At 37.3% G+C, this 113,170-nt stretch overlaps 1 protein-coding gene and 1 pseudogene across 1 annotated transcript; one reads left to right on the forward strand and one right to left on the reverse strand.

The window, feature by feature from the left end:
• Nucleotides 1-12,848: 12,848 nt before the first annotated feature.
• BRDT (bromodomain testis associated) lies at nt 12,849-72,885 on the reverse strand. Its single transcript, XM_073811226.1, has 19 exons — nt 72,786-72,885; nt 61,874-62,017; nt 61,407-61,646; nt 60,521-60,658; nt 58,674-58,788; nt 54,260-54,429; nt 53,237-53,587; nt 50,473-50,601; nt 49,240-49,428; nt 48,442-48,614; nt 48,076-48,365; nt 47,869-47,982; nt 47,257-47,400; nt 38,789-38,850; nt 36,442-36,616; nt 30,706-30,806; nt 21,737-21,942; nt 21,045-21,219; nt 12,849-13,059 (listed from the first exon to the last, which is right to left on the reverse strand). Exons 3-19 carry the CDS (start codon nt 61,593-61,595, stop codon nt 12,991-12,993), a joined length of 2,790 nt encoding a protein of 929 aa, XP_073667327.1. The 5' UTR covers nt 61,596-61,646; nt 61,874-62,017; nt 72,786-72,885; the 3' UTR covers nt 12,849-12,990.
• Nucleotides 72,886-111,455: 38,570 nt separating this feature from the next.
• LOC117309573 (ferritin heavy chain pseudogene) lies at nt 111,456-112,250 on the forward strand (annotated as a pseudogene).
• Nucleotides 112,251-113,170: the final 920 nt, after the last annotated feature.

Here is a 113,170-nt window from a genome sequence, read left to right on the forward strand (position 1 = left end):
GCCGCGCCACAGGGAAGTCTGAGTGAGGAGTCTTAACCACTGTACCAGCAGGGAAGTTCTAATACACACTTGTCATGACTGTTGAAAGTATAGTCAGTCTAGAACTCAGGTGGTATGAGTCCTTCAGATTTGTTCTTTATCAAAATTGTTTTGGCTATTCTAGTTAATTTTCCATACAGATTTTAGTATTAGCTTGTCAATTTTGGCAAAAATTGTTGATTGGAATGAATTGAATCTATTAATCAATTTTGAGAGAACTGATATTTTAACAATATTGAGTTGTTCAATCCATGAACATATCTATCCATTTATTTAGATCTTCTTTGATTTATGTTTTTCATAGTTTTAAACATATGGATGTTGCATGCATTTTGTAAGATTTATACCTAAGTATTTCTTTAAAAAATATTATTGTAAATGCTATTTTTCAGTTTCCAGTTGCTTGCTGATTCTAGTGCTTACATGATTTTTTTTTGTTTTATGTCTCAAATCCTGAGACCTTGCTAAACTCACTTTTTAGTGCTGGTAGCTTTTTGAAAAATTCTTTGGGATATTCTGTGTAGACCATCGTGTTATCTGTGAATAGAGGCAGTTTTATTTCTTCCTTTCCAATATGTTTGCCCTTTATTTCTTTTTCTTCCCTTATTGCACTGACTAGGACCTCCAGTACAACACTGAGTAGGAGTTAGAATGGGCATCTTTACCTTGTTCCCAATCATAGGGGGAAATCATTTAGTCTTTTACTATTAAGCATAATATTCGCTGAAGATTCTTTTCTTCTGAGCCACGCAGCTTGCAGGATCTTAGTTCCCTGACCAGGGATTGAGCCTGCGTCCTTGGCAGTGAAAGTAGGGAGTCCTAACCACTGGACCACCAGGGAATTCCCTTAAGATTTTTTTAGATGTCATTTATCATATTGAGGAAGTTCCTTTTTTTTTTTTTTTTGCGGTACGCGAGCCTCTCACTGCTGTGGCCTCTCCCGTCGCGGAGCACAGGCTCCGGACGCGCAGGCTCAGCGGCCATAGCTCACGGGACCAGCCGCTCCGCGGCATGTGGGATCCTCCCAGACCAGGGCACGAACCCGTGTCCCCTGCATCAGGAGGCGGACTCTCAACCACTGCGCCACCAGGGAAGCCGGAGGAAGTTCCTTTTTATTTCTAGCTTCTGAGAGTTTTTTTTTTTTTTTTTCCACAAATGGGGGTTGAATTTTCTAAAAGGGCTTTCTGCTTCTCTTGAGATAATCACAGTTTTTCCTTTTTAACCTACTGATATGGTTAATTACATATAAAATTTTTGAATGTTGAACCAGCCTTTCATTCCCAGAATAAACCCCAATTGATCATGAAGTAGTGTATTTTTAATATATTGCTGAAATCTATTTGCTGATATTTGGTTAATGATTTTTGCATTTATATTTTTTCTTCTTATATATTATGGAAGAATTTATATAGAATTGGTATAATTTGTTTCTTAAATGTTAGGTAGAATTCTCCAAAAAAGCCATGTATGCCTGGGGTTTTTTTTTTTTGTTTTTTTTTTAATGGTTCTAAAATACAATTCAATTTACTTAATATTTGTAGGATTATTCAGGTGATCTGTTTCCTCTTTGGCAGTTTGTATTTTTTAAGAATTTTATCCATTTCATATAAGTTGTTGAATCTATGGCCATAGAATTTTTCATAACATGCCCTTATTATCTCTTGAATGTCTGTGGATCTGTAATATTCTCCCTTTCACACTTGACATTTGTAATTTGTGTCTTCTCTTTTTTCTTGGTAGGTCTGTCTAGAGGGCTTATCAATTTTATTATCTTTTTAAAAAAAGAAACAGCTTTTGGTTTTATTGATTTTTTTCTCTATTTTTAATTTTGTTTTAATGAAACTTAATTTCATTTAAGTTTAAATGATATCTGTTCTTTATTATGTCCTGTCTTCTGCTTGATTTAGATTTAATTTGCTTTTTCTAGTTTCTTAAGGTAGAAGCTTAAATGACTGATTTGAGATCTTCCTTCTGTTTTAATATAAACACTGAGTGCTAAAAATTTTCCTCTAAATATTACCACTTCATGGCATCCCACAAATTTTAATGTGTTGCATTTTCATTTTCATACAATTCAAAATATTTTCTAATTTTTATTGTAATTTCCTCTTTTATCATGGGTTATTTAGAAATGCTTAATTTCCAAATATTTTGCAGATATATTTTTATTATTAATTTCTACTTTAAATCTGGTACGGAATCTTATAAACTACCTATTCTTTTAAATTTGTCAAGGTTTGCTTTATGTCCCTAAATATGGTCTATTTGGTGAACGTTCCAGCTGTATTTGAAAAGTGTATTCTGCTGTTGTTAGCTAGAGTGTGGCATTAATGTCAATTAGGTAAAGATGGTTAGCAATGTTGTTCAGGACTATTCGATCTTTACTTTCTGCCGACTCATTCTATCAAGTGCTGAAAGAAGAATGGTGAAATCTGTCTGTAATGGTGGATTTGCCTATTTATCTTTTTAGATCTATCAATGCTACTGTTTTTGCTTTAGCCAGTTATCTTTTTTTAATTTTTTTTTCCTTTGGCTGCACCGCGTGCTTGTGGGATCTTAGCTACCCGACCAGGTATTGAACCCAGGCCCTTGGCATTGAGAGTGCATAGTCCTAATCACTGGACTGCCAGGGAATTCCCCTTTAGCCAGTTGTCTTTTGGAGCATTTATAAATAATAAAAAATGAGTTTTATAATTACCTCCATTTATGCCATATCTAGTGTTCTTTATTCATTGTATAGATACAATTTTCTCACTGGAATCACATCCCTTCTACCAGAAGAACTTCCTTTAACATTTCTTGTAATACAGGTCTGCTGGCAATAAATACTTTGTTTTGTGTTTGTTTGAAGAAGTATTTATTTCTCTTTCAATTTTGAAAATGTTTCCAGTGGATATAGAATTCTAGGTTGACAAGATTTTCATTTTAGAACTTTAAAGATGCCATTCCACCGTCTTATGACTTTTACAGTTTCTGATGAGAAGTTTGCCATATTCTTTTCTTTGTTCCTCTGTATTTATTGTGTCATGTTTGACTTTGGTTTCAGCAGTGTAAATGTGATATATCTAAGTGTGTGGGATTTTTTTTTTTTTTTTGTATTTATCTTGCTTACCATTTTCTAAGCTTCTTGAATTTGTGGTTTTGGATCTGTCACTATGTTAGATAATAGAAAATATATATTGGTCTCTGCCCCGCTTCCTGACAGATAGATGCTGAAACCCTTGTAATTTTCTAAGTGATAAGAGAACTAGGAGCATCTGTTATTCTAATATTTGGTCTCTGACCCATATCTGATACAGGGCTCTTAAAACCCTTGTAAATTCCTGGTGATAAGAGCCCCAGGAGGATCTTTTGTTCTAATGAGTTCACTCTGGGTGAGCTCCTGAATGGCTCCAGATGGGGGCTGGTCACCAGAAAGACCAAGACATGTTTAGAAGCTTGGAATCTTCAGCTCCACCTCCCTCCTCCAGAGGGGAGAGGGGCTGGAAATGGAGCTAATAATTGATCATGCCTCTGTGATGAAACCTCTAAAACATCCCAATAGTACGGGGTTTGGGGAGCTTCCAGGTTGGTGAACATATCCACATACAGGAGGGTGACACACTCCCAACTCCACATGGACAGAAGCTCCTGTGCTTGGGACCTTGCCAGACCTCATGCCCTATGTTATCTCTTCATCTGGCTCTTCATCTGTATTCTTTACTACATCCTTTAATACACCGATAAACATAAGTGTGTCCTTCAGTTCTGTAAGCTGCTCTAGCAAATAATTGAATCTAAGGGGGAAAATGTCATGGGAACCTCTGATTTGTCTAAGTCAGACAGCAGTTGTGGATAATCTGGGGATCTACTACTTGTGATTGGTGTCTGAAAGGTGCATCAGTCTTGTGGGACTGAGCCCTTAACCTGTGGGATCTGATACTATCTCCAGGTAGATACTTTCAGAATTGAGTTAAATTGTAGGACACCTAGATGATGTCACAGAGAATTGTTTGGTTGGGGGAAATCCCCCACACATTTGGTGACCAGAAGTGAAGCGTTCTGTGTGAATAATAAAGGAAACACACAGGAGGAAGAACTGAGGGTTTTTCCCTACTCAGGAGAATGAAAAACTGGAGGTTTTTTTTTCTCCAATACAAATTAATTTTGGAGAATTCTTAGCTGGTGTCCCTTCAAATATTTCTCCAGTCCCATTCTCTCTCTCTTCTCTTTCTGAGATTCCAATTAGACATATGTTAGATTATAATGCTGCCTTACAGCTTTTGGATATTCTGTTCTGTTGGTCCCACCACACCCCACTTTTTGTGTTCTTTGCTTTTTTGTGTGCATAATTTCTTTTGATCTATACTTAGTTTCACTGATTCTTTCCTTGGCTGTGTTGATTCTATTGACGAGGCCATCAAAGTCATTCTTGATTTGTTACCATGTTTTTCATTTTCTACCACTTCCATTTTATTTTTTCCTACAGTTACTATCTCTCTGTTGAAATTATCCATCTGATCACACATTGTCCATTTTTCCTTTCCAGCTTTTAATACATTAATCATAGTAATTAAAAATTCTCTGATAGTTGCAACTGTGTGTCATCTTTAAGTCCATTTTTGTTGATTGCTTTGTCTCTTGACAGTGTGATTTTTTTTTTTTTCCTTGCTCCTTTGTATGCCTCATAGTTTTTTCTTGAAAGACATTTTGTGTAAGACAATAGAGACAAAAGTATATACTCTTTTTTTTTTTTTTTTCAGAATACTGAGCAGAGTTCCCTGTGCTATACTGTAGGTCTTTGTTGGTTATCTATTTTATTTATTTATTTATTTTGAAGATGTTGGGGATATTTGAAGATGTTGAAGATGTTTAGTAATTTATTTATTTATTTTTGCTGTGTTGGGTCTTCGTTTCTGTGCGAGGGCTTTCTCTAGTTGTGGCAAGCAGGGGCCGCTCTTCATCGCGGTGCACGGGCCTCTGACTATCACGGGCTCTCTTGTTGCGGAGCACAGGCTCCAGACGCGCAGGCTCAGTAGTTGTGGCTCACGGGCCTAGTTGCTCCACGGCATGTGGGATCCTCCCAGACCAGGGCTCGAACCCATGTCCCCTGCATTGGCAGGCAGATTCTCAACCACTGCACCACCAGGGAAGCCCAAAAGTATATACTTTTTATGCCTGGAAATTGACACATTTTTTCTTTTGCTAGGCCTTTAGTCTGGAGGTTGAGTCAATCTAGTCAGAAGTTGAGCTGGATTTGGATTTTATTGTTGCTACGGTTATCCTCTGTACACCACAGATTCTCAAATTTCTCTGGTGTGGATCTGGTGTGAATCATGAGGGTGGATCCTGGTTTGCCAGTGAATTTTTCTCAATAGTTGCTACATGCTCATCTTTAAGTCCTTCTTTATGCTTAGTGTTAGTTACAGTCTCTTTCCATGCTCTTGCACCTCTGATTGCAGTAGACTGCTTTTACTTGTCATTGACTGCATTTTACCCTGGTGGTAAGAAGGGCAGGGCATTCTCTGCTGTCCTAATTCAGCCTCATCAGCAGGCAGTATGTCCTTGGATATCAGAGTGGGACCTTCTCAATGATCCTTCCCTGCCCCCAGTGACACGGTATCTCTAATGGTCTGGACCCACAATGTATTTCCTGCCCCTCTCCCAGGATTAGAAGTTTTATTTCTATTTCCTTCCCCCAGTTGCAGTGGGTCTTCATTTATGCCCTAAAGTTGATAGAGTTTGCTGTTCTTCCTCCGGAAGCTTAAGCCTTATATTTTTTAGGGAAGATGGGGGAGAAGGATCTGGGGGGCCTTTGTGCTTTTCCTGTATCTGCTGCTCTTCTCTTCTAGGCCTGCATCAAGAGGATGGCTTTCTCAGAATGCTCATCCTGCCCCACCCTCACCCCCAAATCTTTCTTTTAAGTACTGATGAGGTCTGTGGAGAAGAGCCTGAAAGTGATGGCAGATTTCTCTTGTGCTCCCAATGGTTCTATTCTCAAGCTAGCCCACACCAGCCTTTAGCAATTTGTTAGAACTTTTAGATAATTTTTTATTGTTTTTGTTGCCAGATTATATAGCATTTGGTGCTACCCACCTCAGGTAAGCCAGTGCTATGTCATGTCTCTCCTTTGATGCATTTGTGTTTCTTTAGATTTTGGGTTACCCTGCAATGTCAGCCCTCAGATTAATTTGTGAATTTAAAGATTTTCTGGCTTTTTAATTCATTGTAATAATGGGAGAAATGCTTTTTCCAGTTTTCTAGATCCTAAGTGGAAGTCCGATTCCCTAATTTTTAAAAATTGAGATATAATTGACTTATAACATTGTATTAGTTTTAAGTGTACAACATAATGATTTGATATCTGTATATATTGTGAAATGATTACCACTATAAGTTTAGTACTTAGTTTTTAGTTTTGAGTATTACCTTTTTTTTTTTTTTCGGTATGCGGGCCTCTCACTGTTGTGGCCTCTCCCGTTGTGGAGCACAGGCTCCAGACGTGCAGGCTCAGCGACCATGGCTCACAGGCCTAGCCGCTCCGTGGCATGTGGTATCCTCCCGGACCGGGGCACGAACCCATGTCCCCTGCATCGGCAGGCGGACTCTCAACCACTGCGCCACCAGGGAAGCCCTGAGTATTACCTTTTTTAAATTGACATTTCAAGTGACACAATCACAAAGTTATAAGAGAAATAATAGAACCTGTGTATACTTTATCCAGTGTACTTTACGCTTTCTAATTGTATCATATATGTGGCTTTGTGTACCCGCCACCAAAATCAAGAATACGGAACAGTTCCATTTCCACAAGTATCCCTCATGTTGCCCTGTAATAACCATACTTACACCTCATTCCTAACCTTTGGTGACTGCTAATCTGTCCTCTGTTTCCAAAATTTTGTCATTTCAAAAATGTTATATAAGTGAAATCATATAGTATATGATCTTTGGGGATTTTTTCCTACTCAGCATAATAATTTCCTATAAATTCAAGTTATTGTATATATCAATAGTTCATTCCTCTTTACTGCTGAGTAGTATTCCACAGTATGTATATATTACAAATTGTTTAACCATTTACCTATTATATGACATCTGGATGTTTTCCAGTTTTTGACTATTATGAAAAAAGCTGCTAGGAACATTTGTGTACACATTTTTGTGTGATCATAAGTTATCATTTATCTTAGATAAATGCCCAAGAGTACAATTGCTGTGTCACATGGCTTTGCATGTTTTGTTTGTAAGAAACTGCAAACTGGTTTCTAAAGTGGCTCTACCGTTTTATTCCCACCAGCAATATATGAGTGACCCAGTTTTTCTCCATCCTTGCCAGCGTTTTATGTTGTCATTATTTTTTTATTTTGACCTTTCTGATAGATGTACAGTGATATCTCATTGCAGTTCAAATTTACATGTCACTGATGGCTAATGATGGTGAACATGCTTTCATGTGTATATGCCATAGGTATATTCTCTTTGAGGAAATTTTGTTCACGTCTTTTGCCCATTTCTTAATTTTTTTACAATTTTTTTGAGAGTTCTTTATTGTATATGATATTTCTTTGTCAGGTATGTGGTTTGCAAATACTTGTTCCTAATCTGTAGTTTATCTTTTCATAGAACAAAAGTTTTAATTTGAAGAGATCCAATTTATCAATTTCTCATTTATGGATCATGCTTTTGGTATCAAGTCTAAAATCTTTTTGCTTAACACACAGAGCCTAAAGATTTTTCTTCTTTTTTTCCCTAAAATTTTATGGTTTTACATTTAAGTCCAAGATGCGTTTTTGAGTTAATTTTTGCATAAGATGTGAGACCTAGGTTGAGATTGTTTGGTTTTTTTTTGGCTATGGATATCCAGTTGCCCCAGTACCATTTGTTGTAAAGCCTATCCTTCCAGGACTTCCCTGTTGGCGCAGTGGTTAAGAATCCACCTGCCAATGCAGGGCACACGGGTTCAATCTCTGGTCCAGGAAGATCCCACATGCCACGGAGCAACTAAGCCCGTGCACCACAACTACTGAGCCTGTGCTCTAGAGCCCACGAGCCACAACTACTGAGCCCATGTGCCACAACTACTGAAGCCCGTGCGCCTAGAGCCTGTGCTCCACAAGAGAAGCCACCACAATGAGAAGCACACACACCACAACAAACAGTAGCCCCCGTTCGCCACAACTAGAGAAAGCCCTTGCACAGCAACGAAGACCCAACACAGTCAAAAATAAACTAAAAAAACCCCACAAAGACTATCCTTCCATCCTTCCTCCACTGAATTGCACTTTTGTCAAAAATCAATTGAGCATATTTTTATGGTTCTACTTCTGGGTTCCCTATTCTGTTCTAGTCCACTGATCTCTGGGTCTACCGCTTCACTAATACATTTCTTGATTACTGTAGTTTTTTAAAATATTTATTTATTTTATTTTGGCTGTACAGGGACTTAGTTGTGGCACGCAGGATCTTTGTTGCTGCATGTGGGTTTCTTAGTTGCAGCATGCGGACTCTTAGCTGCAGCATGCATACGGAATCTAGTTCCCCCACCAGGGATCGAACCTGGGCCCCCTGCATTGGGAGCTCGGAGTCTCACCCACTGGACCACCAGGGAAGTCCCCACTATAGCTTTTTAGTAAGCCTTAATGTCACACAGAATGATTCCTCATGCTATTCTTTTTTGTCAATATTATTTAATTATTCTAGTGCTTTTCCCATTCCACATACATTTTAGAATAAGCTTGTTTAGGTCTATGAAAAACTGCTGGGGTTTTGATAGGATGTGATTTTGAGGAGAACTGACATCTTTACTATGTTGTCTTCCAATTAATGAACACAGTATGTTTCTTCATTTATTTAGGTCTTTCTATTTTGATTTGTTCCATAAGCATTTTGTACTTTTCAGTATACAGATCCTTGTACACGTTTTGTTAAGTGTATACCTAAATATTCCATATTCTTTCGAGTGATTATAAACGTTACTGTTTTTGTTTCCACATGCTCATTAGCCTGCAGAGAACAGATTTTTGTATGTTGATTTTGTATCCTGTGACCCTACTTAAATCACTGATTAGCTGTAGTTTTTTTAAGATTTCTTGGATTTTCTGTGTAGAAAATCATGTGCAAAAATTCAGCAGCTGTTCCTTAAAGCAAGATTAATTTAGAAACTGTTTAAACATTATAGTTACCCCCCAAAAATAGCCTATGGTGAAATCCTGCAGCCATTTACTTTAAAATTGGAAATATAAATGACTCCTATTGCTTCTATTATTTAACATTTTGGGAAATTATAGCTAAAGAAATAAAAAAAACACCAAAAAGTTTTATTCATTTCCAATTTGTATAACTTGGGTTTTTTTTGCATAACTCAACTAAATCACACTTGGAGTAGAATTCTTTTCATACATTATGGGATTTGGTCTGCTAGTATTTTGTTGAAGATTGTTGTGTCTAAGTTCATTAGAGGTAATGGTCTGCAGCTTTTTTGTTTTGTTTTTTTTGGTACTGTCTTTGATTGTAGTATCAGGGTATTACTGGCCTTATGAGTTGGGAAGTATTCCCTGTTCCTGTTGATAAAATTTGTCCTGTTGACAAAAATTACACAATAGGCCAATTTCTGGAAGAGGCATTTTCTAAAATAGATTTTTTTCTTGCAAGAGATTGTTTTACACTGGTATTAATCCTTCTTTAAATCTTTGGTATAATTTTTCAGTGAAATCATATGGGCTTGGAGATTTTTTTCAGAAGCCATTAAATTATGAATTAAAAAAATTTTAATGGTACAGGGCCATTTAGATTATTTCACATTGATTGAGTTTTGATGGTTTATGTTTTTTGAGGAATTGGTCTATTTCTTCAAATTTATGAATGTAAAGTTATTTGTAGTATTTCCCTTTTATCTTTTTTTTTTTTTTGCGGTACGCGGGCCTCTCACTGTTGTGGCCTCTCCCGTTGCAGAGCACAGGTTCCGGACACACAGGCTCAGAGGCCATGGCTCACGGGCCCAGCCGCTCCATGGCATGTGGGATCTTCCCGGACCGGGGAACGAACCCGCGTCCCCTGCATTGGCAGGCGGACTCTCAACCACTGCGCCACCAAGGAAGCCCCCCTTTTATCTTTTCAATGATTATAGGATCTGTAGTGATTTGTGTCTTTTTCTTTTTGTTATTCTTGCTAGAGGTGTATGTCTTTCTCTAACCAGTTTCATGGATGCCAAGCAGGCAGATTAATAAAGACTGGAGTTTTGCCAAGTGAGTTCAACAAAGAAAGGAACAATGGAGTTGAGAGTGTATGCAAGGGAGCGATTATAAATGATAATGTACTACAGACTCTGGATGAGGAGAGATGTGAGGGTGTGAGGGGAGAGGTACTATGAAAAGGCACTAGAGTTAAAGGATCGTAGGTCCTAGTGAGGTCTAATGATTGCTGGAGTCAGGGCCTTTCCAGATTAAGCTAGAAAAAGACAGGAGTAAATAGTGAGAGACTAGGATGCTTGAAACTGAGATTAAGGAAGAGTTATAGTTGTTGGCAATGACAAAGGAGTTGCTAAAGTTGATTAGATATTAAGGTCATTAGCAGAGAAGTCAAGGGACTGAGAAGCATCAATTAGACAGTGACAGTGAAACAGAGACTAAAATCTCTGGGGAACGAGGAGGAGTGAACCAGGGATGCTAAATGACTATGGGTGGTATAGTCTGATGATCATGAAAAACTTAAAGCTGGGATATTTAGGGAAGGAGAGAATGGTCTGCAAGTAGCACTCCCAAGATAAGAAAACCATTAGTGGAGAAACAAGTACTAAATGACAGCCTGCAGGAGAGAGCCAGGGTTCAGTTAGAGCAGTGATTCTCAAACTTCAGTGTATATTAGAATCACCTGGAGGGTCAACTCTAGGTTGCTGGACCCCAAACCAAGAGGTTTTGATTTAGTAAGTCTGAAGTCTGAGAATCTGCGTGTTCCCAGATGATGCTGATGCAGCTGGTCCATGGACCACACTTCCAGAACAACTCAAGAACGAAAAGGAAAAAAAAGGAAAAAGGTTGATTATATAGAGAATGTTGTTAACACAAGTAAACTCCGTGCAAGAAGTTAAGAGAAGCCAAACAATTTTGTACTAAAAAATAATGCGTAACATAGGAAGGATCAGTCATACATCAATAATTTCTCTGCAGAACTGCCTTCAATCAACCTACCAAAATTTTGTTGAGTATCTGCAATGTGCCAGGCCCCTTACAGACTGAGCAAAGGTTCAAGCGTGAAATTGGTTAAACTAAACACTGATCACCATAACATAGCTCTCTATAAGGACTGCTGCAAATGTTTACAGGAAAACCTCAAGTAAGCCATTTAATGTAAAAGGATATGTTAATGAAGCTGAACTTTCTTTTTAGATATAGACAAAGATCATTCATTGAGCAGTTTTATTAGTTATTGAAAGGCAGTTGTTGAAAGATTTAATGTGTATGTGACAGAACTAAATTCTTATTTACTATTTTTATTCTCTTCAAAATGGAAAATTTCCCACAGATCATAAAAGCATTACACAATCAATATTTAAATGAACCAGAAAATACTGAAAAGTCTACAGAAAATGGAAAAAAACCAAAAAGCAAAAAAAAAATCCTGTAATCCCATCACCTAGAGGTAACCACTATGCATTTCTGAAGTATCTAAGACTATATATATAAATAAACATTAGAATATATATCTATATGATCTTTTAGGAAAAACAATGCATGCTGTTTAGTATATGCATACTAATTTCTTGGTTAAAAATATAGTTTAATAGGTATAGGTATGATTTTCACTTTAATTCTGGCTATGTTTCATGAAGGTATCGTCACCATTTTAGCTACTAGTTAATCATGTTTTCAAAATGGTCAATAGTTTAAAGATATTGCAAAAAATTATCATATTGATTATAAAAATAAACGAAGCCAAGAAAACTTTCTTTTTCTACAATACACATACACTTTGAATTTTCACTTTAGATGATACTGGAATAGTGCCTGAATGTTACACTTCAAGAGATCAAAATTTTAAAATACATGAAGCTGATATACATGACTTATACATAATTCCAACTTGAGAATGATGAAACAAAACTATTTTACAGACTTAAATACTTAGTAAGTAAAACTTTAGATTTCCATTGCTATCACATATGCATATTAAGAAATGTATAGATTCTTATAAAAACTTGCATACATAATTAATATCTACTGCTATTTTGCCTCAAATTCAACATCTTTCAAACCATAGGTAATATAAATTTTGAATATAGAACCAATAGAGAATCTTATGTAACCTGACACTCAAAGAAACCAAGTATGGTTTGTTAGAGGTTCTAAATATTTTTGAAGGCAGACAAATATTTGTTTTAAAAGTTAAAAACTCATGGTGATCATTTTGTAATGTACAGACGTATTAAATCACTATGTTGTACACCTGGAAATAACAGTGTTGTAGGTTAATTATACTTCAATTTTAAAAAATAAATAAAATACTGAAACATCTGCATTACAAAAGGGCCCATCACTCCATAAAATAAGGTTTGAACTCCATTAAATGACAACTCCCTCTAAAAAGCAAAATTAGAAACTCAACAAGAACTATATTTTTGATACCCTTGTATAGTCTTCATATTTTAAACAGGAAGACACCATCTCTTTAGGATTTTCATTGATTAGACAGGGCCTATAATATATAGTAGACTATTTGTAAAATGAATAACATTTGGGAATTTATTCAATTTTTAGGGATCCAGAACTATAAAATTTCCTGTAAATTATGTCATTAAAAAAATGAACATATAGCTATTAAAAAATGTTAAGTGAAAATTGTTTAATCATCTAAGAGCAGTCAAAATACAGTATAAGACTGGTATCTTGGTGTCTGAAAGCAATTATTTTACCATTTGCATTTTAATCTTTTGTATTATTCATTTAAGTTGATGGTTAATTAAAAAACCTAGTTTTAATCAAAGTTGTTTTCAAACATTGTCATAATGTCACTTTGAAGAGTCATATCAATGGTACCAGCCATCTGCAGAAAAGAAGAGAAAACGTAAATGTTACTTAAAAAGTTTATACCTTCATTATGTTACATCTATATGAAAAAATGATAATGCAACATTTGGAACATACAAAATGAATGCAATTTATTTAACATAATGAGTTTGTACATAACTTTTAATATCTGTTCAAATACTATCTGATTTTTGTTAAAATACTGTTCATATAATAAATAAAAATAAGTTTAAAACTTACAAGAACACGAAGAACAAGTTTAACCTATCTCTCCAATAAAGTTCTCAGTGTTAATATATAAACATGAACTGAGATTACGTGGTTTCATGTATCTCTCCAGCCAACACAGTGCTAGACACATAAAATTATTTTCTGAATGAACTAGTATCTTACCTATGTGAGAGAACTATACTATGTTTAAAGCCAAGGGCTTTCCATGATTTTGCCAATTACTGTGTAACCTAAGGCAAATGATCTAACCAAGTTTATTTTATATACAGGTATTTATGAAGAGCAACCAGATTGCATGTATAACACTCAGTACAATGTTGTTTATTAAATGCTAAAAAGCTAAATAAAATAAGCTAAAGTATAGGAAAAGCTAATTAAGACAAAAGAAACAAATGTTTCTTACTATACTCTGAAGCCTTCTCTAAAAGTCCTTGTGATACAAGTTAGATAGTATTTGCCACATCTGAAATGATACCAACTAGGAAAGTTCAAAAAATGTTTTGTTTTGTTTTTTTAAATCAGTGAAGAGTAGCAGCCCAGAGTAGTAGGTAAAAGCACCAGTTTGCAACCAGTTGGTTGACTTCCTGGATGGGAATCGGTGTTCTCTGGCTATGTGGAAGAAGACTTGGAATTATGACTTAGCTACCAAAAGGATATTAAGAAGCTATGTGTGACTCTTAAAAACTATGAAAATTTCTTTAAACATGCCTTAGAGACAAAAGGGTAAATTCTTAGATCTTAGCCCAGGCTATTTTCCTAATGCCAGCTCTTAGGATACCAAATATCTAGCCCGAATAGTTCCTTAAAAGTTCTATTTTAACCCTCCAATGAGAGTTGGATACACTGTCCTAGTTTAAATATCACTGATACTCCTAGAAGTATCCAAACATACTGCAAAATTCCAAAAATATGTAATGAAACTTGTTTTGTTTAAAAGTACTTTGGGCAATTTGGAGTCAAGATGGCAGAGTAGGAAGACACGGAGTTCACATCTCCCCACAACTAGGGCACATACCAGACACTGGTGGGGGACCTTGACACCCAAGGGGATGGGAGGAACCCCTGAGTGACCGGGTAGGACGTGGAGGGGAGCGAGTGGGGAGGAGTGGAGACTGGATGGGACTGGCGCTCCTGAGGGGTGGCTGGGAGAGGGGAGGGGTTCCCATGCCTGGAGGGACCCTCAGGAGTTTGGAGGATCAGACTGTACTACAAAGCTACAGTAATCAAGATAATATGGTACTGGCACAAAAACAGAAATATAGATCAATGGTACAGGATAGAAAGCAGAGATAAACCCATGCACATATGGTCACCGAATTTATGACAAAGCAGGCAAGAACATACAATGGAGAAAAGACAGCCTCTTCAATAAGTGGTGCTGGGAAAACTGGACAGCTACATGTAAAAGAATGAAATTAGAACACTCCCTAACACCATACACAAAAATAAACTCCAAATGGATTAAAGACCTAAATGTAAGACCGGACACTATAAAACTCTTAGAGGAAAACACAGGAAGAACACTCTTTGACATAAACCACAGCAAGATCTTTTTTGACCAACCTCCTAGAGTAATGAAAATAAAAAAACAAAAATAAACAAATGGGACCTAATTAAACTTAAAAGCTTTTGCACAGCAAAGGAAACCATAAACAAGATGAAAAGACAACACTCAGAATGGGAGAAAATATTTGCAAATGAAACAACAGACAAAGGATTAATCTCCAAAATACAGAAACAGCTCATGGACCTCAATATCAAAAAAACAAACAACCCAATCAAAAAATGGGCAGAAAACCTAAATAGATAACTCTCCAAGGAGGACATACAGATGGCCAAGGGGCACATGAAAGGATGCTCAACGTCACTAATAGAGAAATGCAAATCAAAACTACAATGAGGTATCACCTCACGCCAGTCAGAATGGCCATCATCAAAAGATCTACAAACAATAAATGCTGGAGAGGGTGTGGAGAAAAGGGAACCCTCTTACACTGTTGATAGGAAAGTAAATTGATACAGTCACTGTGGAGAACAGTATGGAGTTTCCTTAAAAAACCAAAAATAGAACTACCATATGACACATCAATCCCACTACTGGGCATATACCCTGAGAAAACCATAATTCAAAAGGTTTTGACACATGTACCTCAGTGTTCATTGCAGCACTATTTACAATAGACAGGACATGGAAGCAACCTAAATGTCCAACGACAGATTAATGGATAAAGAAGATGTGGTACATATATACAATGGAATATTGGTCAGCTGTAAAAAAGAATGAAATTGGATCATTTGTAGAGATGTGGACGGACCTAGAGACTGTCATACAGAGTGAAGTAAGCCAGAAAGAGAAAAACAAATATTGTCTATTAATGCATATATGTGGAATCTAGAAAAATGGTACAGATGAACCTACTTGAGGACAGGAATAGAGACACAGACACAGCGACTGGATTTGTGGACATGGGGAGGAGGGGGGGGAGGGGGTACTAACTGGGAGATTAGGATTGACATATATACACTACCATGCGTAAAATAGATAGCTAGTGGGAACCTGCTATAAAGCACAGGAAGCTCAGCTCGGTGCTCTGTGACTTCCTAGATGGGTGGGATGGGGGGGGTGGGATGGGAGGGAGGTCCAAGAGGGAGGGGATATAGGTATACATATAGCTCATTCACTTCATTGTACAGCAGAAACTAACAACATTGTAAAGCAATTGTACTCCAATAAAAAAAAATTTTTAAATAAAAAGTAAAAGTACTTTGGGAGGGCTTCCCTGGTGGCGCAGTGCTTCAGAGTCCGCCTGCCGATGCAGGGGACACGGGTTCGTGCCCCGATCCGGGAGGATCCCACGTGCCGCGGAGCGGCTGGGCTTGTGAGCCATGGCCACTGAGCCTGAGCTTCCGGAGCCTGTGCTCCGCAGCGGGAGAGGCCACAACAGTGAGAGGCCCCCACACAGCAAAAAAAAAAAAAAAAAAAGTACTTTGGGAGCTCCCTGGTGGTCAGTGGTTAACACTCTATGTTCCCAATGCAGGGGGCACAGGTTCGATCCCTGGTCAGGGAACTAAGATCCCACATACTGCAACTAAGACTGCGAGCTGCAACTACTGAGCCCACATGCCGCAACAAAGAGCCCGTGTGCCGCAACAAAGACCCAGTGCCGCAACGAAGACCCAGCACAGCCAAAAATGCATAAATGAATTAATTAAAAAAATAAACTAACTTTAAAAAAATGAATAAATAAAAGTACTTTATTTTAGATTCTCTTCCATCTTGACTAAATCTGAACTAGTGGAATACTTATTGATATCTAACTGGTTATTGCCTATACCAATTAACCTTAGATACCATGATTTAAATATTAAGGCTCTCTGCAGCTGACACCATAACCTGGATATTCCTTTTTTCAGTGGTCCTAATATACACTTCAGCCATTCAAATTTAAGATAAAAAATTGGGTCAAAGGAACTGGCAATAAGCTCTGGTAGGGAGCTTAGGCTAGATGTCAAGTTTTTGCAGCTGTTTACAATACGGATCTGTCAAGTAGCAGCAGCATAAGAGTTTGGGTTGTCAAGAATGATAGTAGGTAGCTCCAAAGTCAGGTTTTCAAATGTCAAGCTGCTAGAGGTGGCATTTTTAGTCACATTTCAGTGGGTTCCAGAAAAATGCTTGGGGTTTAGAAGTTATATCAGGTTACCTAGTTGGGTTGTTAGGTGGCAGGTAGGTTGCTGAGATGTCACTTGTGGGTGACCGAAGTCAGGCCCTTGTGAGTACCAAAAGGAAAAATTCCTAGGTCACTAGAGAAATACTTCTATTAAAGTACTAATTAAACTTTAATAAAGAACTCCTAAAAAACAAACAAAAAAATAAAACAATGTAAAAACTTTGCTGTTTAAATTAATTAAAATTAAATTAAAAATTTAGTTCCTTAGTTGCATTAGCCACATTTCAAGTGCTCAATGCCATATGTGACTAGCAGCTATTATATTTGATTGTATAAAGCACATTCCTATAATTGTAGAAAGTTCTGTAAGACCATATTGCTCTAAAGTAAACTCCACCATATGTTACAACACTGCTAAATGCAATTTGTTTCTGCCTTCATACTATAGATAAGAGGCTGACAAAACTTTTTTATATTATTTCCTAGGAAATTTACTTGTATCATAATCAATATCACAGCCAAAGCCAGTGGATTTTTTCTTCTGGAACTAATGTTTCTGTATGTCCTATGAATTCACATGAGTTTTCCAGGATTACAAAAATATCCAGCACCCAATAAGGTAAAATTTACATCTGGCATCAATGGTTACCAGGTAAGCAAAGAAGCAGAAAAACAATATCTGTAAAGGAGATCAATCAATCAATCGAAACCAACCTGGAAGTGACATAAATGTCAGAATTAGCAGAGAACCCATTAAACAGTTATGATAACTGTATTCCATTTGTTCAAAAGTTTAATAGAGATACTAAAAACATTAAAAAGACCCAAATCACCTTCTAGATATGACAACTATAATGTCTGAGATGGGACAACTTCAAGTGGCCTAATACAAAAGAAATTGGAGTCACTAAAAGGATAAAAAGGAGGGGCTTCCCTGATGGTGCAGTGGTTGAGAATCTGCCTGCCAATGCAAGGGACACGGGTTCGAGCCCTGGTCTGGGAAGATCCCACATGCTGTGGAGCAACTGGGCCCGTGAGCCACAATTACTGAGCCTGAGCGTCTGGAGCCTGTGCTCCGCAATAAGAGAGGCTGCGATAGTGAGAGGCCCTCACACCACGATGAAGAGTGGCCCCCGCTTGCCACAACTAGAGAAAGCCCTCGCACAGAAACGAAGACCCAACACAGCCATAAACAAATATAAAAAAAGGAGAAAAGGGGGAAACAGAAAAAATATGAAGAAATAATGCCCCAAATTTTTCCAAGCTTGATCAAAACTATAAACACATCGCTCCAGTAAGTTCAACAAAGCACAAGACACATGAAGAAAACAATTAATGAAAACCCAGTGATTAACTTGGAAGCAACCAAGATGTCTGTCAATGGATAAACTGTGGTACATTTATACAATGGGATATTACTCAGCACTAAAAAGATATGAGCTAGCAACCTACAAAGACATAGAGGAAACTTAAATGCATATAACTAAGTTAAAGAAGCCAATCTGAAAAAGGTATATATACTGTATGATTCCAATTATACAACGTGCTGGAAGCGGCTAAACTATGGTAGTAAAAAGATCAGTGGTTGGCAGGGGTTCAGGAGGGAGGGGTGAACAGGAGGAGCACAGCGGACTTTCAGGAAAGGGAGAGTATTCTGATGGTACCATAATGGTTGGTGTATGTCATTATACATTTGTCAAAACCCATAAGAAGCACAACACAAGGAGTGAACCCTGATGTGAACTATGGACTTTCCTTGATAAAATAAGATTGATAATGGTGTGGCAATGTTGGTTCACAGATCGTGTAGCAAATGTACTGCACTAAAGCGGGATGTTAATGGTGGGGGAGGTTGTGAATTGGTGGGGCAAAGGGGAGAATATGTGGGAACTCTTTATACTTTCAATTTTGCTGTGAATCTAAAACACTTTAAAAATAAAGTCTATTAATGAAAAACAAAGGCCAAATAAAGATATTTTCATGTACACAACAGCTGAAAGATTTCATCACCAGCTGACCCACACCACAAGAAATGTTAGAAGGAAGTCCTTTTAGGGAAAAGGAAAATTATACCATTTGGAAATCTGGATCTAGACAAATCAATAAAGAGCACTAGAAATGGTAACTATGTAGGTAAATACAAGGGTTTTTTTTTAAATGTCATTTAAAACTTTTAGAGACAATTTGACTGCTTAGACAATGGTCTAATGGCTAGGAGGGGGCGAATGGAAGTACACTATTGCAAGGCTATTACACTAAATGTGAAGTGGTATGATATAACTTAAGAGAAGACTGTGACAAGCTAAAGTATATATTGTAAACGCTAAAGCAACCACTAAAGTAACAAAACAAAGAGTTATTGATAATAAGCCAATAAAGGAAATAAAATGGAATCATAAAAAATACGATTAATCTAAAAGAATGCAGGGAAAAAAAATAACAAGAACAGAGGACACACATCAAAAAATAGCAAGATGGGGCTTCCTTGGTGGCGCAGTGGTTGAGAGTCCGCCTGCCGGTGCAGGGGACATGGGTTCATGCCCCGGTCCGGGGAGATCCCACATGCCGCAGAGCAGCTGGGCCCGTAAGCCATGGCCTCTGAGCCTGCGTGTCCGGAGCCTGTGATCCACAACGGGAGAGGGCACAACAGTGAGAGGCCCGCATACCGCAAAAAAAAAAAAAAAAAAAAAAAAGCAAGATGATGGACTCAAACGTAACCATATCAATAATCATATTGAAGGTAATTGGTTAAACACTCCTATAAAAGACAGAGATTGGATTTTTTTTTATGTCAAGACTACACTACATATTGCCTGTAAGAAAATAAATTTAAAGCACAGATAAGTTAAAAGTAAAAGGATGGAAAAAATTTTTGCACCATGCCAACACTAGTCATAAAAAAGGTGAAGTGGTCATATTTCACAGGAAATAATATTACCAGGAGTAAAAAAGATCATTCTGTAATGAAAAGGGGGTCAATTAATCATGAGGACGTAACAATTCTAAATGTCTATGCACCTAATAACAGCTTCAAAATAACATGAAATAAAATTGATAGAATTACAAGGGTAAAAAGACAAACCTATAATTATACCATTGTAGGTGCCAATGCCCTTTCTCAGTATTTGATAGTGCAAACAGGCAGAAAACCGGCAAGAATTTAGTAGACTTGAAAAACATTACCAACCAACTTGCCCTGTTTAATAAATACTCTACCCAGCAGCAGCAGAATACACATTCTTCTCAAGTGCACACAGAACATTTACCAAGGTAGATCATAATCTGGGCCATAAAACAAGTCTTAGTGAATTCAGAAGAATTCAAGACATTGTATGTTCTCTGACCACAATGGAGCTCAATTAGAAATCACTAATTTTCTATTATTTTCACTAGCCAGAAAATTTCCAAATATTTGGAAACTAAATAACACACTTCTAAATAGTCCACAGATAAAAGAATAATCCACCTCAATAAAAAAAGGAATTAATTCTACTTTTTAAAACATCAGTTTTTAAATATTAAGGACTCCTTAAACACAAGTCTTTTTTTTTTTTTTTTTTTTGGTTTCCAGTTTTGTTAAGATATAATTGACATATAACTTCTTCATCTAGTGTTCAACTAAATAAACACTGACTAGGGACAGATGGCATATCTTTTAGCCACAATTCATAGGCAGTTTATGGATTTTTCAACAGTAATAACAGTAAGTGATTTTACCTCTGTGCCAGGCATTTTCAGATGTGCTTAATACACGTAAATTCATTTCACCTTTTACCTTTATTATCCATACTTTACAAATAAGGAAATTGAGGCACAGGGAGGTTAAATAAATAGCCCAGGCTCCAACATCTAGTTAATGGAAGAACCAGGATTTGAACTCAAAGTCTAGTAGCCTCCAGGATTGATACTCTATTATTACACTATGCTTGTGTCTTTTGACTATGAAATTTTAATTTTACTCTCTGAGTTTAGAACCTGATCCTCACCAAAGAGGTAACTGTCACTGAAGAACCACCCAGAATACATCTTTGAACATGTAAAGACACTGCTCTGTTAAATCTTTCCTTTGTTCGTTAGATTTAATAAACTAAAATTCACTTACTGCTTCTCTTCTCCTCCGCTCTTGCTCTTTCTCCCTTGCTAAATTACGGTCTTTGAGAAGCCAGAGTTTGCCTCCATCTTGAGCTTCCAGTGACTGCTGATGTTCTTTCTGCTCTTCTCCAAGACACTTGTTTTGCATTTTATTTGGAAAAGATTCTAGAGTGAAGCCATGGTCCCTTAAAGAAACAGTGAAGTTCAAAGTAGGTTTCAAGCTCCTTAAAAGTTTTTATTATGAAGATACGTTGTTAAATGAAAAATATAAAGCAATGTTCTAGGTACCCTTTTTTGTATGTTATGACATTATTTTTAGTATTTTTGATGTCAAATTTTACATCGGGTAATCTATGTTAATGAAGAGAAGGTTTTAGAAAACTATGACCAAGGTTTACCATCATCTTCTTACACATAGAATGGAAATATTAAGACATTTCTGGAAAATAATGATGTCTTTATAATTTAGCAATATTGGTATCTTTAATAGCTTCTTCAATCACTTGATTATTTGTATCCCCTTCAAAATAGATACTACTACTTACCAATTTTTAAAAAATCAATAAAAATTTACTTTTTCTAAATATAATTTGCTTTGTGGTCTACTAAATAGCTGAATTATAGCCACTTACAAAAACGAAATTTATTTTAAATACATGTCTGTATCTCTCAAAGCCTCCATTAATCCAGTAAATTACAGACCTTTGATTTCCTTGAAATACTTTTGGTTCCTTTGTATTCTGTTCCAGATGTTTCTGTATTAGTTCCTGTGTCCGAGCTCTCACTTCCTTTTCTATCGCTGCTTTTCTAAATTGGTTGAAGAGCTCATCTGATGATTTCACTACCCCTGATGTTTTGACTGGTTTGCCTAAACTTTTCCAAGAATCTGCATTCTTGATCTTTATATCCTAAAACAAATATTTGATTCAGTATATGTCTACTAAATTTTGGAAGAAAAGCAATATTTTTTGATATAGTAATAGATCAAAAATAAAGATTCCAAAGGCTTCATAACTTTACTAAACTTAAGTTAAAGGTTACTAAAATAGAAAAAATAGGATAACAGATTAACTAAATTCAACTATTCATCTAAGATCAAATTAAAATAGCATGCTTGACAATTACTTCAATTTAATATGAAACATGTATGTTAAGGGTATGACAATCTGTTAAGAATATAAAAATCCCCATGTCACTGTAATCAAGATATTTATGAACAACAAGGTCCTACTGTATAGCACAGAGAACTATATTCAATATCCTATGATAAACCATAATGGAAAAGAATTAAAAAATATATATATATATGTATAACCAAATCACTTTGCTGTGTGGAGTAATTAACACTGTAAATCAATCACACCTCAATAAAAAAAATTAAGTTACAAAACTTAAAAAAAAAAGACATTTATGATCTTATGAGAAAAATAAAGCAAATATACAAGTGATTAATCAGAGGGAAAGTAAGACGATGCCAGAAGAACAGCACAGTGTTTGTTGAGAACCCTCTGACATAGCTATGTTTTCCTTTCTTCGGTATGAAGAAAAAAATTAACTGATTGTGATCACTGTTCTTAACTGTGATATGCCAAGGTCTAGATCAGTGCTGCCCAATAGAAATATATATAGTTTAAAATCTTCTAGTACCACAATTTTTTTAAACTAAAACTTTTAATAATATATTTTATTTCACCAAATATACCCAAAGCATTATTATTTCAACATGCAGTCAATATAAAAGACTGAAGATAATTTTATTTATTTATTTATTTACTTACTTACTTACTTATGGCCGTGCTGTGCAGCTTGTGGGATCTTAGTTCCCGGCCCAGGGATTGAACCCAGGCCCTTGACAGTGAAAGCCTGGAGTCCTAACCACTGGACCACCAGGGAATTCCCTGTATTTTTGTAATGTCTTCTAAATTGGTGTTTTACATTTATAGCACATCTCAATTCAAATGCTTAACTTTGATTAGAAATCATTAATCTGTAATTAGACTTCATAAAACTTACAGTTGAAAAAGTAGATATGCATAATCAAACTGTTCCAAACATCCTTATGCTCTCCAATAATTGAACTGAGTATAAGTTTTTAAATTTAAGTTAATTGTAAGTTCTAAAACTAAGTTTCTCAGTTGCACTAGACATTTCAAGGGCTCAATAACTATATGTGGCTAGTGGCTACCATACTGGACACTGGATATTACATGTCTAGATGGCCCTTCTAATAGTTGTCGTATTCTCCAGGATAGTTAATGTTATACCACAAAACAAGTCTTATAAATTTAAGAAGACTGAAATCATATCAAGTGTCTTTCCTTACCACAATGATATGAAACTAGAAATCAATTACAAGAAGAAAACTGGTAAGTTCATAAATATGGAGATTAAACAACATGCTGCTGAACAACCAATGAGTCAAAGAAGAAATCAAAAGAAGTTAAAAAAAATACCTTGAGACAAATGAAAATGGAAATACAACATACCAAAAGGTATGGGATACAGCAAAAGCAGTCCTAAGAGGGAAGTTCATAGTGATAAATGCCTACATCAAAAAACAAGAACTATCTCACGTAAACCTAATTTACACCTCAAGGAACTAGAAGAAGAACAAATGAAGCCCAGAATTAGAAGAAGGAAGGAAACAATAAAGATCAGAGTAGAAATAAATGAAATAGAAACTATAAAAAGACCACAGAAAAGATCAATGAAAATAAGAACTGGTGTTCTGAAAAGATAAGCAAAACAGACAAACCTTCAGCTAGACTCACCAAGAAAAAAAAAAGAGGACTCAAATCAATATCAGAAATGAAAGAGAAGGGACTTCCCTGGTGGCGCAGTGGTTAAGGATCCACCTGCCAATGCAGGGGACATGGGTTTGAGCCCTGGTCCAGGAAGATCCCACATGCCATGGAACAACTAAGCCGGTGCACCGCAACTACTGAGCCTGTGCTCTAGAGCCCACAAGCCGCAACTACTGAGCCTGCATGCCACAGCTACTGAAGCCTGTGTGCCTAGAGTCCATGCTCCGCAACAAGAGAAGCCACCACAATAAGAAGCCCACGCACTGCAACGAAGAGTAGCCCCCGCTCACTGCTACTAGAGAAAGCCTGCAAGCAATGGAGACCCAACTCAGCCAAAATCAATCAATCTAAGAAAAAAAGCAAAAAAAAAAAAAAAAAAGAAAGAAATGAAAGAGGAGATATTACAACTGATACCACAGAAATATAAAGGATTGTAAGAGACTACTATGAACAATTATATGGCAACAAACTGGACAACCTAGAAGAAACTGATAAATTACTAAAAACATACAACTTACCGAAAGTGAGTCATGGAGAAATTGAAAATGTGGACAAATCAATTACTAGTAAGGAGACTGAATCAGTAATCAAAAAATTTCCAAAAAGTCTAGGACCAGATGGCTTCACTGGTAAATTCTACCAAACATTTAAAGAAGAACTAATACCAATCCTTCTCAAACTCTTCCAAAATATAGAAGAGGAGGGAACATTTCCAAACTTAACTAGGCCAGCATTACCCTGATACCAAAATGAGATAAGGACATCACAAGAAAAGAAAATTACGCACTAATATCCTTGATGAACACAGGTGCAAGAATCCCCAACAACATATTAGCCAACCAAATTCAACAATACAGTAAAAGGATGATACACTATGATCAAGTAGGTTTTATTCCAGGGATGCAAGGATAGTTTAACACCTGCAAGTCAAACAACATGATACACCACATTAACAAAATGAAGGATAAAAATATGATCTTAATAGATGCAGAAAAAGCATTTGACAGAATTCAACAGCCATTTATGATAAAAACTCTCAGCAAAGTAGGTATAGAGGGACTATATCCTAGCATATAAAGGCTATATATGACAAGCCCACATCTCATATCATACTCAGTGATGAAAGGCTGAAAGCTCTTCCTCTGAGATCAGGAATAAGACAAGGATGCTCACTCTCACCATTTCCAGTCAACATAGTACTGGAAGTCCCAGCCAGAGCAATCAGGCAAGATAAAGAAATAAAAGCACTCAAATCAGAAAGAAGTAAAACTGTCACTATTTGCAGATGACATGATATTATATATAGAAATCCCTAAAGACTCCATCAAAAACATTAGAATATAGAAATTCAGTAAAGTTGCGGGATACAAAATCAATATGCAAAAATCCACTGTGATTCTATACACTAACAAACTATCAGAAAGACAAATTAAGGAAAAAATCACATTTACAATTGCATCAAAAAGAATAAAATACCTAGGAATAAACTTAACCAGGGTGAAAGACCTGTACACTGAAAACTATAACAGTGATGAAAGTAATGGAAGAAGATACAGAGAAATGGAAAGATATTCCATGTTCACGTACTGAAAGAATTACTATTGTTAAAACATCCATATTACCCACAGCAATCTACAGATTCAATGCAATCCCTATCAGAATTCTAATGACATTTTTCACAGAAATAGAACAAACAATCCTAGAATATGTATGGAACCACAAAAGATCCTAACTAGTCAAAGCAATTCCAAGAAAGAACAACAGAGCTGGAGGTATCATGCTCTCTGATTTCAAGCTATATTACAAACTTACAGTAATCAAAACAGTATGGTACTGGCATAAAAACAGACACATAGCACAATGGAAGAGAATAGAGAGCCCAGAAATAAACAAATGCACTTATGGTCAATTAATTTACAATAAAGGAGTGAAGGACTCATTTCATACTTGGGCACGTGTTCTGCTGCAGAAGAAGATGGGGAAAGAGGAAATTAAAAGAGCAGTGAAGGAAAATAGTGTGGATAGGCTAGCCTTCATATAATTTGGCTTGGCCTCAGAGTCTTGTGGGAGAGAGCCAGTAGCCTCATTATTATTTCATTGGAAAATTTAACTTTCTGTTACATTTAAAATAAAGGAAAATGACCTACAAAAACAAACAAACAAAAAGGAGTGAAGGATGTAAAATGGGTAATGGACAGTGTCTTTAACAAATGGTATTGGGAAAACTGACCAGCCACATGCAAAAGAATTAAACTAGACTATTATCTCATACCGTATGTAAAAATCAACTCAAAACGGATTAAAGACTTGAATATAAGACCTAAAACCATAACTATAACTCCTAGAAGAAAACATAGGTGGTAAGCTCCTTGACATCCATCTTGGTGATAACTTTTTGGATCTGACACCAAAAGCAAAGGCAACAAAAGCAAAAATGAACAAGTGGAACTACACCAAACTAAAAAACCTTCTGCTTAGCAAAGGCAACCAACAACAAAATGAAAAGGCAACCTACTGAATGGCAGGAAATATTTGAAAATCATATGTCTGATAAGAGATATATATAAAGAACTTAGAAAACTCAACAGCAGGAAAACAAACAAACTGAAAAAAAATGGGCAGAGGACCTGAATAGGCATTTTTCCAAAGAGAACAAACAGATGGGCAACAAGTCCATGAAAAGGTACTCAGCATCACTAATCATAAGGGAATATTAATTATAAGGGAAGTGCAAATCAAAACCACAATGAGATATCACCCTCACACCTATAAGAATGGCAATTATCAACTGTTGGTGAGGACACGGAGAAAAGGAAATCCTTGTACAGTGTTGGTGGGGATTTAAATTGGTATGGCCATTATGGAAAACAGCATAGAGATACCCGAGAAAAAAAAAAAAAGTAGAACTACCGTATTATGCAGCAAATCCTACTTCTGAGTATATAGCCAAAGGAAATGAAATCAGGATCTTGAAGAATATCTGCACTCCCACGTTCATTGCAGCATTATTCATAATAGCCAAGATCTGGAAGTAACACCACGTGTCCATCAATGGATAAACAGAAAAAGGAAATGTGGCATATATACATGATGGAATATTATTCAGCCACAAAAAACCAAGGATATCGTGGATGGAACTTGAGGGCATTTATTATGCTAAGTGAAATAAGTAGACAGAGAAAGACAAATACCATATGATCTCACTTACATGTGGAATCTAAAAAAACCCCAAGAAACACCACTCCCCCAAAAACCCCCCAAATTTATAGATACAGAGAACAAAGTGATGGCTGCCAGAGGAGGGGGAGTGGGGAGTGGGCATAATGAGTGAAGAAGGTCAAAAGGTACAACCTTCTAGCTGTAAAATAAGTAAGTCCTGGGGATGCAATGTACAGCATGGTGACTATAGTCAATAATACTCCATTGTACATTTGAAATGTGCTTAGAGTAGATCTTAGAAGTTCTCATCACAAGAAAAAAAATTTTAACTATGTTGGGAGAGGGAGAGAATAGACTTCCTGTGGTGATCATTTCTCAATATATTAAGTTGTATACCTGAAACTAATAATATTATATATCAGTTATACCTCAATTTATAAAAAAGAGTTAGCCTACTTATCTGGGGTAAGGAAAGACGACAATGCAATACCTGAACATCCTCTGTTTAAATTTTTTTTGATAAATGTCTCCTTAATAATTATGCTTGATTCCTCTTTTCATATTATTTCCGTGAAATATTAGGGAGAAATTTGTCCAGGGTCCCAGGTAAAGCAAAAGAAAATTTATGACAAGACTTTTCCATAAGCCTTTTTAATTTCCGTCCTGAAGTAATCTCACCCCTACTGTACACACAAGACCTTCACCATAGGTCACCCAGTTGTGTTTATGAAGTCTTTCCTGTATGCTGCCAATAAAACCTGTTTTCGTTCTTACCCATGGAATGGGCTAAATACTAGTTCCAGACTTCATTTTTCTACTGAGTTAGTTAAAGAATCTTGCCTTCAGATAGAGATTTGAAACAGAACAGGTAATACCTGGTAGTATACTTAATAGGAAATAAAGGGAGGATGAAACCCTGGTCTCTGGCTTGATCCCGGAAATGTCTATCTAATTGCAATAAAATTTTGGCAGATCCTAAAACAAAAAAGTTCATAATTGGGTTTGGAGTACAGTACAGTTTTTCAGACATCACAGAGAAGAATAAGAAGACTTTTGACAGGCAGAGATGAGGATGGAAAGCATTCCTCACTGAAGAAAGAAAATCATAACTAAAGATATTACTAGATATATCCGGGGAGAAATGAAGAGTTCAATTTCAGTGAATTACAAGGCATATATAGTTAAGACTGAAAGGCTAGATTGGAGTCATAAGGTAAAGGTGTTTAATCTTCACTCTGGAGTCAAAGTTAGAAACTACTGAAGGTTTCATACATATTAGTAATGTGATCAGAGCAATACATCAGGAGGAACAGTGTAAGAATGTTAAAAGCAGAATGGATTAGAACAAGGAAGGTTTCAAGTTAGTCTGACCAGTTACAAATATTACAAAGAGCTCAGACTGAAAGCAATGAGGTCTGGTCTCTGAGGCAGAAGTGGAAAAGGAAACATGTTGAAAGTAAAACCCAGAGAATTTAGCAATTCCTTGGCTGTAGGGGACTGAGAAATCAAAAATGATTAAAACTCACAGGATGTCAGGTCTAGAACTATATATTTGAGTCATCTGCAGAGAGACTGTAACTGAAATCACCACAGTGGATGTTCAACCAGAGAGAGAAGTAGTAGAAGACCCTGGACTCCTTACCCTATCAAGACTTTGGGAGGGATGCAGCAATTTTAGACATCATTGGTTCCTCTGATAGGACAAATTACAGGAATGGGGAACAGCTGGATTCTAGGTAAAATTAAGGTACTGCTTCACAACTGGGGTGATTCTTCTTTGCCCAGGGAAGACCTATGGCAATGTCAGCAAAGTTTTTTGTTGTCACGTAGTGGTAGGGGAAAGGGTGTTGCTAGCATCTAGTAGACAGAGGTTAGGGTTCCTGTTAAGCATCCTACAATGTACAGGCCTACTCCCAACAAAAACTTATCCAGCCCAAAATGTCAATAGTGCTATAGTTGAGAAAGCCTGGTTTAAAATGTAAACAGGTAGTGGAGAAATAAGACAAAAGGAATAATAGAGACTATAGAGATGGCAGGAGAGCTCCACAAAAATCTGTTAAATGAAAGAAAATGAAAAGAGATAGAGAAGTCTTGGCAAGAAGGGATACCTTTTCTTGAGGCAGAGGTAAGTAAGAGATGAACAGCAAAGCTAGAGCTCTGAGTAAAACAACAGAGGTTGGGAGCTTGTTGAAATGTTTTATTTTAGTATCAGCTCTTCTTTGGGCAAGATGCTTGAACTGTCTGGGCCACAGTTTGTTCATAAAGACTAATTCTCAAAGATCTGTTCTAGCACCAAAATTCTGTAGCCTTTTTTTTTTCCAGTAAGTGGTAATAACACTGCTGATAGTGAGTGAGCAACGGTAGGAAATAATGTCAAGGATGGAAACAGTTTAAAATCAAGAAAAAAAAAAAAAGAATGGAAACGGTTTGTTATGAAGAGAACAAGCCACATAATCCCATTCCTCCTCAAGCTTTCAACATTCTAGTTCTTACTACATGCTAGACATTAGAAATCAACAGAGAGTAGACTTATGTCACTTTTACCTTTAACACAAACTTCAATGGTATGACATATACTTGATGTTTTGCTGCTTATTTTTGCTGTAATCTCTTTGCCCTTTTGAAAATTTTCTTACTGTTTTCAAAATTTATTTTGGGTCAGTCAAAATTACAGTTTTTTTAAATGAGAAACAAAGATTTTAGTACACAGTAAACCAAATATTTGAGAAACTCTGCTGCTTTATTCTTTGCATCCTAAAGGGGACAGATGACACTTTCAATGTTTAAACAAAAAACAATAACAATAAAAAATTTATGCTGGATATCAGGAGAGGCACTTTTTAAAAAAAATTTATTGTTTTTTTATTTTCCCCCTTGGCCACACTGCTTGCAGGATCTTAGTTCCCTGACTGGGGATTGAACCCGCGCCCTCGGCAATGAAAGCAAGGAGTCCTAACCACTGGACCAGCAGAGAATTCCCAGGAAAGGTACTTTTTAAATGGTTCTTATCAATAACAAAACACCCATATTAAACATAGGTCATCTTTGATGATAATAACTATTAGCAGAGCAGTATGTAAGAAAGTCAAAGATTCTAAGAATAAGAAAAAACAAGGGCCAAAGCAATATGCTCCTCATGGTGAAATGTCAGATATTCCTAAGTGTGCCCAAGCAGTAAGATTTGTCCTCTGAAGTACTTACAAGGAAAAAAGAAAGGAAAGAATGGAAGGAAGGGAGGGAGAGAAAAAAGAGGGGATATGTGAATATCTCATTCATAGTCCATTTCTGATAGTTACTAGATTCAAATGTCTAGAATAGTACCTGGTGTATCTAATGTATCCCAAACATCTAGAATACTTGTTGAAAGACTGATCAATGTGTGGTTTGAGCTTAAGTGCACCAAAGACTCCATGAGGAAATCACCTACAACAGATTCTAAAAGATAGTTTTATAACATGTTTTAAAATCAGGATAGCTGGCAAATACCAACATTATAGAATTTACAATTAAACACAAATATGGGGACTGAAGGTAGAGGGTGGGAAAGAGTGTTGCTCACAGGTTAACTTTTTTTTTTAATAAGTAGGCAAAAATTAGGCTTAGAGATCCAAAATTCATTCAAATTAGGGCTTAAAATACCTCCATGCCATTTCTATATTCAATTTTAAATCCCCCAATATTTGTGAGAAAAAATAACTTTACTCTTACCTTTTGCACTGGAACTTGACATTCTGATTCTAATACCACTGTGTCATTATCACCGGACTGATGCATCACAGTTAGGCCATTCAAGTGTTGTTCAGGATTATCTAATGCACACATTTTTAGAATAGTATAGTCAAGTTATTTCATCTTGATTCTCCAGAATTTGACATTTCCACCACCCCCCCACCCCCCCGCCAGGTCAGAAACTATGAAAATAAAATAACTAGTTTTTTTACGCTTAATTTTGGAGTATTCTTAGTTGGAGAATTGTAATACTGTAAAATAAACATTTTCACTTGAAACTTTACCTCCTTTATTTCTTCTCTTTTTCTTCTTCTTCTTCTTCTTTTTTGTCAGCATAAAGTATAGCTGACATTGTGGCTCACCTACCAAGACCTATTTAAGCTTTCCCCATGGTATAGCAGTCTTTCAGCTTGTAAACTGACCTCAGCTCCAGAGATGGGTCTTCATTGGCCAAGCTAATTATGGTAATCCTACCCCCACACCAGTGAATCATTTAGAAAAGAGGAGGCCTTAAGCCACTGTAGGGCTTCTAAGGAAAGATGCTTCCTGGTAGCCAAATTGAGAACAAAGAAAATACAAAGAATTGAAGAACGAAGATACCAGAAACCTAAACTACCCAGTGGGGAATAGGAGTAAGAAATGCAAAATGTTGTTTGAGGTGAAGAGAACAAACCACACAATCCTGTTGACTGTAAAGCTTTCATACAAATATTTCATTTATTACAGGTGAAAATAATTTCAGAAATAGAGCTTGAGCCTTTGTCAAACATGTCTAAATGACTGACCTACTTCTGGACTACAGTATGTATGATAACAAAATTCCTTGTGTAAGCCAGTTTGGAGCTGAATTTTCTGCATTTGTGACCAAAAGCATCCTGGGGTATGAAATTTAATTAGGTCATTTCTGTTTCAGGTCTCTCCAGCTCTTGTCTATAGGTCCTAACTAGTAGCAAAAGGACAGAGGAGAAAAATGAAAACTTGAGTTGCTATCTTTTTGTTAATTGGCTCAAGCTCATAAAATCCTGGCCACTTAGAGTTATAGGAACTTACATTTAAGCTTCTATCACCCATCAATTCCTTTGATTCTCTGGCTAAATCACACTAGTTGAATGTGAGGCTTGAAGAAGGGAGGAACACTAAAGGATAGGAGTGAGCACAGGAGGGTGAGACAAAACAGTCAGTGGACGGATGAATGAAGGAACAAAGTTTAAATTTGTGTGTTCCTATGTGGCCCAATGCACCTATTTTCTCAGTTCAACAGGGAATGGAAAAATAGGGAGAAAAAGTCTAAGTACAGAACTACATCCCCTCTCTGCCTGGGATCAGATATTATTTAAGAAGTAGAAAGAGTATTATGTCAAGAGAAGTATATTCTAAACGACTCAGTTTGTTGACTCTAAGTTAGTAAGTGGTGACAATGCCATTATTAAGAACTAAAGAGGAAAGATTTAAATGTAGGAATTAAAAGGGGGAAATTCAGTTTTGACATGCTGTATTTGACATGCCTATGTGCTGTTTAAGGTATTCAGTAGAGTTGTATAAACATGCCTGGGGCTTGGATGCTTGAGTTGTAAAAATGAGACTAGAAGTCATAGACTCCAAGAAGATCATCCAGGAAGGATGTATAGATTGCTGCCTTCCAACCTTTTACATGCCATAATAAGTAGAAAATGATCAATGTATGGCATACCTGGGTAAAGGGAGGTCTTCTCCAAGCCTATTGCTATGAGAGCTGAGGGGGAGGTCCTAGCTTAGTAAGCCTATGCGTTGGAATACAGCTAGAAAAGCCTGTAGTAAAGTAAAAAGAGGCTTAAGGATGTAACTCAGAGTATTATCAACATTAAAGGTAGGCAGATAAAGTAGGTGTCTGTAAAGAACGTTCAGAGATGGGATGATCAAGAGAAGAGTGTCACAGAAGCCAAGGGAAGTGTGTCAAGGGACCGACTCTGGAAAAACATTTTCATATGGATGCCCTCTGGCACCTCAAAACACTACAAAACTCATCTTTCCTCAGACATCTGTTCTTCATCTGTGTTCCAGGTCTGTCAACCTGGACCAGTATCCAGCCACTATCCTCTGAGCCACCAAAGCTTATACACCCCTTTGTTATTAAAACCCAGCATATATTCATCTTTTGCAGACCTGCTCACTCCACTCTTGTGATTTCTTTCAACTATACCTTTTTCTTTCGTTCCATCACTTAATTTTTTTGTACTACTGCAACAGCCCAGTTGGTCTTTTCCTTCTCTGGTCTCTGTTCCCCATCTCTCCAACTGACCTACACAATATTGGCAGAGTAATTACACTGAAGCACACTCTGTTCAAAAAATCTTCATTGGCTCCCCACTGACTATACTATTATAATTAAGTCCAAAAGTCTCTAGGTATTGAGGTTCTTTATGATCTGATCCTGATCTACCTTCCCAAATTTATTTCCCTGTATTCCTATTTATTTATTCAAGCAAAGCTTTAATTACATTGAATTACTGGTCACCTAAATACACTCATTCATGTTGTTCCCTCTATCCAAAATGCCTTTTGATCCTACTATACATCAATACACATCTTTCAAAGAGGTCAGGTAATTCTGCCTTCCTCATCTCCTTAAATTTCATTTTGGGTTCTTTTAGGGCACATTATTTTTACTTTATTTTAATTAAAAAAATTTATATACACATACACACATATCCACAGACATATTCATTTATTTGGTGTCTTAGTTGCGGCAGGTGGCCTCCTTAGTTGTGGCATGTGAACTCTTAGTTGCGGCATGCATGTGGGATGTAGTTCCCTGACCAGGGATCAAACCCGGGCCTCCTGCATTGGGAGTGCAGAGTCTTATCCACTGCACCACCAGGGAAGTCCCTATTTTTACTTTATATACCAGTTGTTTACTTCTCCTACTAGATGGCAAACTCCTTGATTTACCTTCTCATTTGCCATGTTAATTCACATTGATGTGACAGCATGTTTTTTTTAAAAAAATTTCTTAATACAACTGAGTGAAGATATCTTAATACAACTGAGTGAAGAAGATTTTAAAGAGCTCTGGAAGGATAAATTATAAAGTTTGGTAATCCTTCATGACTAAAAACTTCAACTTCTTAAATATTTATGTACTCTAACATACATTTATGTACTCTATGTAACTCTAATTTATGTACTCTAATTTATTTCCACCAAGATTACACTCCAGAAAAGTAAAATTCTATATACATTTTATAGCTTATATATATTTGCAGTTTCCCTTGGGCATAGTGCCACCTACAGTTGGCAAATGCAAACCACTTTGGTTCTGAAAAATCTGCTTAAGTGCAGTAGAACAGCCATTCAGCATCATCCAAACTTCCCCTCTACACAATATTATTACTCACAATCACGTATAAACAGAAATTGAAGGAATACAAGAAACGGAACCCGAACGAAGATTTAGATATTTAAAGCCTGACTTTTCATAGATAGGACGTTTTCTTAAAATAGGAACAAAAGACCATCTTGACTGCATTATTTCCATTATTTTTCAATGTCTTTATTCTTCTTCAAAGCTATCCCTATCATTGTCCTAGGAACTTACTATAATGAAAACAGCAACTTTTCCCTACTCTGGTTCTTTGCGATTGACCTCCAAACTCGATCAAATCTCGCCGATTTCAAAATTCAAAACAAAACAACCTCTCTCCCAGTCTTAAAAAAACAAAAACAAAATACCTATCTTCCTGTTAAAGCCACAGCTATCTTCCCATCCTCTTCAATAAAATTCTTGAAAGACTGGTTTACATTCAGATTCCATTACTTCTCAGTTTACAAGAATCTGCTTCCATCTCAATCACAGTAGCCATAAAAGAAGCTTTTGTAAAAGCAAAAAAATCTCACATTGCCAATTTTAATCTTCTCTCCTCATTCCTCACGGTACTTTAAGGCTTTGTATATAGTAGGACATGATACTCGTGATGATGATTTCCTTCGAAAAACGTATCTCCTGGGCTTCTATTATACCATTTTTCCTTTTCCTCTTAGCTTTGATTACCTCTTCTTTTAACTTATTAATTTTTTCTACTTTTACAGAGAGGGAGTTTGGTTACCCAGAATTTTGTCCTTGACCTTTCTCCTCCTGCTCTGTACATTTTCCTTCATTCTCATGGCTTCAAGTAGCTTCTACATATTGGTAATTCCTAACTGTAGTTCTTGTTACACCCTATTGGTTCCAGAAACCTATTTCTAGTTATGTATTTCCAATTAGATATTCTGCAGCATCTTAAACATGTCCAAAATGAACAATGTCTCTTATTTTCAAGCCAACTGTTGGATAATACTCTGGTAAGACACTTATTCTAATAAAGCTTAGTAATTCTGCCACAAAAATATCTAATTTAGCCACATCCTTTCTGTACGTACTGCCTTAGTTTTGGTCCTCATAATTTCTTTCCTAGACTATAGCACCCAGCTTCCTTACTTGGTCCCAATTATATCAGAGCATCTTCATCTTAGTCCATCCCTTACACAGCAAGCAGCAATCTCTTCCTAATGTAAAATCTGATTTTGTTATGCTCTTGTTTGAAGCTACTTTCTGTGTGCAAAATAAAAGATCCAAATGTAGCACTGGTATTTAAGGTAATTTATGACCTAGAACAACTACATCTTCAGTTATTCTCCTGAGTACCTTGAAAATATTTTTCCAGAAAAGAATGGCTATAAATATTTCATACTTTGGATCTTTGCTTATACTTCTTCCTGGGATGCCCCCCAGTGTTGCCTCAGATATTTTTTCTCTTGATCTCCACTCCTTCTCCAGAGTCAAGAGCTATAACTCGAGTTAAATGCAAAACGGAATACTCAAACACAGAATAGTAGGGAGCGTTTACTGGAAGCAATAAAGGAGGATCAAAACTTCTGTGTTCCTCCTAATCTGTCCTTCAGTAAAACAGCTTAGAAATTTCTTCTGTTTTGGAGAAACCCCTGCCATTGGAAGGCCAGGGAGCAGTCTAGACAGAAGGAGACATGGATATGGAATATTCACATCTGCTTCTGTCTAGGCCTGAACACATTTGTGTCTCAAAGTTCAGGCACTCCATAAGGTGGGCTCATCACTATCAGAGAAGTATGCTCCTGTGCCACACATCCCCAGGAGGACCAGGCTGAGAAAGGTGATACGTTCACTTCTGATAAGACTAACAGATAAGACATTTATAAAGTCAAATGAACCTAAAAATACAAAAATTTCCAGTTTTAGAATATGTTTTTAGTAAATAGGAAGCACCACTAGGCAAGTATTTCTAGCCCAAGTTTCTTTAACTGTAAACTGTTTTTAATGTTTATAACTTCATTTCTCTACCTATAGAATCTCTATCTTTTCCCTATTCTAATCTACCTTTCCAACCCACACAGACATCATGGAAATTAGAGCAACATTTCGCAAGTCTGCTCAGAGCTTGCTATGAGCTATGGCAGTGACAGGTTTTTATGCATGGCTCACATGCCAATGTATATAATCTGTATGAAAGTAAGTTGTGTGTGAACTGCACATACAATTTTCTTTCATTCAAATGTAACGAGTACCTTGGGGTATAAAGCAATATGCTTCAGGGATTATTTCTAACCTGGAATTTACTAGTTATGATTGTCAGTATTCCAGATACATAACATTTAAGATAATCTTGGCATTTTCATTTAGAAGTCAGTTGTTCAATCACAGTCATTTACTTCTTAATTTCTTACCTGAAAGAGGCAGAATTTGCAAAGGTGAAATGTTTTCCACACTCTGTAAACATTCTGATTCTTGATAATTAAATACTAACTGGTAGGGATTTGGTGGTGTTCCACCTGAACATGTAGTCTGATGAACAAGACTAGTTTTCCCAGAGGCTGTATATTGCACAGATGATTGTATCCGCTAAGACAAAGTTAAACAAAACTATCTTTCAGAGCTTAACCACACAAGAAGTATAACTAAGAAAACAGAAACACAAGAGGATAGAATATAATTTAATACTGTCTTTGAATATGATATTAAATTAAGTCACACGAATTTATAAGGTATAAATATCACTATCTTACAAATGAGAAAACTAAGGTTTAGAACGATTAAATAACTTGGCCATTATATAGCTTATAAGCAGAGTCAAAGTCTATGATCTTAGTTGCTAGTACACATAGACTTATACATGTTATTAAACAGTGTTGCTTATTTTCAAATGCTTCCCTGTGATCTACTGAAAATAAAAACTGAGCTTTTATACCAAATCTAGAGACTAATCCACTTTCTTTACCCCCTTTTCCTTAGTGAATTATAGATATAAAAGGAGGGGTGTTTAAAAAAAGAATAACATGATGGTTGAGCCATAGACTATCAACAAATTCTGATTCCAAACTCTTGTTAACTACTTATTAAGAAAAAGTGTATTATAATAGATAATATTTAGTTAACACTTACGATGTGCAAGGCACCAGGGTAAGCCTTTTATATAGTTCTTAATTTCTCACACTAATCCTATGAGTTTGGTATAATTATTATCCCCATTTACAGTTTACAATAGGACTTAGATATAAGGAAGGTAACTTAACCTAAAATCTCACATCTATTCAGTGGCAAGCTAAGTTACAGTACCAAAGCCCAGGTACCTTGTCTACTAAGCTCTGAGTTATAGATAGTACAGAGATGAATAAGACAATCTTCCTTCTCCATCTAATAAAGGGGTTAGAGTGAGTGAGCCGATAAGGCAAGTGTATGAATACCTATGCTAGTTTGAATAAAACAAAGGGCATAGGAATGTTTATCCCAACAATAATACAGACCCAAGCCCAAAGCTTAAAGGCAAATGCTGAGATTTAAATCAGCAAAACAACACTTTCTGAAACACACAAATATGTGCATTTATTCATGATCCTATAAATATATTTCCTCTTTTGTCTTAAATGAGCATTTTGTTCTTCAGTGAGTGACACTGAAAAACACTTGGTCACAAACAGATCATAAACATAGCATTCTATGTGCTATGTACTGAGAATTATTCCAAAGTTTGTTCATAACTTGACATAATTTTCTGATTCCACTAATACCTATGGCAGACAGATCATCTGGATCTTCCTTCCACTCAAAAACCGGTGAGAGCTCACGCCTACCTAACAAATTAAATATTAACACTTTATCTAGGTACGCAAAGCCCTCCCTATTATATCTCCAAAGCCAACTAATCCCATACAAACACCCTCTGCTACCATATTTCCCTGAACACACCTCCTGTGCTTCCCCCACCCCCCACCCCCGCCCTCTCTCTTACTGCTACTACCTCTGTTTAAAAAAGTAAGTCCCTAATCAGCATGTCAATATACTAACCATTTCTTCCCTTTCCCTATAATTTAAAACCCATTTTAAGCATTCCCTCCTTCAGGCAGTATATATATATTCCTCCTTTATTTTCTCAATATATTATGAATATAGATGATTATAGCACTAATCATACAATCTCTTAACGGTATGATTATCTCTCTTCTCACAACTAAGAGATACTTCAAGACAGTATTATTTATGTTGTATTTCCCCTAACCTAGAGTTAGATGTTGTTAAGTAAGTTTATGATTTAATAAAAGGTATACACCTGTAATTCTATATTTGGGATGGGTACAAAGGATTAAAAATTTTATGAGGATTAGTAGTAAAAGATAAAAGTACTTTTATCCTTTTTAAAGCATGTCAACTACTAATCAAACATAGATGTGCTAAAAATGAATAGTTGGTAATTGGTACGCACATGGGGACACCAAGACCTTCTCTCTGTATTTAGACTCTCAAGACTAAGCTGAAATTTCTATAATTTGTTCTACTTACCTGTTTGACTAAATCATAAAAAAGTCACATCTTGTTAGAAAAATGTAACCAAATCATTTCACTATTCAATCTTCTTTACAAAGAAATCTTTGAACATTTAGCTGACAAATTAAAATGAGTGACAACTCTTCATGTAAATAAAATCAAGAACAATTTTAAAGAAAGCTACTACTATATCAGTGAGCTATAACCTACATAATTTTAAAATTCTAAGGTAAAAATGAAGAATTAACTTACCTTTACTTTCTCTTTAGAAGAAGAATCATTCTGTTCTACTCCAGTAAATTTAGGAAACATTTCTGCAAACGTATATAAATATTTTAATATTTGCCAACTTAAAAAATTACCATCATCTAAATGACAGATTTTTTCACATTAGAATGAAAGTGATGATTTTAAGAAAATGGTCAACTTCTTAACTCAAGAAATTCTTTTATTTACAAATTTTTTTGCCCTCTTGGAATCAGTCAAAATTTCTAAAGGGATACTTGCTTTGAAAAGGGATATTTTCTTTTCCACATAATGGAATAAATATCCCCTCACAAATTTCAATTTAGATTATTAGGCAAAAAGAACAATGTGTTACTTCAGAGTAAAGAGCTTGAATAAGCGACAGTTTAAAAAGAAACAAGTTACAACAGAGATAAGGGTTTAAACAAGCAGTACCAATTATACTAAAATCATCTTTAACCAAGTAGCCATTAAGAGGCTTAATTAAAATAATTGAGAATTTACAAGAGAAGGGTATGTCATTACCTGAGAGGATACAGTCTTTTATTAAAAGTGAAGCTATTTGATTATACATGATAAAGTCTGATCTGCTTGCTAAGCATTATAATAAAGATCCCATCTAATTAATACCCTGTTTTACTTCCGAGCTATCTGGCAGCCTCAACTACAGAGAAACAAATGGGTTTTATAGTACCTCCTTTACCTTTAGAAATGCCTTTACAGCTGACGCTGGCAGTAGAGTAGATATAAAAAGAGATCTCTCTGACATGGTGCTCATAGGTTCCTCTTTCTTGATCCTACAATTGATTCTGGTGCTATCCTCCCCAGTAAGAAGCCTACGTCAGTGTGGTAAAGCACCAAACTGGTAGTTAATGCCTTGATTCACCTCTCCAGCCAGCTTTCATGAGCCTCCTGAGCATTATTTGCCTCAGGCTTCAGGGCACCAAGGCTGGTCAACACCAGGTCTTATTCAAACTTAAAACATTCTAATTTTAATAATTACCTTCTGCCTCCTGAAATGCCATCAGTTTCCGCTGGATGTGTTACTGTTCTTTCCTAAAATGTTTGATGCTGGACACTGTTAAAATTGCTAAGTGCTACTCAATGACGTGCTTTAATTTAAAGAATTCAAGTATTTAAAATGACATGGACCATCTTAATGTCACTCCACTAAGTATTATTTTAAGTGTTGGGGGTTAGGTGGAAAGGGGAAGGGAAGAAGACAGACTGCAAAGATTGAGGGTATAGATCCAGGTAGCTTTCACATTTAGGGGAAAAATTATGATTTCAGCTTTGATCAACAACAAAAAAACAGACTTCATTAATACGATCATATAATATATGTACATCTATACATCTGTCTTTTTTTTAACATCTTTATTGGAGTATAATTGCTTTACAATGGTGTGTTAGTTTCTGCTTTACAACAAAATGAATCAGTTATATATATACATATGTGCCCATATCTCTTCCCTCTTGCGTCTCCCTCCCTCCCACCCTCCCTATCCCACCCCTCCAGGCGGTCACAAAGCACCGAGCTGATCTCCCTGTGCTATGCAGCTGCTTCCCACTAGCTACCTACCTTACGTTTGGTAGTGTATATATGTCCATGCCTCTCTCTTGCTTTGTCACAGCTTACCCTTCCCCCTCCCCATATCCTCAAGTCCATTCTCTAGTAGGTCTGTGTCTTTATTCCTGTCTTACCCCTACGTTCTTCATGACATTTTTTTCCCCTTAAATTCCATATATATGTGTTAGCATATGGTATTTGTCTCTCTCTTTCTGACTTACTTCACTCTGTATGACAGACTCTAGGTCTATCCACCTCATTACAAATAGCTCAATTTCGTTTCTTTTTATGGCTGAGTAATATTCCATTGTATATATGTGCCACATCTTCTTTATCCATTCATCTGATGATGGACACTTAGGTTGTTTCCATCTCCGGGCTATTGTAAATAGAGCTGCAATGAACATTTTGGTACATGACTCTTTTTGAATGATGGTTTTCTCAGGGTATATGCCCAGTAGTGGGATTGCTGGGTCATATGGTAGTTCTATTTGTAGTATTTTAAGGAACCTCCATACTGTTCTCCACAGTGGCTGTATCAATTTACATTCCCACCAACAGTGCAAGAGGGTTCCCTTTTCTCCACACCCTCTCCAGCATTTATTGTTTCTAGATTTTTTGATGATGGCCATTCTAACCGGTGTGAGATGATATCTCATTGTAGTTTTGATTTGCATTTCTCTAATGATTAGTGATATACATCTGTCTTAATTATCCAAATATGCACCTAAACAAATTATTCAATGATATAAACTCTTAACTACAGTAAAAATACAACATACCACATTAGTGTTCTGACGAAAAATTCAAGGGCATTATCTTAGTTCTCTGACATAAAACTAAAGCTCAGGACTATTATAAAAACTAGCACCTCAAAATCTAAAAAGCACTAGCAAAAGGCATCAAAGATTTTTAATTAAAAAAAAAATCAAAAACACCAAATACAGTGTGCCTCAAAAAAGTCTTACAGACTATAGATAGATGAATAATGATAGCCTAAAACTCAGTATTTTGCTTCTCATTCTACTCTTATGTAGCTGACTTTCCAGGAACATAGTAAAATAAAACTGCATATTTCTGTTTATTTATGAGTTCCTGGCCTTTGGAATTAAAAGGCAAACATACACATTTTCACTATCAAGCTTAAGACCACATTTCAATAAATGAAGAAGCCCTACCAGGTCTTACAAACATTAATAAAACTGAGCACTATAGTGACAACATACACGCTTGTCAACTAACTTCACCAGGGATCTGTGATAATATGTATACCTACCTTGTGAGGATCCAATTGGATAAAATATGTTAACTACTAAACAAATGAATATTTTGCACATTATATAATGTGTTTTATTTTCACAGCTCCCCAAAAACCTCAATATAAAACTTTCATTGGAAAACTTTCATTTCAAACTAAGCAAAAATTTTAATCACAGAATCAAGAAAAAGAGAGAGATCTGGCATCAAATATTTGATTGAAAGGTTTGCTAATAACCATCACCTATCAAAGCACTGAGATCAATGCTCCAGAGACACCAAATATTATCAGCAAGCCAGTACTGACTAAAAAATTTGATAAATTGAATATGAATATAATACCATACATAATGTAAAACCAGAATGTAATGCCATTACAGCAGAAAAAATTACTGAAGATTTTTAAATTAGAAAAACAAATCACACTTCTGTTCTATAGGACAGGGTACAGAAAAGTGATTGGAAGTTATTACCTTATTTTATAGGAAAGAAAGTATGTCCAGAGATGTTGAATGATTTGCCCAAGCTTATCCCCTAATGTTCTATTGATAAAAATCAAGTACTTTGAACGAAAGAAATCTGCTCCCTTTAAAGAATGTTTTGGTATTTTGATTTAAGTGTGTGGTGCTTATGTAATATAGAAGAACAAACCGATTATAAGCTGCCTCTTCCTTTTACCAAAGTAATTTTAACTAGAGTTTAGAAAGTGGAAACAAACAAAAAAACACCTAGACTGATGATTCTCAAACACTGCAGCACATTAGTCACATGGGATACATTGTTTTGTTTTTGTTGGGTTTTTTTGGCGACGCCACATGAGATCATAGTTCCCGGACCAGGGATCGAATGTGGGCCTCCTGCATTGGAAGTGTGGAGTCTTAACCACTGGACTGCCAGGTAAGTCCACACATGGGATACTTTGAACACTACATTTACCTGGCCCCACTCTCCATTCAATTCAGATTTGGACACTATTTTTTAAAGTTTTACAGGTGATTCTAATGTACTGCCAAGGTTGAGAAACACTATTCTAGACAGCCTGTTTATTCAGTAAGACCCAGTTTGAACAGAATATTTTTAAATTCACATGACAAAGTTTATCCCTATTTCTAAGACTCGTGGCTCAAGTACAGACCTCAATATATGCAAGTTTTTAATCAAGTCTGAGTCCTTGAATTTATCCTTCTGGGGCTTTAAAAACACTCTAATTGATGAGAAACTAATGAAAGTTTAAAATATTTAAATGATGAGTACTAATCATTTCTCTTAAACTTTCTAGCTTGAATGATGAAAAGTACTCCAAACTATCATTTCATACTTCCTACATTTACTAAACCATTCTCCCCCTTAAAAGGTAAAATAAAATCTAAACTTGGACAAAGTTTGTCCTTTTTCCCTTGCATGAAAAAAAAATGCATCATTGTCACTTCTACAGAAGATGTGGGTTGTAGTACTAAAGAGAAACGGTTATTTTACTCCTTTTAAGTCACCATAATTAAGAAAGTTAAAAAAAAAAAAGGAACAATTGGTACTTAAAGAATTTCATAAATTTCACTTTTAGAACATTACACTGAAGCCAATAAAAGCAAAAAGTCCAAAATATGAAGTGACAAATTCACTTTGTCTTAACCAGGTAAAGAATTGATGCCATAACCATTCAATTTCTTTGTGTATAACTGTTGTAAGAATTGAAATGATAATCATTCCTGAAAAATATTCTATTCCACACTAATCAAGTATCTGAGCTAACATTTAGACAGTTCCTGAAGTTATTTCCTACAAGGATAGCATCAAAAAAGCACTATTACCTATGAGCTGCTCCATTTGATGGTTTCTCAGTAATAGTATTAAATCTGTTAATAATATTCCTCCCTATTATATCACTCAAGATAGCCAACCTTGTTGAGCATTAGAAAACTCTCAGTTGCTTGTGTGTACATTCTAGCGCAGCCCAGCTAACATAGGATATATGTATCTGGAATTCATTTTATTGTCAAGCCTCATTTATATCTTTGATCTGGCATTTAATGATATTTTGGGTTATGAAAAACAGTTTAGAAAGGTTTTATATTTATACCAATGTTTAATCATTGTTCTTTTTTTTTAGATAGGATTTTATTTTATTTATTTATCTATTTATTTGGCTGCGCCTCACGGCTTGTGGGATTTTAGTTCCCCAACCAGGGGTCGAACCCAGGTCCTTGGCAGTGAAAGCGCAGAGGCCTAACCACTGGACTGCCAGGGAATTCCCAATCATCGTTCTTGATTTCTTGGCACATGACAATTTGCATATGCCAATGTAACTCAAGAAGATAATTTAAACGGCAAAATCGAATCACATTGAAATTTGCAATTAAGTACTGCTTCTAGCCCACAGATTTCTTGCTTATAGTTTTCAAAGATTTGGGATTTCATTACAAGTCTATCTTGGAACTGATTTAGTATCTTGTTTGAAATTATAACTAAAGAAATTTTAAAATGAATCTTTCCTTGGCACTTACTCCCCTGCCATTTAATTAATCCCATTTAATGAAGCAGAATTACTCCATATTTTTCAAACATGCATAAAATAAGGTTTAAGATTACATAGAACATAATAATTAATGTGTAAACAGCTCTAACACTCTTTATAACATTTAAGTGTTTTTCACAGATGTCACCCTTAAAACATTTCAGCATACCTAAACAGAATAATATTGCAGTAAAGAGAGAAACTCATAATACAAGAAAACTACAGAAGAACCTTAAGAGTCAATACTATTAAAGAATTTCGAAAAGTTAATTTAGAGAGCTGTCCTTGATAACAGAAATTATAAAAGATTGTGACAAAAAAATAAATAAATAAATAAAAGATTGTGACTTCGTTAAGAAAACTGCATACAGTCTCAAGTTTCTAAAAAATCCAGGAAGACAGGTATTAAAAAATAGATTAAGAAAAATTACTAAAGATCAATATCCTTCTATCAGAAAAGAATTTCTCACAGAAGCTTTCAGAAAAGATTCCACTATTAAAATTTTGGGGAAATGAAATTATATGCATATGTCCTATTTTAAATAATCAAAACTCTTATTTAATCAGAATTCTGATAATCAAGATATTCCTATTTTAAGTTTCAGCTCTTGACAAATTGTAATAAATTTTTTTTTTTCTTTTTTTTTTGCGGTACGCGGGCCTCTCACTGTTGTGGCCTCTCCCGTTGCGGAGCAACAGGCTCCGGACGCGCAGGCTCAGTGGCCATGGCTCACGGGCACAGCCGCTCCGCGGCATGTGGGATCTTCCCGGACCGGGGCACAAACCCGCGTCCCCTGCATCGGCAGCCGGACTCTCAACCACTGCGCCACCAGGGAAGCCCGTAATAAATTTTAAAGTTACAAAATCTTATTTACATTTTCAGTTAATTTTTACTTATGTAACAAAGTTTTTGCTAATATATCTAATTTTCACAAATTATATTTTCTCCACAGCCCCATTTCCCCTCACCCTGAAACTTAGACTTGGGATTTGTCATCTGCTTCTTGATAACATCATGTGCATTATTAAGAATGGTAGATGCTTTGCTTATTCTTACAATAGGTATAGCTATTGATATAGTCTGAATTAATTATTTTTCACAATTTGCAGTCCTTTTACTTATAGTTTTTGTTGTTCTCAGGAAAGTTAAAAAAATGCTGTTAGCTTACACACTAGAAATCAAGAGCCTTACAGTATTTTAATGGGTACAACTGAAGTTAACAGGAGAAAAGGTCCCATTGCTTCATTTACTAATTTATTTTATTAAGCAAAGAGATAACTGTTCTTTCCCTGTTAAGGTAAGCATTGCATTTGCAACTTATAACCTACATATACAGTGTTTTTCCAATGAAGTATGTAGTTGGTTCATAAAACAATGAAAATTTCAAAGATAAATGATAACTCATACTATCCTATTAGTAGACAAACTGACCTTAGTGTCACAAACCTATACATTATCCATAAAGTAGATTGAAATATAAAAATTTGCTACCTTGATTTTAACAGTGTTTTTAAAAACATCCCCAGTTACTTGGAAAAGATGACATCAAACAAGAATAAAATAAAATAAAATAGTCATAAAATAAAAATTAAATAGTGTTTTAAAATCAGAATTCTGAGGCTGAGTTATTCTGCTAGAAAGTTAGGAAAACATAATATATATTATACTATTTTAAGAACACAATAGATGAAAAACATTCTTTCCTTCAAGCAACATATTGGAAGATTCTATCAGAAACCGATAATTCAAATTAAAATTAAGGTACTTCACTGAAGCACTCTGAAGTACTTTTCTGCTAATACTCAAGGTATTTATTGATCAGTAGTCAATATATAATTAGATAATTTAATAAGAGTTTTATTCTACAAATAAAAGACAAAGTGCTCTAACTTATTAGGCCATAAATTCTTTATTAGATGAAATTACAAATGCTAGTCACAATTTAAAATACTAAATGCAAGCTAGAGTTTTTTCAGTACTTTTTTATGCTTAAAAAGTCAACTATAAGAAAATAATGTATAATCTGAGTCCTAAATTAATTAAAAAATTTTCTAGTGTGACAAATTTCAACAAAAGTAAAAACTCTGTTTATTCTAACAAAAATGTTTACCACTATATACTTCAGAAATGTAAAAACAAAATGCAGACATCAGCACCACAAATTAAAGAGAACCAAAAGTGAAACAATGTACTGTAACGGAGCAGACCCTTACTACCGGACTGAAATAGGAGGGATATTCTTACAAACGGTAAGAATTCCTAATGTGACAATATTCTGTGTGGGATGTTTTAAAGAGAGCTGAATTTCATGACAAACAAGAAATGTCTCATTTAAAATAAAGCAAAATTTTAGGCCCGGAAGTGCCCTGTATTTGAATGTGCCTTTTGGTGAACAATGATGGAATGCCTCTGCCAAGTCTGAAACCTGGGGCAGGGATTAGCTGTCAACTACACAACCATCAGTGAAGAGTACAAAGAGTACAAAGAAAGAGTGAAAGAGTACAAAGGAAACACGAATGCCTTAAGCTTGATATAGTTGATGATAAACTATATAAGGTAACATGGTACTTTAGCATAACTGAGAATCTGAATTTAAAGTACATTTTTCTATAAATGGACAATAATCGACAGTGAAGAAAACACTGAAGTGAAAAAAATCTGCTTTACACGTTTTCTGGGATGACTGGTTTCTTAATTCAAAATGATTATTCAATTCAGAATATATTGTCACAACAGAGCAAACTTTGCAACATTAGAGTGATTTGATATATCAGAGAATAAAGTGAAAGATGTCCTCAAATAATCTTTTATTAAAAAGTGAAAATCAGCATTTTATTCTGTGCTGTTTTTTGGTATTAGGACCTGATATTATATATCAGACTATCCCACCTTTAGTAAATTATTTTCAACATTACAAGCCTGTAAGTCACATACGTATAATATGAAGTTTCACTTTACACAGTATCTCTTTTAAGGAAAATAGTTCAGATTGTCAACATGCAGTTAAATAATAAGTGTGGCATCCAAACCATAGATTCTGGGTAAGTAATGAACATTTCTTCAAATGATAAGTCTCAATATTACAAGAAAAATATTTCCCCACAAGCAGAGGTATACTTAAGGGGACAGCTAACCTGATTCGGAATCACTGCTGTCTGAAGAACTTGAATCCCTGCTACTACTTTCAGACTCTGATGAGCTACTGCTGCTGCTACTGCTGCTGCTTTCACTCAGTCGGGAACCACTTCCAATGGCCTTGGATGATTGAGTTTTCTCAGCTACAGAATACAAAAAGACATTAAAAATGGCAGACATTAGGCTCTTCCCTGCTGGTGCAGTGGTTAGGAATCCACCTGCCAGTGCAGGGGACACGGGTTTGAGCCCTGGTCCGGGAAGATCCCACATGCTGTGAAGCACCTAAGCCCATGTGCCACAATTACTGAGCCTGTGCTCTAGAGCCGGCGAGTCACAACTCCTGATGCCCGCGAGCCACAACTACTGAGCCCGTGTGCCACAACTTCTGAAGCCCACATGCCTAGAGCCCATGCTTCGCAACAAGAGAAGCCACTGCAATGAGAAGCGAATGCACCACAACGAAAAGTAGCCCCCACTCGCCGCAACTAGAGAAAGCCTGTGTGCAGCAACAAAGACCCAATGCAGCCAAAAATAAATAAATAAATAAATGTATTTTTTTTAAATGCCAGACATTAAATAGTTACAGGAACATTTTAAAAACCGGTACCTACGTTTTGTTTGATGTTTTCTAGAATTTAACTGATTACTGACATCCTGTAACTGCTTTTCCAATTCTTGTTTTTTCTGTGAATGAAGTTCTTCTTTGGACTTCATTATTCTCTTACCTGTGTGATTTAGGAGGGAAAAAAAAGAGTGAGTACGACCAAAAACTAACACAAATACCAGACTGATTTCTACTAATACAAAGAAATACATACCATGAGGTTTTACTGGTCTTTTTCTCAGACATGCAGCAACATATTTTTCCAGTTCTCTCAGTGTTGATGCTGTCAGTGTTTCAAAGTCTATATCTATCTCATTAGGGCTGGAATTTCTCAGTGAAGGCTCTCTGCACAGTATTATATGAACGACATGCCCAAGTTTATCTCCAGGGAGTTTGTTTATATCCAAGCTTAACTGTCTTTTCTCATCATAGTTCATAGGTTTAGCATTATCTTTATCTTCAGATTTCACAGCGAAGACCTGTTGTTTCCCCTTCTTTGGCTGACTGTAACAAAAGTTAAATTTAATCAAATGTATTTTAGATAATGTTATTTTAATAAGGCATCATTAAAGATACTTACTTGCACTTGGACTTTTCCTTTAATTTTATTTGCTTAAACTTTTTCCTTGGATTTTCACCTCTATTATCAATCTTTTCTTTTTTCTTTTCCCTTTTAGACTTCTCATTCTTTCTCTTTCGCTTATTGAAAGGTACTTGGGACAGAACCGGTAGCTGTTGATGAACAGCTTTAAGCTGATAAAGGAAAAATTCTTTAAACATTCATGGCTCTAAATAATTAAAGACAGTAGAAAAAAATGAAGGCACTCAAAAGTCAACATTATCCTTTGTGAAATTCATTTCCTTCAGGTTGATATTTCATTTCACAAATTCATTATTTTGAAAGGCGTATGTTAAATTTCAAAGACTACCATGTACTCAACCCATAAACTTAAATATTCATCTAAAAACAGAACAAGAATCATTAATTTTTCCAGGCAGTCTTAAGTCTTAAATCATTGATTTTTCAGGATTGAGCTCAAAGCAGGTTAACATTTTATCACAAAAGGTAACAAATGTTAAATAAAGATCTCATCCATAAACTATCCAGGTTATGTCATATAAATTGTTTCAATGAGAATTGTGATTAGGCATTTATTTTGATTAGGAATATAAATAACAGAATTTTAAGATGTATATATTTTTGAGTGGGAAAAGACTATTAAACATTAAAAATGTGCCAAGAAGTAAATAAAGTCACAGTTAATACGTGATCTAAATATAACAGCTTTTAATCTACAAATAGGATTTTATAATAGATCAGCAGCAGCAGCAGCTCATAGAAAGAATATAAAAACTTTGTATCAATATAAACAACTACCTGCTCCTGAAGCTTTTCAAGACTCTGAGCTTGTTCATCTTCAGAATCACTAGAAGAGTCATCTGCAGAGGAAGCTTCACTACTCCTTTCTCTACCAAGGGTTTCTGTGGTATCTGTTTTGATGTAACATACAGGCATACTCTCAACAGGTTCATCTGGGATCTTTGCAAAATGCATTTCGAAAACATCCTATAATGGAAAATCAGACTGTTAAGGTCTTCTGCGTTTCTGATTTAATGCAGCAATAACACCTTTTAAGAAAAGGTACATTACAGTGTCATTTTTTTTTTTCTGTCTGTACCTCACAGCTTGCCAGATCCCAGTTACCCGACCAGGACTGAACTCGGCCCCTCGGCAGTGAAAGCACAGAGTCCTAACCACTGGACTGCCAGGGAATTCCCTCAGTGTCTTTTTTTTTTTTTTTTTTTTTTTGCGGTACGCGGACCTCTCACTGTTGTGGCCTCTCCCATTGTGGAGCACAGGCTCCAGACGCACAGGCTCAGTGGCCATGGCTCACGGGCCCAGCCGCTCTGTGGCATGTGGGATCTTCCTGGACCAGGGCACGAACCCGTGTCCCCTGCATCGGCAGGCAGACTCTCAACCACTGCGCAACCAGGGAAGCCCCTCAGTGTCATATTTTGATGAGAATTCTATTTTTCCTTGTGGTACTCATTTCACAATATATACATATATCATAATGTATACCTTAAACTAATACAATGTCAATTATATCCCTATAAAACTGGAGGACAAAAAGATTTACCAGAAATATAATAAGACTCATGCTTCCCTGCCTACCAACCTTAGCAACTTTTCTCCATTTTTCCAGGTAAGACAGACCTCTCAGATTATATAGGGGAAGTCCTTTTAAGATCTGCCCTGTGGCTGGTGCATCATTCTACTACCTGCCAATGGCTTAGCCTCAGAAGTCCTTGAGCCTTCCCTTCAGTGGGACACTGACTGCAGTCAACCCTCTCTCAGATACCTACTGTCCTCTCTTCACTACTACTTCCCCAGTACCTTCTATATGTAGGGCAGCTTCATTAACAGATTTACTACGAATGGATGCTATGCCTCAGAAAACAAACAACCCCCACAATTTTAAGAGTCTAAATTATGCTTTACTACTTGGTGGGGGTGGGGGGTATATTCTTTATCTCTTGAGTTATGGTTCTAAAATTTTTAAACTATGTTCAGAGGAAACTCACTTTCAGAGCACAAGTAAAAACTCACCTGAAGCATTCTTGCCATTGTAACTACTTCATGATCTGGAGGACTGTATTGGTAGCAATTCATGAACATTAATCTAACATCTGCAGCAAATTCATACGCATGTTTATATTCTTGGTTATCCATTTTTGCCTAAATTAAGGAAAAATTACAGGATTCATCAACAATATAGTTCAATAATTGTTTGAGCACCTATGTTAAGTGTTTATATTATGAAATAATTCAAACATACAGAGGAATAATAGATAATACCAAAACTAGATACCCACCATCCAGATTTGACAAACATTAAAATTCTGCTACGCTTGTTTTGTATTTTTAGACTTTGAAAAAATCCAGTAAATTTTGACAAGTAGAGACAAAGGAGGGTGTTTCAAGTAAAGAAGAGAACAGGAACAAAACCACAAAAGCAGGAAAAAAACAGTGTTTCCAGATAATCTTGGACAGACCAGTTTGATTGTGGGAAAACAATGAATAAATAAACTCCTTAAATGAGCCTTGAACATCTAAATGAAAGGTTTATACTGTATTAAAATTCTCCTGGGAATGAAAAGACATTAAAAATTGAACAGAAGAGAAATATCAGGATGGGTTACATTTTTAGGTAGCTGCATATAAAGTGGATAGAAGTGAGGATACAGAGTAGCCAGTTAGGCAGCCACTATAAAAAGAAAAATGAGCAGTCAAGAAAATCCTATAGACTGCTGGGCAAAACAAGTGTATATTAACAGACAATCCATGAATAAATACAAAAGGCCAATAAACAAATACAGCATGCCAGACATCATTTGTAATTAAAGAAACACAAAACTAACACAAGAAACATAATTTTCTACCACTCAGATCACTGGCAACTGGGAATGATTTCAGAGAACTAAATTAAATAAAGTCACTATCTTCTTATCCCTGGAATTCTATGATAGCCTCCTGAATAACCCAGTCTCCACATTGCTGCTACAGAAGTTGCTGTAGGAATCAAATATGAGGACATAATCCTCATGTTTAATGCCAGCTCTAGGCCTCTACAATGAGGGTCTTTCATGTTCAAGCCCCCGTTTCCATCCAGTCTCATTTTCCCCTACTCACTGCTTCATATTGTGTCTCATGTTGGCTTAAATATTGTATTCTGGATGCTTTTATGATCTGAGGGCCTTCCAAGTTGCTCCCCCTGCCTGGAATGTCCTATAACTCAGGGGTCCCCAACCCCCAGTCCTGCTAGGAATAGGGCCACACAGCAGGAGGTGAATGGCGGGTGAGCAAGCGAAGCTTCATCTGCTCCTCCTCGTCGCTTGCATTATCACCTGAACCATCCCCCCACCGACCCGTCCATGGAAAAATTGTCTTCCACGAAACCGGTCCCTGGTGCCAAAAAGGTTGGGGACCGATGCTATAACTTACTAAGTCTTACTTATCCTTTAAGACTCAGCTCAGGTTTACCTATTTCAGGTATTGTTTCATGACCTCTCATGTAAGTATTAGGGGAAAGTAGAAAAGCATATTTTGAAGAGATAATGCTTAAAATTTTTTTAGAACTTAAAACATGAACTTCAGATTGAAAGCGATAATTTCCAATCAAGATGAATAAAATTAAATGCACAACCAGCGAGAGGAAAGACAGACTGCCTACAAAGGGATGACAAGTAGACTGACAGCAGACTTCCTAGCAGCAACAATAAATGCCAAAGGATATTGTCCTAGTGCTGAGGGAAAATAACTGGTCGTTCTAGAATTCTATAGTCAGTTAAAGAACCATTCAAGAATAAAGACAAAATACAGATACTTTCAGAGATAAGGCTATTAAGAGTTTACTACCTATAAATGCTCATGGAAGAACCACTGAAGTTGGCACTTCAGCAAAAAGAAACACTAAGAGGGGAAAGAGTAAGAAGCAAGAAATGAGGGTAAGCACTAAAATTAGTAACATGTTAATAAACAATGTTGATGATGAAATAATAAAACAAAACTGTGTTTAAAAGAACCAAACTTCTAGACAATAATAAAGAACAGGGAGTACAATGAGTAGTCATTCAGGAGGAACACTGAGATAATGCATCATTTTGAAAATGCTACAGTTCTACTCTTTTAGTAGTTTCCCTTAAAATGAATACACATAATTAAATTTTTCCAATAATTTAAAGCTTCCAAATCAGCAATAAAGAAAACTTACCAATCTGGCAGAAGACCAAAAAATGCAGAGAGGATTAGAAACCACATAAATGCCTTGCCAAAAAAACCTTTTTTGTATTATAATTATGCAAATTAAAAATACTTTTAATATATAACAAGAAAATATCTACGAAGTAAAAATTCAGGGTAGAGTTGTATTACATACTGTAACTCAAACATTGTGGTAAATAACCATGAATGTGTTTGAACTGAAGAAAATAAAAACATAACACTTTAAAATGTTCCCATGGGGCTTCCCTGGTGGCGCAGTGGTTGGGAGTCCGCCTGCCGATGCAGGGGACGCGGGTTCGTGCCCCGGTCCGGGAAGATCCCACATGCCGTGGAGTGGCTGGGCCCGTGAGCCATGGCCGCTGAGCCTGCGCGTCCGGAGCCTGTGCTCCGCAGCGGGAGAGGCCACAACAGTGAGAGGCCCACGTACCGCAAAAAAAAAAAAAAAAAAAAAAATGTTCCCATGATTTACTTCAGGTGGTATGACTACTAGTGATTTTTTCTTTTATCCTTTTCTGAATTTTAAATTTATGATGACAAGATTACTTTTATAATCAAGAAAAGAAGTTCCTCCTATTAACACAACATTTACCTTGATGGTTCCAAGATCCATTGGATTTTTTACAATATCATTGTAGTTATGCAGTCCCAAAGCATTAATGTCAACAGGATTATAAAAGGGCCATGCATATGACAAGTGTTTCTTTGCAAGCATTTCTTTAAGAATCTCATTACAGTGCCTTAATTGTTCGGTTACTTGAACATTCTTTACAACTTTATATTGTTGCTGAGAATCCGTCAAAACATTCGTCAACACATTTTCTTTTATAGGTGGCATTTTCCCTGATTTTTTTTCTGTAAGTGTTGGGGAAGATTCACCACTTGTTTTAACTACTGAAGCTGTAGGAATTGTATCTGCTTTCCTCTTCATACCCTTTGTAACCTAAAACAAAACAATTTAAAAACAAAAAGAAAACTATATATAAGGTGACATTCAGAGCAACAGTTTTCACACTTTGATCATTACCCTTATCAGTTAAAAAAAGGAAATGATATTTAGCACCGATTCTTCCGTGTATTAGTAAAGGTTAATTTTTCTTTCATAGGTAAAATAAATAGTTCAGATATTTCCTTCCCACATCCCAAAGAACTGTCTGGTACAAACCTTTGAGACCAATGAAAGATGGGGGGAAAAAGTCATGGTTATATCAAAAAGTTTCTGAACACCTGAAACCAGCTAGGGTATACAATTTTAAAAAAGAAAATTATCAACCCACCAAGTTGTGAGCCAATAAAAGTTATATCACCCAAAAAAGAAAAAAAAAAGTAGTTAGACAACTGATATTAATACTACAAAGATACTAAATCAGTTCAAATTCTACCTAAGGAATCTCTAAAATTTGGTTTGCCTCCCAGGTCTCTGTTCACAAAATGTACACAGACAAAAAGACTGACTGCTGTATGCTGAAGATCAATTTTCTTATCAACTTATAAAAAGGTATAAACTAACACACCATTGTAAAGCAATTATACTCCAATAAAGATGTTTAAAAAAAAAGGTACAGACATCACATCAAACTTACACTGAAACATTTTAATGCTACAGTAAACTTACTTGGGTGCCTGTTTGTGAGGCAGAGTTCAGTGGAGCACTTTGTGCCATGTTTGAAGGAGAAATAGATGTTTCGGGAAATACAGAGGGAATTGCTTGCTGCTTAATTATTTTTTCCAGTGCTTTGAGGGATTGTTTTTCTTTAACAGAAACTGCTGCATTCTGTTGAGTATCTAGTAAAGTGTGAACCAGAGTCAGTATCTGAGTAAAACATAAAACTATTTTTCTTTTAGCATTCTATTTTAATACATTTAGTTCAGCTTTTAAAAATATAAACACAGTTTACACTCCCATTCCCCTTTGAAACCCTCCCACACATACTTGCTGACAGTTAGACTGATTTAGATATAATACTGGAGACTTCAAAACCTGTTATATTAATGGTAGGTTTATCAATTTTATTCAGAAAGGTGCCTGGCTTAAACTCAGACTAACAGAGCTCTGTGATTTTAGCTTCAGGTTGCTGTAAACCCGAGCAAAAATTTCAGACGCCCTGGTGATAACTATGTGGTACTACGTGAGGTCTTCAGAATGCTCTGCATAAATATCCTAGGACATTTGTTTCAGATAGTCCATCACTGGCTAACACAGAACAACAGATGTGAACATAATTCTCTTATCAAAGGAACATTTGTGCATGTTCTTTTGCCCTATACGTTCCCAGACAGTGCTAGGACTGGAGACATTTGGATCACATCACCTTGAAATCTATTACAGTCAGCACTCAGTATCCATAGGTTCCACATCTGCGGATTCAACCAACCTTGGATACAACACTCAGAGGCAACCCACGGATACGGGGGACCACTGTACTATACCATTTTATATAAAGAACTTGAGCATCCGAAGATTTTGGTATCCACGGATGGGTCCTGGAGCCAGTCCCTGTGGATTCTGAGGGATGACTATTTCAAAAGCCCATCCTTCCATCTAGGCAACTCTATTCTTCTAATTGCCCAGGCCAAAAACTTTGGAGTCATCTGTGACTCCACTCTCTCTCAAACCTAATTTCCAATCCATTAGCAAACTTTTTTGCTCTATCTTCTTATCCAGAATCCAACTATTATTATAGGTGGTAATAACCCTGAATTATTGCAGTAGCATCCTACAAGGCCTTCTTTCCTTCTGCTTTTTTTTTTTTTTTTTTTTTTTGCAGTACACAGGCCTCTCACTGTTGTGGTCTCTCCCGTTGCGGAGCACAGGCTCCGGATGCGCAGGCTCAGCGGCCATGGCTCACGGGCCCAGCCACTCCACGGCATGTGGGATCTTCCCGGACCGGGGCACGAACCCGTGTCCCCTGCATCGGCAGGCAGACTCTCAATCACTGCGCCACCAGGGAAGCCCCCCCCCCCTTCTGCCTTTTACATCCTATAGTCTGTTCTCAAAACAGCAAGCAAAGGGATCTTTTAAAATTCAAATAAGATCATGACACTCCTGCTCAATGTCCAGTGGTTTCTAATCTTCTCTCCAAGTAAAAGCCAAAGCCCTCACAATGGCTTGTAAGGAAACATGTGACCTCTCTACTTTTTCCCCCTACCTCTGCGCTCCTTCCAACCTCACTTTCTATCACCCTTCCCCTCACTTATTTCACTCCAGACTACTGGCCTGCTGTCCTCAAGTTTGGTAACCATAGGCAGACTATTTGCTCTGCCCGGCAGGAGACAGCCTCATGGCTCACTTCAACACTCCCTTCAGGCTTTACTCAAATGTCACCTTCTCAAGCCACCCTATATAAAGCAACCCTCTCTATTCCACTACTCTTTAGTTCTCTTGTTTTTTCCATGTCATTATCATTTGACATACAACATATAGTATCCCTGACTCTCCAAATTCTATAAATCTGGGAGTTAATAGAACACAGATGGATTTTATGAAAATATCTAATATCAAGCCCTGAAAAATACCTCAATATTTAGAGATTGAGTAGAAGAGGATGATAAGGCCAAGAAGACTATAGAATGGGAAGTAAACCCTCACAACTAGTGTGCACCAAGAAATAAAGGCATTTCAAGAGACAGCAGCCTTCTAAAGCAACTGATAGGGATCAAGTAAAATGAGAACAGAAAAATATTACTTAAATTTAGCAACATAAAGACTACTGACAAGAACCTTTCTAGTGATGTAGTAAGGCTAGAACCTATACTGAAGTGAGTTCATGAGTACGTAAGAGGAAAGCAAAAAACAGGACAGTGGCTGGAAGGATATAGGGAAAAGATGAGTTTTAAAGATGAGATACTAGAGCATGTTTATAGTATAATAAAACTAACCTGATAGAGAATGAAAGATTAATGACGCATGAAACAAAGGGGATAACCAAAGGAATAAAATCCTTAAGAAGGTAAGGAGGGAAGCAAGATCCAGGTCATAAATGAAGGCAATGGCCCAAAGTGATGGAAGGGAAAAGGCCTTTGCCCTAGCTGAGCCCTCTGCCTGGAATGTTCTTTGTTCAAATCTTAACTTCTCAATGAGGCCTACTTTGAACCTATCATGTATGTCTCTCTTTCACTACTAGAATGTAACCTCCGAGATGGCAAAAGTTTTTGTTTTGTTCATTGATATATCCCAAGAATACAGAACAGTGTTCTGGTACATAAGAGGTAACCAAATATTTGTTCAATCAGTAAATCAACACCAATTCAATGTACTACTTAAAAAATTTTTTTTCTTTGCCATAAAGTATCAACATGTAACCACATTATTTAGACTAGCTACTGTCACATGGCAGTTTCCCTACCACTGTGCATGAAAAATGACATGACTTAGGCAGTAGAAAGCTCCTACTAAAAGTTACTTGGAAACCTAGACCTTCACACCAAAGCCCAATCCTACCTATCTGTCAAGGCCAAAATCAAGTTCTATCACCTCTAAAGCCCTTCCCAGCTTTTCCAGTGCAAGTCAATTTCTCACTCTTGAACCATAGCACACACCACGTGTAATTTCACCTGACACTTATTGTAATGCATTGCCTTATTATTTTAAAAAGTTTTATTTCTAACTTAAATTTAAACTGAGAGTTAGGGTGGTTATACTTTTTTGTAGTCCCAAAGTACGTGCCTTACAGGGACAAACATCCAAGTAGGTACTGACAGAAAAACAAAGTCAAAGAACTTTTGTCTAAGGGAAACCTATGCTTTTAACAATAACCTGAGCACCTGAAATAAGTAGCTACAACTTAACCATCAAGAAACTGTTAAAGTGTTGTTTTAAAGGAAAACATTCTAAAGGTAAGTAATTTTCACCTTGCTAGAGATAATATTTTAAGTCAGCAATAATTATCACCTTGTTTTAACAATTTAAGTAACATACTGATCTATGTTTTTTGCCTCACAAGGGCTTATTTTAAACCTCTTGTGGAAACCTATGCTTATATGGTCAGACTTACGATCAATCTTCTCCAAAAATAATAAAATAAAAACTTTATTAAACAGTGAGTATCTCACAGGATGGATGGAAAGCAAGCTATAAGTCATGACCCATCCTAAAGATCTATTAACAACCAGCAAAAAAGTACATCATACTATCAATAAAACAACCTCAACCATCACCTGAATTGGTACAAGTCTCATATGTCCCAGCCACTTAACATATACTTTACAAAAATTTACAACCATGAAAGCTAAATATTTTCCAGATATTATAGATGAGGAAACTAACATGGAATGATTAAGTAACTTAACCAAGATTTACAGCTTCAGTGACCCAAAGATAAACCAACATTTGACCTATGACAATCTTGATTAACCTCTACAATAAACCCATCTGAATACTTAAGATTAATTTTATAACTTCATATTTAAATATTAGGATTATTAGCTGTAAAACATCTCCCCCTAAAGTTCTGAGTTAAGATCTAGGAAAAGAGAATCTTCAGACCCACCAGCAACACTTCATTCTTAGCTATGGGATCTTCTGACACAGAGAAATGCTGGCAATTTTGGCCCTCTTAATTAGTATAGCACAGATACATGATCTACTAAAATAGTAACTGTGAATTACTTGGTGCCTACTAAGTGAATGGCACTATTCTATAGGAAACTTTGCTCCAAGGCCATAATCTATACAGTCTTCCCAATCTTGTATGATAGCCATCCTTGTGCTCAAGGTTTAGCAGATTGTTTAAAGGGACGTTTTAGATGTAAAAGGACTTCTAGATGTCTACCTCCTTTCAGGTATTTATTATTTATTTTTTTATTTTTATTTATTAATTTTTTTGGCCATGCCGCATGGCTTGCAGGATTAGTTCCCCGACCAGAGATCGAACCCGGGCCCTTGGCAGTGAGAGTGCCAAGTCTTAACCACTGGACTGCCAGGGAATTCCCAGGGATTTATTATTTAATTATAGTCATTATACTTATACACACATTCAAATATATATGGAAAAGAGAAAGAAAGAGAACATAAACCTTTTCTTGCTTACCTTTCTTTATTCTTTCCTTACCACCCACAACTTGCTCTTCTTGTGGCATCTGAGATAATTTCTGTCTGAACAGCTTTTCTAGAGCTTGTGCCATAAGAACGATGTCATCTCCAGGCTAGAAAATATATAAAATGTAACATAAGTTTACACAGTATGGTCACTGTATCAAATTTCTATAATTCAGGCTGCCTTAGTGAAGGCAGTGCCATAGTACTCTTAGACAATATTTACTAAACAGTATTTATCACTTCTAAATTAAGTATAGCAGCTCGCATTTAAAATTCTAACATCCTACCCCTATAACTTCTAAAAAGGACTGAGGATGCCATTCTGAGCACTAAGGGTTAAAATCCAACCAATCCTACTAATACAAAAAGGTATTAGAAATTAGAATTTCTACCTTACAAATAGGATAAAGTAAAACTTGTTCATGGCTGTGAAAAGTACCTCATGGTTTGACTTGATGTGATTCAATTTTCAATTAACTAAGCAATAAAGTGACACTGTAGAGCTAAGTTTTTAAATCTTAACTATCTGCTTAGAAGTCTTCATCTTGCTTTACTTGACTACTGAGAAAAAACTAAATTACAAAGCAAGGCCTAAAGCAGACACCTATTTCTAAGTTAGGTAGTTCAGGAAAATTACTGAATTTTGTTTTAAAATATTAAATGTAAGAGGACTCCTTACAATTATTAAATTAAAATGAATTTGCCAATGGTACTTACAGAATACCATTAGCTCTGATTTTTAAAAAAAATCATAGTAGCTAATAGTCTTAAATCTATTATACATAAGGTGGCACTGATGATTACCTTGGAAACTAAACCAACATTTCTATTACATTTCAGTGTCACTAGTGATTTTGAATAAATGGAAAATAAGTTTTAAAAATTTTAGATAGCATAGAACAGCTTGAAAAGGATGCAGTACTTAGGGAAACAGGAATCCTATATGGAGGAAAATTGAATACACAAATCCAATTTTATGGATGAAGACAAAAGTGAAGATTAAGTTCAAAATGTCCACATATATTATCATACAGGCTAACACATTAACACAAATGCAAAACTACTACTGAGATATAACACAGTGTGTCTGATCTTTAAGTTAACTTGTATGAAGTTTAGAAGTATGTAATTTGGCCTTCCCTGATGGTGCAGTGGTTAAGAATCCGCCTGCCAATGCAGGGGACACGGGTTCGAACCCTGGTCTGCGAAGATCTCTCATGCCGCAGAGCAACCTAAGCCCATGCGCCACAACTACTGAGCCTGCGCTCTAGAGCCCGTGCTCCGCAACAAGAGAAGCCACGGCAATGAGAAGCCCGTGTGCCCCGCTCACCGCAACTAGAGAAAGCCCGCGCCCAGCAACAAAGACCCAACTCAGCCAAAAATAAATAAATAAATAAATTTATTGAAAGAAAAAATAAGTATGTCATTTGTTTGGCTTCTTAGATTATAACTAGAGATCCATACCATAAAAATTTAACCAAGATTAGTGTATAATAAGATTTATCATTCATATTTTAACTAAAAAGGCAGAAGTGTAGTAGAGAACATTTTGAGATAACACTTTATTCACAGAAACCAGCAATCATTAGTATTTTATTTTTTAAAACATAATAAGCCATTATAGCTATTCAGACAAAAATATAGCAAAAAATATGGCAAAATGAACAAATATTGATACATGAAAATTAGGAAATAAAGTAAAAAACATTATCTTTAAAAATATGGAATGTACCCCAAATCAAGACTTGAAATTTGAAATCAGCACACTTGTTTATACATATCTCTTTGCTCTGTACGTAAGAGAAAAGAATTAGCAAGTATAGCATAAGGCTTACAGACCTTGTTGTATAAATAACAATTTGAAAACATTGTATTGAAGTCTTCTATACATTCCAAAGCTTTCACATAATATTTATGTTCCAAGCGTTTCCGGATTGTATTTAAATCCATTGGGTTTTTTATTATGGTGTAATAATCCTATGGTGTAAGAAGAAATTCTAAATGTTAGTAGTAAGAATGAATTCACTACAACAATTGGTACACAAATTTAAGAAGCTATACACCTGTAACTAGAGAGAGCAACTGATTAAAAGCGATAATATAGAAACCAAAACCTTTTGCGATGAGAAACAAAGTTGATTACCATGGCATTTTTCTTCAGAGAGAAGAAAAAAAAAAGCCAATAAAGAAAGAATAACGAAAGAATATAAGAGTAGAACCATCCTGGAAAATAACAAGGGCATGAAGAAAAAGAAACTAGAATTTATGGAGTCTGACAAATCCAGAGTACAATCCCAGCTCTACAGTTTACAAGTTATATTACAAATTACTTAACCATTCTGTTATCAGATGGCTAAAATTCTTAATATAAGACCTAAAGTTGAATTCTGTATGTGAAACACCTAAGTCTGTCAGGACGTGTCAAGAGTGACTTCTTGGAGAAGGGAACACTTATGACAACCTTACACCGAAAGGTCAAGGGACATATGCTATAAACAAGAAAGCATATGTTGATACTTAAAATTTACCACAACTTGCTAAAATGAGAATTTCAATGCTCAGAAGAATGAGTTTTTTGTTTTAGGAAAAAATAGTCATTGGGATATTCTTTAGTGGTGCTGAATAATTTATTTATTAAGTTAAATATATTTCATAATATTTCTATCAGAGGATATTTACAGGGTTTTACTTGTTTTAAACTAATATAATTATAAGATACACTCACAGGCAACTTTAGTTTGACAGCATCCACAGGCTGCTGAAAAGGCCAGGAAAAACTATGCTTCCACAAAGCCTTCAGGACAACTTTCTGTAGATACTGCAGTTGATTCGTCAATCGCCCATTTTTCTTAGTATTTATATATGCTGGTGGTGGAGGGTTAACAATAGCTGTTTGTCGACTTGGCAGAGACATTCTCAACTGCTTCAAGTCCTTATATTCTAATGTTGTCTATAGGTATATGCCCTAAAAAACAAACAAAAAAAGAAACCAGAAAACAAGCAACAAAAAAACTGAGTTATTTTCAAAGCACCTTTAAAATGGTTTTTATAGGAACAGAAAAGTTTTCTTCAAGAGTAGCAGATTTCATATTTTAAAGCATATCATGACTAGGGCAGCAAAAAAAAAAAAAAAAAAAAGAAGAAGAAAAAAGAAAAGCCAAATGATAAATTTATTTGTAAACAAATACAAACCTTTTTCTATGGAAGTACTAAAAGTTGTTTCATTATGTACGCTTCCATTTTGGATGATTTAAGTTATTCCAATCTTTTACAGTAATTTCTTTCTGTCTTTCTTAGACACAAATTGAGGTCTCAGCAGGAAAAGTCTATAAATTCCTGGTAAAAATGAAATAACAGGGAATGTTAAAGAGATGGTTAAAGAATAACTATCTGAGTACATCATTATTCTACAATTATTAATCAGTGAAGGGAGAAAGGCAAAGGAATTTTTCTGGCTAATGTAAATAAAGTGATTTATTTTAAAAGTGAATTATTAGGAAGAAAAATGACAAGTGTTAATATGCTACTCTTTAGTGGATATTTCTATACCTAAAATAAAATACTTTAAAGCTTCACGAGTATTTCAGAAAGATGGTATCTAACATTCCTAGACAACATTATTACTTTAAGGATAAAAGAGCAAAGGTACTACCAAGTGTATCAGCGAAGTATGACTATTAAATAAATTGTCCATTTTTCAGTGTTAACATTTAGCCAATTTACCTTTTTTTTTCATTAAAGCAGTGTTAGTTTTCAGCTCCTGCTGCATATTAATCACTTGTGGATCCTTCATTTAAAATTGTGGCTAACTACATATAGCATAAAATTTACTATCTTAACTATTTTAAGTGTACAGTTCAGCAGTGTTAAGTATATTCATATTTTTGAGCAACTAACCTCCTGAACTTGTTCATCGCACAAAACCAGAACTCTATACTATACCTATTAAACAACTCCTCATTCTCCCGTCTCCCCAGCCTCTGGCAACCACCAATCCATTTTCTGTTTCTATGAATGTGACTACTCCAGGAATCTCACATAAGTAGAATCATACTGTATTTGTCTTTTTGTGACTGGCTTATCTATTTTAGCACAATGTCCTCAAGGTTCATCCATATTGTAGCATATGTAAGAATTTCCTTCATTTTAAGGTTTAATAATATTCCATTATACGTATACACATTTTGTCTCCCCATTCATTCATTGACAGACACTTGAGTAGCTTCCACCTCTTGGCTATTGTGAATGGTGCTGCTATAAAAACATGGATGTAGGGGCTTCCCTGGTGGCACAGTGGTTGAGAATCTGCCTGCTAATGCAGGGGACACGGGTTCGAGCCCTGGTCTGGGAGGATCCCACATGCCGCGGAGCAACTAGGCCCGTGAGCCACAACTACTGAGTCTGCGCGTCTGGAGCCTGTGCTCCACAATAAGAGAGGCTGCGATAGTGAGAGGCCCGCGCACCGCGATGAAGAGTGGCCCCTGCTTGCCACAACTAGAGAAAGCCCTCGCACAGAAACGAAGACCCAACACAGCAAAAATAAATAAATAAATGTAAAAAAAAAAAAAAAACGGATGTATAAATATCTCTTCAAGACCCTGCTTTTAATACTTAGAGATATATCCCCAGGGTGCAGAAGTGGAACTGCTAGATCATATGGTAATTTGGTAATTTTATTTTTAATTTTTGAGGAATCCCATACTGTTTTCCACAGCAGCAACACTGTGTTACGTTCCCACCATCTACAGGGTTCCAGTTTCTCCACATCCTCATAACACCTGTTACTTTGTTTGTTTAACAGCAGCCAATGTAATGGGTGTGAGGTGTTGCGGATCATTTAAAAAATACCAATGCCCTTCTGAGATGGCCCATCTTCCAAGGTCCGCTTGCCTTTTGAGACGGACCACACTCTGTCTATGGAATGTGTATCTCTCTAAATAAATCCACTTCTTACCTATCAAAAAACCCCCCAAAAAACAAAGAAACAAGAAAACAATGCCTAGGTCCAAACCTCTGGAGATACAGCTTGAGAATCAGTTTTGTTTCTTTTTTAAGTTCCCTGGACATCCTGATGTGCAGTCAGGTTTCAAACCACTACATTAAAATGAATTAACTTGGAGATGACTTATAATTTTATCTCATCATTTCACTTTTCTCCTCATCTTATACAAATATGAACTAGAACTCAATAAAAAGTCATTGAGAAAAAAAAAAAAGTCATTGAGGGGGCTTCCCTGGTGGTGCAGTGGTTAAGAATCCGCCTGCAAATGCAGGGGACACAGGTTCGAGCCCTGGTCCAGGAAGATCCCACACTGCAACGAAGAGTAGCCCCCACTTACCACAACTAGAGAAAGCCCACGCACAGCAATTAAGACCCAACACAGCCAAAATAAACAAATAAATAAACAGATAAATAGATAAATAAATAAATTTTAAAAAGTCATTGAGAAGAAAGAAGGTGCTATTCTAGTGTTGCAACTGCAACTGGCTCTTATCCTGGCTTTGCAATTATTTAAAGCTAGCCTACCTTTTGAATATCCCAATCACTACACCCTCCCTTCTCCACAGAGATAACCACTACGATGACTTCTATCTCCATACATTAAATTGTGACTGTTTCTGAACTTTTACATAAATATAGTATTATTTACTATGTATTACACTGTGCCTAGCTTTCTTTCACCAATATTGTTTTTGAGATTTATCCATGTTTTTGCCTATGTTGTTTGTTCACTTTCACTTTCATTACTGTATTCTATTCTGTATACTGTAAAATTATACTGTATTCTATTGTAAAATTATACCAAAATTTATCCATTCCTGTTGAGACTTTTGGGTGGTTTCCAGTTTTTGACTATGACAAATAATACTATGAAATGCTTTAGTGTATACGTACATGCATTATGCTGGGTATAAACCCAGAAGTAAAATTGTTGGGACATAGGTTATGCATATGTTCAGCTTTAATAGACACCACCAGTTTTCCAAAATGTACCAACTTATATACACAACAGCAGTCTAAGAATTCCAGTTATTCCATATCCTTGTCAATATTTGGTATTATCAGCTTCTTCCATTTTAGCTATTCTGGTGGGCGTATGATGGGATCTCATTGTGATTTTAATTTGTATTTCTCTGATGAGTCCTCCTCCAAAATAAATCTCAGATTCTCACTACTTCCACCACTATGACCCTAGCCCCAGTCATTATCACCTCTAACAAAGACTAATGCCATCGCCTCCAAACTGATCTGAAACCTCCCAAGGTCTGGTTCATTGTTCTGTTCCTTCCACCTCCACTCCTACTCTCCCAGCTCAATCACTTCACACCAGCCATCCTCTTCTTTGAGTTCTTTGCATCAAGCCAGTTCTGGTCTCTGGGCCTTTACACTCTGCTTGAAATGCTCTTATTCCAGACTGATTCAAAATCATCAGCTCCTGAGGGAGACTTTTCCTTCACAACCTCATTTTAAATAGGCATACTTACCCATCCTCCCCAATTCCAATCCATCAGCCATTTCTCTGCTTCACCAATATATTTTTACCTACTTGCTTACTGTCTCCCAACCCACCCTCCCACCAACTCCCAGAATGTAAACTCTATGCCGGCCACGGACCTTGTTTGTATTGATCCAATGCATAGGACAGAGCCTACATATGCTGAATTTAAGTGTTCAGGTTCAATTTCATGTTAGAAATAAAGCAGATGTGACTTGTTTATACAGGGAGAAGTAGGGAGAGAAATCAAGGATGATTTAAGTTAGTTCCTACTGCTCAGGAATTCGCCTTCAAAAAAAAATATATGAATGAATGAATATACATCAATTATAAAATGCTTTTTCCAAACCTGTTCTACTCCTCAAAACCTCAGGCCCACTATACCCATTTGCAGAGGATCTCATCTTAGTTTACATGAGAAACTTTTAAAAATTAATTTCTTAGCTTCTTTTATTTCCTACACTATTACCTCTTATTTAATAAGTGCCTCACCTCTTTTCCATAAGGACCTTCTTTCCCTTTTTCCAGAAACCTATTATTTCATTAATAATTCCTTTATCTCCATTATTGTATGTTTCTTTTTTATTAGGTTTATGAAGCCTTTCCTCTATTTAAAGATTATGCAACACATAGTTCTGTTTCCTGCTTTGTCTTAAGGCTTCATTTTCTATATTTGTTTACATTATTAGCTTCTGCTGATATCTCTGCCTACAGACATGTTCTAATCAGCGTCTTAAATTTTTTTTTCTTAAAAACACCTTTCCATACGAAAATCTGCACGCAGACGTTTATAGCAGCTTTGTTCCTAATTGCCAAAACCTGGAAGCAACAAAGATGTTCTTCAGTAGGAGAATGGATAAACTGTGAAGCAATAGCCAGACAATGGAATATTACTTAGTGCTACAAAGAAATGATTTATACAGCCACAAAAACACATAAAGGAATATTAAATGCATAATAAGTGAAAGAAGCTAATCTGAAAAGGCTACATACTGTATGATTCCAACTATATGACATTCTGGAAAAGGCAAAACTATGGAGACAGTAAAAAGATCAGTGGTTGCCAGGAGCTGGGAGAAAAGATGGCACATGGAGGATTTTTAGGGCAGTGAAAATACTGCCATTATACATTTGCCCAAACCCTTAGGAATTACAACACCAAGAGTGAACCCTAATGCAAACAACAGACTAAGTGATAATGCTGTGTCATTGTAGGTTCATCTATTGTAACGAATGTACCCTTTTGTTGGGGGATGCTGGTAACAAGGGAGATTATGCATGTTTTTGGGCAGGAGATATACAGGAAATCTCTGTACCTTTCAATTTTGCTGTAAACCTAAAACTGCTCTTAAAACAAACAAACAAACAAACAAACAAAACTTGGGTGCAAAAAATCTTGTAAAGGTCAAATACATCCATCTGATTTCTCCAACTCTTCTGAACCTGCTCTACCAAAGACCACTAATACCTTGAAATATTCCAAATCCCTCACTGTTCCTAAGCTATCTTCCCAGACTCCTCTGTAGTATTTGAAATGGTTAGCAACACTCTTAAAATTGTTTTCCTTTGCATCCCTTACATCCTTAGCTACTCATACCACTTCATCATATGACCGTTATATTTCAACCACACTAGTCCACATTTTCTTGTTTCTGGTACTTTGATCAGATATCTGCACCAAATTAGTCAAATCCAATACTGAAGTTTTTGTAGTATTTAGGAAAATAATACTAACTAGAAAGAACTTAAAATAGCATATATTGGGTTAAAAGCCTATATATATATATATATATATGTATCTCCTGATAAGACAAAATACAATCTATATAGCATCTATAAAGGCTTTTTGCCAAAAATGTGTAACAAGCTTCTAGATTTAACTTTTCTGTAACAGAAAATTCAAGGGCTACAGCTGCATTGTCCAATGTGACAGCCTCTAGCCACATGTAATTCTGTTTATTTATTTTGGCCAAACCACACAGCATGTGGGATCTCACTTCTATGACCAGGGATCGAACCCACACCCCCTGCACTGGAAGCATGGAGTCTTAACCACTGGACTGCCAGGGGAAGTCCCTAGCCACATGTAACTCTAAATTTAAATTAACCAAAATTACCTAAGTTAAAAACTCAGCAGCATTTTAAGTGCTTAATGGCCACATATGCCTACTGGCTACTGTACAGGACAGTGCAGCTATAGACCACTGCCATCATTGCAGAAGTTTTTTGACGTGCTAGAACAAATGAAACGAAAATCATAAGGAAAGAGACACATGTAGAATACGGAATATTTTATAAGACAAATGGCCCATCTTTTATAAAAAGCAAGATTGTTAAAGAAAATGAGGAACTGCTCTGAATTAAGACATAATAACTGGGGACTTCCCTGGTGGTCCAGTGGTTAAGAATCCGCCTTCCAATGCACGGGACGTGGGTTCGACAGCTGGTCGGGGAACTGAGACCCCACATGTCACGGGGCAACTAAGCCCACGCACTCTAGTGTCCGTGCCCTCTGGAGCCCACATGCCACAACTAGAGAGAAGCCTGCACGCTGCAATGAACAGACCACTTGCCACTACGAAAGATCCTGCATGCCGCAGCGAAGATCCTGTGTGCCGCAACTAAGACCCGATGCAGCCAAATAAATAAATAAATATTTTTAAAAAAAAGACATAACAACTGAACTCAACTTACCATCCTATATCAAATCTTGGTTTGAGATCAACTACTAAAGACATTTTTGGGGACAACTAGGGAAATCGAGGGAATTTTGATAGGTGTGAGAACAGTAGGGTAATTATGTAAGGAAAAAAAAGTTTAAATACATGCTCAAAAAATTTGGTGTGAATAGCCACATCTGTGAAATAAGTTTAAATGGTTTTGGGGAAAAACCTATACAGACAAGCAAACATGGCAAAATGTTGACAATTGTTGGTAGTTATACAGGTGTCCTTTGTACTACTTTATCCGTTATTCTATATGTCAGAAATTTTTAATAATAAACTTAAAGTGCACTGCGATTGAAGGCAGCAGATGGACTGACCATGGACAAGAGCTCTGGTAATTATCATTGGGCAAAAGAATAGCTAATATTTGGTAATCTGATGATGATCTCAGAAGTGCTCTGCATTGGCTACAGGCCCTGGTTTCTTTGAGGTGAAATTCTGTCCAGCAATAGAGAGCTAGGAATTATCCCCTTTATAAAATATTCTTTGTAATTATCCCAGTCTTACTGTTCAAATTATTTTAATCTTTTCTTTCTTATTTAAAATTTTTTAAAAAGGAGCTATGTGGCTTTAAAAGATATTTGGCAAATTTCTGTTAGATAGCTGCCAATTTCACTGTTTTATTTTACATTCTCTAAAGACTGTTATTATTTTTAGCTTTTACTCTTAATTAAGAATAAACAAAAAATGCCAGCATCATGGTCCAGCAACATACCCTCTAAAAGATTCACCTTAATTGACATAATGGTAGGTCACAATTAGTAAGGTGTCAGAAGTAATTTGTCATTTAAATAGATTGGTTACTTCAAGATTTTCTCTAAAATTACTTCACTCCAACTTACTGAACTATGGAGTTACAAGTCTACTGGGAACTATGCATAATCCATGGCCTATACTGCTTATGTGAAAATCCACTGTTGTTTCTAATGGTTATGATGAGCTGTCATTTTATTGTTATTTCTGCTTTCAAAACATTTTTTACCCATGGATATATTTCTAAAAAGAAAGATAGCATGGGCAGATGAAATCTAATGTCACTAAGAATTGAATGTTATGTAACAACCACCAGTTACAACTGCTCAAAAACAATGTATCATAAATGATTATTAAAAGTTCTGGTTTAGGGTCTTCCCTGGTGGCACAGTGGTTAAGAATCTGCCTGCCAATGCAGGGGACACAGGTTTGAGCCCTGGTCCGGAAAGATCCCACATGCCGCGGAGCAGCTAAGCCTGTGCGCCACAGCTACTGAGCCTGTGCTCTGGAGCCAGAGAGCCACAACTACTGAAGCCCACATGCCTAGAGCCGGTGCTCCGCAACAAGAGAAGCCACTGCGATGAGAAGCCCACGCACTGCAACGAAGACCCAACGTGGCCAAAAATAAATTAATTAATTTAAAAAAAATTCTGGTTTACTTTGATAAAGATAATCACATAATAATGTAGCATCACCTTGTCAATTATTCTACGGTTCCATGGGCAAGTTGCCTGAAAATCAGATCCCTTTCGTCCACACAATAGCTCATTATAAAATAATCTTGGGAATTCTGGAGAAATTCTTAAAGATAATATATCATTTATGGATTTCAAAAAATAAACAAGTTTATTTGAATTTTAACATCCACATGGTTTGAATGGTATACAACAAAGTTTCCTTTCCCATTCTTGTCCCCCAGCCAACCAGATCCCCCTCCTTACTCTTAGCAATTTCTTGGGTATCCTTTTAGAAACTGGTTCTTTACACTTAATTCATCTTAGAAAATGTCCCAGAGCAGCCCCCTCCCTCCTTAATGCCTGCGTAGTATATAATCTTATGGATGTGGACATATGGATATTATAAGCAATGTTGCAATGAATATCTACTCACTAATAAGTAAATATATTGTTGCATATGTATGCCAAAACCTATTGGATATATTTCTTCCTTTCTTCTTTTTCTTCTTTTGGCCTGGCCTACTGGATTTATTTCTATTGGCAATTTCTGGGCCAATGCATTTAAATTTTGCTAGATGTTTAATTGTTCTCTATAGGTTATTCCAACTTATAGAGTGAAATTTTAAACTTCTAAGAAAAAGAGAGCCTTTGGGATTGTTGTGAATGTTTCAGTCATCCCTGACAAATACATATAGGCCAAAGATTTCCTGAAATGCACACACAAGCTAAAAAATGTTTCCAAAATGTTATAAGAAACATATAAGTTATTTTGCTGTGTGGTGGCACTTCTGGTTGGGTTCATAGATCTTACACATGCAGGGAAGCAGTACAGCATAAAAAGCTTGGATTCTTTAAGAGTTCTCATCACAAAAAAAAATTTTCTTTTCTATTGCTTTAATTTTGTACCTATATGAGATGATGGACATTTACTAAATGTATTGTGATAATCACTTCATGATATATGTAAATCAAATCATTATGCTGTACACCTTAAACGTATACAGTTCTGTAAGTCAATTATATCTCAATAAAACTGGAAGAAAAAAGAAAACAATAAAAAGAAACCACTGTCTAAGAATCTATTGGTCTCGTCTGATTTTCTAATTTAGTTTGGTTTCGTATACTTAACATGTCCTGAAATTTACCTTTTTTTCCCTGTTTTAAATTATTTTTTCTTAAAAGCCTCTGGTGTTATATCCCTCAAAGCATTCTCTTTTTTTCTATTTGGGTTTTGTGTGTTTATTAGGTTTGTAAAAGTCTGCTTATTAGTTTCTTTTCAAATACTCCTATCTCCTGTATATCCTGAATAAAAGTGGTGATAGTGAGGTGAAAAAAAAAGTCTGGATTCTGAATATCAGATGCCTCTAGGGCTCAGAAAGATCAAAAGCAATCTGCCCTGTGATGAGCTCAAATACTGACTACAAATCCTGCACCATCAAATTAGCCATCTCCAGTTCAAGGGAGAAAATGGTTTCTTTGAAATAAAATCAGGCTTTATTTAAGGTCAAACAGGTAATTTGTAGAAAATGTATATTCTTCACAATGCTTCAATCTTCTCATCTGCTCCTTCCTCAATCTTCTTGTCTGAACTCTTTTCCCAGATACTCTAGATAATACCCCTGCTGAAGGTCCTTGCTCTCTTCTGCCTGTATCTTCAATACTTCTATACTAGCTTACCCTCCATATAAACTTTCTCAAGTCTCCTTAAAAATTCCTCTCTTGATCCTATTCTATCCTTGTAGTCTCAATCTTCTCTCTTCTGTATCTCACACCAGAGCATCCTAAAAAATGACAGTCTTTACTCCCCACATCACACATGCCTTTTTCCTGCCATTCCTCTAAAACTTCCCTTACACTAAGGTTAATACTTACGATATTTACTTGTTAAATCCAATGGATTCTTTTTGAATCTTATACCTTACTTGACCTCTCAGCTATATCTGTCACTAGACTATTGTGACTCTCTTGAAACTCTTTTCTGGTTTCCAGGATACCACTTTCCCCAGATTCTGTTTGTTCACTTACTAAATATTTACAAAGCACCTACAATGGTGGCAAGCACTGAGCTAGGAATTGGGGGATACAATAATCTCTTTACAGAGACTTATAAAATAGGCAATTCCAACAGGATACATATAATTATTGCTGTGACAGAGGTTAAGAGGGTGCTAAGGGAACAAATAGGTGGGTCAGATTAGAATTCCAGAGAAATCCATAATCTCATCTTCTGCTAACCCATTAATATCCTCCAGTTTTTCCTTTGTCTTCTTTACTACTTTTCTGCAGATCTCAGCCACTCCAAGGCATCAAATACCTCTAAACAACTGACTCTTGAATATAAATTTACATATTCTGAATACTTATGGTGTTCCTAATTTCCATCTCCCAAACCACTCCTTTTGTTCAATCACTTGTTATCTCCCACCTGAATTCATGCAATGGTGATGCTGTGATTTTTGTTCAGCAACTTAAGATCATACTGCTCAACCTATAGCCCTTCATGACATACCAATAAACAAACCCTCTTATGGCCCCTTGCCTATCTCACTAGACTCATCTCTTCCTACTCTCCCAACACAGTGCCAGCCATGTTCAAAAATTTGCCAGTTTTCCACTGTCCCACCTACTCTTGTGCTCTCACGTCTATGCTTTTGGAAAATTTCCCCTCCTCACCAGAGCTCCCCTCACTCTTTAGACTAACTTCTATTTCATCTCAAGACCCAGCTCAGTTATTGCCTACCCAGAACCCTCCCTTGCTCCCTTCCAACCACCCGGGCCCTTCCCACAGGTCCCAAAGCACCCTGTACGTACCTCATTTTAATTCTTAACACAATCCAGCGCCTTGAGGCCTGCCCTAACTCCAGATTCCGCAACACCCAACAGAGGGTTTAATATGTTCCAAGGGCTTAATGTTAGTTGAATGAATAAATGAATCAAGGATGGGAAATTTCCTGTCCCAAATGATCACGCCCAGAATAAACACAACAAAAAAAGTCAGCTACAGCTAAAGTTCCATGTTTTCTCCTTCATTCCCGAAACTACAGTACAAGCAGCGATCCATCAATCCAAGACCTAAGAGAACTACAAAGGCCATGACTGTTTTTCAAATGGGGAGGTGGCTGGACAGCCCTTCCTTGGACCAACCTTCCTCTTCTCACCCCTTCCTTGGAAAAAAAAAATAACCACCACCACCACCAAGCGTAAGAGAAAAGCCAAAAACATTTTAGAGGGTCCACTGGGGCAATGAGCTTGCAGCTGGTAAGGCCAAAGAAAAGCAATCGGCAGCTCACCTGGGCTAAAGGCACACGCCGGGATGGCCTCTCTAACGGCCTCTGCTGTCGCACAATGTTGATGGGGGAGGGGAAGAGAGGAAAAAACGGTTATTCCCCACCCAGGGTGACAGCGAGGGCTCGGATCCCAGAGTAGTGCTTCCCGCAAGGGGCTCCCTTACCCCTTGTGGAAAGGACCTTCTCTGACTGTCCGCTTCAGCTTTCACGAGATGAAGCGCTGCAGGGAAGCACCTTTCCACCACCCGTCGCCACCAACTCTCGCCCCAATGGCGGCCGCTAGCAGGCAGCAACTGGCGCCTTTATTGGCGATCCTCCGGGGGCAACCTGCCCATTGGCTGGAGCGCATCACGTGGCCCGGCCTGGAGTTCGACCGCCTGAAAGGTGCTTGAGGTCTGAGCTCTGCGGCCCCAGGCTTGAGCGTGGATCGGAGATCGTTCACTCACCACGTGCACGTTTGCTGTGTGCTTTCTGAATGCCAGGCCCCGTACAGGGAGCTGAGGATTTAGGAGTAGGAGCGCCGCCCTGAAGGCTTTTACCCTCAAAACAAGTCAGTGGATTAGCCCCCATGTCGTTTAGGGGATTCGTGAGTTTTGCCTTGCGGTGTTGTCATGTTTTTCATACTTTCCTCCCACCCTCCCCAAAGCTCCATTCTCTTGAACGTAGTGAGTACTCAGCATGTGGTAGCAGCTGAGGTTGGAGCCAACATGGTTCATTGGGTTTAAAATAGCACTTAAGATCTGTTTCACAACAGCTGAGTAAGGAGACTGAGTTTGGATTTTGAGAGTCTTGACCACTACCTCATCATTATTTGTGGATGTGAATTAGAAAAATGTATTCAGCACAGGAGTTGTCTTTTGGACCCAACCGCAAACAGTGTTTCTAAATTCGTTAATATTCATTCCTAGATGGAAGGGTGGAAGAGGGAGGGGAGGACAAAAACAGATGACAAACTGCTTGAGAAACCCGTCAAAAACCAATCAACCTCCAGTTTCCTGAAGCGCAAATCTGAGGGTCATTAACAGCTTGGCATGGCTTGATTCAGTCGTTTTTATGTGAGAGAAAATGTCCTCAGGACTAAGTGTTCACAAGGAAGCCACACACTACTAGAGGTCAACATAAATAACTAGCTGCAGGCATTTTTACATTAGAGAGACTCTTCTTACTCAAAAAGCTGAAAATGCTTTTCTTTAGTGAAAGAAAGGACTAAAGGTCTTTGTTTCCAAGTAACCCAATGACCAAGAATTGTGTGGAAGAGTTAATACCATAGCGTTTACTTTATTTAGATTTAATACTTGTGTTCTTGTTTTTGTTGTATAAAATCTCATTATGCAGGGAAAAGGTAAGGCTTAGGGTGTAACCTAGGTACAGACCTCTGGTGTGACCATCACACCATGAAAGAGCTAAGGGTTAGAGGGGTGGGATAGGGAGGGTGGGAGGGAGATGCAAGAGGGAGGAGATATGGGGTATATGTATATGTATAGCTGATTCGGTTTGTTATAAAGCAGAAACTAACACACCATTGTAAAGCAATTATACTCCAATAAAGATGTTTAAAAAAAAAAAAGAGCTAAGGGAGGTCAAGGGAAATAAAACCCAGGAATGACAGTGCAAATCTTGCTCAGTGTCAACTTTTTGGCTCTCCTCCTGAGAACCAGTGGAAGGGATAAAGGCACACTCCACCGAGAAGCCTGAGTAATCTTTTTAAAAAAGCTAAATCTCATCATGTTAACACTCTTAAAACCATTCAATTATTTTCCATTATTTTAAAGATAAAGATCAAAACTCTTAGGATGAACTACAGGGTCTTACGTGATTTATCTATCTTCAGCGGCAACCACCCCTCCAGCAATGCTCCCATCTCCAGCCACTTACCTTTCAGCTCTTCCCAGTACCCTGTTTCCTCTCTCTCTCTCTGCTTCTGTACTGGGCTCTTCTCTCTTCTTCTTCCATCCCACACTCAGGTGTCAACCTAAAGTCATTTCCTCAAGGAGGCCTCCACTAGATTAGGTCTTCCTGTTACACTCATTACACTCTCATTACAACTTAATTACATAGCACTTATTACTAAATTGTACTTATATAGCCGGGTTATATTTCATGTCTTATTTTCCCCACTAGGCAGTAAGCACCATGAGTGCAAGGTATCAAAAGCCTCTAAAGTGTATTATCATTGAGTATATTATCCTTTGATCCTGCTGGGTTTTAAGAACTGTGACAAAATCACATTTGAATTAAGGGTGGGGATGGGTGGGGAAAGGAAGTGTGACAAAACCAGATTTGAGTTTTTGAAAAACTTAAAATGGTTGCAAAATTGAAAAGATATGGAGAATGGATTTATTTGGGAGTAGACTCCCCAGGATTTGGTGTTAGATGAGATGTAAAGATGACTTGGGGTTTCTGGCTTGAAGAAGGCACCATTTACGGGGAAGGGGATTGTAGGAGGGGAAAGCAAGTTTGATGGAGTGGGGAGAGCATTAGTTCAGTTTTTTTTTGGGGGGGCAGTTTATTTTTCCTTCTGTTCTTAGTGGAATTTCTATCATTTAGCAGATTTACTTTCAAGAGTTCTCCTTAACTTTATCTTCCCATTCATTCTACTGATTTTTATTAATTTTATTTTTTTAATACAGCAGGTTCTTATTAGTTATCTATTTTATACAAATTAGTGTCAATCCCAATCTCCCAATTCATCACACACCCCCACCCCCCGCTTTCCCCCCTTGGTGTCCATATGTTTGTTCTCTACGTCTGTGTCTCTATTTCTGCCTGGCAAACCGGTTCATCTGTACCATTTTTCTAGATTCCACATATATCTATGATATTTGTTTTTCTCTTTCTGACTTACTTCATTCTCTTTGACAGTCTCTAGATCCATCCATGTCTCTACAAATGACCCAATTTCGTTCCTTTTTATGGCTGAGTAATATTCCATTGTATAATGTACCACATCTTCTTTATCCATTCGTCTGTCGATGGGCATTTAGGTTGCTTTCATTACTGGGCTATTGTAAATAGTGCTGCAATGAACATTGGGGTACATGTGTCTTTTTGAATTATGGTTTTCTCTGGGTATATGCCCAGTAGTGGGATTGCTGGGTCATATGGTAATTCTATTTTTAGTTTTTTAAGGAACCTCCATACTGTTCTCCATAGTGGCTGTATCAATTTACATTCCCACCAACAGTGCAAGAGGGTTCCCTTTTCTCCACACCCTCTCGAGCATTTATTGTTTGTAGGTTTTCTGTTGATGCCCATTCTAACCAGTGTGAGGTGATACCTCATTGTAGTTTCAGTTTGCGTTTCCCTAATAATTAGTGATGTTGAGCAGCTTTTCATTTGCCTCTTGGCCATCTGTATGTCTTCTTTGGAGAAATGTCTTTTAAGGTCTTGTGTCCATTTTTTTGATTGGGCTGTTTGTTTTTTTAATATTGAGCTGCAGGAGCTGTTTATATATTTTGGAGACTAATCCTTTGTCTGTTGATTTGTTTCCAAATATTTTCTCCCATTCTGAGAGTTGTCTTTTCGTCTTGTTTATAGTCTCCTTTGCTGTGCAAAAGCTTTTAAGTTTCATTAGGTCCCATTAGTTTATTTTTGTTTTTATTTCCATTACTCTAGGAGGTGGGTCAAAAAAGATCTTGCTGTGATTTATGTCAAAGAGTGTTCTTCCTATGTTTCCTCTAAGAGTTTTATAGTGGCCCATCTTACATTTAGGTCTTTAATCTATTTTGAGTTTATTTTTGTGTATGGTGTTTAGGAGTGTTCTAATTTCATTCTTTTACATATAGTTGTCCAGTTTTCCCAGCACCACTTATTGAAGAGACTGTCTTTTCTCCATTGTATATCCTTGCCTCCTTTGTCATAGATTAGTTGACCATAGGTGCATGGGTTTATCTCTGGCCTTTCTATCCTGTTCCATTGATCTATACTTCTGCATATAAAAATATGCAGGTCTTTCTGTAAGAGACCATATTGTCTTTTCTTTTTTGCTCATCACAGAGTTTATTATTAATCCATGGTGGTTTCAGTTTGCCCATTCCATACTATATTATTTCTTAATCCAATGGTTCATCTGATTTGCATATACTGTCTTCAGTTTTGTTCCTTCAAGGCTTGTTTTTTTTTACGTCTTTATTGGAGTATTAATTGCTTTACAATGGTGTGCTAGTTTCTGCCCTACAACAAAATGAATCAGCTATACACACACATACATCCCCATATCTCCTCCCTCCCACGTCTCCCTCCCACCCTCCCCATCCCACCCTTCTAGGTGGTCACAAAGTACCGAGCCATATTGTCTTGATTACTGTAGCTTTGTAGTATAGTCTGAAGTCAGGGAGTCTGATTCCTCCAGCTTCATTTTTTTCCCTCAAGATTGCTTTGGCTATTTGGGGTCTTTTCTGTCTCCATACAAATTTTAAGATTTTTTTTGTTCTAGTTCTGTAAAAAATGCCATTGGTAATTTGATAGGGATTGCATTGAATCTGTAGATTGCTTTGGGTAGTATAGTCATTTTCATAATATTGATTCTTCCAATCCAAGAACATGGTATATCTCTCCATCTGTTTGTGTCATCTTTGATTTCTTTCATCAGTGTTTTATAGTTTTCTAAGTACAGCTCTTTTACCTCCTTAGGTAGCTTTATTCCTAGGTATTTTATTCTTTTTGTTCCAAAGGTGAATGGGATTGTTTCCTTAATTTCTCCTTCTGACCTTTCAGTTTTGAACATGATGAATTCAGGGTGCCTGTAAGATATCTGGGTAGAGATTTTGAATAGGGAGTTTATTATAGAGTTCAAAATACAATCTAGGCTGAAGTTGGGAGAGGAATGCAAGAAGGAGGTTAGGAGGGTGAAAAAGGTTTAAAATAATTATAGAGAACAGGAGAAAAAGCTGACTGGGGACAGGTGTTAGTAAGACATATCTGAGACAGTTGAGACCCAGAAATTGGTGACTGTTCATGGAGAAGTAAGATAGTTGCTTTTATCCAACACTGAGATTTGCCAGGGATGTGTGGCACAGACATGTAGAGAAAAGTAGCTTCTAAAATATTGAAAAGAAAGTGGCTGAAGACCAGGATAGTAAAACTAGGATATCACAGGACTATTCTAAGACAAATGTAAATAGTTGTAATTACATTTTTTAAGAAAAGCAACAAATGTAGTTCCATGAGATATGCATTTTAGTTTAAATCCAGATATCACATGAACATAGCTAAAAGACATTTTAAAGTTTCCATCCTTCATTCTAGCATCAGATTCAACAAGAGGAAGCCTAGCTCTCTGGTCTTCCATGGATTCACAAGTATCCCCAGAACTCAGAGTTAAAAGAATTTAAATGTACAAATGGTTTTGTATAGGAATTTGGAGGCAATAAAATACATATAGACATAGGAGTTGATTCATCACTAAAAATAAAAATACTTGTTACCTCTGTGTTGCTAAATCTAAAAGTCAGTTTTTGCTGGTTCCTTCTTCATCCTTGTTCTCAGTGTTGAAATGCTCCAATGTTCAGTCCTTGGACCTTCTCCCAATTGATACATCTGTCAGTGTATCCAGTCCCAAGGTTTATCTGCTCTTAGCTACCAAATTTACATCTTTCTAACCTGAACGTTTTCCTGAACTCCAGACTCATACACCCAACTGCCAACTGGATACTTCCACGTGGAGAGTCTACAGAGCATCTTAAACGTGGTATATCCAAACCTGAGCTCTTGATATCCACCTTCGAACTCCTCCTCTCAGTCTTCCCCATCTCAGTAAATGACAACTGCAATCTTACAGTTACTCAGGCCAAAAATTTCAGTCATTCTCTCTCTCACCTCTGACAGCTAGTGAAGTCCAAAAAGAGTTGATTCATCAACAAATCTTTATGGCTACATTTTCAAAACCTATCCAGAATCCAAACTATTCTGAGTCTATATAATTTTTCATCTAGTTTATTGCAACAGACTTCTAACCTAACTAATCTCCAATGCTTCTGCTTCTCCTTTTGGCCTTCTTCAGTTTAGACTCAACACAGCCATAGAATGATGTTGGTAATCAATTCATGTCACTCCACTTCTCAAAATGTTTTAATGGCTTCCCACTTCCCTCATAGTAAAAAACAAAGTCCTTGCAATGGTCTTCAATGCTCAACATTAACTGCTCTTTATCCTCCTCCTTCCTACCCCCCCACCCCACCATTAATACTTGATCTTATTGCCTGCTACTCTCTCCCATGCTCACTCCACTGCAGCCAAACTTGGTGCTCCTAGAACACCCTACCCACACTCCTGCCTCAGAGCCTTTGCTCTAGGTGTTCCCTTTGCCTGGGAGGCCTTTTCCCCAGAGAGCTGAATGGCTTACTCCCTCAAATTCTTCAGATCTTGTCAGCTTTTCAGTGATATCTTCCATAGCTAGCTTATCTAAATTAAAGCATTATATAGGTACACATACATGTATTTCTTATTTCCATCCTGCTTTACTTTTCTCCTTAATTCTAGTCACTAACATACTATATATTTGTACTTATTTATCTTATCTATTGTCTCCTTACCCTATTAGATTGTAAACACCATAAGGACAAGGAGTTTTATCAGTTTTGTTCATGATGTGTCCCAAGTACCTAAAACTACCTGGCATATAGCAGACCCTTAATAATTATTTGATAATTGAATTAGTTAACACATGTTTGGATTGTTCTTCTCTATCACAGAAAGAAGATATGTACCTATGACCATATAACAGGAAAAAAGACAGTTGAAATAAAGAACTAGGATAACCTGTGTTTATATATACATCATCATAGGTAAGTTTACCTGGGTAGACCTACTTAGTGAGTCATATATTAAGAATAAGTAAATTTGGGGGATGCAAAATGCTAAGAAGAATTATGAATATGATTTTGAGAGAAGACAGAAGAATAATACTTGTGATGCATAGGTTCCTCCATAAATGTTTGAAGAAACAGAGCCAATTAGTTGACAAAGCATGCAAAAAGGTTTTGAGTCAAATAGCACATATACTAACTTCAAGGGGAGACATGACTTGTAATCCTAGTCTTGCTTTCTGCCTATTCAATTTCATGGTTTAAAATTTTGACTTCTTACTTGCCTTAGACATTAATATTTTTATTAGCAGCTTTTCAGCTCTTATATATCCATTCATTTTTTAAAAAGTAAAATTAAACCAGTTTTTAAATTATTTTGACAATAAAATGTATAACATTTACCAATAGATATAAGCTTACAATTTTCTCTAACAAATTTATTTATTTTGGAAATAGTATTAAATACAATTAAATAATGCTCCTCAGGTAGTGCTTAAAGTATAGAAGTTTCAAATTTGAATGCGAATTAACATGTATAGTAAATAATTATTTTAATATATTCATTTCAAATAAGTAAAGATTATACATAAATAATTTTGGGAGGCTGGGCAGTAGACAGGGACTCCATCTGTGAAAAGAGAAGCCAAAAATTTTGTATAGTACTACCACAAAACTGAAGAATTTAGTTAATCAGCCTAAGAAAATTTATTTGTAAAATTGTTCCCCATTAATCCTGTATATCAAGATTTTGTAAATAGCACAATAACACTGGAAAACACTAAAAGAAAGTTAATTGCATATAGAATGGTAAAACTATATGACACAGAGAATTTCTATCCGCAATAAAAAATATAAATCATGTACAGTAGAAAGTTACAGAAAATGTCTCTGTGAAACCACTATAACCTAATCTGGATGTCCTCAGAAATTCCTAGCCCTCTTGAGTCAACTGGATTTCTGTTGTTTGGGCTTGACTGCATTTTCAGTCACCTCCTGAGAAAAGGAACTGAAGAGAGGTATTGGTGAGCCCCACCCTCTAAAATAAAAATAGAGGATCAAAACTACCATATGACCCAGCAATCCCACTACTGGGCATATACCCTGAGAAAACCATAATTCAAAAAAAGTCATGTACCACAATGTTCATTGCAGCTCTATTTACAATAGCCAGGAGATGGAAGCAACCTAAGTGTCCATCATCGGATGAATGGATAAAGAAGATGTGGCACATATATACAATGGAATATTACTCAGCCATAAAAAGAAATGAAATTGAGTTATTTGTAGTGAGGTGGGTGGACCTAGAGACTGTCATACAGAGTGAAGTAAGTAAGAAAGAGAAAGAAAATACCATATGCTAACACATATATATGGAATCTAAGAAAAAAAAAATGTCATGAAGAACCTAGGGGTAAGACGGGAATAAAGACACAGACCTACTAGAGAATGGACTTGAGGATACGGGGAGGGGGAAGGGTAAGCTGTGACAAAGTAAGAGAGTGGCATGGACATATATACACTACCAAACATAAAATAGATAGCTAGTGGGAAGCAGCCGCATAGCACAGGGAGATCAGCTCAGTGCTTTGTGACCACCTAGAGGGGTGGGATAGGGAGGGTGGGAGGGAGGGAGATGCAAGAGGGAAGATATATGGGAACATATGTATATGTATAACTGATTCACTTTGTTATAAAGCAGAAACTGATACACCATTGTGAAGCAATTATACACCAATAAAGATGTTAAAAAAAAATTTCTTCCTCACAGATAAACAGGAAAATGAGAATTCTATGTCATGCTGCAATCATTATCTGGTTTTCTGGAAAATTAAAATATCCCTTTAAATTAATAAACGGATGTTCTGAAAAAAAAAAAATAGAGGATCAAACCCCAGTGTGCTTCTGATTTCGATCCGAGAAGAGAATCAGAATCCAGCAATCCTTCACCTCCACTGGGATCAGTAATCCATTAACCCTATCACATTTTCACTATCCCTTACCTACGTCCTCTCTTCCCTTATTATCCAACTTTAATGCTGTGGTCAATCATGATAATCCCTTCTTGTGATCACCCTCAGCTCCTCTGTCTCCTCTTGCTTCCTCCTCATTTCATGCATGACAAGGTCACAACCTTTATTAAGCCCTTATTAAAACTTAAATTAAATCCTTATTAAGCTTATATCTGCCCTGTGCCTTGCAGCTCCGTTTGACTAAAGGAAAATGCACAACTGTGCGGTTAAGTATTCCTTTAAATGTATGTCCACGAACGCTAATGGCCAATTGTACTGTATTTCCTAATCCATGACTTTTCTACTCACCTTATTGGTGAGAGCTTTTCTCACCATCCTATTTAAAAGAGTAACCACCATTGCCACCCCTATACACTCTGTCCATTTCCCAAATTTTCTCCATAGCATATATAGCCATCTGACACATAATATAGTTGTTTGTTTGTTCAATATCTATCTCTTCCTTGAATGGAAACTCAGAGAATGGATTTTTGTCTGTTTTGCTCACTAACCTAGTAGAGTATCTGGCATATAGCAGGTGTTCAGTTAATAGTGATCTAATAATGAACAAATGATTTGTTCCTAAAGACCTCCTCTTTTTTATCATTAAAGTATAGTTGATTTGCAATATTATATTAGTTTCAGGTATACAACACAGTAATTCAATATTTTTTATAGATCATACTACATTTAAAGTTATTATAAAATTTTGCCTATATTCCCTGTGCTGTACAATACATCCTTGTGTCTTATTTTATACATAGTAGTTTGTAACTTTTAATCCCCTATCTTGCCCCTCCCCCCACCGTTCTCCCCACTGGTAACCACTCGTTTGTTCTCTATATCTGTGTTTCTGTTTTGTTATATTCATTTGTTTGTTTTGTTTTTTCAGTTCCACTTATAAGTGTTTGTCTTTCTCTGTCTGACTTACTTCACTTACCATAATATCCTCCAGGTCCATCCATGTTGTTGAAAATAGCAAAATTTCATTCTTTTTTATGGCTGAGTAGTATTCCATTGTGTTTATACACCACATCTTCTTTATCCATTCATCTGTTTATGGACACTTAAGTTGCTTCCATATCTTGGCTATTGCAAATAATGCTTCTATGAATATTGGGGTGCATTTATCTTTTTGAATTAGTGTTTTCATTTTCTTTGGATGTATACCTGGGAGTAGAATTGCTAGATTGTATGGTAATTCTATTTTTAATTTTTTGAGAGACCTCCATACTGTTCTTCATAGTGGCTGCACCAATTTACATTTCCACCAACGGTATACTAGGGTTCCCTTTTCTCTACATCCTCACCAACATGTGTTACTTGTGGTCTTTTTTTTTTTTTTTTTTTTTGCGGTACGCGGGCCTCTCACTGTTGTGGCCTCCCCCGTTGCAGAGCACAGGCTCCGGACGCGCAGGCCCAGCGGCCATGGCTCACGGGCCCAGCCGCTCCGCGGCATGTGGGATCCCCCCGGACCGGGGCACGAACCCGCGTCCCCTGCATTGGCAGGCGGACTCTCAACCACTGCGCCACCAGGGAAGCCCCACTTGTGGTCTTTTTGATGATAGGCATTCTGACAGATGTGAGATTTGTGGTTTTGATTTGCATTTCCCTGATGATTAATGACGTTGAGCATCTTTTCATGTACCTGTTTACCATCTGTATGTCTTCTTTGGAAAAATGTATTTTCAGGTAAAGACCCACTCTTCACCAAAGGTGAGAATGTAGGGGACAAAAGAGGTAAAGGGAACAGAGAAATCCTCTTGCCAAAGTGAAAAGTAGGAGACAGTGCCCTTAACTGGCCTGAGAAGAGGCCTGAAGTTCCCTGATGAGGCTCTATATTGACTGCAGAAGAGATATTCTTGTACTGAAGAGTGGATTAGGGAGCTCCTATATATTTTCTGGGATTGCCCAGCAATTTAAACGGGCAACTAGCTTTCAAATATTGTTGAAATTGTATAAACCCTATGTATCTAAACTTCTAATAATTGGCTGAAAATTGGCAAATATATTCTCTATTGCATGGAAAAATCAAACAAACCAAAGGGAAAAATTTACACATGGAGCAATGACCTTGTCTTTTGGCTGCCTTTGACAGTCATGATCCATGTAATGGAAAAGAAGAAGATTCCTTCAGTAATCCAATGAGTCCTTCCAATATCTGAATTCTTTGATCAGAACTAAAATAGTGGTTCATAAGGGGGAAAAATCTCCCCTGACCAAATCAGAAAAAGAGCCATGATAGCAAAATTAGTTACAGTGTTTAAAAAAAATTCAAAGTAAAGCAAACCAATTTGTCAAAATTCTTTTATTGCTTATTCATTTGTTTCTTAGGAGGCTTTGTGTTGTTAATTTTAGTGAATTCTGACCCCTTGTTTAGGCTTAACAAATTCTAAGGATGCATTTCTATTGGAGAATTGTACATTGTAACTTGGCCATTTCTTAAATTGTTGTTGACACATAGGTAAAATTTATAACGTACATGAAGGCTCCTAAGAAACAAATAAGCAATAGGGGAATTTTATTTTGACAAGCTGGAACACAGATCATGAAAGGGGAAGAAATTCTTATTCATTTTGCTTTGTTTTCCTTTGAATTTGTTTTACTGTACTTTTGAGGGATGATTATTAACACATAGGTAAATTTTAAAATGTTACTAGTGGTGAAAAGATTTTTGACCATATTTAACATGATAAAATTTCTTGACTAAAAAAATTTTTGTATAGCTAGAACCTCAAACATATAACTTCTATGTATTTATTTACCTAGAAAGGCTGAGATTTGCAAATAAGTCAGAATCAATAATGCTTATGTTTCTTGGTCATAAGGTTCACCAGAAAATGATGCAATTCAAATTAAAAGTGATGAGATAATGTGTTATAAAATCTCTTAGGTTAATAAACAAATTGTCTCTCAAAAGCACAGTAAGGTAATGTAATATTCAGAGATACAATTACCAATGCTACTAATCTGGAAAACATGTGCCTTTCCATTTATTTTACTTAATGCTGTTGCTGTCTCTTTTATAAAAGTAAGTCTTCAATACAATTGTTGAAGAATGAATAATTTGGGGGTTTTTTCCACCATAATTTATTTAACGAATACTTGAGTATAGAATCTAATTGGTATACCTACCTTTTTATGCTTTTGGATTGCATTCGAGTAACTTAGTAAGGTCAATTTCAAAAAACATCTTAGAATTCCAGATGGGAGGTTTCAATTTTTAGAGCTTTGGGTCATGTCCCTGGGTTGTGCCCCTGCCAAAGTGTCTGTCCTGGGAACGTTGGAAACCTCTAACCAGGACCTGCAGGGCACTCTGCACAAAATAATGAGGTCACTAGCATGAAGGGCTCTGGGCTCTGAAGCAGTTGGAACAGGGTTCTATAACCTTTCCCAATATTAGATCCCTTCCAGGCTAAGGGTCAGGGAAAGGGAAACCGGAAATGAGATTGCCCTGCTGGGTGGATAGAAAGACAAGGGCAAGGGACCATAAGTTATGAGAGGAAAGAACTGTTCAAGAAGATTGAGGGGGGAATTCCCTGGCAGTCCAGTGGTTAGAACTCCACCAAAAAAAAAAAAAAAAAAAAAGCTTGAGGGAGTGGGGAAAGGAGAGGGATGTGAACAGAGGAAGAAAGCTCCCTTTGAGGTCCTGGCAGTCATGCAGTTCTAAGTGAGGACCAGTCCAACTGAAACAGCTAGCAGGACCCTGTGGGGCCTTCCTGGGGACAACCTCCCCACCTTCCCACTGTGTCCCCTCCCTCTTGTTTGTAGAAAAGCTTTAGCCTCCTAGGCCTACCCTGATTTTTTTTTTTTTTTTTTTTCGGTACGCGGGCCTCTCACTGCTGTGGCCTCTCCCGTTGCGGAGCACAGGCTCTGGACGCGCAGGCTCAGCGGCCATGGCTCACGGGTCCAGCCGCTCCGCAGCATGTGGGATCCTCCCGGACCGGGGCACAAACCCGCGTCCCCTGCATCGGCAGGCGGACCCTCAACCACTGCACCACCAGGGAAGCCCCCTACCCTGATTTCTAAAGAACAAATTTAATCAGAGAAGTGAGAAAATGCAGAAACAAAGGAAAATAGTCAAACAAGACAAAATAATAATAGTTTAGCCATAAAACAAAGTCAGGGACCTTTATTTCCTCCTCAAGGGCTGTAAATAATATCCTGAACAATATCCTTGAATTGTTTTGGAGATGCTAAAACCCCTACTAGGTGAAAAAGTTAACTGCTTGCTGACCACCAGCGAGTAGACCGCAGACCAGGTGGAATCAGAAAGTTGATGATTGAGATTCCAGAAACATCACCGTGTTACCTCACCATCAACCAATCAGAGAATTGTGCACAAGCTGATCACACACCCTGTGACCCTCTACCTCACACTGTCTTTAGAAATCCTTCCCTGAAACCTATCGGGGAGTTTGGGTCTTTTGAACAGTAGCTGCTCATTCTCCATGCTTGGTCCCATGTGGGGTGCCTTGCGGTAAGTGCTATACTTTCCTTCACCACAACCCAGTGTCAGTAGATTGGCTTTGCTGTGCATTGGGCGAGCCAAGTTTGGTTCAGTAACACAACGGGGGTAGATAAAAAGCAGTGGAAATAAAAGTCTGTTTTTAGGGAATTCAGAAACTGGGACGCAAGAGTCTCCTGTAGAAGGGCCATCTCTGCTGCTCTCCTTCTGGCCATATTCATTCATTTCCTTCCATCCATGTCTTCTGTCTCTAGTTTCTTCCTCCAGTTCACTAAGTAGACAAAACCCCTTAAATAAAGTAGCCGGTGGTATGAAATCCAGGTTTTTCACTAATGCTGGTTTTAATTTATCATGAAGTCTATGTTGAAATGCTGCAAATCTGGATTAAATTATGGGAAGCATTTCACCATTGACTTGAAATGCGTCACAGACAAAGCATTAAATTACAGGGAATCACATGGTCATAAAATTATTCCACGTTTCTCTTTCAGTCATTCTGATTATACCTCCAGGAGAATACCTCCGTTTGTTGAAAGCTGTTTGTCTTGGACACAAGGCTCAGGCAACAGCATTTAAGGAGTACTGTTGGGGGATTCTGGTGTAGAGGTCTATAGACTGCACTTTGGAAAACCCTGGCCTAGACAAATACAATATTGTTTTGCATGATCAAATACCCCATTAGTAAAAATAAGTTTAGCAAAACCCACAATATTTAATGTAATGAGTGATATAGTGAAAGCAATGTAGCATTTACACATATTTGCTAGTTAAAAATTTTTTTTTGGTTAATGCTTTGTGATAAAGATCTAGTTCAGTCAGCTTTGGTATTTAGTTTTAATGACAGCCCTAGCTGATAAAGCTATCTCACCAAGATACAAAGGGTCAAATGGAAATACACAGTTGTCTGTACTTACTGAATCTTGATACTCATTTTTCAGTTCAGTTTACCAATTTTTCAGGTTTTGTTAAAATCTGGCTAGTAAATTTCTTTCTTTTTTGGTGTCAATCAATATTTTTGTGAACTGGGAGATTGTGCTTTTTTTTTTTTTTTTTTTTTTTTTTTTTTGCGGTACGCGGGCCTCTCACTGTTGTGGCCTCTCCCGTTGCGGAGCACAGGCTCTGGACGCGCAGGCTCAGCGGCGATGGCTCACGGGCCCAGCCGCTCTGCGGCATGTGGGATCTTCCCGGACCCGGGCACGAACCCGTGTCCCCTGCATCGGCAGGCGGACTCTCAACCACTGCGCCACCAGGGAAGCCCCATTTTTAATATTTTTAACAAATAGGTTGTAATATTTTTAACAAAACCCATTGAAATTTCTAAACAAATGATAAATTATGTCTCCAAGTCTTTTTACCATGCAGGTGAGCTTTAGATAGTTACATTGTTTGGGGGGAAAAAATTACCAAACAACGGAAATAATTTCACACATCAATTTTCTAATGTTCTTTCAATAACATGAGTTTCTTTTAAAAAGCAGATGTTTTCTTATTCATTGGATAACTGCTTGTAATATCTAATTAGACTGACACACTCTTTTGACTGCCTGATGGAAAGCTCATAATATGTCAGTTTTGTCATTTTCTTATTAGCTTCTGTTTGCATTATTATTATTTTCAATATGTGTCTACTTTGCAGGAAACTTTAAAGTCACACTAGATAATATACTGTGTGGGTTTCCTGACACAAACAGTCCTCCAATTTTCCAACACCAACTGGGTTTCCAATAATTTAATTCAATTCTGACACTAAGTGTCTGGAGTTAGCTACAGGTTAAGGGCTCTGTCCCACAAGACTGCCTCTATGTCAGATGCCATCCACAAATAGGGTACCAAGGCTACCCACAGTTCTGCCCAGCCAACTACAAATTTGGGGGTTCCCATGACCCCCTCCTCAGATTTGTAATTCACTAGAACTACTCACAGAAATCAGAAAAACACTTAAGTTTAAAGGTTTAGGTTTAGTCAAAGGTTTAAAGGTTTAGTCAAAAGGAAGAGATGCATAGGGTGAGATATGGGGACTCGTGGTATTGCAGGGGGTGCGCAAAGATTTCATGCCCTCTCCCAGTGACCATGCTCCCAGCACCTTTTGACTAACAGGGAAGCTCTCTGTATCTCCTTGTTTAAGAGTCTTTAAGGAATACAATCTTTAGTCCTTCTTCCCGTCCTTGGAGGTCAGGGATGGGTTGAAAGTCCCAACCCTCTCATCAAGGGTTTGGTCTTTCCAGTGACCAGCTCCTAGCGATCTAAGGGGCCTCACCCTGAGCCACCTTATTAGCATAAACTCAGGTGTGGTCCCAGAGGCCTCTTGTGAATAACAAAAGGCACTTCTGTCACTGAAGAAATTCCAAGGGTTTTAGGTGCTCTGTGTTAAGAATGGGAGAAAAAGACCAAATATATATATTATTATATATATAATAACATACATTATATAATATATATTATTATATATATATACTATATAAATATGTATATTATACCACGTAATACTCTATATGACTCTTAACCAGGCCCACGTAAATTGCAACTGCGATGTACTTAAAGTGAACAATTGGGTAAGGGTACCACTGTTAGCTCCCACTTATGCCCAGGATACCTCACTGCACCAGTTAGGGTTTCTAATTGTAAAGAACAGAATCCACCCTAGCTAATAAATAGGAAGAGCGTTTATTAAATGACAGAGCTCAGAAAAACATTGCTTATGTTTACCAGTTTATTCTAAAGGATACAACCCAGGAACAGCCAAATGAAGAGGTGCATAGGGCAAAGTGTGGTGGTGGGGAGCACACCACCCTCCCAGCATATCAACGTGTTCACCAACCTAGAAGCTCCCTAATCCCATCATTTAGGGGCTTTTAACTAGGTTTCATTTCACAGGCATAACTGATTAAATAACTGGCCATCGATGATTGAACTCAAACTCCAGGTCCCTCTCACCTTCCCAGGAGTCAGGGAAGTAGGGCTGAAATTTCTAACCCTCTCGCCACCTGGTTGTTCTTTCTGTCGATCAGCACCCCATCTTGGAGCTATCTAGGGGCACCCACCCGAAATATTTCATTATCATACAAAAGACACTCTTATCAATCCAGAGATTCCAAGGGTTTTAGGACCTCTGTGCCAGGAACTGGAACAAAGACCAAGTATTTAATTTTTATTGTACCATAATTTCATTTAAAAAATACAAAATTTGTCATGGTTTTGTGAATGAAAGGTCCTCCTCCTCTAAATTTTATCTGTCTTGTTGGGTGTGAAAGTTAACAAGTGGCTATGTAACATGAAACTGCAGCTGTAGTGATTTGTCTGCCTTTCACTGATTCAGAAATTTTTGTCAAGCAAAGTTCATTTTAAAAGCAGAATCATATATATATACATATATACATATATATGTATATATATATATATGTATAACTGAATGACTTTGCTGTATATCTGAAACTAACACAACATTGTAAATCAACTATACTTCAATTAAAACAAAAAAGGAAAAAAAAAAACAAAAGCAGAATGAGTGTTTTATATGAACCATAATCAAAAGAAGTGCTTTAATTTTAACTGATTTACCATGATTAGTACTTGGCTAGCAAATGTCCATAACATAACAATTTTCTTAAAGTGGAGAAGGATATAAAACACTATCTCAGGAATAAAAGACTAAGTGATAGTACTTTCTAAGAAGGCAGACCTTATAAAAGCCATTGTCAGTAGGTTAAAACACTCCTCAGAAAGAGTAAATTTAAGTTGTGAGTCCATAAATAAAGGTGATGTTTTCTTCTTGTCTGGTTGATCTTTAAGGATATTTATGTGACATTTATTTGACAAAATGAAATGTTTTATATAGCAAGCTAGGAATGGTAATTTCAAAGTAAATTGGGAATTTTTCTGGCTTGTGCAGTTGTTACTTTTTTTAAGATAGTTATTTTTAAGAGATATTGCATTAGTTTGTTAGGGCTGCTATAGCAAAGTACCACAATCTGGGTAACTTAAAAGAACAGAAATGTGTTCTCTCAGTTCTAGAGGATTGAAGTCTGAGATCAAGGTGTCCACAGGGACGTACTCCAGGGGAGAAACTGCCCTATGCTCTTCTTTCAGCTTCTAGTGTTTCCGGCAATCTTTGGCATTCCTTGTCTTATGGACATTCCATGTTACATCTTAATTATGTCTACAAAGACCCTGTTTCCAAATAAAGTCACATTTGCAGATATGGGGGGTTGTGTGTGCTTAAGACTTACACATATCTTTTTGGGAGATGCAAGTCAATCCACGATTTAGGGTCCCTGGCTGTTCTGGAAATTAAAATAACAAAGGATAATGGGAGAAAAGCACACAAATTTTACCGAATTTTTACATGTACATGGGAACCTTCACATGAGAGTGAAAACCCAAGGAAGTGACCAAAGCAGGAAGCTTTTGTACCTTTAGACAAAGAAACCAGAAATTTGTGTAAAATTGACAGGACAAAGGGGTTTGAGCTAGGGGTAGTAAGTGGTGAAGAAGTAACTAGGAGGACAGGGGTTAATTTAATGAGAGGTTTATACAGATTTCTTGGCCCCAAATTCCCTGATTCTGGTGATGAGAATTTCTCCCTTCCTCCTGGTAGAGGGAGGGTACATTTCACTTGGGAGTTTTAAGACGTGTTTCAGGGAAGAAGGGCAAGAGGGTGAAGTTAGCGTGACTTTCCTGTTTCTTCTGCCTTTTTCTCAAACTTCTTCAGCTTAAGATCTTCAATGTGCCAAGGTGCCATATTTTGTGGTAGCATGTCCTGGACCCCATCAAGATAACAATGTCCTCACCATCACTTCCACTGTAGGGCATAGTCAGTGAAATATGCTAAAAGAAAGAAATTAGAGGCATAGGACTGGGAAGGAGGAAATAAATCTGTCATTATTAATAATAGATTTTAGCAAGGTGGCTGAATACAAGATTCTATACAACAGTAATAAGCAACTAGAAAATGTTTTTGAAAGAAGACATTGTTTTCAATAGTGTCAGAGAATATTAAATACTTAGGGAAGACATATAGGACTTCTAAAGGGAAAATTATAAAACTTTACTAAGAGACATTAAGGAAGGAAGATTCAAATAAGTGTAGAGATAAAACATGCCCACAGAAAGGAAGAAGGATCAGTATAGTAATGGTGTCGTTTTTTCCCAAATTGCTCTGAAGTTTCAGTGCAATTCCAATCAACATCTCAAAAACTTTTTTATGGAACTTAATAAGAAGGTTTTAAAGTATATTAGTAAATAGATAGAACTGAGGAAAAATGGTTGTCCATTTGGAAAAAGATGAAATTGGATTTCTAATTTGCACCAACTCTAGGGACTTCCCTGGCAGTCCAGTGGTTAAGACTCCGAGCTTCCAATGCAGAGGGCACGGGTTCAATCCTTGGTTGGGGAACTAAAATCCCACATCATGCAGTGTGGCAAAAAAAAAAACAAAAAACAAAATCAACTCTAGATGGATTAAGAAGTTAAATCTCAAAAACAATACTTCAAAACTTTAATAGAAAATATAGGTCATCTGAGGGAAAAATGTCTTAAGACATAAAAACCACTATCTATAAAAAGAGAATGTAGATAAATTAGACTATATTAAAGACTATATTAGACTATATTAAAGCATGGTCCCATGGTTCCATAAGGCTCCATCCCAATTTGGTTAGTAATTTTAGGAATCCCATAGGCTCACTGTCATTTTCCTGATGGTGATGTGCAAAAGCAATGGACAGGGGCCTCTGTTCTAGGTCCAGCTTCACTAACCAGTGGGACCTTAATTGATCTGATTTTCCTCTTGTAAAACAAGAGCACTGGATTCAATCATCTCCAAATTTCCTTCTAGTTCTTTTCTTTTCTTCTTTTTTTAACTGACATGAAACATTATATTAGTTTCAGCTGTACGACATAATGATTCAATGTTTGTAAATATTGCGAAACGTTCACCCCAAGATGTCTAGTTAACATCCGTCAATATACATAGTTACAAAAATGTTTTTCTTATGATGAGTTCCTTTCAGACCTAAAATTCTGAGTCAGCAATCCCAGGCATAACCTCTTGACTTTCTTGGGTGTTGTCCTAGAGCCAGGCCACAGCTCCTGGAACCTGCCCCTGCCCTGCTTCCCCTGCCTCAGTTCCTGCTTGACGTGTGTCCCTCTGCAGCTCATACATGAGCACAGCCTCTTCTCCCAAATGCTATGGGCTTGGCTCCAGCTCTCCTGCATTTATATGTTGCCTTGTGTTACGTTTGTATGTGCATGCATTTTTATCTCCTCAGGTATATCTTAAGTGCTTTTAAGGTTAGAGCCCTGACTTCTAACCCAAACCGACCTTTCCAGATCACCTGCCTATAGTGGACATTCAGTAAATGTTTCTTCATTGAAGAGTGTCTTGAGAATTTATGTACCATTGTTATGAAAGCTTTTTTTCTTTTTTTTTTTTTGAGACAAGCTAGTAAAAATAGCATAGCTCTGGCTTGCCTGAGTTAACTTGTTTCAGTGTAAAGATACTATGCTTTCTTCCTCTATAACCCTCCTTGTGAGTTCCCCTAAAAGAACTGTCTTTATAAACGTTTTGAAAAATTTATGTTCTTATGGGAAACATTTCTCCCCAGGCATTCCATTAAACTTGTCTGTCAGGTTATTTGGTATTTTATGTTGTTTTGTCAGAGAGTTACTCAGAATTATTAGGTCGTTCCACTACTTAAAACCCTCCAGTGGGCTTCCCTGGTGGCGCAGTGGTTGAGAGTCCGCCTGCCGATGCAGGGGACACGGGTTCGTGTCCCGGTCTGGGAAGATCCCACATGCCGCGGAGCAGCTGGGCCCGTGAGCCATGCACTCCGCAACGGGAGAGTCCACAACAGTGAGAGGCCCGCGTACCGCAAAAAAAAAAAAAAAAACAAGAAACCCTCCAGTGCCTTCCCGTCTCACTCAGAGTTCCCAATGCCAAATGTGAATTCCTGACCATGGCCTATACGGAGCTGGCATCCTTACCACCTCTCTGATCCTGATACCTACCGCCTCCTTACTCTCTGCTCCGCGGGCCTCCTTGCTGTTCTTCAATGACATCAAACATATTCCACCTCCAGGGTTTTGTACTTCCTGTCCTCTTGGCCTGAAATACTTTTGACCCCCAAATATCAGTATGCTTTGCCTCTTCACTTCCTTCAGGATTTTCTTTATTGAGTGGCCTTCCCTGATAACCCTACCTGAAGTGGAACACACATCGCCCTTCTGTTCACTCTCAAGTCCCTCAACTCTGTTTTGTTTCTCTTCATGGAACTCATCATCAACTAATATATTTCATATTCATCTACTAATTTTCTCCCCCACTACAACCGTAAGCTCCACTGAAAGCAGGAAATTTGCTTGTTTCTCTGCTGTAACTCTGGCACAAAGTAGCACCCAATAAGTACTCGCATGTTAAATGACTATGTGCTGGAAAAAAAAACAACAAAAAAACCCAGATCTGACTTGAAAAAATGTGGTGTCAGATCACAAATTTTAGTTCGAGTACATTACACTTATGTAATTATGTTGCTGGTGCTGTTTTTTCTGCTGGCTCTGTGATACAGCATTGATCAAGTCAGTAAAAGTTGATAAAAATTTGATAAATTGAGAAGACTGATTCAAAGTTCCTAAAAATAATAACAAGATTTGTTTCATTAATTTTCTTAATATTAGCATAGTTAAAAATGAATTCTTTGTGTGGCCACTAGGTGACAGAATATACACACATACTTTGAAAATGGAAGTTTGTCTTCGGGTTCACCTTTTGGGAGCAGTGATACTAATCCCCTCTATTTGAAGAGTACTTTATAGTAGACAAAACACTTTCACAAAAACTATCTCACGAAGCCCCTGTGAAATAGGGAAGACAGGTATTTGTTTGTTTACTTTTAATCCGTTTCCTTTATTAATTTTTTAATTATTTTTTATATTTTAATTTTTTTTTTTTTTGCGGTATGCGGGCTTCTCACTGTTGTGGCCTCTTCCGTTGAGGAGCACAGGCTCTGGACGCGCAGGCTCAGCGGCCATGGCTCACGGGCCCAGCCGCTCCGCGGCATGTGGGATGTTCCCGGACCGGGGCACGAACCCGTGTCCCCTGCATCGGCAGGCGGACTCTCAACCACTGCGCCACCGGGGAAGCCCCGTTTCCTGTTTTTAAATAGGAAAACTGAGGCTCAGAGTTTAAGGGATTTGCCCAAGGGAGTAAAGAGCAGGGCTAGGCCTAGAACCCATATCCTGGGCCTCCTAGTCCAGGGATCTTTTCACAGTTCCACTCAAAGATGGGAAATTTGAGTCCTGGAAATTTGCTGTTGGGTCTAAACTTGTCGTGATGAAAGAGCCTGAAAATACAAATAATTTCCAGCTTTTAAAAAGTAAATGAACCATAAAAGCTTTCCAACCTTCCCCGCTCCCCGCTTTTTCTTTTTTGGCTGCGCCGCACGGCTTATGGGATTTTAGTTCTCCGACCAGGGATCATATCCGGGGCTCCAGCAGTGAGAGCGCTGAGTCCCGATCACTGGACCACCAGGGAATTCCCCCAACCTTCCCTTTTGACTTGGGACAGATCCTGAAATGCTTCTCTTTTTGGATCTCCCCAGACTTCAAAATACGTTTAGGGGAAAAAATAGTTTAAGTTATGAAGCTTCCACATTGTGTCAACAGACAGTCTCGGTGGGTAGCAGGGCGCCTAGGCACATGACAACATGTGCCTGATTCTTGGAAGTTTCTGCCTCCTAAATGGTTGAGTGGTTTGGGGGCTGTTTTCTGTGAAGAGCTGGGGTGTGTGATCCCCATTAGCATCAATGGGAACTGCACATGTGTTGAGCCCTGGATGGATCTGGAAGAACGCTCGTGGAATAGCAAAAAAATCACCTGCACATAAAAAATATCACTTAAATTCATTAAATATTGCTCTTAGCTTTATCATAAGCAACCTACTGGTGTATTTTTAGCACAGATTTCTATTGACAGAAATGGGATGTAACAAAGTCTCCTTTACTAATTGCACCTTGCTACAGTGCCATGTGGCATATTAGAAATAACTTAGGCTTCGAGGCTAAATTCTGGGGTGTGATTCTAGTTTAGCTACTTAGTGGTTGTGTGATCTTCAGCAAGTGATTCAGCCCCTCTAAACCTCACTCCTCCTGTGTAAAATGAGTATAATAACTGCTTCACAGAGGCAGTATGGAGATGAAATGAGATAGTAATTATGAAAAATGTTTATAAACTAAAATCCTTGTATACAAAGTTATTGTTTTTATCAGAGAGGCAGGGAGAAAGCATGTTTTTTTGTTTGTTCGTTTTGTTTCATTGTTTTGGGGTTTTTTTTCTTTCCTTTTTTTTTTTTTAATAAAACTGGAGGTATTGGGCTTTGTCATTACTAGCTGTTGACCTTGGGTTACTTTATTCAAATTGCTGAGCCTCCATTTTCATGTGTGTGTGTGTGTGTGTGTAGGGGTGGATGGTGAAATAATCAGCAACTCATTTATTGAGGACTTCCTAAGTGCCCGACACTTGTCTAAGTTCCTGACATAATAACTGACTTAATCTCTACACCTACTTCTGAAGTGGATTTGTTAAAATTGATTAATTGTTAAAATCTTGGCATATCAGAGCTAGCGGAGTCTTTAACTAGTGTGCTCTACCCTTTTGTTTTATTCATGAAGAAAATACACTCAGGAGATGAGGTAAAGTGCTGAGGTCACCTGGTTAGCTGTGAGGGCAGCTGAGACTAGAAAATAGTCAGGCTGGTTTCCAGGGCATTTCATTGTCTCAATTCCTGTAATGTCAATTCAAAGAAATGCAAAAGGGAGAGTTACTCTTGTACCTTTTAGTATGGTTGGAGGGATGAGTAGCGATGAAATTGTGGGAGAGAGCAGAGTGGTAAGAGAGAATAACAGAGGTGGAGGGCTTCCTGCAGGAGAAGAGATTTGAACTGGGTGTAGAAAAACAACTAGGACGTGGTAAACAAAAGGAGGGAATAGATGTTGCAGGAGAAAATGGCGTAATTCAAAGAGGGGAGGAAGATAAGAATACGGAAATTGCAGACACTAAAGCTTCCCCTTAAGGAGAAGTTGCAAATGAGGGAGGATGGGTGGTAGGTGAGGACTAGAGGCCAGGGACCTGGGATACCAGGCAAGATTTGTTCTTAATCCTATAATCAATGAGAACCATTATTTAAGCAATTCATTCAGGTGTTTGACAAAGGTTTATTGGGCATCTACTGTGCGCTGTGTTCACTTGGGCACTGGATATATAGTGCTGAACAAAAGGGGCTCTGGCCCTACCTTTGGGGGGCATTCAATCTAGTTTGGAGAGATGGACAGTAAACTGGTAAGTCAATAAAAACTGAGAAATGCCAATGGAAGTCCTGGACAGGGTGCTGCCTTAGAGAGCAGGGGAGAATGCCTCGTTACACAGGGAAGCCAGGGGCAGCCTCTCTGAGCAAGTAAAGAGGCCCACGTGGCTAGAACACTGTTCGTTTGGGGCTGGAGGACAGCTGGGGAAGGGAGCTGGGTTGGGTAATGCGGGACTTTGTTCTAAGTGCAAAGGGAGTTCTAAATGTGCTGGAAGTTTAGTTATAGGTTAGTGATATAGTCTGACGTAAAAACTGTAAAAGCCATTCTTGGCTGCTCTATAGGGAATGAACTATGGAGGGGGGAGGAGACCAGAGTGGAAACAGGGAGACCAGTGCTGCTAGGGGGCCATGGCAGAAATTCTCAAGAAAGACAAAGGTACCTTGAATTGGGGTCATAGCAATGAAGCAATGAAGCATCGCATCTTCAAAGCAATGAAGATAGATGGGCTTGGCTGAGTGAGAAGATGTGAAGGTAGGTTCTTCAGAACTTGTTGATGAATTGGCTGTGAGGGGTAATGGAGAGTGTAGTGGGTTGAATGATGGCCCTCAAAAAGATACATCCATGGTTTAATCCTTGGAGCCTCAGATTGTGACTTTATCTGGAAAAAAAGTTCTTTGCAGATGTAATTAAGGATCTCCAAATGCAATCATCCTAGATTATCCACATGGGCCATAAATGACAAGAGATTATATAAGAGACACAGACAAAAGTGGAGCAGGCAATGTGAAGACAGTCAGAGGTTATAGTGATGTGGCCACAGGGAATGTCTGGAGCCACCAGACGCCGGACTAGGCAAGGAAGGATTCTCCCCTGTAGCCTCCAGAGGGAGCACAGCTCTACTGACACATTGTTTTCAGATTTCTGGCCTCCAGGGCAGTGGGAAAATACATTTCTGTTGTTTTTCAGCTACCAAGTTTGTGGTAATTTGTTAAGGCAGCCACAGGAAACTAACACAGAAAGGGAGGTGTCCAGGATGACCCTCAGGTTTCTGGGTGTTTGGTGTTGATATTTACTGAGTTGGGGAAGTATGGGCTTGGAGGGGGTCCAGGGGGCATCAAAAGTTCTAGTTAGGTGAAATAGATAAACAACAAAGGCCTACTGTATAGCACAGGGAACTATATTCAATACCTTGTAATAACCTATAATGGAAAAGAATCTGAAAAAGAATATATATATATGTATAACTGAATCACCTTGCTGTATACCTGAAACTAACACAATTTTGTAAATCAACTAGACTTCAATTTTTAAAAAAAGACAAAAAAATAACAAGTAGTGGCAAGGATGTAGAAAATTGGAACTCTTGTGCACAGTTGATGGGTATGTAAAATGGTGCAGCCACTACGGAAAACGGTATGGTACCTCCTCAAAAAATTAAAAATAAAATTATCATATGATCCAAAAAAAAAAGTTCTAATTTGGATGTGTTAAATTTGAAATGCTTGCGAGATGTCCAAGCAGAGATAGGTCGGTACGTAGCTGGATGGAGGAGTCCGGAGCTCAGAGGAAGGATTGGGAGGGAAGGTATAAACTCGTCAGCGTACAGATTACATTTAAACCACAGAAACTGATGCATTATTTTAGAAAGAGAGCATATTGTAGAACCTCGAAAAATTTGTGAACGGCTGCATGCAATAGTTCAGTCCATCTGTGGGAAACTCCTTAATCTTTGCCTCATGTTTTTTCTTTTCTCACCTCTACTGCCCACATGCTGTAAGAGAGGAAAATTATAGGAAGAGCATGGCTGACTGGGATGGTAGTGTAACTTCAGGGCAAAACAATGCCATATGCCTTCCCAAATAATTTATCTGTTGACTGATGGCTGGCCTTCCACGATTAGAGATTTTTTAGGTCTTAAAATGTAAATATTCTTTTGGAGAAGTCAGGTACCACCTTTTCCTTTACATCTACCTCAGTGAGAATTTGTTTATCAGTCAGATGCTTTCCTCAGAGCAGGTTACGACCTGGTGGTGACAGGAGTATGAGAGAACAAAGGCATAAAGCCTGGGGCTTAAGCTGGGCCAGCTGAGTACAAACAGGCAATCAGAACGCAGGGACCCTGAAGCCTGGCCATGACTGCTCCACTGCTTTGCCAGTGAGGGGGAAATCAGCGAGAGAAAGATTCTCCCCTTCTGTACCTAAAACTCATGCTCAAACTTCTTTCCCTCACCCCCTGGAGTACCCCTGATGGAATCGGAGCTGACATGCCCTTCTCCAGTATGAGAAGTCAGAGAATCACCAGTGGTATACAGCAGATGGTTTTCCACAATTATAAGGAGAAATCTATGGCATGGACTTTGCAGCCTTCTGGTAAGGGCTGTTCTGAAGTTTCTCCTCTTTCCAAGGCAAGGGCTACTTTCACTGGCCTGTTGATATTATCTCCTCTTGTCTCCAAGGCTACCATCATCAGTCTAGCACCAGCCCACTGGGACTCCTGAGGTACCGCATCAGATACCCACACAAGGCCAGATTCCCTGCAGCCCCTCCACCAGCCCTGGACCTTCTTGCTAGCTCTGCTATTGGAGGGAGGGTTTCAACATGAAGCATGCTTCTCACCCTTCAGTGTCTTCGCACTAATCCTTGGATAAAAAAACTATAAAGCTTGATCTAACTATTCTGTACTTCCGGCTTCATATCATCTCCTGCCTCTACACACTGCTCTCTGAGACCCAGCTGCAGGACTTTCATTCAGTTTTTCCAGCTGCATAGCTCTCTCCTTGCTCCCTGGTCTGGAATGTTCTCCCTGCCTCCACCTCCCACTCCCTTACTGGCCTTCCCTCCCCTACCCCCTGCCCCAACACAGAATCACACACTTCATTAGGGAAAGCTGTCCTAACTGCTCCCTCTACCCACCATATCAAATCCCCCTATTTTCAGCCTTATAGCTCTGTATACCTTTTCTGCCTAGTCCTTTTGATAGTTGTAGTTGTATATATAATAATTGTTTAAAAATATATTTGTATTTTTGTTAGTGGGCTTATTTATTTATTTATATTTTGGCTGCCTTGAGTCTTAGTTGTGGCACTCGGGATCTTCTTTGCGGCTCTCAGGCTTCTCTCTAGTTGTGGCGCGTGGGCCTAGTTGCCCTGAGGCATGTGAGATCTTAGTTTCCCGACTCCTCTGCATTGGCTCACGGGCCCAGCCGCTCCGCGGCATGTGGAATCTTCCCGGACCGGGGCACGAACCCGCGTCCGCTGCATCGGCAGGCGGACTCTCAACCACTGCGCCACTAGGGAAGACCGGAAGGCGGATTCTTAACCACTGGACCACCAGGGAAGTCCTTTGGTGGGATTATTTGATTAATGTCTCTCCCTACTAGACTTAAGTCTTCGCCAGGGCAGGTGTCTTGTTCATAGTGGCATCCCTAGCATCCAGCCACCTTTAGCCTGTGACAGGGTCACGTTGTACGTTGGCTGAAGAGATGAAATGAATGGACATATATTGCCACTAATTATTGAGCTGCTAGATGAATTCTAAGAATTGTCAGGATGGGTCTCTTCTGTGTGGCTTTTTAGGGTTTGAAAAGTGATTCGTAATGATATTGAGTCTGATTGTTTGCTGGGGGAGAATGCTCATTCCCAGACAGCAGGAAGGAGAATAATGTTATCTATCAGTTTTCACTTATGATCATCAATTCACACCCCCAAATGAAAGGAGAGAAATTCTTGCTGGTCCCAGGAGAAATGGAGTCTCTTTTTGATAGCAACCAGCAGGACGAATTGCTCTGTGACAGTCACTTTTGAATGAAAAGAAAGCCCAGTGAAGGGCTTGCTTTTCCTCCTAGCCTCTGGAGGTCCTCCTGCCCCCACCCCCACCCCGCCCTCACACCTTAACGATGTGCAGTGGTTATTTGAGAATGCGTTTGGCCTCCCTGGAAGAAGATGATAACCAAACTCAATCACTTTAAATAAAAAGAACACAGGGGCTAAGCGTGATAAAACTACCAAAAAACATTAATTAAGGGGAAAAAAGCCAGTGACATCTCAAATGTAGTTCAAATGCTCTTTCTTTTGAATATTAAGTCTCCAATACATGGCTCTAGTCCGCAGAGTGATGAAAATATGGTGTACATCTGTACATTTGTTTTCTCATGGCTTGTGTTTAATTATCCACAAAGAAAAAAGATTCACAAAATGTTTCATGTTCTTCTCTTTTAACTGCCAAAACAGGAACTTCTGAGGCTTTGACAGAATTGGTTGCAATCCCTTTGAAAGTTTTATTAATGTAGCCAGAGTATGTTTTTAATCTTTCATATTTTGATCACTAAAATGTATTTCCTATGATTTGTTCATGCTTGTTTCTACCGTATTTTAAGTAAACAAGGAATGAGCAGTTCTTACCTTGTAAAATATATTGGGCTTTTTTTTTTTTAATGCAGAACTATGATGATTGATGAACAAACTAAATATTAAATCAGAGGATTCTTCTTTGTCTAGGACATAAAGGAAGTCTTGAGAATGTTTGAGAGATTGGTATCTGCATTCATTTTAACGTAAACATCAGAGACATTCCACTGCGAACATATTTCGTTCCTCTAAAAAATTCTGTATGTGGATGCTGTATTTTCTATGTATTTGTGGATGTAAAAAGGCAAATAAATGAAAGTGCTTATTTTTTGTCTCAATTGATATTTTTTGATACTTCAAGCGTGTGTTTTTAGTAGAGTACTTTAAAAAATAAAAGTGTGCCTGAGAAAATATTGAAAATGTACTCAACAGAATCTATTATCATAATTATCTTTATTATTCCTATTTTTTAAAGGTTCATTCCAGTTTCATAGATCTCATTGTTTGGGGCGTATTTAAAGTATTTGGAGGATAAAGAGCAGGCTACCTATCCATAATTGCCTGAACAGAAAAACAAGGTGTCTTGTCTTCTGGATGACAAGACATCTTGTTTATCTCAAACAAAATAGAATTCTTGGGTTAACAGTCTCAAAATAGGCATAACTAAGGTAGTTTTAATGTACTGCCCAAACAAGAAGGCATTTAGTAGAGCTACAAGTCAAAGCATTTGATTGAGATAAGGTAATGCCATCTTTTTAAAGCTAAAAGTTTTGTCTTTTGTTTTTTTTTTTTTTTGGTCGTGCCGTGGGGCATGTGGGATCTTAGCTCCCGGACCAGGGATCGGGATCGAACCTGTGCCCCCTGCATTGGAAGCATGGAGTCTTAACCACTGGACTGCCAGGGAAGTCCCTAAAAGTATATTTTTTAATTAGTTATTTTGACTTTGCAGAGTCAAAGCCTCAAATCTTTGTTTCTTGTTAAAATTGCACTATAATTTGTACCTACAAAAGTTTATTTAAAAAAAAAAAACAGTACTTCAACAAATCTCACCTGTGTTACTAGGTTTACAGAGACGTAGACACTCTAGCCTAACAGACCATTTAAAGATTGAAGAGAATGCCTAGAAGTAGAAGGATAACAGCTTCTAAACATCAGGCAATCTGAAATAGGATTTCTGACAGCATGTCATAAAGAACCGTTTTTCATCCCTCTTTTATTCACTAACTGAGCAAGTACTTAAGTGCTTCCTACATATCAGCCACTGTTCAAGGTGTTGAGGATACAGAAGTGAACTAAAGAGTTTAAAATCCAGCCTCAGGGATCTTCTATCCTGCTAGGTGGAAGTGAAATGCTTAACATTTAACCATATCTTTTCTTAATCCAATACTCAATCACATGTTATTAAAATATCCCTAGATTTCATCATGGATTAAGTTCAAGGACACCTATGAGATAAATATTATACTACAATATATTACTTTTCTTGTTTTAAAAAAATATATGAAATTCATCCTGTTAGCTCACTTAAAGTTTGCCGGATAAGTGGTAACTTTATGATTGAATTTGTCTACATCTTAGAAAATTATGCTTTTCTCTGTATTTTACAAAGGAAAACCAAAATGTTTGTTACCTAACTAGTTAGTGGCGGAGCTGGTAATAGATTTTGATGTTTTATCTGATACCTTTGATCTTATTAGTCACTTTACTTTAAATTTAGAACCTTGTTAGAGTGATCTGTTCTGAACTGGAGAGTGGGAACTGACATTTATTTAGTATCTACTATGAGCCAGGTACTTGACATATGTGGAGAAGCAGGTATGATCAGACATAATTCATAATTCCTCATAAGGAGGAGACCTCTCTGAATACAAATTGATAATAGGTAACAAGGCTGAAGTCTGGACCTTGGCCTTTAGCTTTCTACTGTGCCAAGCTAGGGCTAAATGAAAACCGTACATCTGTTTAAATTTAGATTGCCTTTTGAATCCAAAATAGGAATAATAATCAACTTTTAAATTAATGTCTAACAACAGATTCTAATGATAACTAACATTTAATAAGTGCTGTGCTAGGTGCTTTAAATGAAATGCAATGTATCATTTAATCTTCACAGCAACAATTATTATCCCACTTTTATGGATGAGGAAAGTGAGGTTTAGAGAAGTTAAGTGACCTTTGGTCACACAGTTAGTAGAGTCAGGATTCAAACTTGAGATTGTTGCACGCTAGAGGCCAGACTTCAACTGATTTCTTCAGTAAATGTCACCCAAAGGAAATGGAAAGAGGGGCCAACTGAGGGAGCACTGCTACTTCTGGGACAACATCACACGTGCTGGGACAACCTCTTCCCTAGTAGGAAAATCCCCAGTAGGATGCACAGTGAGGTGGGCTGTCCCCTTCTTTCCAACCCTTAAATTCGTTGATCTGACTCAAGGAGACTTAAAGAAAGGAAACTGCAGCTGGAGACTGGCTGTAGTAGATTGGGTGGGTGAAGTGAGGATCTATAATGAGTATACCTGGAAGGTAACAGAAAGGAGTAGTTCTCTGCGTGAGTCATGAGCATTTCCTAAATGCTCCAGTGAAAGAACAAAAAATGGTTTCCTCACATTTGCACAGCAAGATGGGAGTTGGTAGCAGTGTAAATGCTGGCTGAAAATATGTGTTGGGGACAGTATCTCCTTTTGGTAACTTTTCAGAGCTTTTAGTCATTCATTTAAGGCAAACTTTCTGAACACCTTGTGTATAAGTGGCTGTGTGCTAGGCAAGGTGGGGGACATGAAGGCATACTTTGCAGGAGATTGGAAGTGAAAAAAGGCAGATTGAATCTTAAGCCAAATCTGAATGAATTCAACAATCTAAATCAAAAATGAAAGAGGGAGTTTACAACGAAATTAGAATGTTTAGAGAAGAAACTTGATAATTCAAACAGAGATCTAACATAGAATTATCCAGAATAGAATAAATATCTATCTTAATTACATTGACTGAATAGATTGCACAGTCAACTTTTCACATTTGGTTGTATGAATATCATCACTGAAGGATATTACATTTATACCCTATTTAGGTAAATTAGGATGGCACAGGTGAGTTCCTGAAACTCTCATGGTAGAACTTAGTAAATATTTTAAGAATATTAGAGGAAAAATTAGATTTTAATAAAGTGATTCTAGTTAACTACCATGTATAATACGGCATACTATGTCCATTCTCCTTCAAAAGGGCTCTGGATATAAACCAAAAAAGTCTTGACGATATTTCACTTCTCGGATGCCAGTTTATTACATATTAATTAAGTAGTTAATGTTTGAATTTGATGCCTTCCAGATGAGATTTTGTTGTGGTTGTTAAGGCAAAATACAAACACAGACTTATTAAATCCTGCTCAATTCCCCAGTGAAGATCCTTCATTACAAAACAGTTTTCCACACAACTTCAAGTTAAGAGATTGGCATCAGATGAGATTTTTTTTTTTTTTTGGTAGCAAAGTTTTATTGTAAAATAAGAAATCAATATAAAAATGGATCAGATGAGATTTTTTTATGCAATATTCTGGTGATTTAGGAAGAGACTCTAATGTTATCAGTAATAAGGTTTCAAATTTTGGGTGTGTCACTCTTGGGAAGATATCTTCAGATGGCTCATCTCATTCTTTTTTGTGTTTCCATCGCAGAGGATGACTTTGCTTTTTTCTCTCTCTTTCCCCATATTTTGTGACTATTCCCTGTTTGGGTTGTGTACCCCCATATGTGAAGTTCAGAGAGTTTATATATATACATATGTATATAGAGAGAGGATTTCTTTTGGGCTTAAAAAAAAAGTTGTATTATGGAGCTTATGTAAATATTTTCCTTTTTCTCCTCCCTGATCATAAACTTGCCCTCACTCCTGGATTTGGAACATAACCAAGCTAAAAGATGAGATCATGTTTGCAGTGCACACTGAGGTCTCAGCAAGAATCTTCTAATTTGAGAGGCATCAGTATTTTATGCATTCATGTGCTGAAATGCTGAAGAATGAAATCAGGAGTTTAAAAGTTATTTTCGACATCGGGACTAAACAAAGGAGATAGGGCTTTCCTTTTTTGTAGTTTTTAATATTCAAAATAACATTTTCTGTTGCAAATGTATTTCTCTTTCACTTAGAAAAATTTAGTCAATAGTCATTTGCTAATGCAAGTAATGCTAATGTCTTCCTTTTACTTTATTTTTTAGTATTATGTAAATTGCCCAGAGAATGTTAACTCTTTTGTTCTTATTTTGAAACAGGCAAAATTTTAGACTATTTTTTATCAATTGTCTGATTTGCTTTTTCATCCGGAGAAATTTTTTCCTTTCTTTTTCATGTAATTGTACATTATTATTTATTACTGGTCTTATTTGCTTTTTCAATATGGAAAGATATATTTCCCCCTTTTTCACGTAATTACACATACTATACTGCTTAGGATGTAGAACATATGAGGATAACTATTTTTTTTTTTTTTTGCAGATGTTTACCACATGTGGAGCTTAGCATGAAGAATAAGCATGAATCAAGAATGTCCCACCCCAATGCCCTTTTGAAACATTTTTATGTGGTTCCATGAAATAGTGCGTATTTTAATAGTTGCCATGATGGCCATGCTGAGGTCTTTGGTCTCAGACAATCCAACTCTTACTCTCTGCTCTGGGCATCTAACGTTTTTACTTGCTCATTCTACCATCTTCATTTGTCAGGAATCAGGTCTTGATTTTCTTTTGGGAATCACCTCTCCCTAGGCCATGTGGTCCTAGTGAAATGACTATAGTGTCCCACCTACTCTGAAACAAGAAGAATCTTCTCTAAGATTTGTTTCTGTAAGATTTATAGCTTCTAGGAGAGAGAGGAGTTCCTTTTCTCTGGGTTCTCCAGCTGAAAGAACCGTATTTGCCTGAAGCTTATGGTCCTAACCTCAGGTTTCGTGGAAGAAGTTCTCTGCAGAATGATGCCAACACATGGAGAGAACTAGAGCTTTGTCAGCATTTAGCACCATGTGAAGCTAGATCAACCCTTAAAGTCCTCAGTTACTGGAGGCAATACATTCCCTTTTACTTAAGCTAATTTGAGTTGTATTTCTATTATTTTCAACCAAAAGATCTTTGGATATTGTTTTTCATCTAGAGGTGAGAATGATCAACTTGGTACAAGCAAAAGTAACTTGCCAACAGTTCTGAGTAATAGAAAATACTATCAAAATCTCTTTTGGATAAGTAGTAAGTGTTTGTTGGTTTGGGATCCTAAATTTAGAAAGCTCAAATAACTAACATTTTCTTGTACCCTAGAGACGTGTTGAATAAACTAACTGATCCCAAGGATTATTCAAAGATGTAATTTCAGGGTATGTCAGAGTGTCATTATAGATTCAACTTAATCACCTACATTTTCAACATTAATAGGATTGTTCTACAGGAATTGATGCCAAGAGAAATGATCCCAAGGCTCAGTGCTAATAACAGCTACAACATATTGGCACATTCTATGTGCCAGGAAGTGTGCAAAGCCTGTCATTATTTTACATTTAATTCTCAGAAATCCTAAAAGGTGGGTGTTACTGTTCTCCTTTTACAGATAAGAAATCTTAGTGAAGTTCAGCAATGTTCTCAAGCCCAGGTATGTCTAACTTTAAAGTCCAGGGTTTTAACCACTGTTTTCTCTCTAAGTTTCCAAAGTTCATAAGAATTCACTCAATTACTGATTTTTTCAACACATTTTGGAGATACACCTGGCTCATGGTAGGTATATCTATATCTATATACATATAATAGATAATATGTAGTAGATATCTATAAGTTTATATATATATAGATATATATATAATCTACAAGGAGCCATTTATAAGTATCTTTAATTCACATGGCTTATTCCAAAACTCTTATGGATAAACCATAATTTGCCATCAACAATTCAATATCTGAATTTTTAATTCTTTCTCTTACAAGAGAAAGAGGCCCAGGCAGCCATTTAAAAAAGAAAAAAAACGGAGGCAACCAATCCAGCAGACTGCTAGCAGAACATGGTGTTGCAGCTTCTTCCAAAATTGCACAAACCTTTGGTGGTTTTGGAAGACTTGGAGGGCCTCTCTGCTGATCTAATGAGATCCAAGGGCGATCTGAGGCATAGCAGGCAGGAAGGAGGGAGTGGAGAGCCTGGCCCTGGCCCTGTCCACAACCTTCTGTCATAAGCCAAGTCCCGTGTGTGGATGTGTGCTCCTGACCTGTTTCTGGATGTGTGACAACGCCTTGTTTTCATGTTGACTTTTCACAGCTGGGAGCTGTACTGGCACCGAAAGTTTGTTTTAACTTCCCACACAGAGTCCAAAATGTAATTAATTGAGCCCTTATTTGAAGAAAAGATGTGTTTGGTGTATTTAGAGACCCCAAAAAGAGGTAAAAATAATATTTGCAAAACTGAACTAATTCAAATAGAACTATGTTTTCTAATGGAGGAATGAAAAGAAGTAGGGATTTGGAGAGAGAACACCTAGCTTTGAGTTTCAGTTAACCACTTATTAAATATACATCTTTGGGCAGATTGTTGTATCTGTTTTTCAGCCCATAAAGATGCTGGGAAGATTAAGTTAATGTTGATAGGAAAACTTCCTAGAAATCCCTTGAGTCTCAGGGAACACACACCATTCATTCATTTTGATATGCTTATTTCCATAGAATTTCATGAACAGTTAAAAAAGTCAGTTTAAAATTTAATATCTTTAAACACATTACAATGCAGAATACAATACTGTTTGCAATGTTCAATGTTCAATGCTATTATTTAAACAAATAGCTAAATAAAAACAGATTTAAATCCTTGTCATCTTAATCATATGAAAGATCAAGCAATTGCAAAAAATGATTAACTTGTTTTGTTCTGATTTTTGGGCGTAGTTTCCCTTAATTGCATATTTGTAGATACTGGTTCTTACTGTGCTTTCCTTTCATGCTGGAGAAAAGACTTATTTCTCTTTAGACACCACTTGTATGTGTTCCAGGTAATTAAATATTTAGATTAATGAAGAACTATTAGATATTTTTCTCAGAATTAGAACCAATAAAAATACACCTAATGAAACTATATATGACTATCAGAAAAACAGAAAATAAGTGTTGTGATCATGTGGAGAAATTGGAAACCTTGTGCACTGTTGGTGGAAATGTAAAATGGTGCAGCTGCTGTGGAAAACAGTATAGAGGTTTCTCAAAAAATAAAAAAAAATAGGATTACCATATGATCCAACAATTCCACTTCTGGGTATATATCCAAAAGAATTGAAAGCAGGATCTCAAAGAAGTAGTTGCACACTCATGTTCATTGCAGTATTATTCACAATAGCCAAAAGGTGGAAACAACTCAAATGTACATGAATGAATGAATGAATAAAAAAATGTAGTACATACAATGGAATATTATTTAGTCTTAAAACAGAAGGAAATCCTGTCACATACTGCACCATGTATGGACCAGAGGACATTATACTAAGTGAAATAAGCTAGTCACAAAAAGACAAATATTGTACGATTCCATTTTTATGAAGAATATAGAGTAGTCAGATTCATAGAAACAGAAAGTAAGATGGTGATTATCAGAGTCTGGGGGAGAGGGAGAACTGGGGAATTGTTTTTCAATGGGTAGAGAATTTCAGTTTTGCAAGATGAAAAAGGTCTGGAGAGCTGTTGCACAATAATGTGAATGTACTTAACACTATTGAACTGTAAACTTAAGCATAGTTAAGATGGTACATTTTATGCTGTTTTTTACCGCAATAAAAAAACTATATACAAATGCAGTTTAATTTGGGGGATGATTCAGAATACTTCTTTATTATCTTTTCAGGCCTGATGATAATTCATCTTCACATGGGGCCTCAGGATAAGCAGCTCAGATATTTGCTTCAGATTACAAGGCACAGAGGTGCAGATGTCCTCAAACCCAGTGTTTGACTCAAGTGGATGGTGGTAGTGCCGCAGGGCAGAGAGTTTCTTATCAGTTTGTAAGGACTAAATCCAAGGCCATTTGTAGGGGTGGGGAACTGAATTTTGGTCCAGAACTCTTTCTCTGAAGCATGTGAGCTGGGGAAAGCATTCCAGAACCTCATGTTAGTAGATATCAGTCATCGATAAAGGAAATATTTGTTGATGAAATACACCAATGAAATGCACTGTTTAAATCAAATAAATCATGTTTGTTATTGCATATCAGAGTTTCCCTAACTGTGTTCCGTAAAACATTAGCTCTGTGGGTATTACATTTAAAAAAAGGGTTTTGGGGTCAAAAAGTTTGGAAGATATAGGGATAAAAAGAGTTAAAAATGTGATTTTTTACTCCATAACTTCTCAAAGGCTTTACTATGTTAACATTAACGTTACTATACCAATATTAACTATTAGATGTTAATATTTAACGTTTGATAGGTTGACATTTATGTTAATGTATTCATTAATATCCATGTTAATATATTAACATGTTTTTCCATATCTCATATAACCAAGGAAGCAGTCCTCAGCACACCAGTGTGAGAATGCTGCCCTATATCATAAAAGTCATGATATTTTTGTCACCTGCTTTCCTTTAAGATAGTAGCTTTCTTTCATTTCTCCTGGGTTTGCTGTGAAGCCCATCTCCTTCACCATGAGCACCACTGGGGAAATATCCAGAGAGTAGGGCAGTTGCAGTTTTAGTATTCGTTGTTATGAGATACTGTAAAGCTATATGATGGATGCAGCTTTTCTGTACTTCCAGCTATTCTCCAAACAGAGCATTAATATTGGACAAACTTGTAAGAGTGTCAATAGAAAAGAGTGAGTCAAGACGAATACATATTGCAAGGTGAAAATGGTCAAAGTGTGTAGTTTCTTCAGTGGGATAACTTTTTTGTTTTATAAGAAAAAGCTAGCTACTGCATTAGGAAATTATAGTTGGCTTATTTTGAATTCTCATTCCAGAGATTTTAAATGTTACTGTTACTAAAATGATGATAGCTCAGAAATGGCCCATTTAACAGCTAACTCATTAGTTAAAATTAAGCTTGATATGAATGGAGTAATCTCTAGAGGGAGTATATTTTAGAATATTAAAGAAAGAAACAACTGCTACAAGTATCTGCCCACAAAATCCAAATCAACTGAGCAAGAAGAGAGTCAAAGCAGTTTCTTGATAGTTTGAGAGTCCTTATATGTGTTACTTTTTCAGCTGAAAACTCAGGGTTGCTACAACTACACTCAATTAATATTCTTTGTTTTATTTGTAGTCAAAACCAGGACACACCATCAGAGGGTGGGCAGGGAAGCCTTGTGTGTAGAACTTTGATGGTGAGTCCCTGATACGTCATCTAGGTTAAGTCATTAGCATTAGAAGCATTTGATTTTGAACCTGAAAAGTGGAACCATGAATCTAAGTCATTACAAGAGACAGTGTGATTAGCAGAAAGAAGTATTGGCTGTGTATTTTTTTTTTTTAGTGTATAGTTTTATCTTTACCAGAGCACTTGTTCTGAAATGCTCCTTCTGAAATTACCTTTTGCCCTACTCCTTTTATTTTTTAATTTAGCAGGTTTTTATTGAGCACCTACTATCTGCCAAACATTGGGTGGTGCACCGAAGATATTTGTTTTGCTACCATATTTAAGAAGTATATTTTTTAAAAATTAATTTGTTTTATTTATTATTTTTAATTTTTGGTTGCATTGGGTCTTTGTTGCTGTGCATGAGCTTTGTCTAGTTGCGGCGAGCAGGAGCTACTCTTCGTTGCGGTGCGCGGGCTTCTCATTGTGGTGGCTTCTCTTGTTGTGGAGCATGGGCTCTAGGAGCGCGGACTTCAGCAGTTGTGGCACTTGGGCTCACTAGTTGTAGCTCACGGACTCTAGAGCGCAGGCTCAGTAGTTGGGGCGCACGGGCTTAGTTGCTCCACGGCATGTGGGATCTTCCCGGACCAGGGCTCAAACCCGTGTCCCCTGCATTGGCAGGCGGGATCTTAACCACTGTGCCACCAGGGAAGCCCTAAGAAGCATATTTTTATTTGCACTAAGAAAAATTAAGACGGATTAGTCCCTATGATGCACAAAAATGAAAAAAAACACATTAAGATACCAGTTTAAACATTAGCAACCTATATATCAAAATTTTGGTATGATTGCTTTTTGAGAAAGTGGTTTTCAAATTCCTTTTAAGATTTGCTTTGTCTAGGAAATGAACATATATCACAGCGGAGGAAAACTGAGTGGTTAAACATATGAAACCATGTTCAATTTTACCAGAAGTCAGAGCAAAACAAATCACTCTTCAGATTAAAAAAATTGGAAAGTATCAACCATTGGCAAAGATGTGGACAAGTAGCATGGCTCATTCCCTCAGTGGAAATCTAAATTAATATACTCCCTATGTAGTACACATTGATAATACCTACAAAATTTTAATTGTTTATACCCTTCAACCCAGCAATTACACTTCTAGTTATACATTATAGACTAGAGAATTTGTCTCATGCGTGAAGTGGAAGATAGGTGTAAGAATCTCTTGTTTGTTGAAACATTGTAATAATAGAAAGTAGAAACATTTTCAATGACCATCCTCAAGGAAACTTGAAACTTAAATTTAAAATGGCATAGTGGGGCTGCCCTAGTGGCACAATGGTTGAGAGTCCGCCTGCCGATGCAGGGGACACGGGTTCGTGCCCCCGTCCGGGAAGATCCCACATGCCGCGGAGCGGCTGGGCCCGTGAGCCATGGCCGCTGAGCCTGCACGTCCAGAGCCTGTGCTCCGCAGCGGGAGAGGCCACAACAGTGAGAGGCCCGCGTACCGCAAGATAAATAAATAAAATTGTATAGTGTGACAGTCCTCGCGGAGAGTCGCCGCGGTTTCTTGCTTCAACAGTGCTTGGACGGAACCCGGCGCTCGTCCCCCGCTCCGGCCGGCCGCTCAGAGCCAGCCTTCGCCACCACCTCACGGCGCCCTCCGACCGTCCCAAGGTCCCTGCCTCCGTTACAGCGCCGAGCAGCCACCGCCACCGTTTCACCTCAGCCGCCCGCCATGACGACCGCGTCCCCCTCGCAGGTGCGCCAGAACTACCACCAGGACTCGGAGGCCGCCATCAACCGCCAGATCAACCTGGAGCTCTACGCCTCCTACGTCTACCCGTCCATGTTGTACTATTTCGACCGCGATGATGTGGCTTTGAAGAACTTTGCCAAATACTTTCTTCACCAATCTTGTGAGGAGAGGGAACATGCTGAGAAACTGATGAAGCTGCAGAACCAACGGGGTGGCCGAATCTTCCTTCAGGATATCGAGAAACCAGACCGTGATGACTGGGAGAATGGGCTGAATGCAATGGAATGTGCGCTACACTTGGAAAAAAGTGTGAATCAGTCACTACTGGAACTGCACAAACTGGCCACTGAGAAGAATGACCCTCATTTGTGTGACTTCATTGAGACTCATTATCTGAATGAGCAGGTGAAATCCATTAAAGAATTGGGTGACCATGTAACCAACTTGCGCACGATGGGGGCCCCCAAATCTGGCACGGCACAGTATCTTTTTGACAAGCACACCCTGGGAAATAGTGATAATGAGAGCTAAGCCTTAGGCTGGCTTCCCGTAGCCACAGGGGTGACTTCCCTGGTCACCAAGGCAGGGCATGCATGTTTGGGTTACCTTACCTTTTCTGTAAGTTGTACCAAAATATCTACAAGTCCTTTCCTTAGTACCGTTCCTTCAAATAAAGTAATTTGGTCCCCCCCCCCCAAAAATGGTATAGTGATACTGTGGAATATTATCTATCAGCTAAGAGAAATACCACAAAGATGGATTTAAAAATCATGAAGTTGAATAAAAAGGGCAAGTTGTAGATTATGTTCTACTTATGTAATATTTTTAAATGGACAAATACATTCATACTATAAAGAATTGATTTATTTCTATATGTATGCATATATATGTATATGAATATACAATACAAACACATATATGTATATGTAATAGTATAACAAAACACACTGGAAGGATACACCTAAATTCATAAAAGTGGTTTCCTCTGAAGACACTGGCAGGGTAGTCGGTTTGGACTGGAGTTGAGGGGAATGGTCAAGGGGACTTGAATTTTATCTGTAATGTTTTACTTCTTGTATAGAAAGACAAAGAATTTGTCAAAATGTTAACAATGTTCAGTTCTGGGTGTTGACACAGGGGTGTTTATGAAATTCTTTTTGTTTTTCTATATTTTGAAATTTTCTTATAAACAAGGTCTTTTTTTTCTGGAAATCAATCTTCTACTTTGTGCCTAGGTTTGATAAGTTGTGCACATTTCACACAATAGTAATGAAGGGGTCTTGGAACAAAGCGCGTGTAATTCTCTGCATAGCTGCCTGGCACATTTTCACCAAGCCAGCCTAAAAATAACTGAAAAGTAAAAGTATGATTGGGTAGAGGGCCCCTCTGCTGACCTTCAGGACTTTTGGGTTGTCCATCAGTTAATCTTGTCACAGTCACATAATTATGAGGTTGGTTTGAGCTTGATGAACCAATATATACAAGGAAAATACGCTATAACCAGAACTGTGCCATGTCAAAGCCCTTGGGACACGATGATTTTCTGGTGTTTCTATGTGAGG

The sequence above is a fragment of the Tursiops truncatus genome, chromosome 1 (genome assembly GCF_011762595.2).
Source record: "Tursiops truncatus isolate mTurTru1 chromosome 1, mTurTru1.mat.Y, whole genome shotgun sequence".
NCBI lineage: Eukaryota > Metazoa > Chordata > Mammalia > Artiodactyla > Delphinidae > Tursiops > Tursiops truncatus.

Coding starts and splice junctions, on each gene's coding strand:
- BRDT (XM_073811226.1), bottom strand. CDS start 61,595: ATGTCTCTGCCAAGTCGACAAACAGCTATTGTTAACCCTCCACCACCA. Junction 36,617..38,788: donor CTTCTAAAGAGAAAGTAAAG/GTAAGTTAATTC, acceptor ACTTTGTCTTAG/CGGATACAATCATCTGTGCA. Junction 21,220..21,736: donor GTATTTCAAGGAAATCAAAG/GTCTGTAATTTA, acceptor TGTTTCTTTAAG/GGACCATGGCTTCACTCTAG.